At 44.6% G+C, this 144,179-nt stretch overlaps 2 protein-coding genes across 2 annotated transcripts; one reads left to right on the top strand and one right to left on the bottom strand.

The window, feature by feature from the left end:
- Window positions 1–11,908: 11,908 nt before the first annotated feature.
- Window positions 11,909–29,112, top strand: LOC102930146 (tumor necrosis factor ligand superfamily member 10). Its single transcript, XM_007063941.4, has 5 exons — window positions 11,909–12,386; window positions 21,139–21,285; window positions 22,167–22,203; window positions 24,878–24,985; window positions 25,971–29,112. Exons 1-5 carry the CDS (start codon window positions 12,156–12,158, stop codon window positions 26,411–26,413), a joined length of 966 nt encoding a protein of 321 aa, XP_007064003.1. The 5' UTR covers window positions 11,909–12,155; the 3' UTR covers window positions 26,414–29,112.
- An 18,113-nt stretch (window positions 29,113–47,225) lies between these two features.
- Window positions 47,226–106,269, bottom strand: LOC102930362 (H(+)/Cl(-) exchange transporter 5). Its single transcript, XM_027826335.3, is given in 14 exon segments — window positions 47,226–48,444; window positions 49,152–49,368; window positions 51,858–52,256; window positions 55,435–55,621; window positions 58,435–58,781; window positions 58,784–58,976; window positions 60,505–60,585; window positions 61,927–62,133; window positions 62,709–62,831; window positions 64,039–64,226; window positions 66,900–66,999; window positions 69,356–69,507; window positions 99,938–100,090; window positions 106,108–106,269. Coding segments are annotated over 14 exon segments (2,505 nt in total). The 5' UTR covers window positions 106,175–106,269; the 3' UTR covers window positions 47,226–48,353.
- Between the last annotated feature and the right edge of the window lie 37,910 nt (window positions 106,270–144,179).

Raw genomic sequence — 144,179 nt, 5'->3', positions numbered from 1 at the left:
GATTATCCTTTGGCTGCTCCAGCAGCTGCCACCTGGGCCAACAAATGGACTGAATTCATCCAGATCAACTGACCAGTCTCTCTGGGATCAGTGGCTGTGCCATGAGATACTAGGGTTCTAGCTGAGCTTTTTACCCCTGGTCATTTTCCCATGGTGTTTTGCACATATTTAGCCACAATGCCCAGAATGGTCACCCGGTGAGGCCTGTACATTAAGAAATATCCCATAGGAGAGGACGGTGAAGAGTTTACTTGCAAAATAAAACTGAACATGAAAAGGAATATTGAAAAAATGCATAGCAAAAGTTATTTAATGAAACATACCAGCGGGGTGAGGCTTGGATTGCCTGAGCTGAACTGAATTGCATGGAATGATTTCAGGTCCCCGGGAGGTGTGCGTTTCCTGTGTAGGGGTCACATAGCCAACATATGGTAGAAATCACCCCACAGCTCAGTGTTTGAGACAGGCAGCAGTCTGTCTTAAAGGGATAGCATCACCTAAAATTTGATTCATATTAAAACTGGTGTAATACAATGAGGAAGGTCCTCCCAAGCCTAAATATATAGATAGAGATTCTTGATTTATTTTTTGCATGTAGGGGTCATAAATAAAAATATTCAGAAAGATTGGGGCATGATTGTGCATGCTTCATGTGTGTGAATTGCACCTCTATTTGCATGTACATTTACCACAACAGCAATTGAAACCTGGACAACTGGCTCGTAACTGGATACCTGAAAAACTGGCCCTTATCTCTCAGTCTAACTGATCTATTTCTAGTATCCCCACTGCCCCGTGCTCTCCTCATGCTTTTTGTGAGACCCCTGAAAAATCCATGTTTCATTTCCTTTAATGGTTAATGCACAAGCAGGATTCCCAGAGCCAAGCTGACCTCTCCAAGCTGCCAGCCTGCAAAGCAGGAAGCAATCAAAAGAAAAGCCATGCTCATCTGAACTGCCTTCAGGATGTTGTCAGCTCCCCTCCCCGTGATTTTCACTGGATAATCCTGATCTCAGCAGGCTGTGTCAGCACCCGGCTCTGGGGACTTGCAGGTCACTACAAACATCCCTTCTTACACCCCAAGATGTGTCGCTCTGTGAATAGCAAGTATATATTCCTGTAGGGCAAATTTACCCCCTGTGCGCAGGGCTCACACAAGATCTGTGCACCACTTCAGCCCTCCAAATAGGCTTTGAGTGGGACTGAATTGGCATCTAGGGCAAGTTCTCTGACAAAATCGTAGCCTTAATTATGAATGAACTAAAACGACCGTACAACCCACCCTTCTTCCCCATATCACAAGGTGCCAATTCAGCAATACGCTCATCCGAGCGGGACCATGCCTTTGGCAGTGCCTAGCACAATGGTGCCCTGATCCTGATTGGCCCCTCTGGGTGCTATGGAAATAATAAAGAATTACAAAATCACGGCATTTGAGTTAGCAGAGGATGCTGCAGTGTCATGATATCGTGATAACTGTTAGAGAGATACAGGCATGAACCCTGGATTTGAATGCCCAAAGCTCAGATCCGATCAGAACATCCCCTGGGATTGGTCTCTGACCCCCATGGCCTGAAGGGATCACTCCGCCCCTCCCACCATCTCTGCAGAGGTTGCATTTTCACAGCTTTTGACTGCATTAGAAACACAGGGGCTAGATCGCAGCTTGCCAAGGGAAGAGAAAGAGTGCAGTGGAGAATGGCTGAGATGCTGGAGGAGAGAGGGGCCCTGCCATGCTAGGGAGCAGCATGGAAAGAGAAGGCAGAGGCCAGAGTGGGAGGAGAAGCGAATGGAGCTGACTCAGGAGATAAGGTCCTCGACTGGGAATCAGGAGACCTGGGTACAATTATTCCTGGCCCAAAGTCACCCAGCAGGTCAGTGGCAGAGCAACTCTCTTTCTTCCTCCCACTGGCTTGGTTTTGCCTATTTAGACTGTAAGCTCTCCAAGGCGGGGAATGCTTCACACTGTGTCTGAACACAGTCCTGGCAGCATGGGGCCCTGATCTCAGCTGGGGCTCAGGGCCCTACTGTAACAGAAGAAAGAATAAAACTTAGCCGGCAGAGAGTGCAATGCACAAGCAGGGTGTGACGGAGGCCAGTGACCACTGGCACTGGTCTGAGGAACCTCCCTGGGCTTGAACCTACGCAAATGAAGTGACTCGTGATTTACAGCAGTGTGAGAGAAGAATCAGGGACCCAGATGTCAACTCCCTCCTGACTCTACGGAAGTCACTACGATTTCAGGAGCCATGTCACCGCCCCCCGCCCCTTCCTCCCAACAGAGGCAGATAGGGCTGACGCCAGAGAGAATGTGTGGGTTAGGGATACAGGACAACAGGGCTTCAACTATTCGACACTGGTGAGGCCTCATCTGGAGTACTGTGTCCAGTTTTGGGCCCCACACTACAAGAAGGATGTGGATAAATTGGAGAGAGTCCAGCGAAGGGCAACAAAAATGATTAGGGGTCTAGAGCACATGACTTATGAGGAGAGGCTGAGGGAGCTGGGATTGTTTAGTCTGCAGAAGAGAAGAATGAGGGGGGATTTGATAGCTGCTTTCAACTACCTGAAAGGGGGTTCCAAAGAGGATGGCTCTAGACTGTTCTCAATGGTAGCAGATGACAGAACGAGGAGTAATGGTCTCAAGTTGCAATGGGGGAGGTTTAGATTGGATATTAGGAAAAACTTTTTCACTAAGAGGGTGGTGAAACACTGGAATGCGTTACCTAGGGAGGTGGTAGAATCTCCTTCCTTACAGGTTTTTAAGGTCAGGCTTGACAAAGCCCTGGCTGGGATGATTTAACTGGGACTTGGTCCTGCTTTGAGCAGGGGGTTGGACTAGATGACCTTCTGGGGTCCCTTCCAACCCTGATATTCTATGATTCTATGATTCTATGAACTGGCACTGCTAATCACAAATCAGGCTGCTGAGGAGCACTCTCCCCCTCCCACCCCCCTCAGCTGAGTTCTCAGACTGCATGGCCTTTTCTGTGAATGAATCAGTGTATGCATCAACGGGAGAGACGGAGCAATGGGACTCATCGCCCCAACTGCTCCCCTCCCCCCCCGGTCAGGATCAATGCTGCCTTTCTGCTGACCTCTCTAGGGGACAGCGAGGGTATTGTGTGGGGGTTCAGAATCAGAGTGGATACAGCCAGCGACCCGTGTTCAGTCAAAGCCATTAAGATACAGCAATTCGCTACAGAGGGGAGAGAGCCACAACCCATACCTAGAGTAGCATCCTCGCCAGAGCCATGCTCAGACACAGTTTAGCCTGGGAAGAGACTGAATCCCAGTATAGATACATCTTAGTCATTATATAGACTTTCCAAAAGTGACCAGTGATTGTGCATGTCTCAGTTTCGAGGGGGCATAAAAGGGTCTGATTTTCAGACAGTGCTGAGCACCCGTCACTGAAAGTCAGGCCTTTTTGAGGTGTCTCCATTTTGGGGTGCTCAAATCACTAGTCACTTCAGAAAAAAATCTTGGCCCGAAGATTATAAAATGGTTTGCAAAAGCCATGTCTACACTGGGATGTGACACATTTCCAGCATGTTTTATCATGGATCTGCCTAATTCAATTTGAACTATAGTGTAGACTGGGCTATAGAAAGACACGGTGCCAGCTACACCGTAATTTGGGATGTAATTGGTTACAGGACCAGGCTACAGTGTGGCAGTCCCCCGACACAGATAAAACACGCTTTGGTCCTGGTTACAGTGCAAGGCAGAGTCCTGTTTCAAGCATCTCCCAAATCAAACACTGGATCTTTACATGGCTCAGACATCACCTGGGAAGGTGGTTAACAAATGGTTCATTCGGTCCCATCTTCACCACAAGAGCCGACTGTTTTAACCACACCATGGGAACTATTCTCTTGTAACCAGTTCCCACCAAACACAAGAAATAGTGCACACAGGGCCACTGATGAAGAGGCAGAGAGCAACACCCTGTTAAAGCCGACTGGCAGTGAGAAAAATGAACTAGATTTATGTAAAGGGTGCCTGAAAAAAGTTCAATTTACTTTTATTATGGTTTTTTGTGTTTGATGTTGCCTTAAAATCTGGTCTTCCTCATTTTGCTGGAGGTTTCCATGGAGAACCCTGAAATGTGGATCAGGAGTTTCTTTAGCCTTTAACTAGGGGAGCTGCAGTGTTGAATCTTCAGCAGTCTTTTTTTCCCCCTACCAATGGCTTGTTGGGTGTTTGAGTGGCAAAAATCAAACAAACAAAAAACAACCCAAAGAGTTTTAAAGAGTCTGAATTAAACAATCACTTTCCCTCTCAAGGGTTTTCCCTTGCTCAGTACCTGGAGTGTCATAAATCTACCGATTCTCCAGTCATCCATAGAGACTGCCAAGAAAAACACGAGAAACAAGAGCTGGATTTTTAATGCAAAAAACAAAAACTTTTTTTTAACATCAATCATAAGGAAGCAAAAAAGGGGCACACGCCCATTTCCCAGCACACACACACCCCAAGCAGGTCACCTGGGAATGTTTCCCTGTGAATAACTGATTGGCTGAGCCACGGTTTATTGGGAGTTTGCATGAAACAGGGTGAAACCTTGTATAATCTAGTTTACAAAGGCAATAAAATCAGATAAGATGGTAGTCACCCAGGCTCTCACATGCCAGAGGAGCATTGCCAGGCATAATGTCAAAGGCCAGACACTTCTATCTACCCAGGAAAACTGAGTACCTGAAGCATGTAGACATCCTGGATGATCACCCAAAGTGGGTGGGCACCAAGTATTAGCCTGAGGAGGCTGGCACATCCCATGGACATTGCATGCAGTGTAGAGGGTGCCATTCCAAACTTCATGGCTCCTGAGTGCCCACCGTACCTGCTGCTCAAGGGGTTAAATTGGCCTTTGTTTTGGATATAGGAGGCACAAGACTACAGGGAGAAACAGGGATCGCCTTCAAAGGGAACAGCCCTCTCCCCCAGCCCCAAAAGAAACCAAATGGGCGAGATTTGGGTTAGAAAGATTCTCTGGGACTCACCAAACTATATTTCATTGCCCTGCAAACATGGCAGGCTGACAATAAGGCTGTGCAAGAGATGGGCCCAGAGAGCAGGTGAACAGGGCACAGATCTGTGTGTGCAAACAGCCCAAGAAGACCAAACTGCCAGGAGAAAACAAATATTGACCAAGCCTCATAAAGGAGTGCGCTGGGGTTATAAAAGCAGTGTTTTCACAGGTAGCTCAGACGTTATTGAAGTAATAACAACTCTCCCTCACTCTCCTCCCTGCGAGAACACAGCATGTAGAGTGGGGAGAGCAGGTAGCTGGGAGTTAGGACCCCTGGGTTCTGTTCCTGGCTCTGCCGCTAACTCACACAGACCTTGAGTATGTCATTGGCTCTCACCTCCCCAGCTGGTACAACAGACTTCACACTAACTGAACTCCCACAGGTCGTGGAGTTTTCTAGGGTCTTGCCTTCACGAGTCTTTTCTCCTAAAATGTGGCAGCTTTGCTGGTGGAAGAGCTAGTGTGGACAAGGGCTCCATTGGGTTGTCTGGCCTGGCTCAGAGCAGCTCTCGGTGACAATTTATCATTAGCCTATGGCCCTTTGCATGTAGGCTGGTGCAGAGGGGCAATAGGGCCGGCACACAGGCCTCCTAAGGAATATTCCCAGTGCCGGGGGACCTCTGCAGGACCGCTGGGTGCAGGGAGCATTCTGGAGCAGGCCAGAGTTGGAGGAGGGCTGCCCACACCTGCCCCAAAGGCCACACTGGCCCCTGCAGCCCAGAGGCATACACTGCCTCCCCTCTGTCCCTATGCCTGTGCCTGAGCAAGGAGTACAGGATGACTCTGGCTCAAGGTGGCTACCAGCACCTTGTCGCAATGATGGGGACTAACGGCTAGTGCAGACACAGCTTGAGAGTGACAAGGGGGGTGCTAGGCACCTGTTCAGTGTGCTCACTAGGGGCGTACAGCGAGGTGTCTTGGGAGTAAGGGGTTGCATATTCCTCTAAAGCAGCTGTAGGAAACAGAAGAGCAGAGCAAAGGGAGCACCTGTCTTTCCCAACCTGGCAAGTCCTTGCGATGGAGCTTCCCGTCCTTTCAATGCTCCTCCTCCAGATCCTCCTGGCCATTTTGTTCAGCAGACAAGGAACTTCCCCCCTCTCCCCACCAACACACAAATCTTCTATATGCTCCATGCAGAAGCCCTCCTTACCTTGAGAAAGAGCCACCCCGTATGCTTGGCTCTCTGCCAGCAGCTCCTGCAAAGTACTGGTCAGACGGATCAGCAAAATCGTGCCTATTGCCTAATGACGTGTTACCTACAGTCTGCAGGCAGGAGGCTACAGCCACTTCAGTGAGGAATCAGACACATAAGTCATAAGCGCTTCCAAGGGTGGCAGCTCTTAGAACTTGCGGAGCCCAGCTCACAAATGGGGATAGTTCACTAACAGTTACCCTCTAAAACCTCTGTAACTTGTGCCTAGACAGCTCAAGGCAGGAATGGATTTGAGAGTAAATGAGTAAATAATTCCAATTACTGATGCAACTAGATGATGCTTGGCATGAATTCAGGTCTAATTGTCTTGCACGGCAGGACTGCAAGACCGAACCATGAAAATCAAGTTCAGACACAGTGCAGAGTCACTCATATGGAGTCACCTTTATCACTGTCTGCCCTTCTCTAGCGCTTCCTGTCTGAAGGTCACAGAGCACTGCCCAAACATCAATGAATTCAGCCACATACCTCCCCTGGGGAGGTGGATGAGTGGATCATTCCCATTGTACAGATGGGGAAACTGAGGCCCAAACCAGGGCAGGGACTTGGATGTAACACAGCCCATACTTGAGGGGGGGTGGGGTTTGGAAACTTTTTATCAATGTAGAGTTACAATATAATGTTTCCATACTACATTGTACATTACTTATTCAGGTTCAGGTTAATATTCAAATAACCTGGCTAAAGATTCTGGCTTGCTGGCTGGGAAACCCTTCTCCTCTGAGTATGCTAAAAAGGGTGACCAAATTTCTAAATACCAGTCCTCTTTTTAAAAAGAAAAGGAGTACTTGTGGCACCTTAGAGACTAACCAGTTTATTTGAGCATGAGCTTTCGTGAGCTACAGCTCACTTCATCGGATGCATAGCATATCGTGGAAACTGCAGAAGACATTATATACACACATGGTCTCTGTGTGTATATAATGTCTTCTGCAGTTTCCACGATATGCTATGCATCCGATGAAGTGAGCTGTAGCTCACGAAAGCTCATGCTCAAATAAACTGGTTAGTCTCTAAGGTGCCACAAGTACTCCTTTTCTTTTTACGAATACAGACTAACACAGCTGTTACTCTGAGTCCTCTTTTTGAGAGAGACAAGGCGGGTGAGGTAATATCTCTTTTTGGACCAACTTCTGCTGGTGGAAGAGACGTACCTTTTTGGCACTTGTGTGCAGACTTGGTGTGAAAGCTTTCCCATTACAAGCATAGTCCATATTTTACTATACCACAGTTCAATAGGAGGAGAAGTCACATTTTGGCAACACAAAGTCTAGCGGCTAACAATAAAAAAAGAAATTAATTTGTAGTTCTGTTTAAAATGTAGCTCCTTTACTGGAGGATTAGGGTGGGGTAGGTGACCAGATGTCCCGATTTTATACGGACAGTCCCGATATTTGGGGCATTGTCTTATATAGGCGCCTACTCCCCCCCACCCTCTGTCCCGATTTTCACACTTGCTGTCTGGTCACCCTAGGGGATCTCTGGGAAGCTGGCATTTTGTTATAAGGTGAATCTCTTTAATAATTTCCTACTGAAACTGACTAATTTCTGGACACAACCATCACATGAGCAAGTATGTTCCCCTTTCCCGACAATCCCTCCAACAGAGCATCTCGCTAGTAGCAAAAAGATGATGGATCGTAACTGGAGTCAAATGCAATCGATACAGTAATTTCTAATATAATTCTTTATAAGCTAAAATTGAAGGAGTACATCCTCAATTCAACCCATGGTTATACCATAAGCTTCTCAGGGCAGGGATCATCCCTTCTTGGGTGTCGGCAAGATGATTAGCACATTACGAGAGCTACCACAAACAAATGATAAATAACAGTCAACCTCCCAACTCCTAGTCCTGTTCCTTATCCACAAGACCATCCTTCCTCCCTCATCTCTTGTTCTGCTGCATGCTAGACATTGATCAGGTACAGTCACGCTTTGCCTTCACTAGCAGCTGTCATCAGAGACATCAGTGAAGTCCCCGGATACTTCTGGGAGCTGAATAAGGTTATGTCTACACTTTAACCGGACGTGTAATTTGCAGCCCATTTGGATGTACCTGCGCTGGCTTTAATCTAGCTAAAAGAAAAGGAGTACTTGTGGCACCTTAGAGACTAACCAATTTATTTGAGCATAAGCTTTCGTGAGCTACAGCTACCTAGCTAGCTCACTAAAAACAACAAGAAGGATGCAGCGGTGTAGGCTGTAAGAGGCTGCCTGACCCCTCTAGTCACTGCTAGCTCCCACTGCCGCCAATGCCACCTTGTTCAGTGATTTTGTCAAGCTAGCCAAACTAAAGCCAGAACAGATATGTATTCAGGAGCTGCAAATCACAGCCCTTGCAGCAGAGACATAGCCAAATTATGATTATTTCCAAATATAAACTAGGGTAAAGGAAAATGCCAGCATAATATACAAGAGAGTCTGATCACTACATAGATTTACAAAGGAGAGAAAATAATGGCAAAATAATCGTGAAATACATCATGATGATGATGAAGAAGAAGAAACACTTAAATTGTGGCAATGCTACTGACCAACCAGACCCAGAGCCCTTTGGGCTAGGTGTTATAGAAACATACAGTAAATGACTGTCCCTGGCCTAAAGAGCTTATAATAAATAATTAGCACTCAAATAGGAAGCTGCTGGCTTGAAAGCCTAGGTTAATGAGTCCAATGCAGTTCATGATGCAAATGAATGAGAAAAGGGAGGTTAGATTCTTTTTTCAAAGAGTAGAACATCTCTTTGGGGGGAGGGATAGCTCAGTGGTTTGAGCATTGGCCTGCTAAACCCAGGGGTGTGAGTTCAATCCTTGAGGGGGCCATTTGGGATCTGAGGCAAAAATTGGGGATTGGTCCTGCTTTGAGCAGGGGGTTGGACTAGATGACCTCCTGAGGTCCCTTCCAATCCTGATATTCTATGTTTCTTACCACACCTTTGAATGACTTCTTTGCCTAGGCATTCCAATGGGCCACGGCATCTCCTATGTCCTAACTCTTGAGCTTCTTCCCAACACAGGAAGCTTGTTCTGACAAAGTACCAGGAACTTGGCAGGTCTTGGTGCAGGAGACATCACCAGCCACTGTAACAGACAGAGTGAAACTGTGAAGGGTATGGGGAAAAAAACGCCTTCTGCTCCTGATTCGATTGTTCTGTGTATGTGTTTGCCTGGTGAGTTATCTCCCCTAGTGAACAATGAAAAGGGCAAACCTGTTTCAGAAGGTTTCCAGTTTGTACATTTCTCACTATTTAAAAGACAATTCACCTCTGTAGTTTCGGTTTGAAGGGCTAATCCTGTAAGGGATGCTGACCACTCTTACACATTATTTTTACAATACCACTTACAAGCTTCACCCAAGCTCAAGCTCTGGAGGGCACTGTGCCTACGTCGAGACAGTCTTCGCAGGAGGAGAACAGAGACACGCAGAGGAGAAGGCCCCACATCTGCAGAAGTGTGTAGGTGCCTCACCCCCATGGCAGTTATGCACCTAAAGACCCTTGACCACCTGGGCTGAAGTGACTTGCCCAATAGGTCAATGGCAGAACAAGGTCTCCTGACTCCTAGCCCAGTGCCCTATCTACTGCCACTGCCTCTCACTCCTCTTTCACTTCCATCCTTCGCATGCCCCAGTACAGGCATGCACCAGGACTCCTTTCCTTCCAATGCCCAGGCACTCGGATTAAACAGTTACTTCACCTTTTATTTAGTAATTTGTATTTACTTTTTCAAACTTTATGCACTTTGTATTACTTTGGTACCTTGGTTCTTTTTAAAGCTTATTTTTGTACTTAAGGAAGCATTTACTCTCATTATAATTACTTTTTATTTATATGTATATGGCTCTCCTCATCACCAGGAATCCTAAAACACTTTAGAAATCTAAGGCCTGATGTTGTAGTCCCTATCCAAATAAAACGTGCATTTCTTTCTGTAGGAATTCTGTTTACGGCAATACTGCACATTGGGCCCCAAAACAAATTAAGGGCTTGATGCTGCAGATACCTCCCCAGCAAGTTTTATTCCCAAAAGTAGATCCATTAGGACTACTTAATTTGAGGAAATCAGAGAGACAAGGTGGGGGAGGTAATATCTTTTATTGGAACAATTTCTGTTGGAAGAAAGAAAAGGAGTACTTGTGACACCTTAGAGACTAACCAATTTATTTGAGCATAAGCTTTTGTGAGCTACAGCTCACTTCATCGGATGCATACTGTGGAAAGTGTAGAAGATCTTTTTATACACACAAAGCATGAAAAAATACCTCTCCCCACCCCACTCTCCTGCTGGTAATAGCTTATCTAAAGTGACCACTCTCCTGTGGTCATACACAATGTGTATGATAATCAGGTTGGGCCATTTCCAGCACAAATCCAGGGTTTAACAAGAACGTCTGGGGGGGGGGGGGGGGGGGTAGGAAAAAACAAGGGGAAATAGGTTACCTTGCATAATGACTTAGCCACTCCCAGTCTCTATTCAAGCCTAAGTTAATTGTATCCAATTTGCAAATTAATTCCAATTCAGCAGTCTCTCGCTGGAGTCTGGATTTGAAGTTTTTCTGTTGTAATATCGCAACTTTCATGTCTGTAATTGCATGACCAGCGAGATTGAAGTGTTCTCCGACTGGTTGATGAATGTTATAATTCTTGACGTCTGATTTGTGTCCTTTTATTCTTTTACCTAGAGACTGTCCAGTTTGACCAATGTACATGGCAGAGGGGCATTGCTGGCACATGATGGCATATATCACATTGGTGGATGTGCAGGTGAACGAGCCTCTGATAGTGTGGCTGATGTTATTAGGCCCTGTGATGGTGTCCCCTGAATAGATATGTGGGCACAGTTGGCAACGGGCTTTGTTGCAAGGATAGGTTCCTGGGTTAGTGGTTTTGTTGTGTGGTATGTGGTTGCTGGTGAGTATCTGCTTCCGATTGGGGGGCTGTCTGTAGGCAAGGACTGGCCTCTCTCCCAAGATTTGTGAGAGTGATGGGTCATCCTTCAGGATAGGTTGTAGATCCTTAATAATGCGTTGGAGGGGTTTTAGTTGGGGGCTGAAGGTGACGGCTAGTGGCGTTCTGTTATTTTCTTTGTTAGGCCTGTCCTGTAGTAGGTGACTTCTGGGAACTCTTCTGGCTCTATCAATCTGTTTCTTCACTTCCACAGGTGGGTATTGTAGTTGTAAGAATGCTTGATAGAGATCTTGTAGGTGTTTGTCTCTGTCTGAGGGGTTGGAGCAAATGCGGTTGGAAGAGACACGCTTTTGAGCTTCACAGAGCTCTTTCTCAAGTTGAGTAAATTGCTCATTCCCGCTCTGCATGTCAGGATGGAGATAATTTTTTCTACTACTGAAATGCAGCCACCTCTGGGGTGCAACACACAGCAGCTGTTTAACTGTTCACATAAGGGCAAAGGACAGAAGAGTCCCACATCCCAGTGAAACAGAGAGGAAACCGGAAAGGCCAACACTGCAGCTAAGAAGCCATCCCCTTAGGGAAAGTGCATCCCTGAAGATCACAGGTTGCAAAGTCCTTGCTTTTATGTCTCACAGGAACAACGGAATTTTAAACAATGACTGGCAGGCAGAGAGAGGGGGCGGTCTCCACGTGTTGTGTCTCGGCGATGCCTTTGTTTATAGGGTGAACTGAACTTTACACTCGATTAGCATCAGGATATGGCAGGGAATCAAATACCGCCTGGAAAGAGACTGGAGCTGTTTAGCTCTGTCTGTCCCTCCCTCCCACACACATACACACAAGTCTTCTCTCGAGGCAAGAACTTTTCTCTAAACTTGCTTCCTTGTGTGCGTGTGTGAGGAAGGGAAGGTGGGAGGAGGATCCGAGAAACACAGAAGGGGCTCAGAGGGGAAGTAAAACCAGGGCTCTGGCCTCTGGGATATTTATATAATGCAATGGACCACCAGCAGCAGAATAACCAGCAGTATTTCCGATCGGATAGCAGCGACTCCTCAGCATGCATGATGGGGTCCGGAGCAGGGCACAAGGGCGAGCCAGGCTCTGGGAAGAGGAGGAAGAAGCACTGCAGCCCGGTGTGGATCGCCATGGCTGTGATGTCCATCCTGGCTCTGCAGATCGCCTCTACCACGGGGCTCTTCGTATATTTCACCATGTCGATTTCCAAGGTGAGGCCAGGGCAGAAGTAGTAGCACCGACACTCTCCCACTCTGGTTTGCAGAGGGGTGAGCGGGGGGAGGCGAGATCTTTGTGCATTTCAGCTTTTAAACCCACTTTCGGGGAGATTCCGATGAACTAGCAACAAGAGCTGCGAACTGCAAACTCCTTCGGGTGCCACCTTTGGTTTCTTTTCAGGGTGATTTTAAATTCAAAAATACGATTTTGCTTAAGAAAACTACGGGCACAGTCCAGGAGGATTTTATTTCCAGAGGTCTCCTTCTGCTCATGCATTCGTTGCAGTGGTGCAGATCATGTGAACTAGCCTCCAACCCCTTGCTACACATTGCCTTTCTCTCTCTCCCCCTTCCCCTCCCCCGTTGGACTGGATCATTGAGGTTCTGTAGGAAGCTTTGAAACTGTGACTAATCGCTTCCTTGATCAGTGCAAAACTATCATTTCAGGTGAGCAGTGCAGCTCCACTTAAAGGCTTGGGTGTAATTCTGAGAGAAACAAGCCCCCTGAAAGCTCAGGGCTGCCTTGACTGGAATGGTCTCCCTCTCCGGCCGAAGCTCTGCGCAGTTTTAGCAACGGGATCCTGTAGTCAGAGCTCCTGGTTTTGTTTGTGCATGTGGCAACCCTTTCCCCCGGTGGCTGGGCGGGCTCCCTAATTACCCCAGCCGTGATTTGAGCGATGCCAATAAAGCGACTGCAGCTTTACAAGAAACTGAAAGCGTTTCCACCTTTAGGGGAAAACGCCAGGTGTTTGAATAACGATCAAACCCGAAACTATTGTTCTCGCGCCCGGTCCCTGCGGCGCAGGTCTCTGCCTGGCTCTGAGCTGCAGTGTGCCAGTTCCAACCCCGTTTAGATGGGTACTAAACGTGGGGCGAGGTGCCCCCTTTGCTGCTTTGCCTTCTGGCACACGCCAGCCCCGCTGGAACCAGAACATTTTGTACAAGCAGGCACAAAATATTTTTCCCTTTTAAATATGAGATTTTGGGTTTTTTGCATCCGTTACTGTCTTACCAAATTGGGGAATAGGCAAACCCCACCGAATGAAGGGGGTTTGTGTGTGTCTGGATCAACACAGATCTGGAGGAATCTACCTATTTTGTAGAATGCATGGCTTTGCTGATAACAATGACTGAGGAATGACCCAGTCTTATTCCCCCTGGGCAGAGCGGGAGAGGGAGAAAAATTACCTCCTGATAAACAACAGTAGGCTAAATCAGGAAAAGATGGGGAATGGAGCTCTTTCATTGGGTGTTTGGTGCTTGGTGATGAAGACCCCAGAAAAGATTAGCGAGAGAGCAGAGTTTTACCAGGAAGAAAACAAAGGTTTATGGCTAAGTGACCCAAGATAAGGAGTAATTCAATCTCATGCTTCTGGGTGCCAGGCTCCAGTTTATCCCAGCAGGGGACAGGGAAGAATTTCCCCCTTCCCACAAACATCATTGCGCAATTGCCTATATATGGCGGTATCGGGGAGGGAGGGGGGTTGCCTTCTTCAGTGCATCAGGTATTGGCCACTGCTGGAGTCAGTACCCTGACCTGGTATGTCAAGACTCGGGCTGCTGGACTCGGGGCCTAATCCATTAAAGTCAATGGAAAGATTCCTGTTGACCCAGTTGGGCTTTAGATCAGACCCTATATGGGTCCGTGGTGTGATCTGCAATGTCAGAAGTCAGGCTACCGCACCGTATGAGCCAGTGATCTGATCTGGCATTGCCAAACATGTGCTCTTTAATGAGAACTGGGTGAGGCCTTAAGAGCCAGACCCTGAACTGCCTGCGCACCCAAGACTCTCAGTGCCTTCACTGGGAGTTGGAGGGCATAAACAACGCGGCTTCAAGCAGTACATCTGTCTCAGTACAGGCAACAGTTTAAAAACCCGTCAAAACCCGGCTTTTCTCGGATTCAGCTGCCCATCAGATGCTCGCCTGTAGAGATCCCGCTGCATGATTTAAAATGCTGAGCTGCTGCTGCTCTTCACACCCCATTAAAAAGCTCCTGGTAGCAGGAGAGCTGGAGAACCCATTGCACTTGTTCCCGCCCCATGTCTAAACCCAGTTGCCAGTAACCATTAAGAGGTGGTGGAAAATCGGGTTGGAGTCGTGAGCAAACATTTAGGCAGGTTGGGTACAATTTTCAAAAGCATCCAAGTAACTAAGGAGTCTAAGTCCCATTTTCAAAAGTGATTTAGGACCAGATTGACAAATGTAGGTGCCTAAGCAGGGGAGGTGCCTAACTCCCATTGGTTACACTGCTGAGGCATTTTTGTGGCTTCCACTAGGCACCTGAACTCTAGGCACTCAGGAGCCTAAGTCTCACTGAAAGTCAATGGGGCCTTCAGCTCCATTGGAAATTGTACCAGTTACCTTGTGTAAAACATTACCCCCAAATCTGGCATGTACACTTTGGGCTGCGCAAACGTTGAGCTCCTCTGCCATCAGGAGTGTCAGTACTGTTCCACAGGTTTATTTGAGTAGCATCCAGTACACCCAATCAAAAGCTGAACTCCACAGTGCTAGGAGCTGGTCCGAGCAGTTTACAATCCAAGACCTTAATCCCGCAAGCTGCCCAATACAGGCAGACCCCTCTGCCCATGCTGAGCACTGTCTACTTTACTGGCACTTCGTGCTGGCCCAGAAACCTGTCTGTGCAGGACAGCTTACAGCCTCAGGGACACAGTATCCAAGTTACATAGAAAGGGTGAGGAGAGAGGGACACAGACAAATATGTACAATGTTATAGGGAGATATACAATCGCACGTATGGATTATTATCATATACAGAGAAAATCAGTGCTAGCTATCTCCAGCTTTCTCTCATGCTATCATTAGCTGGCAGATTTCTTCTAGGCATTGGAAGGCAATGGAGTTCAAGAGAGCTTCATTTGTGCCAGGGCTTGACAGGGCTGAGCCCCAGCACCTCTAAGCTTGTCAGTTAGGAGCCCCGGCACCTCTGGGCCCGGCCGTTCAGAGCCCCGGCACATTTGGGCCTGGCAGTTCATGGCCCCAGCACATCTAGCCTTGGCAGTTCAGAGCCCTGGCGCCTCTGGGCCTGGCAGTTCAGAGCCCTGGCGCCTCTGGGCCTGGCAGTTCAGAGCCCTGGCGCCTCTGGGCCTGGCAGTTCAGAGCCCCAATACTTCTGGGCCTGGCAGTTCATGGCCCCAGCACCTCTGGACTTGCTACATGAGTTATGAAAGTAAATGGCTGGAGCCCTGGTGCCGCTTTCATTACAAACTAAGGGCTGGAGTTCAGTGATGTAAAAGCAGCATTAGTGAGATCAGAATCCGTCCATCTTAAACCAGGGTTGGGTTTGGGTTTTTTTTTTTTTTTTTTTTAAGAGAAGTGTGGTGATGATCAGTGAGTATGTTGGCAGCGAAGGGGAGAATTATTATTTAGTATTATTACAGGCCCCATTGTGCTAAGTGCTATACACAAACACAGCACCCAAAGAATGTCCCTGCCCCAAAGAGTTTATAATCTAAGATGAGAGACAACAGGTGGATACAAGAACCGACAGCTGGGAGTTGCCCAAGGAAAGAACGAGACAGTTCTGGCCAATATGCCCTGTGGCAGCTGCACAGAGTGGTTTTGAAATGGCGTGGGAAGGGTTTTGAACTTGCTTTGTTTCATTTTCCCAGAAGCTGGTGTCCTTTTCCTGCCCCGGGACACATGAAGTTTCCATTTCCTAGGGTTGTATGAAATGTACTAGACAGGTAGTGGGACACATGCCATGGGATAAAGATGTGTTTACAGAAAAGTGCTGAGTCTATTCAACCTTCTTCAGTAGGTTTTGGGGAATTATTCAATATTTTAGCAGTGTACAAGAGCTGGATAATTACATCCTAAGTTACTGCTTATTCAGGAGTCCTTAGGGTGCATCTACACTTCAGAGACTTCCACAGAGTGATGCTGGCATAGCCCCATAGCATAGATGCAGCCTACACCAATGGGAGTTTTTCTGGCAGCGTAGGAACACCGCCTCCCCAGATGAAGTTACCAGTCTTGATGGAAACATTCTTCTTTCATCACAGCTGCATCTACTCTGGGGGTCGTGGCGGCATAACTAAATTGGTCAGGGGTGTGCCCATATTAACTTTTCACTGGAGGCCAGACCTTAGTCTGAGCCAGCTACTAGAGTCTCTCTGATCTGGAGGAGATGTCACTGCAGTCCCCTGCCCCTGTGAGTTCACAGTGAGAAGCGAGACCCAGCAGCTAGACAAAGGGCACAGAAACAGTGAAACCCTCCCACTTCCTACAGGATTAGAGTGAGACAAACGATTCAGCCTGGGGGAAAGCCAGCAAGGACTGGGCACTGAACTGCTGCCTAGGTGGCTAACTATCCCTACGGGCTGCCCGAAGGACTGTGCTTCCTGGGTACAGTATTTTAATTCTCCAGCTGTTTGGTTTCCCATGTGTAACGAACTGGGGGGCAGGGCAGGCCCCAGCCCAGTTTCAAACCACCCCTCAGCAGGCTCCCTGGTTGGCAGTCTGAGCAGGGAGGCCAAGGGCTGATTGTTCCTGTGACCCAGCTCCCCTCTCTCCAGTAGTGGGGGATCCCTGCAGGTCGGGGTTGAGGCAGACTGGCAGTGAAAGGGATACTTGGCCTGCTGGGTGGCCACCCCTGCCCTGCAGCTAGAGGACTCCATTCTCCAGGGCTGTGAGCCAAGCACCTCTCCCCAGCATGATTGTTTGTCTGGGCTGGTGAGTCATGCTGAGTGCGGAGACAATAACATGACACCGCAGATCTAACCAGATGGAGGGGAGGCTAGGCCTGGGTGTTTATTACAGATTGAGCCAATTTCACAATGCCTGACCTAATTCTCTGGTGGGAATAAGGCAATGGGAGAGCAGCCCATCCCATGCAACGAGCCAGGATGTACAGGCATTTCAGCCTCGGCACAGCTCTAGGCTCCGAACCGTGCTACAATCCAGCTTTTCTCCTTTATTTCCTTCTCAAGACACACTAAATCTGTGCCCTCCCCAAGCATGGGCAGCCCTCTCTGCAGCGCTGGGGGCACCTGTTCCCCAAGGACACAGTGCTGCAGGGGCTGCGATTCTGCACCGGCGGGAACATCCATCGCACCCTTTGGCTAACAAGCAGGTGCAGGCTGGGATGCTGCTGGGGTTTAGAATTAGGCTGTGGGGCCTCTTGCCTCTAGGTCACTGATTCAAATTCAGCCCAGCCGGGGAGTAACCACAAACATCGACCCTCTGAGGCCCATGAGAAATAACTCAGGGGCCTCAGGCCAGGTCCTGCACCACAAAGTGGCACTAAACTGGCAGCCTCAGCCGTGAGCAAGGCCTGAGCTGACCCTGGAGACTTTCCGGAGGGACGATGGGACTCAGGCATGCAGCGCAGGGCCAGGCTGCTACATCGAGCTCTAGAATCTCAGCATGTAGCACAGGCCTCTCAGCTTGCTAACTAAAGCTGTCTTGCCCACAACACTGCTTGCTTGCTGCATCACCTCTTGCTGATGGAACATGGGCCGCGTTCACTGTGGGGACCTTCACCTGCAGGGTGATCAGTCCTCAGCACTAGTTCCACATACACTCCAAGCACAAGCACCTCACTGCGACAACGGAGTGAGGTCTCATTTGTCACAGCCATCGTCCGTGTCAGCAAATCGCCACCCACCACCATGTCTGGTCTCAGGAGGGCAGAGTTAGCAGCAGTGTTCAGCTGGAAAAGGTTCAGTTCATCTCCCGTGGGTTGATGCAGATATTTACTAGGGGCGGATTGAGGCAGGGGCTGGGGTTTGTGAGGAGAGTGGGCCCAGAAGGAGCACCCAGCTCCTACTACACTGGGCTCGGGCTGCCAAGCAGGAGGATCTGGAGTAGGAGAAAGAGCCCTGTGCAGATGAGAAAGAGAGCTCAAAGAGCCAGATCCTGCCAGGTGCTGAGCATGCTTGACTCCCAGTGATGACAATGGATGTTGAAGGTGCTCAGCGCCTAGCAGGTTCAGGCCATAAGTGATGGGGAGCTTAGCCCCAGGAGTTTCTCCAGCAGGGAGCCAAGTCCCAGCTTGTCTTCTGAGCATAAAAGCATTTGCCACTGTTCCTACTGAGCATGGAAATAAAATTATTCCAAGACAGTGGGAAATGCTGTGGGAGAACAGTTAATTCCAGCGGCTGATCAGACCTGTTCACAAGGGATCCCTCCAGGGCAGAGATGAGGCAGGAAGGCAGGAAGCTTGCCTTGTCATTACCTGTCCTTTACCTGTTCTGTGGATGGAAGGCTCTGGTCTCCCGGGCTGTTAAACCAGCATCTTTCACCACAGTTAGATTCACACAGCCACGGTAACATGGCCTGCAGGCAGCTTTGTTTAGCAGCATTGTGTGACTGTTGATACGCACATTTGTAACAGAGGTACATGGTTACCAACCCAGGATGAGGCATCACGGGCTTCAGGCTGGGTTTTGCTGATGGACAAGCCAGAAGCCAGGTGTCCTAGGTTTGATGGCTGGGACTTGGGTTGCAATCTGAGCAAGCGACCTGACTGAAACCCCCTGAAGAAAAGCTCCGTGTAAGCTCAAAAGCTTCTACTGGTGAGAGGGACAAGTTGGTCCAATGAAAGATATGACTTCATCCACCTTGTCTCTCTGACATCCTGAGACCAACACTGCTACAACACGGCATGAAACTGCCTCTGACAACCTCAGCTCTGCCATTAGCTTAACAGAAACACCCACTCTTTCTCCCCACCCTCCCATGTATCTAAGCCAGCAGCCCTAGGGGGTCAAAAACCCTGAATCAAATCCCCTCACAATAACAAGAGGGGATAAAAATCAGATTTAAAAAACAATAGCTATGGGGATCTTTATCTCCAGAGCCTTTAGGTTACATTGGAGTCACGTTTTCAATGTTTTCCCCGCAATGAGGAGAGCTAGAAACTTAGCAGGTGTCTCCCCTCCCCAAATGAAAGCTCAGATTCTCACTGTCACACACAGCCCTAGTAGAGCTGCCCCAGCTGGACACGTACCAGGTTGCTGTGTTTGGGTCCCACCACACTAGACCCATGTCCCTTCCCTTGGGCCGTCCTCCAGCACTGTCTCTCCTGGGCCTCTTTGGCACATTTCCTAGGCACAGGGTCTAGGTCTGTTACCTCTACAGAAATGGAACCATGCAACCCATCTGCTGTAGGCCCTCCGGACCAACACTGACACCACCACGCCGACACCCAGGGGTGTAAGCACACTCTCTCCCTGAGCATCACCTTTATGGGACCCTGGCTTTACAGCTACCTCTTCAGGTGCACACAGCAGTGACAGCAGTGACAGGCAGGTTTTGAAAGGGTTTCTAAACACAATCACTCTTTACTTTAACTAGCACAAAAAATACACAGATCCAGGCAAAATAAAAAACACCCATGCACATTTCCCTGCCTCCATTTCTACACCATGCTTGAGCATTTTCTGGGCTCAGGGCAGAGCTCTTTGGGATGTCCAGGACCCTTCTGCAGCTCACAGCCTCTCCTCTGGATCATGGAGTCTCTCTCTCCTCCAAATCAGTTTCTCTTAACTTTGGCTGGTCCTGCAGTGAGTTAAACAGATCCCCCTGCTACAAAAGCATGTCCTTTCTCCTGCCTCAGCTTCTTGGGTGTTTCTGTGTCCCCTGAGTTTAGATGTCCTACTTCCAACACCTGGTGCTGCTGCTGGAGAAATTCCACTACTCCAAACCCCAGCCCACTGCGGAGAAGTTGGAGAAAATCGGCTTCCCCCAGGTGCCTCATTGTTCTATCTGGGCTATATCTATTTACTAGTTGGTAACTTTGAATGACTGTGTCTTTCAAAGACAAGGTGCGGGAGGTAATATGATTTATCGGACCAACTTCTGTTGGTGAGAGAGACAAGCTTTCGAGCTTGCACAGAGCTGAAGAAGACCTGAAGAGTTCTGTGTAAGCGCCAAAGCCTGTCTCTCTCACCAACAGAAGTTGGTCCCATAAAAGACGTTACCTCACCCACCTTGTGTCTCTAAGATCCAGAGACCGACATGGCTACAACAACACCTTTCAAAGACAGATTTGTGGTGCCACTCACCTCCCCTTAGCACAAGGAGCATGAGGCAGCGCACAGAAGATGACAGTCAAAAGGCTAGAGACAATTCATAAAATCAAGCTAGAATTAATAAATTGTACATAGATTCCCCAGATTGTCAGATTCACATTTTCACATGACTCCAGTAGCTGGAGGTTCAATCAAGATATCAAATATCACAAGACTAACAATAAAACTGCATGAGATAGCATCACTGCTCAGCTATCAATCGCTAATGCACCAAGCCGTGCAGGAGTCTATTCCAGGAACTGTACTTCAATAGCATTCATCATGCGTAGGTCTCCCAGTGCTTTGCTGAAGCTAGCAAGGGGTCCTGAGGCTCAGACAGGGGATATGACTTGTCTGAGGTTGCACAGCAAGTCAGTGGCAGAGCTCAGGGATTGAATCCAGGTCTCATGACTCGTCCACTGGCTGGTTAATACCTGGGAATCATATTCACATCACAAGGTCTCAGCCCCTCCGGCACTGTGATCAGAGAAGCACAGGCTTATTCTCAGTTCCTGCATCCAACCCCAGCACAGGGCTTACTCTGGATGAGTATCAAAAAGAAGAGCAACAGTCCATGTTTACATAGGCTTGGATCACATCAGCCGAGGCCTCCCTCTGCACCCTACAGCTCAGCCACGCATTCAGTCCTTTGTACGCTCAAGAGGCCACTTCATTTAATCAATTCAACTCATCTTATTATTTTCCAGTTAAAAGCCCAGATGCAGGGGAGCTCAGAGGAGCTGAAGTGTTTGCAGCTGATCAACAGATTGCAGGAAGTCTCAGACTTGGAGGAGCTGATTGGCAACCAGTCCTGTCTCAAGCTGGCCAGCAGCATCAAATCCTATGTGACCATGGTGAGTCCACGACAAACCACACACTGGGTGGGGGGAGGGAAGGGAAATGGGAGGTAGGCACTTGCCAGGAAGACCCTAGAACACCACAAAGGGTGACATTCCAGCAGAAGGTCTTGGGCCAGTCCCTGTAGGTTGCTAACTCCAATCAGTTCCCTGGTCAGGAGGGACTCAGAGTTGGTACCATCTGGTGGCTGTTGGTGGCCCATGTGAAATGAGTTGGTGGGTCTCCATCTAGGATCTCATGGATGACATCACAGAAGCCACTCTATCAATGGGAACGCCTTTGTTGGCCCTCTCAGTAGAGAGGCCAGGGAATTAATTCAGCTCCCTCTTTCATTCCCACCCTTGCCTGCCCTGGCAGGGTTATCTGGTACTGCCAATGAAAGTCAGCGAAGGGTGTGGCCGAACCAGAACTGAATGTCGTTAAAGGGGATGGGCACAGATAGAAACCTTGCTCTGAACAGGGCTCTGCCATGGTTTCTGAGATGGTGCTGGCCATGGTCTGTCCCTGTCTGCACTTGCCATCAAACCATGTCCAATGCCAATTCCAGTGCCAGCAATGGGTCAATTTCCTAGTGCAGATGCTGCAAATGTGCCTCAGTTTCCCCATCTGTAATACCCACCTCAAGGGGAGGGGGATTCTTAGGCTCCACTTATCAGTCTTTGAGCTCTCCAGGTGGACAGTGGAAGAGCAAAGCAGAGGGGCGACAGCAGGGTGAGCCTGGTGCTTTACCCTGCCAGGAGGGGAGTACAGTCTGATTGAGCTTGATGACATAACTAGAAGAAATGACAGATGTGGGGGGCCTGGAAGAGGCAACAGGACTTAAGGGAGCAGGGGAAAGTCTCCTGTTTACTCACTGACCTCTCCTCGTGCCTTCCAGGTGACAGAGAACGTTATCCGCAGGAGTGCACTGAAGGGTGAGTTTCCGACCCCTGGCAGGAGGGAGCAGGGCAAATGCCCTTCTGTACAGGGGATAGAAATGGCTACATTCACTTAAATGGCTACATCTACTTTTAAATGTGGGAAGATCTCACTCATTGGGCCAGCTTGGGTCCCTGTTAAATTTGATGGAAAGGGCTCGATTTTCCAAAGCAGCCTGTGACAGAGCAGACGGCCTTTTACACGTCCACCTGCCTGTGCGTGTAACGTTTAGATTTATACACACAGCCAGAGGATAGTGAAACTAGACTGGTCGGGGGGTTGGTCAGTTTCACTTCCTGGTGGGGGTGCACTGACACAGAGCTGTGCTGGCTCACCACAAAGCAAACCAGCAGCAGCATCTCCACTGCTATCACTGGAGTCACAGCAGGATGAAAGCAGTGTTAGGGAGAGGAGAATTGGGGCTGTTGTGTTAAGTCACCAGGACAAGACGCTATTCACCCGAGAGTTCTGAAGGAACTCAGATGTGAAATTGCAGAACTACTAAGTGTGGTATGTAACCTATCACTTAAATCAGCTTCTGTACCAGGTGACTGGAGGATAGCTAAATGTGACATCAATTTTTAAAAAAAGGCACCAGAGGCAATCCTGGCAATTACAGGCCGGCAAGCCCAACTTCAGAACCAGGCAAATTGGTTGAAACTGTAGTAAAGAATAGAATTATCAGACACGTAGATGAACACAATTTGTTGGGGAAGAGTCAACATGGCTTTTGGAAAAGGAAATCATGCCTCAGCAATCTATTAGAATTCTTTGTGGGGGTCGGATCAACAAACATGTGAGCAAGGGTGATCCAGTGTGCATAGTATACTTGGACTTTCAGAAAGTGTTTGAAAGTCCCTCACCAAAAGCTCTTAAGGAAAGTAGGAGGTAATGGGATAAGAGGGAAGGTCCTCTCCTGGATCAGTAACCAGTTAAAAGACAGGTTTCAGAGTAGCAAGAGCAGGAATAAATGGTCACTTTTCAGAATGGAGAGAGGTAAATAGGGATGTCCCCCAGGGGTCTGTACTGGACCAGTGCTGTTCAACATATTCATACATGATCTGGAAAAAGGGGTAAACAGTGAGGTGACAAAATTTGCAGACGATGCAAAATTACTCAAGATAGTTGTATACAAAGCAGGCTGTGAAGAATTACCAAGAGATCTCACAAAACTGGGTGACTGGGTACAAAATGGCAGATGAAATTCAGTGTTGATAAATGCAAAGTAATGCACATGGGAAACATAATTCCAATTATACATACAAAATGATGGGGTCTAAATTAGCTGTTACCACTCAAGAAAGAGATCCTGGAGTCACTGCGGGTCATTCTCTGAAAACATCAGCCCAATGTGCAGCAGCAGTCAAAAAAGTGAACAGAATGCTAGGAACCATTAGGAAAGGGATCGATAAGACAGAAAATATCATAATGTATAATATAAATCCATGGTATGCCCACACCTTGAATACTGCGTGCAGTTCTGATTGCCCCATCTCAAAAAGGATATATTAGAATTAAAAAAGGTACAGAGAGGGGCAACAAAAATGATGAGGGGGATGGAACAGCTGCCATATGAGGAGAGATTAAAAAGCCTGGGACTTTTCAGCTTGGAAAGGAGACGACTAAGGAGGGGGATGTGATCGAGGTCTATAAAATCATGACTGGTGTGGAGACAGTGAATAAGGGAGTGTTATTTACTCCTTCCCATAACACAAGAACCAGGGGTCACCCAATGAAATGAATAGGCAGTGGGTTTAAAAACAAACAAAAAGAAGAAGTACTTCACACAACGCACAGTGTGGAACTCGTTCCCAGGGGACGTTGGGAAGGCCAAAACTATACAGATACAATGATGGGGTCTAAATTAGCTGTTCCCACTCAAGAAAGAGATTTTGGAGTCATTGTGGGTCATTCTCTGAAAACATCAGCCCAATGTGTAGCCGCAGTCAAAAAAGTGAACAAAAAAAGAATAGATAAGTTCATGGAGGATAGGTCCATCAATGACTATTAGCCAAGATGACCGGAATGTGATCCCATGCTCTGTGTCCCTAGCCTCTGTTTTCCAGAAGCTGGGAATGGGCGACAGGGATGGATCACTTGTTGATTACCTGTTCTGTTCACTCCCTCTGGGGCACCTGGCATTGGCCACTGTGGGAAGACAGGATACTGGGCTAGATGGACCATTGGTCTGACCCAATATGGCCATTCTTATGTTCTTATAGAAACATTCTTTTAGCAAAAACCAGGGTGGGCTTGTCAAAGGTGCTAACAGAGTTTGGTGTTTAAATGCCAGAAAATTGCAATGGAGGGTGGGTGGCCAACTCCCTGAGGCTCCATTCCAAACACAAGCCTTCATTCTTGGGTTTAAATGGCCCCGACAGCGTGCCCCCCAACACACACACACACACGGCCAGGGCTGCATTCCTTCCTCTCCTTTAGGGCTAAGGAATCTGTGGCAGGAGGAACATGGAATCCTGAATTCAGGGCTCACAAATGCCTTTCACCTCCCTGTAAATGCCTATTAGTAAGAGCAAGTCTCACCATGCTGACTTCACAGCACTAAGGTGCTGAGCATTGCCATGGTGCGTATGAGTGTCTGTGAGAGAGAGAGACAGACACACACACACTTTACAGCCTCTGCAGATCCTTGTTCCTTTCCTTTCACCACAGAAGCCACGAGGAGCTATTTCAACAGCTCCAGTGGGCAGCTGGCTACAAGAGCACCTGGCAAGCCCTCTGCCCACCTCACCCTCCGGCAGCAGACCCCTTCCCAGGACGGTGAGTCTGGGTTCCCAATGGGATACCAGTGGTGCCCAGAGCCATGGGAGCCTGGGGGCAAGAGGGAGGGCACAGGAATGGGGAAGCCTTAGCCTAGTGGCTGATATTAGAAGACAGGCTTGTGGATTTTGGCAGTGAGGGAAGGGGTGTAGAAAATTTTGTTGGCAACGCCACATCCGCTGTGGAGCTTCAGGTTTTGGGCAGTTCCCTCCCTGATCCCCCAACCCCTTGATCTGGGCTGGGATCCTGACTTTGTTTCTGTCTCAGGCCATTGGAATTGGAAAAGGTTCAGAAACGGGCAACAAAAATGATTAGGGGTCTGGAATGGCTTCCGTATGAGGCGAGATTAATAAGATTGGGACTTTTCAGCTTGGAAAAGAGATGGCTAAGGGGAGATACGATTGAGGTCTATAAAATCATGACTGGTGTAGAGAAAGTAGAGAAGGAAGTGTTATTTACTCCTTCTCGTAACACAAGAACGAGGGGTCACCAAATGAAATTAACAGGCAGCAGGTTTAAAACAAACAAAAGGAAGTATTTCTTCACACAACGCACAGTCAACCTGTGGAACGCCTTGTCAAGATGTTGTGAAGACCAAGACCATAACAGGGTTCAAAAAAAAAAACAAGATACATTCATGGAGGACAGGTCCATCAATGTCTATTAGCCAGGAGGGGCAGGGATGGTGTCCCTAGCCTCTGTTTTCCAGAAGCTGGGAATGGGCGACAGAGATGGATCACTTGATGATTACCTGTTCTGTTCATTCCCTCTGGGGCACCTGGCATTGGCCACTGTTGGAAGACAGGATACTGGGCTAGATGGACCTTTGGTCCGACCCAGTAGAGCCATTTTTATGTTCTTATGTTATGTTCAATCTCTGTTTATTATCTATGCCTGAAGCCCATCAGCTAGGTTGATGCCCAAGCATAGGATGCTATTTGCTCCCATTGGCCCCGCAGTGACCTCTGCCTGCGTTCTCCCCTAGGAAGCTCAGCACACTTTGGGGAGCTCTCCCAGTCCTGCCGACACCCCATCACCAGATGGGAGGACAAGACCATGCACTCGCACCTCCAGAACATCACCTACCGGGACGGCAAGCTGCGGGTGAGCCAGGCGGGCAAGTACTACATCTACTCACAGATCTACTTCCGCTACCCCAGCGAGGGCGTCGCAGCCCGCGTCTCGGGGCACCAGCTGGTGCAGTGCATCAACCGCGAGACCTCCTATGGGCAGCCCATCCTGCTGCTGAAGGGCGTCGGCACTAAATGCTGGGCACCCGAGGCAGACTATGGCCTGCACGCCCTCTACCAGGGCGGCCTCTTCGAGCTCAAGGCCGGTGACGAGCTTTTCGTCTCCGTCTCGTCCCTGGCCATTGATTACGACGATACAGCGGCCAGTTACTTTGGGGCCTTCCGGCTTGAACTGTGAGGGGGAGGGGCCTGTGTTTAAACCCTCCTCCCATTGGACGATCCCATTGCAGACTGTCTTGATGTCACTGCCCTGCACGGCCCAGCTACAACAAACCCGGTCGAGGCTTTGATCCCATCACTGTTCCTGCCTTGCAAACCCACCAGTCTCAGCAGGTTATGGGTGCTGTGACGGCTGCCAGGCCTGTGGATGGTGGCCAGGACAACTGCTCTCCTTGACTTACGGGGCGATGCCCTGATTCCGTTCCCATTGGGTTTTGCCTTTGGAGGGCTGACCCCGTAGCTGCAGAACAGTCATCGTCCCCTGTGGGGTGGAAGAGCCCGGGGGGCACCTCCAATGCACCCCCCCACCCCATCGTGGAGTCAGAGCCATAGGAGGAGGCAGCAAACTGTGCGGAGGTCTCCAGAGAGAGCAGAACGGGGCTCCTCACCCCATCCTCAGCGTGCTGGTGCCTTCCCCAGGGGTGGGGGCAGGGAGAGGCCCTTACATGCTGTGAAACTCACCCGTCAGATCCTGGAGGGGGTAAAGCCTGGGGGGAGCAGTCAGAGCAGTCATTTCTCTCCCCCTGCACAGCCACCCCACACGTGGAAAGGACTCAGCAGTCAGCACCCTGCATTCAGCCTCCTACCCGGGGGAAGGAGCTGGGCCAGGGAACATGGGTCTGCCCTGTTAGGACTGAGCAGATTGTGTCTGATCCAGGCAGCACCAGCTTTGGAGCAGGCCATCACAAAACACATGACGACGACGCCTTGAGATGATGTGACACACCCATAGCCACATCATAGCGGTATGAGGGGAATGTGCCACAGTGCATCAAATCTGCACACGGGGCTGTGCCACACCACCTTGGTGTCCCCGTAGCCAGGATGTGACAGTCCAGTGTGGATCTGAATCCAGGTTCTTCTCCCACTAAGTCACCTGGGTCCAGGGCATCCGCCTCTGTGCAGTACAGCAAGCTGCATGTTGTCTCAACACAGAGCCAGAGGGAGGAAAAGAGACCAGGGAGTGTGCTGGCAGCAGAGTGTGCTCACCGCAGGAGGGGAATGTAGGTCAGTGAATCAGGTTCGCCCTTCTTTGCTCTTCCTGCCCCACTCCACAGGCAGGTCTGAGGCAGCCTGCAGGTATTTAGAGCTGGGCCTGAGCCACGCACAGACACATTCTACTTTCACAGAAGGTGGGATTTTAATCCAATACAACTCTGCAGGCACCACCAGTAAATCTGTGTAAGAGGGTCTTAACTCTGTTAGCTGAAGTCGGTTTGTAGTCTACTTAAATGAAACTGGTTTGAGACCCTCTGAAACAGACTTGAGTGTCTATGGCGGGCGGGCGGGCGGGCGTGTGTGGGTGTGTGTGTGTGTGGCACCGATGGAACTAAATTAGCTTCTAAATCAGCTTAGTTAAATGGGTGCACGAGCCATATAGACAAGCCCAAAGCAACCCTGCGAGGGCCTCTCGCACCCATCCAATTCTGCACACACCTCCCCTCTTCACTGATGCACGGTTTACACCATGCCTGTCAGAAAGGGCTTGATGCTACCAGGATTCTCCTCAGTGTTTGCTGCTCTGGTGATCCAGCTCGGAGCTGGCATAGCTGGTTGCTAATGGACAGGAAAGAAGAAATGCTGGTTTTAGATGCCATTCGAGGTGGGGTTGGTTTTTAAAGGGAAAGAAAAAGTTGTTAGGGCCAAGCTGTAGGTTTCGTGGAAGGGGATGGAGAGGATACAGAGCCTGTGCCAAACAGAAGCGTTTGCAGGAGACAGTTTTCAATGACTGTTTCTCCCCAGAAACACTTAACAGCTGACTTTCCCTGGCTGAAAGTGACTCAGCGGAAACAGCATCTTCTGACTTGCAGATCCACCTGCCATCTGGCTCAGTCAGAGCTTCAGAAACAAAATATGCTTCATTCCTATCAACCATGCTGAGTCACCGAATCTGAGAGTGTGCGAGCTGGATTCCATCCTGGTTTATGCATCACTAAGACCAGTTGTTAACAAAGGCCTTGTCTGCGCTGGGATTTCAGCCAGCAGTAGAGCTGCAGTTATGCAAAACCTCTGGTGTAGACACAATTTACACCAGTGTGGTTTGTCTTGGGGTTTGTTGCCCCAGTACAAATGCTGCTTCAGCTGCACATCATGCCTTACATTAGGGGTCTACACTGGTACACATGCTCTGGTGGCTAAAATCCCACCATAGCCAAGGCTTAGATCTCAATTGCATAGCCCATTTCTGCCCCCAATTACACCTTGAAGGCTGTGGGGTTGCACAGGTGTAACTGAATGCAGATTTTGAACCTCTAACACTGAATCAAGGCTCACTGGCTCATCCCATGCTAGGTGTAAGATACTTGTAGATTCTGGGCAGGCAGGATAGAGACCCAACTTCCATCTGTGTAATTACTTGTATACTGAATGCATCTGGTGAATTGAGCTGTAGCTCACGAAAGCTTATGCTCAAATAAATTTGTTAGTCTCTAAGGTGCCACAAGTACTCCTTTTCTTTTTGCGAATACAGACTAACACGGCTGCTACTCTGAAACTTGTATATTCTGTGTATCATAATAGCACCAAGACTGTTGGTAGGTACAGACAGGCTGAAATGCAGGATCATCTCCAGTGAAGGGTGTGAGTATGCGCTGCCCAGCTGGGTGGATTTTTGATGTGAGACTTCTGTGCTTGTTCAATAAAACTTGTATTCAATCACGGAGTTTGCAGCTGTTTATACGGAGCAAGGCCGCTCCACCGATCATCTATGAGTCGCTGCTTCGTGACGTCCAACCCACCAAAGCCAGTTCAGGCTCATCAGGCATTTAGAGTGGGCATTGTGCCTTTAAGGGCTGAGCTTCCCAGACTGGTCGGGCGCAGAATCTGGGTGGGGCGCTGTGGCACTCGTGTTATGCCCAGCCTGTTGGTAGCAGGCATCCCACCGGACTCAGGATAAAGCAGAGCTCTTGCAAACACCTTACATGGCCCCACGGAGGCTCAGATACTCAAAGTTACTTTGATGTCCAATTGCCACCAAAATCAATGGGAGTTGGGTGCCTAAATACCTGTGAGGACCTGGGCCCGAGTGATCACTGAACCTCATGCTTAGTAACGGACTGCTTAGAATCATAGGATATCAGGGTTGGAAGGGACCTGAGGAGATCATTTAGTCCAACCCCCTGCTCAAAGCAGGACCAATCCTCAACTAAATCATCCCAGGCAGGGCTTTGTCAAGCCTGATCTTGAAAATCTCTAAGGAAGGAGATTCCACCACCTCCCTAGATAACCCACTCCAGTGCTTCACCACCCTCCAAGTGAAAAACATCCAACCTAAACCTCCCCCAGTGCAACTTGAGACCATTACTCCTTGTTCTGTCATCCGCCACCACTGAGAACAGTCTAGATCCATCCTCTTTGGAACCCCTCTCAGGTAGTTGAAAGCAGCTATCAAATCCCTCCTCATTCTTCTCTTCTGCAGACTAAACAATCCCAGTTCCCTCAGACTTTCCTCATAAGTCATGTGCTCCAGTCCCCTAATCATTTTTGTTGCCCTCCGCTGGACTCTTTCCAATTTTTCCACATCCTTCTTGTAGCGTGGGGCCCAAAACTGGACACAGTACTCCAGTGCTTCTTGCTGTGCCTCTGGGCTGCTTTTCGTTAGTTCAGTAAAGGGGAAGTTATTTGGAAATCTGGATTTGGTGCTACGTCGTGCTCTCAGGCCAGCCAACACACCCATAAGGGAGGGTGGGAACGCCACAGGCTGAAGCTAAGCTAGAGCAGGATTTGAACCCTTGGAACTCAAGACAAGGGCCCTGATCCCAAGTCCACTGAAGTCAGAGGGTGAAAAACCTGGCTGCACTGGAGTCAATGGGAAAGTTCCCTATGACTTCAATAGGGCCAGCATTTGGCGTGGCGTGTAAGAGTATTTCCCACTTCAAGACCACCTCTCCTGACAAAGAATTCCACAGCCCAAGGCAAACTGGATGCATATAGCACCCTGGGAACGCAGACGCGTTCAGAATCAATCCGTGCACGGCGGGCCAGAGACCAGGGCGAGCGCCTCTACTCACCAAAATTCCCTGCCATCTTTAAGGAGGGAGCTGAGCAGGTTCAGTGCATGTGTTGGTCCTGGGGAGACTTGGAGTTTGTTCTGGCTTGTCTTGCTGTTCTCTGAATCTCAACCCGAGACCCTTGTGGCTGAAAGGATGCGTGGGGAGAACTCGATCACACGAGCAGCCCGATGCCTTCCCTCATTCAGCCCTAGGCCTGGTACATGCTCCCCTGCCCTCAGTTAAGTGCCAGTTGGGCTGTGGGGCTTATTCCGTGGGGAATCTTGTTCTTGAGGGGTGTGGTGAGGTGAGGTAGGAAGTCTGGTCTGGTGGTTAAGGTGCTGGTTCGTGACACAGGAGATCTGCGTTCGCAGGCTCCCTGGGTGATGTTGGGCAAGCCCCTGAATCGCTCTGTGCCTCAGTTTCACATTGGGAAAGGGCACTAATAGCACTTCCTTTCTCCCACTCTTCGTCTCTCTTGTCTATTTAGATTGCAAGCTCTGGGGGGCAAGGATTGTCTCTCAGCATGTGCCAGGCACTGTGTGCACCCATGCGTAATGGGGCCCAAATCTTGGCTAGACACTAGCTGATGTTTCTCATTCTCCCTACTGGTGTGTGTCTGTCCTTAGATTGCACGGTCCTTGGGGTGGGCTCATTCCTAATTGTCTGTTTGGAAAGCACATAGTACAAACTACCATGACAAACCATACATTAATAATCAGTGATGCTCCACAGGATCACAAGTCCAGGTCTGGGCATTTCCAAACCTGGGCAGTCCAGGTGTGCTAACGCCTGTATCAGCTGCAGAACCCTACAGGGTGGCACTGGCCATTTCAGCTGCCTCCCCCGCACTTACCCAGCTTGCAAATGTACATGGCCCTTCAAGATTTTCACACACTAAACCAGCCTCCCTATTTTTATAGGTTGAGAGCAGATCCTCCTGCAGTGTAAGAGGGATGCCACACTCCAATGTCTCACCACCGCTGAGAAGGGGGAGAAGGTAGGGTTAGGGTGACTGAGGAGAGGAAACATGCCATTAGTCTGTGGTCTCCCACTCCAGCCCTCCACTAGACACAGTATTCTAGCTAAGGGGTCATGCTGTGCTCATCTGCATGGCATAGGAGCAACTGATTAGGATTAATTTTTGCAGATGGATTTTAAAAGGCGCCTGCAGTAACCAGATGACTCTTGTTCTGTATTTGATCCCTCTGCTAACAGGACTCCAGCTCTAGCTTGCCTGTTCCAATCCAGCTGCACTCTGGGCCAAGGGCTTTCGGACCTTAACCTCACATTCCTGATCCTTGGGCCGAACCATTTAAATCTGCATTCCCTAGAGTGGTTCTTACTCCCAGGCTAATTCTCTCACCTCTGCCCCCTGCAGTGACCACCACTTGGTATCTGCCGTCCACTCGGCAACCCTGGGAATCTGCTTCCGCAGTTCCTCAGAATTTGCTCTGCCTCCAATTCCAGTGGCACCCGCAAAGGTGAAGAGCTTGTTTCTAACACCCTTGTCCAAAGCATTTATAGTTTGTGATGATCTGACACAGCCCCAAACCAAGACCCAGAGCCCCTCTCTCAGAGCCTCCATCCAGCCTGAAAAGTCCTCAGCTCCTGCTCAGCAAACAGGTTCCTCTTCTTGGAGCCTTGTCAATTGCTTTAGGCGAATCCATGCATTGGGTGTGTGCGTCAACAGGATAGGTCCAAAGGATAGAAAAACCACTGAATTAGACTTATCTAATGATCCCAGGCAGAGCAGGACCTGCACCTCCCTCCGACTGGGGAAGAGAACAGCCCAGGTGCCAAGGTGAGAGTCTGCCATGGGAAATCCCTTCTACCAGATCCCACACACAGGGCTCAGGAGGTGGAAGGAGGAGGATGCCCTCTGCCCCAACAAGGGAACACAGCCTGGCTCCCTACTCCTGTTGCCCTGAGGGATTCAGGAGCTGCTCCTTTGTTCTCATTGGGAGATTTTCCTGTCTCAGCAAAGTCAGTTTGTTGTTTGGGAGCTTGTCCCAGGGCTGCTTGTGGCTGGGGGAAGAGTGCAGGGAGGGGCTGCCTGGACCTGCCTACAGGGTGCCAACCGCCTCCTGCAGAGATTTGCTAAGTGCATGATCCAGACCTTGTAGGAACCGATGAGCCCAGGGACAGGGATCCCTCCCTTTCATTCCCTCTGCTCCTACAGGGGGCAATGGCTGCCCCTTCGGCCCTGGCTCTCTCCCATAAGTGCTGTACGGAGCCCAAATGGCCTTTATTTCTATTCTGGGCCTGCGTATTCTCTGTGGTTTCTTCCAACTCGTTCTTCTCCATGAAAACAGTGTGGGCACTGGGGACTGTGCCCATTCGTGCCTCTGCAGATTGGGCTTTAATAAGCCCAGGCAAGACCTTCAACGTCATCTATTGATATCGCTGGGCCAGCACTCTCCTGAGCTATGAGACAGCTCCATTTGCCTCAGACACCCAGGCATCTGTCACCCCTTTCACCGCCAGACAAGGAGCTCACTCACACACCCAGCGCTGCAGCTGCACTGCCCTTGCCCATTTCACGAGGGCCTCTACACTTACTGGCCATGCCAGCGTTCCTGGGTTAGGAGCCCGTTCTTGTTGCCAATGGGCGCTTCTGTTGCTCTTTGCACAAACAACGTGAAGGAAGGCCCATGGGCACTGCTGGGTTGATTGACAGTTGTGTTTAGGAAATAGAGGCACTCCCTGCCAGGCCTAGCTACGCTCACACTGCTGCTTGGGGTGGTTTCTGGTGGGCACCACAAGAGGACAAAGTAAAACTATTTCCCCATGTTTATTCCCCCCCCCCTTACTGTTCCTCACACCTTCTTGTCAATTTGTCAACTGCTGGAAATGGCTCACCTTGATTATCACTACAAAAGGTTGGTAACAGCTCACCTTAAGTGATCACTCTCATTACAGTGTGTTTGGCAACCCATTGTTTCATGTTCTCTATGTACATAAATCTCCCCACTGTATTTTCCACTGAATGCATCCAATGAAGTGAGCTGTAGCTCACAAAAGCTTATGCTCAAATAAATTTGTTAGTCTCTAAGGTGCCACAAGTCCTCCTTTTCTTTTTACAAGAGGACTCGTGCACCAACGGGGTACTTGAAATAGTTCTATACAAGTGGTCCCCAAACTGGGGCTGGGGGGGAGGCACAGAGGAACATTTGGGTGCGGCCACCCAACTGCACCCTGTCCCGGCTCTGCCCTTAGCCGTGGTCCTGGCTCCCAGCGACGAATCTGCACCCAGCCCTGGACACAGCCCTGCCCCCAGCCTTGGCCCCGGTCCGAGCCCTGCCCCCAGCCTCAGCCCCCTTACTCTTGTCTGCACCCCACTCCCCACATGAAAGGTTTGGGGACCACTGCTCTATACACTACCCCTGCTTAGACCCACTTTTCCCCAGGCTTTTTCCAAAAGTACCTAAGTGACTTTCACTGCGACTTCAGCTCCTGAGTCACTAAGATGTTTTTGAGAGTTTTACCCATAATCCCCCAGGCAAATTGTTCTCCCGCCCCCCCCTCCTCCAGTGATTCAACCTTTTAGGGTCCCTTAGCAGCTGGCTGCTATGCTTCCTCAGACTGTGATCACAGCAAGTCTCACGAGCTAGGCAGGGTCAGGGCTACCCAATGCTGGATCAGAGACCTCCAAAGACATCGAGGTGCTGTAGGAAGTAGAACTGGTGATTCATAGTGGGTATAGGCACCAACTTTGTGGGTGCTCTGAGGCTGGAGTACCCACAGAAAAAAAATAGGGGGTGCTCAGCACCGACCAGCCACCGCTGTTTGGAGGCTCGGGGACGGGCCCGGGAGAGGGCGGAGAGCCATGAGCAGCGGGCGGGCAGGGCTTTGGGGAGGGGGTGAGAAGAGGCGGAGTGAGGGCAGAGTCTTGAGGGCAGGGGCGGGGCCTCAGAATGGAGGGAGGGTGGAGCCCCCCCAGGGAAAACTAGAAGTCGGCACCTACGACAGGGGGGTACACTTCCCCCCAAGGACATATTAAAGCATTGCCCCAGCACACTGGTAGAAAGGGCTACACTGCAGGAGGTGCTGCCTGCCAGCTCCCAGGCCACCCAGGAGTCCGGGTCAAAGACCCCAAGGCACTTTTGTGCAAGAGTCTGAGGGTTAGCCCTGGCCAAACTCCAGTTTGGGTAACGGGTGGCTAGCACTTCAGTGGTAGGAAAAGTGATTTCTGTGCCCAGTGGATGGACCCCCGGGGACAAACGGAGCTGCAGAAATACAAGGCAAACTAGCAGTAGTGCAGTGTGACTACAGTTACAGGCAGGTGCAGTTCAAACCTTGCTGAGCAACACACCATGTGTTAGAGGAGAGAGCAACTGGTGTCACATAGGATGAAGTCAGGCTCTCCTGCAAAGGCAAAAAGGTGGGGAGCCCCACCACGCTGTCCCTCCCCTACACATCCCCGGCCCGGGGCTCTCCATAAATCGAGTCGCTCCGCAGCTCACCCAGCTCTGCTGTCATTGGCTCGTCAACGGCGAAGTCTCCCCTGGCTCTGGGGTTCACAGTGGTGTTTGGTGGAGCAGTGGGGCAGGGTCAGTGGTGCTGTGCTAAGAGGCCTGGGCGCCGCAGGGTAAAACAAAGCACCAAACGGCGGTAGGGCCATTTCCAGACGTCTCATCAGTGTAAGGCGCTGATATCCAGCTGCCAGGCGGGAGACTGGTAACAAGACAAACCCCGGAAACAGAGAAATTCCGTGTCAACCCACCACAGACTCTGAATGTCAGCCACGCACAACCATTATTAGCTTCAGCCAATGAACCCCAGCTGGGAACCAGCTGGCTCTGTTCGCAACACAGGAAACACGTTTCATTCCAAACAGAGTACCACTGGCGAGAAAGGAAACACAAAAAGCTTGGAAGTCTCGGACTAAAAAAAAAAAAAAACAGCTGTGAAAGAAAAGACAGGACTGCAGCTGCCTCTGGGGTGGAAGGCAGCTGCCGTTTTCACCATGAACATCAACACAATGCTTTAAGAATGGAAGAAAGGAATATGCCAGCCCATCAAGACTGCATAGGACTTTGGGGAAGCAGATCAGCCCCACTCAAACTAGAATTGACCAGAGCACGCAGATAAGCCCTCTTTTCTTACCAGAAGTACCATGAGGTCTTTTAATGACCACCAGTGGTCGGAGCCTCTGTTCTAAGTCTCATAGTGGGTTTGGCAGCAGAGTGCCACCCAGCATTGAGCCTGGGGTATATGTTTAATACTGATCCTGAAAACCTGACTGCTACAGAACCCTCCATGCCACTTCCTGTGACCTTCTCTGGAGGTCTCCCGTACATGTTGTGGCAAAGTTCCTGCTCTACCTTGGTGGGTCTTGCGCTTATTGGCAGATTTGCTCACCTTGGAGCTTCATGGCAGCCCTCAGCTTGGCCGTTTTTCTGAATTCACAGTTCAGGTTGACAACTCCTGTGTCTGACCAGGAGTTGGGAGGATTTGGGGGGAACCCGGGCCCGCCCTCTGCTCCGGGTTCCAGCCCAAGGCCCTGTGGAATGCAGCTGTCTAGAGTCCTCCTGGAACAGCTGTGTGACAGCTACAGCTCCCTAGGCTACTTCCCCATGGCCTCCTCCCAACACCTTCTTTATCCTCACCATAGGACCTTCCTCCTGGTGTCTGATAATGCTTGTACACATCAGTCCTCCAACAGTCCACGTTCTCACTCTCAGCTCCTAGTGCCTCTTGCTCCCAGCTCCTCACACACACACCACAAACTGAAGAGAGCTCCTTTTTCATACCCAGGTGCCCTGATTAGCCTGCCTTAATTGATTCTAGCAGCTTCTTAATTGGCTGCAGGTGTTCTAATCAGCCTGTCTTAATTGTCTCCAGAAGGTTCCTGATTGTTCTGGAACCTTCCCTGTTACCTTACCAAGGGAAAAGGGACCTACTTAGCCTGGGGCTAATATATTTGCCTTCTATTATTCTCTTATAGCCCGACCCTGTCACAATGTATAAAGCAAGACTGATTCTGAATGAATGTATGTAGGCCATTTCATTGGTATGGGGAAGGCTACGGGTTCAGATCCCAATCCTGAGCCCTTGCTCTGAGCAAAGGTGATCTGGGGATACTGCAGAAGCAAAGCCATTGGGAGGAGAGCGGCAAAGGAATCACAATATATCACTGAGCAGTCACCTTCGGGACTGAAGCAGGAGGAACTACACTGGGCTGCTAAGGGCCTCCTGTCTTGTCCTGCGTGCTTAAAGGGAAGGTGGCTGTGATACATGGCTTGAAAATGGAGAGGGTGCATGTATATAAAGAAGGGATAAACAGCAGTGCCGGAAGGATCTGGGAGCTGTGTTATGGACATGAATGACTCCCAGGAAATATTACTAGGTGCAGGTGATTTGCTTACACTGGATCACTGCATTCAGTAAACTCCAACCCAGTCCTCACCTGCATCCATGATCCCAGCATACAGCCTGCGCTACAAAAGTTCAACCCGGGAGCAGGGGGGAAAGGATAGGTCTTGCTGCACAGGAAGATGACTGGGCCTGTACTTCCCACACTCTGCCAATGGCTGCCACTGGAGGGCAGAAGCCCTGGGCTGGCACAATAGCAGGATGAGGTTTGCAGTGCATGGGACAATGCTGCTGAACCTAAATCTGCAACGTTTGGGTTATTATTATTTGTATGGGGCAGTGCAGAGAGGCTCCACTGCGCTGCATACACACACAGGCAGTCCCTGCCCCAGAGAGCTGACAAGCTACAGAACTGCAGTCGGAAGACTCCAGCCTGGATTTACATCCATGTTAACGGATTCCCTGGCCTTGTCTCAGCTTCCGCCTTGCTCCTGCAGCGCTGTGACATGACTTTCCCACGTCTCTCCACACAGCCTCTCCTTGGGCGGAGCTGGACTGCCTCAGTTCTCCATCACCCAAAGTCTGCTCCTCTTCCTTGGCTGCATCAAGACTGCCCAACATGTATCACACGCACCTGCCAGTGCTGCCTCCACCCACCCCCAGCGCAGCAACGCCCTGGATCACAACATCCCCTTGGAACACCACATGGGTTTGTCCTACATTTGGACTGATTTGTTAAGCTTGGAGCATTACTCCACAAAGCCCTTTCTTGGCTGGAGGCTGCCTTAGCTCAGTCATCCTTTCCTGAGAGCTATTCAGCCAGCTGCCCCCAGGATTTCACCGCTGCTATAAAACTTCCCTATTAAAAGTAAACTCATCATCCCTATCTGCACTCTAGTATGTACCCATGATCCTGGGCTGGGCTGTACTCAGGAGACCAAATCTCTATAGTGGTCAGGGCTATGCTGCTCTTGTTACTTGAGCTAGCTTTGATCTAGCTACATCAAAGCTATCTTGGGTATGTCTATGCATGTTGCAATCACACCTCTGATTGCGGTGTAGACATCCCATGTCAGATGGTGAAACATGTGACCTTTGTGAAGGGCTTTGAGATCTACTGATGAAAAGTGCTAGATAAGATTATTTTGATGTAGTTTACATGGATTTTTTTACTACAGTAAATTACAGGACACTCTTGCTCTGCAATAAATGCCTACACACAGACTTGCGCTGGGATAACTGAAGGTGTGTGTGGTTATTTTGGTTCCACTTTCCACAGACACAAATCTTAGCTGATGGGGCTCTTCTGGATTGTCATAGCTGTGAACCAACTGAAGAGCTACAGAAATGAACTGGGAATTCCAGAAGACCTGCCCCATAGCCCTTAGGATACCTGTTCATGCACCAGGCCTTCATTCTGCTAGGCGCTGTTTATTTGCAAAGACTGTGCACCAAGTTCTGTTTCCCTGAACACAGTAGGAAACATAGCAGGCAGTTTCCTTGCTCACAATTTCCAGGGCTGCCCCTTGAGCCAGTCCTGTGTCCCCAGGAGCTCTCTTGCTGCTCCCTCTCAGGACCATGCTCACAACTGCTTCTCTCACTGTCTGCTGGCTTTCTGCTTCTCTCATACACAGAGCTTGCCAAACAATTCCTTAGCTACTGTGTTTGAAGCTAGTCTCCAAGAATTCCCTCAGTCTCCCTGGATTAGTTCTTGCTCAGGCTTTACCTGGCATCCCCAAGCCTTGGGCAGTGGCTTCTATTATTTCCAGTTATCACTACGTAAAATGGGGTCAGTTGCTTCTTCCATTTAGCCTGAAAGAAGCGTGCTTTGCATACCCATCCACTTTAGGTAGGTGTGTGATTGTCTTTAGATCAAAGATCCGCTTGATGGCAGTCACTTCCACTTTTCAGTATAACCAGGTGAACTTTTTAACAACACTACCTTAAAAGCAAACTCAGACAAGCTTATACTTTCCAACACAACAGAAAGGGCACCAACAGCCAAGCAGCACCCACCGTGTTGCAGCTCATCACACATCTGACCCCACTTGCTAAAGGTTTAACTTTCATTTCCTTCCATGCTGCATTTCTGGTTTGTTAATATATAATACAGTTCTCTAACAAGGCTGAATGGGAATTTAAAGGGTTGCAATTTAAAACTTACCTCCAACGTTTAAGCTTTGTTTAAAAAAACCCCACAAAACAAAAAACCCAGCTCTTTGAGCAAGCTTATAGTCAAAGTGATATTACAGCATGGATATTACATATTCAGGATTGCCAACCCCAAGTCTTCAAAGATCATGAGTGAAAGCCCCCCCAAATCATGTAATTTTTAAAATCTTAGGATTTTGTAGCCAAATTTAGAGTGGCCTCAGTTTCCCCATCTATAAAATGGAGATAATTATACCGATCTTCTTTGTAGAATGCTTTGAGAACTACATATGAAAAGCGTTATATACAAGGTAGTCTTATTGGCAACCATCTGGTTTTTCATTTGAGTCATGAAATTAATTGGTCATGTTTTCAGGCTTTTCACTGTAACGAAGAAATCTATTAACCTTTTTTTTTTAAAAAAAAAAAAAAAAAAAGAAAGCTGAGATTGTCCCTTAAGCACATGCTGGGGCCTTAAGTAAAAACGTGAAATACTGTGAGAGTTGGCAACGCTTTATACTGAATTTAAATAAAATTTAGATAGATAACCATCTAGCTGCTGGGTCTGAGTCCCAGCCATTGCTGCACAGGAAAAGTGCAAATGGCAGTCTAATTTCCATCCATGCTGCAATTCTGCATTTCTTAGAAGATAATCCAGTTGGCTAACAAGGCTGAATGGGAATTTAAAGGGTCACAATTTAAAATTGGATCCTACCATTTAAGCTTTATTAAAAACAAAGTTTTGATCAGGTTTCCCGTCGCCCCAATAAACTTAACTGTTGTGTTTCTATGTATATTTAACTGAGTATTTGTTCAGTCCAAGGCACCAGCTGGAGTAGATGTTACAAGAGGTGTATACGAAAAGCAGTACTGTATGCATGTGGTTATAATTAGTACACACACACACGCACGCCATGTGGTGTGCTGTGTTATTCATATTTGTAGGGTTAATAAAGTTGTGCACTAAAAATGATTTCCTGTCTACAGTTCTGGACAGCAGAGAAAACAGCACAGCTGGGCTTGGGAAGAGATGGGAGGCCCACGAATAACCTGTGAATTTCAGCAAACTGGGTTGGTGATAGATCCACACCACTAGCCCCTAATTTCAAAGGTCTCTCAGAAATGGAAAGGGCTAGAAATGTACCTTCCCGTTTGTAGTGAAAGCTGAGATGATCACTGATCTCCAAAAAGTTTAAACAGACATTTCTAATCTCTGCCCGAACCAGACAGATTTTACAGGCTCAGGAATTCCTTGCAAATTATTCTAAATTCAGCCATTCAGCCAACAGCATGAAGAATTCACTGGCAGCAACCGGATTGCACAAACTTGCAGTGTCAGAGACATTCAAAGTAAGCAAAAATCCTAAAACAGTGTTCTTCCAAAAGCAGAAACCTCTCAGTTCTCTAATTTGGTCTCAGTTTATATGCCCCGAACTTAGAACAACCAATTCCCCAGGTGTCAGAAGGCACCCATAAGACATTTTGGGAGAAGACATTTATTTTTTTTTAAATAAAACGAAACTGGGGTGAGGTTCAACTGTGGACTCTGATGAAAAAATTCAGATTAACTTTAATCCTTGTGGTCCCATAACGTTTAACCCATTCAACAAGCCCCTTTCCTTTTACTGCTGCTAATACAGTGTCTTATCTTCATTGCCTTGGGATTCTGTTGACTTGGAAATCACGGTGTGTAAGCACATATGCAGCTCAGGCAAACAACCTTAGCTGTCTGGCAAACTGCCACTGCAGCCCAGCTTGCGCTTTATCTAGAAAAAAAAAAATACTCAAGGTAAAGCCTTCCCCCTTTTGTGATTTTTCTAACCAATTATCTCAACAGCCAGATCTTTTGTTTTGTTTAGTTCCCTTCCAAACTGAACTGGGTTAGGTCCCAAACATGAAGCAAGCTCACTCAGATAAGGAGGAAATCCACATGCAAAACACATCAACACTCCAGGAAATTTCTTGGAGCAGTAAATAAACCTTACAGAAAGCATTGTCCCATTTGAGGCTGCTGGGGTTGTGACTTTACCAGAGAAGTTCTAGTTATTATTTAAAGCACCAGAGGAGAGATCTCATACAGTCACCCTGTGCATGATTTGGCCCCTTCTCAAATGTATTCGATGCTAGCATATTTTCAGTTCATGACTGCTTATATTGCTTATAAAACTTTTAGTTTTCTACTGCATCTGCCATTATCAACTCTGCAGTCAAGGGTGAAAAACAAACAAACAAAAATGTATCTATTCCTCTGGCCAAAAGTTAATCATTAATGGCCACTGTCAGCCAAAGTGCAGCTATTGTGCAGTCTGTATCCTCAGGGAGATTTAGCGGTTTGGCTGAGATGCGTAGGATCTTGTGGCCTTGCTCATGCATTCCTTCATAACTGGTAAAGGCTTGGACTGTGATAACATAATATACTGTTGCTACCAGCCATGTTATTGACTGGGATGGTCAGTTGCTCATAACCAGGTCACAATTTTTCACAAAAATTGGCTATTAAACTTTGCATGCTTGCCATGGGCTCAACAATGTTTTTTTTGCGAGGGACGTTAGAGATAAAGCAGTTTAACAGTGTATGTATGTATTTTATGGGCAAGATTTGTAAATGTGAGATTAGGGATTTCGAGTGCCTAACTCTAGACACTGTAAAGAGGCCTGAAACTACCATCTGGAGTCAGACCCCTTAATAGGGGTCTCATGTTGGGCACCTAAAATTTGAGGCATCCACACATGTGTGGTGATAGGCAGGTAAATTGCACTGAATCTTGCACCTTGCACTCTGCCCACTAACCCAGACTCCTCGGGGCTTGTTCAAAACATTCTAAGCTACTGAGCAGCTTCAAACAGATGCTCTAAGTTACAGCAGCCTCCAGCATGCAGCACAAACCAGAATGTCTCTTAGGACTGTCCCCTCCTGTCCTGCACATGCTCCCTATGCCAGGGCCTGTGTAAAGCAGTGTATAGGGTGGAATCTCACCTTAAGTTGGGTGACCAGATGTCCCGTTTTTAAAGGGACAGTCCCATTTTTGGGGACTTTTTCTTATATAGGTGCTTATTACCCCCCACCTCCTGTTCTGTGTTTTCACAGTTGCTGTCTGGTCACCCTATCCCTAAGAGCTCAGCAGAGCTCATGTTCAGGGTTCATCCTGTGGAGCATCTGACAGTGCAACCCTAGGAGGTCCATGCTCTCCTGCTTGGTGTCCGGGAAATCAGGGTGGTATGGTATTGTGCGCGCTCCTCGAGAGACTCAACGACACCCCCCCAACACCCCCGGTATTCGGGCAGCTGCAGCGAGCTCTCCGCCCCTGTTAATTTAGATATTCACTGGCATGTTCAGATGCAGGAATGGATTGCAGATGCTTCAGTGCTCTCACAATACTGCAGCAGTTCGAAGCGCAAAGTGCCCTTTTTATCTGGTGCTGTGAGTCTCAATCCGATGAAGTGAGCTGTAGCTCACGAAAGCTCATGCTCAAATAAATTGGTTAGTCTCTAAGGTGCCACAAGTACTCCTTTTCTTTTTGCGAATACAGACTAACACGGCTGTTACTCTGAAACCACTATAAACAACGTCCCTTGCTTCTTCCTCTCATTTCTATGCCTAACGCTTACCCATTTCACAGGCTGCACTGCCATCTGGTGGTCAGCATCATACTCCACGTGGGCTGCTGTTGCTGGCTTTCCAAATACTTCCTGTCCCACAGGGAGCAATAAAAAAGTAGTGCAGATAGGAGAAAACACAGAAGCAGGTTAAATCCAGCCTAGCGCCTCCACTCAGAAGGCAATTAACATCCCAACTAATTGGCCAGTGTTTCCGCTTCCAGTTCCATGGGGGAGAGATGCTACAACCTAATAAAAAGCAAGGGTCAGTTCCAGTCACTTGCTCATTGCAGCACAGGCCCTGCATGTTACCTTCATCGGTACAGGAAGGACGACAACCAACACCACTGAAGACTTGGTTCCCTCTGTTCTGCCCCTTTCGTCTACCCCTCTCTCTTTCCAGTTTCATTTAATCTGGCCTGCAAAAAATCCCCAATGAGAGCACATTCTATCCTCTTCCGGAACAAAATCCACACAATCCTTATCACTTACCACCTAAAAAATCCCAAAACCTGCTACTGTACTAGGGGAGTGTCTTTAAGATGCCACAAACCTGAGGTCTCCAGGGTGAGCTCTTCCAGAGGCAAGAAAAACCAGTTGCTGATCTTTCCCCTAAACTCTACAAACCAGAGCTCCCCAGCCTCAAAGCAGCGTTCTACAACTCAGCCTTCCCTCAGCACTGCAGCTTGATCAGTTTCCTGTCTTAGGTTCTGAGCACAGCCCTACAGAATTCGAAGACGGGGAACTTGGGTAGGAGAGCAGTGGTATTTCATCATGCTGCAATGTTTCATTCAGACAAATCCAGGGCAGCATATAGGATTTCTATTGGGATAATGCTCAGAGTAAGGTGGACAGACACAAATGTTGACAATATCCTGTCCTGAAGAGCACAGATCTAAAAAGTGCAAAACTGGACTAGGAAGCAGCCTATAAAGTCATAGTACCCAAGTTACCAAAGTAAGCTGTAAACCCCATGCTAGAGAATTACATTCAAGGGACATTTCATTTGTCTTTATCCTGAGTATTGAGAATTAATATTAAGAATAAATTAACACCATGGCCAGTATTTACAATTTCCACTTATACAAGTCCCACACTGATAGGTCTGACATGAGCACCTCTTGCCGGACTGGATCCAGGATATGTACAGAAGTAGGGCAGCCACCTCCTCTTGAGTAGGCAGCATGGGTGTGGTGGGCTGGGCACCAATGTATACAAGGGTTATGAACACCCCGCGATTGGTCAATGGTGCCCTTTTAAAATGCTGCTCATCATGATAGTATCTGAGCACCTCACCCTCATTAATGGAGTATTATGTTTTCCTCACACACCAGCACTGCGAGGCAGGGAAGGGTTCTCCGCATTGTAGTTGGCGAATTGAGGCCTAAAGCTGATTAAGGGACTTGCCTGAGATGGGAATAGAGCTCCCCAATGCCCTATCCATTAGTGCATCCTTCTTACTCCTTTTAACACCAATCACAGAACACAAGACTGCTGCATTTTGCAAGAGAAATTTTATTGGGGGAACTATACCTGTATAGTTATGTGACTATATTTAAACTGGCATAACTCCACGATGGCCACTTTCTAGAATAAGTGTTCACCCAGGCAGATATAGTGGGCTAGTCTACATGGTGAATTTTATCAGCACAATTATACTGGCATACCAGTATAATTCTGCTAGTAAGTTTCACCAGGAAGAATGGCCCTAAATTAATTTTGAAATGGCTTTAGTTAAGTGAGTACAGCTTCATTGTGCAGACACGGCTCAACTCTCTGGTTGGCGATCGTTTATTCAGTGCCCTTTTAGCTGCAGCTCATCATTTATAGACAAAGTTGGTACTAATCCGTTGTCTCCTTGACCATGTCTGTGGCGTATTTGGCAAGAGAGGGAGGCAACCTTTGAGAGACTGATCACTACCCATGAGATCCTGTTCTTTCATTCATAACTACTAAGACATGATTTACAGGCGTTCTCATGTGTCGGCGGTTACTGAGGTTCCTTTTGCTGCTCTACTGTATGCCAGAAGCTCATCTGACTAGAAAACAACTGTGTTGGAGAAGAACCATCCATGTTTCAGTCATCACAGTTCATCTTGAAGATATCCTGCAAAAAGATCATGTTGCCTCTCCACACCCCGCCTTCTTCTTGCTTCCTCATAAGGGAGAGGGAAGGCCCGGAAAGTTAAGAAATTGTTTCTGGTTATTTTTTTTAACCTTAGAAATATAAAGTCTTTTCCTCCTTCCCTGTTTTTGGTAGTGGATTTTTGGAGGACAAGAGCTCTCTCAGCCTTCCATTAAAGGGGCAGAGGGACTGCCCTTTGCATAAAGAACTTTTCATCCCAGTGCTTGACAGGAACGTGTGTGACAGAGGTGTTAAACATTTTTAAAGAACAGCCTTCCCCTCTCAATTGTTAATGCTTCACTCATTTCTAGTCTCTTACCAGTTCTCCAGCCCTCGCCGGAGTCCTCCCACAAAACAGGGAGATTGATAAAACGAACACACCCTCTTTATTGAAAAAAAATCTTTCAGGTCTTTTTATATCAGAAAACAGCGAAGAAAGGGCACACTTTCCTTTTCTTCAAAAGTTGTCTTTAAGTCCATCCTACCACCACCTTCCTACATAATTTACTCTCTCTAAATACCCTGACCCATGGATTTTGGGAGGAATACCAAACTTCATCTAAGGCCAATAGAACCAGTTCTTTCCCACTCCTTTTGCGATGCCGCAGACTGTCCACCCCCCAGCTCTAGCAATAGAACATTTATCAAGCAAGGGCTCCCAGAACCGAGGATCCAGCAGAGAGCTGCACGGCAGGCTGCGCCACTCGCGCTGGGAGACCACATCAGCCTTTAGGAACCAAGAGGAATCTACTGCGTAATGCAGTGAGCAAACTTCCCTTTGGACGCCAGCTGGTGCAGTCTGAAATCCAAAGTAAACTCACGTAAGGTGGATGAAACGCTGCAAGATTCTAACAATCTGTCGGCTCACACCTCGTTCTTGTATGGATGCCAGGCAGATATTTCCTGCTGTTAAGCCCAAGAGCCTTTCAGCGCAGTAAATTTTATTTAGTGAGCAGCATTCCAGGAAAACCCTTTCCTCTCCATAACTTATCCTGGTTTGTTTTCACTACTCAACAGGTATATATGCCTATGGCTTATGGCAGTTTGGGCATCAGATTCTCTGTTCCCCTTCTCCTTGGAACATGGGCCAAGGCCATGGGTGACACTGGACTAGCCCACTGCAATGTTCAACGCTGCTGTTTCTGTCTTCCATCTCCTCCCCCCAGCCCACAGTGTGCTTGAACAGTAGTTCCTTTCCCCATGTGACACGGGAACCTAACATGTGAATCCATTTGAATGCAACATACTGACAGGACTGGGCAATCTTACAAGCCATTTTAAACCCCCTCTGAATATGGTGGTCCAAACGATAACATCTCTCAAAGAGACTAAATTAGGACGAAGGGGTGTGTATGTTTGAGAGCCTGAGTCTTCCACACCTAAGACAACTACAAGAAATGTGAACTTAAAGCCATTTGTCTCTTCCTGGAACTGAAGTGTGAAAAGGGAGCAAAGTCCTGTGTTCGGAATACGGCATGGAGTACACAAAATGACATTTGTTCCCCAGCTGAGATAGATTTGTTTGTTGGGTGCAGGCTTGATTATAATTTAGCCAAAAATAGCTTTTCATGGTGTTCCTTACAAACACTGGGCACATAAAGCATTAGTCTGTTGAGGAATCAGCGACAGCACTTGGAAAACAGGACAAAACAGTTTTTTCAAGGGTAAACCAAGACTTCAAGGGCAACCCATTGATAGAGCTGAGGACAACAATTTAAAACCTACTTGTTCTGAATTGAAAACATTTTCCGCTCCTCCTGTAAAAAAGGGAACAAACAGCTGTCTCCTGCTGAACAGGAAATGCTGAAGACAAAGTCAAGGCTTTTATTTTCCAAGCAGAAGACACTGATGTGGTGATAACATTCTGGTCGGCTGACTTGACTTCTCCTATTCAATATGATTCAAGTAGCAGCTGCTGTTGTCTTGTTTGTTAGGATGCTGAAGCAACAGTGACAGCTGCCCACTGCTGGAGAGGCTTTGAAAACATTTGTTTTGTGCTTAAAACAGAAACTAGTTCATTTACACTGGAGTGAACTTTTAGTGCTCATGGAAGTCTGATTTACCCATAGAACAGGTTTATCAAAGGCAACCTACATGGTGTAAACTTCCCACGTTGCCTGCTACTCTGAATGGACCTCGTCTAAGGATGGGGGGAGTTTAGTCCCCCAGCTCCCCAGCCAAGACTGCCAAAAAAAAATGGCTAACTTGTGCTACAGGTAATGCCTGTTTTAATGGCCCAATAATTGCCCATCAGGAACTAGACTAAGAACACTACTCATTTCTCATAGGCAGCTTGATAGTTGAACTGTCAAAAGCACTGGCCAAGTATTTGGCGCTCTGTCAACTTTTGGCCACTTCCCTGAATTCAAATCGGTGAGTAAGAGGTGAATGGCAGCACTGCATTCCATTGATAATCCTTAGCCATGTCTATAAATTGATCTGGGGTGGGTGCTAAAATGAATAGGCTGGTTTCTGATTGTATTTCAGTACTTGGAAAGCATCAGTAAACGATCAAGTGATCTCATTAATTGACACCAATTCAATCTGCTAGAATCTGGGACAAACAGAATTGGGAAGGACCATCCAGGTTATAAATTATCCTGCTGGAGTGAACAGGAAGGGTTTTTTATTGCATAGTTGGTGGTAATAAAACAGACAGCAGATGGAGAATGTGCATAAAGTGGCAGTGTTACTCATTCCCAGAGACAGGATTCCATCCTGAGTTCGGCACAGTAAAGGGCATGGAAGAAGGGAACAGAATATGCATACATGTAAACAATATGGATCTGGGAAACTCCAATAAAATAGACATACCCTTCAACAAAAAGACACTGCTGATTAAGAAAGAAGTCAGTTGTGCAATATCTGTAACATGATCAGGGATCATTTGGAAGGAGTGCAGTAAAACTTGGGCAATAACTTAGCACTCTGTCTTAACCATTTCAATTGCTCATTATAGAGAAGGAGAAATCCTTGGTCTTAGCCAACAAGGGGAGAGTTGCAAGAATATAACCAGTGAGCCCTTCTGCTCTCCCTTTGGGTACTTTTAACGAGGGTAACTTAATACATTCAGAGAAGACTAAAATGAAGCTTCATTCTGATTAGAAGCAGAGCTTCCAGAACAAGTCCTCATTTAGCTGGACACTGCATGCAGGAATATGTAGATTCACCTTGGGTTCAAATATAGAACTCAAAAAGCCCCCTTTACATTTTGCTGATTGCTTTTAGAAACCTAAAAAAAGGATCAAATTTGTGTTTTCACCAAGCAGCTGTCTGGGAATTGTGGCCCTTAGTTATGATAATCTCGTTCTCAGGCATCTTAGTGCTGTGTGCAAAAGTCATCCTTCTCCTCCATGGCTTTTGAAGACTTAAAACTAGATAGTCTTTTCTTCCCCTCCCAACATTAGTTATCAAAGTTCAAATAAAATAAGGGAACAGATTTAATTCTGTAGCATTTTGCTTTTACTCCTTCATGGAATCTTTCCAATGCAACTTCACAAAAGCATTATAATAAAGTCTTTTCTTCTAAAGAGAAAATTAATTTCCACAGATTACGTAGTGCAATTGGTTATTTTGTAGAAAAAACATGATGATCTTCAGCTCCATACAGGAAAACTCTGAAGATAGCTCCAGTTTCTTAATAAAAATAGAAGAGAAAATCCACGGTCTTTTATAAAGTTTCATTTTTGTGTTAAACACCAATACTTATTAGTCTGTTTTTAATTGAAGAGTATGGAATCTGGGTCTTGATTAGCCATCTGCGCAATGTGCTTTAATACATCCTTTTTGGTAATGATCCCAAGTAGTTTCCTGAAAAGTTAATTAACAGATTGTTAGCATATGAGCTCCTTTCCCTGATTTTCCTCCCACAGTGACTCTCTCTCTTTATGACCCTGGCTTCTCTGATGGCAGTTCTAATCCATGATGACCATCAAATGTTTCCATGGCTCAGAATGCTAAGACTCTATGAAAAGTGTGGAATTTACATGTCTGATCAGACCACTGGTCAATCCACTTTGGATATCCTTATCTAAACAAGCAGATCTACAAATATTAGTCAACCATTTATTTTAATTCTTCCCCCACATCCATCTTCCACAGGTTTTTCTAAAACCAATGTACTCACACACACGCGCACGCCCTCTGCCCTTCCTCCACACAGCTCAAGTGGAAGAGGACTGTGTGTCTCAGGTGCGGTGATCTGACATGGTGCTGTGCCTAATGGCTTTAACCCCTCTCAAACTGTTTACTGCCTTTACCAGCAAGGTCTATTGTTTTAACGCAATTTGATGGTGAGCTACCCCTGCTTTTACTTTTTCTATGCTTTGAGTTCTCTATTATACAGATGTAAAACTAGAATGACTCCAACTAAATCACTGGGGTTACTCAGGATTTACACCAGTTGAAAAGGAGAGAAGAATTTGACTTCCTGAGCTCAACAAGCAATTTTTAATGCTTTGCATTCAGCGCTACCCTGTTAGATTCTCAGCCCAAATTCCTCTGTGCGGCGTTCTCACCCGTTGTGAGTGACGAGGCACTGGCGCAGTCCCAGCTTGCGGAATATATCCACAACTATCTCCATGGGCGTTTGGTCTGTCACCGTGAATGGACTGAGGTCCAGGATGCTCCTGAGTTTGAGCATGGATGGGGAACTCGGAGGCAGCGGAGGAGAGTGGTCAGTGAAATAAATAATTGAAGTGCTCACAATTCCATCCTGCTTCTTCCGGGCATTTTCTGAGTGAGAGACATTGTGGGTTATAAAGGGAAGACATTTAAAGCACAGGTTTTTCCTCCCTCTGTTCCCATTCACAGAGCTTTAAAGGACCCTTCCTTCATCTACTCAAGCAAAGGAGCAGCAGAGGCTCTCTCCCAAGTCATCTCTCCAGCCACCTGAGGGGGCGGGGTGACGACACTGGACACCAACTCCCTTTTCTCAGCTGAAGATACCCCAGCCCCTGGGGCACCATAATCATCCCACTCCTGAATGTTACTTCAGCTCAGCACATTACATACAGCTCAACATTCACAATAGAGTTTGGATTAACTTTTTGGTGCTGCCAGACCAGTTGCATCACCTTGTTGCTGCCAAGAAACCCACCTATAGAAGAGCATTTCTGGAGATGACTAGAGGACAGTGCTGGGCACAGATCTGCTGCTCAGGAGAAGTGAGAGAGGGATAATAGTTTGCCTTTACATAGCACTAGTCATAAAAGGACCTTCAATCTACCCATCTATACAGAACTTTTTAAGATGGGCAAACTGAGGCACACAGGGGTATGCAACATGTTCAATACCCTTACCCAGCTACTGAATCAGGTTCCTTTCATATATAGTACAGAAGACTATTTTATAGCAATTTAATAGATAAGGATCACTATGTACACTTGATTAGAAAGAAGACTCCCCCCAGTCATTGAAGACATGGCTCAGGTAAGGTACTCTCCACCTTTGTAAAGTTTACTTTAATGAGAGTAGCAGACTTCACCTCCCAACCACAATAGGCCAATCTGATAGTAGCCATAGTGTCTGGATACCATTTAATTATCATTATTGCCTACAATAACAAGGAGAGCAGCTGGCCTGACTTCCAAAAGTCTGAATTCAGAATGGGGCCCAGCTTAGACATTCACCAATCAGATCAGGCTGACCACTGGGAATGAATTCTTTTTTGTGCATCTTCAGCAAGCAGGAACTACTCCACAGGAAAATCTCTGCAGTCCTGACTAAATGAGACCACGTTGTACCCCAGTGCAGTCAGGCCCAAGGAAGGAAATCATTAAGCTGTAATGTACCTTTCCTGCATTTCCTTCCCTCCCATTGTCAATGGCTGAAATATTTTAAAAGATACATATCAAGCACAAGCATTCCCATACTGAGAGCCAGTGAGTGAAGTCTGTACTGCATGTAGCCTGCAGATTCCCACCAAAATCAACCGGTGTTTTTTGTGCACTACAGAGTCTCTCACTAACACGAGCATGGACAGGGCTGGGTCACACAGATCTGGGTCCCCCCTTACAAGCTACATTAGGGGGCTCAAGAGAATGTGTTTGCTCTGCCTGCGCAAACTCCTCTGCCACGCCAGGCAAAAGGATTCCATCCCACGGAGGGCACCAACAGGTAGCATGCCCAGAGACAGTGCTTGTGTCCTTGAAAAAACAAAGACGAGTCCTTGTGGCACCTTAGAGACTAACAAATTTATCGGGGCATAAGCTTTTGTGGGCTACTACCCACTCTGTCAGATGCATGGAGTGGAAAACACAGGAGCAGGTATATATACATGAAAAGATGTGAATTGCCTTACCAAGTGTGAGGTCAGTCTAACAAGACAATTCAATTGACAGCAGGATACCAACGGAGGAAAAATAACTTTTGAAGTGGTAATAAGAGTGGCCCATTTCAGACAGTTGACAAGAAGGTGTGAGAAACAATGGGGAAATTAGTATTGGGGACATTAGGTTTAGGTTTTGTAATGACCCAAGCATTCCCAGTCTTTATTCAGGCCTAATCTGATGGTGTCCAGTTTGCAAATTAATTGGAGAGTTCCTGATAAGCAAGAGGGTAAGGAGAATTTGCAACATGCCCAAGACAGTGCTGTGATGAAAGAGGAGTAATCCTTATTTCTCAAGCTCTGGGTCAACATAAAGTTGCTCACACTCCCCACCAAATGGCACCGAAGCATGACTAGCAAATAGCACACTAGCCTTTCAACCTGTCCCTGGTGGAGTGGAGGTTGGTGGGAACCCTGTGACTTTGATCCCTCCATCTGTAGGGTTGGCAGCACAGTCTCAAATGGCCCTGGGTGTGGATGAAACACTAACAACTCGCTATAAGGCAATAGCCAGACCCACTCTTTCAAGTGCTTTTCAAGCTTTGTTTTTAAATGCATGGAACCAACAAAACTCCAACCACATTGAATCTTAGCTGCAGAAAGCGTCTTTCAAAAATAAGCCAGCCGATAAAACAGAATATTTTTAGTTGCTGCTGGGTTAAAGCCTTATTCTCCATGGCAGTGCTCTTGTTGCATTGATTTAGTCAAACACATGCTGAGTGGCACTTTGCACACCAAGGCTCAGGGTGATGGAAGTTACATGCCCTGATCACAGGCGTTGTATAATGGCAACGCTCACTGAAGCCTATATCTACTGCACTCTATTTAACAAGTTGTAACTGGTCTCTGAGTGCGAAGTTTTTATCCACATTGCATTCTGCCTTACTTCTCTTACCAATTGAAATGATGAGATCTCGCCGGAGGACAAATCCGACCAGCCTCTGGGACTCCCGGGACACCACCACTGGATAGCCGCTGTAAGTGGTTTCATTGATTATGGCCTCTACATCCTCTACCATCATGCTGTCCTGTGTGATGACAGTCAGAACAGGGTCATTCCGCCGGGGCCTCATTACGTCCATGGCGAGAGTCTTATGCGAGAACTCTTCCTTGGCTTCTAGGAAGGGGTAGCCATTGAGACGAATATGGGCATCATAGATGCCCTCCCGTCCAATTGCATCTGCCACCCACTTGCTAGTCATGGCTGCAGCCATTAGAGGAACAATGTATTCCAGTCCACCAGTAAGCTCAAACATAATGACTACCAGCGACACAGTCATACGGGTTACTCCACCTGCAAAGGAGAACAAAAGTCTCAGAGTTTGAAACACTCCTAGGGATTCCCAACAAGAGCTCCCTTGTTTCTGATGTGCAATGTAGGCATACTACACTAAAGTCAGCTCTGCCATCCTGAGATGTAGCAGATGGACATCCCTAGTCTTCACATTCTCCGTATAGACGGGACATTTTCAAGGTTATACTGGAAAACAAATGTGAATATAGGTAAATGTTACTTAATTACAAAATGTCCATGCTTTACAGCAGATTGGATTACAGGAGTCATTAAGTTTGTTTCGGATAGATCTGGTTCTCAGTGTCACTTAAATTCCATGAAGCCAGGAGTTGTTCCTCGACTCTCCCATAGTACACAGAAGCAGCCCCAAGGAACCACACACATTCATATCAGCTGGTTGGGCATACTTCCGATCTGGACTGTTGCCTCATGTTTTCGTGGACAGAATCATGAAATTCAGTGGGTCTGCTATCATGAGGAACTAACAGAACCTCTGAAATGTGTCTGATATCTACATTGGTTTAGTATGTTATTTCCTTTGACAGTTTAGATTTACATTATTTATCAATTTCCCAGCAAGCAGGAACTGAGAACCATTAGTTAGTAATAAATATACATGTAACTACTGTTACAGGGCAAGGCCAGATGGCTATAGTAAAGTAGTGAGGAAAAGGTTTGTTAGCCCCAGGCTAACAAATCTCTGATACCATGGTAACCTAATGGCAGTTGCTCCAGGTTCATCAAGACACCTGGGGCCAATTAAGATCCTTCTAGAAAGCAGTGGAGATAGCTAGGTTGATTGGGACACCTGAAGCCAATCAAGGGCTGGCTGGACTAGTTAAAAGCCTCCCAGTTAGTCAGTGAGGTGCGCATGTCAGGAGCTGTAGGAGGAAGCTGCGCTGTTGGAGGAACTAAGCAGTACAAATCCCTATCAGGCGCAAGGAAGGAGGTCCTGAGGTAACGGTGAAGGAGACATTGAGTGGGGGCTGCTGTGGGGAAGTGGCCCAGGAATTGTATATGTCCTATTTCCAAAAAATCAGCTACCATAGATGCTACTATTAGGGTCCCTGGGCTGGAGCCTGGAGTAGAGAGCTTTCCCATTCCTTCCCCGATTAATCACTGAGACTGGGAGACAACAGAGACTGTGCAAGGGAGGATAGCTTCTCCTCACCTCCCTTGCTGGCTTATGATGAAAATGGCTCAATAAGCTGTGACCCTTGCCTCTAGAGAGAGAAGGGCTATGTGGAGGGTCACAGTGAGCCCCTGAGGCTAGCGAAATCCGCCAGGAAACGCGGGACCCCTGGAGACAATTTTTATATATAAAAATAAAATACCAGTGTTTCTTAGTCCCAGCTTGCTGGAAAGTTGTTCCTTGACAAGAGTACAAATTAGCCCCCAAACTGTTCTCACACACGCAGACTATAGGTCTGAAACAATTCGAGTAATAACCACAAGGACAGATAACTGTTTATGATCAGTTACTTTCTTTCAGACTGGTGTACCGCCAAGCCAGGTGGCATTCTGACCCTGTCATTGTTGCCATCGTCAGTTCCTTGGAGAGCCACGGGAGGATACAAATGGCTTTTTAACTTCTTTGGTTTAGCTACACGCAGGCATTTTGAACACTGGGAAATACACACACATAGGTTTTCAAAGAAAAATGGGTAAAAAACATTCAGAAGAGCTTAAGTGACCTAAACTCCTAAGTCACTTTTGAAAATGGCACTTGGGCTCCTTTGAAAATTTTACCCAATGAAGCTGCCTTCTTGAGTTCTGAGTCCCCACAGCTACTTCTAAAGCTTTGTTTTTTACTTTTACATTTTACAATAATATGGGAGTTTTTGCTCCAGTAATGGTCTTCTGCTTTAAGTGACATCTCCACTTCAGCATTTGTCCACCAGTGACAAAGACCATTAAAAACAATCTTGTTTATTTAATGCTAATATTGCATATGGAGTACTCTGCCAACAACAGTGGAAGTGACTGACTGATCTACTTCCAAGAAGATTGATAACGTTCTAAAATAACATGTTTACATGCCTCCTATTTTACACAACTTCTCCAAAGCCAGGAAGTATTTTAAATTTCAACAAATGCATTACTCTTTTTTCCTAACAGAACCCCAACACCAGAACAAGGGTCCCCAAACTGTGGGGCATACCCCCTCTAGGAGTGTGTAGAGGAACGTTAGGTGGCACAGCGGGGTAGGAAGGGAGCGCCACTCAGCCCTGCTCTGCCCTCAGCTCTGTTCCAGCTCCAGATCTGCCCAAGACCGCAATCTGGCCACGGTTCTGCTGCTGGCCCTAGACCTACCCTCAGCTGCAGCTCCAGCCTTGGCCCCTGGCTCCCAGCTCAGCTGCGGCTCCAGCCCCAACACTGACCAATGGCCCCAGCCGTGGCCCCAGCCGCAGATCCGGCCCCAACAGTGGTCCTGCTCCCAGCCCTGGCTCCTGGAGTGGGAGGGGGGGAACGGTGCAACATAAAAAGTTTGGGGGACACTGGCCTAAAAGGAAGTATTTTGAGTTTTCAGACACGTGTCCTCTCTGAAAACAGCAGCAGCAGGACCAAGATAAATCTAAATTTCCAGGGTTTGCAACGCTACTTCCACTTGGGTGAGTTAACTGAAGTCGGTGTGACTTGTGATGAAAACCAAAGGCAAAACAGATCTTTGGAAAGCATAAGGCACATTGCAGTCTATTAGGTTGGGAATTGTGTCTCAGGGTGGAACCCAGTCAGATATGCTTCTACTTCACAAAAAGGGATTTTTGTTAAATGGATGAAATGCTCCCAAAAACCCTCAACAGAGTACATGAAACAAGAATTGTACCATGAAGCAGAAAGGCTGACAGAAGGACTAAAAGCCTAGAGAAAGACTTAAAATCAATTAGGTTGACCAGGGATTTAAGTATTTACTCAGGAAATTCCCACTGAAGTGTTTCATTTCATTTCCAAGGACATCATGGTGCCAACTAGAGCAGGCAGAAATATGGTCAATGCATTACAAAGTGCAGTTTCAAAGTTTCCTCTCTCCAGATAAAAGCAGTTTCAAAGTCCGCAAAACTAGTAGCATTTCACACAAAATCATTTCTCTGCAACTCCGAAGGCAGCTCTGTAGGTAACTGACAAAGTATCACACTAAGTTTTGCCTTTAAACTAGCAGCAAATATTTATCGCTTACCTAGACATGCTGCAGCACCAACCATTGCATAAAGGCCAGGAGTGATGCAATCAGCCCCTTGACTGCACCAGCCACTGAAAATAGTCCAGTCATGGTGATAGTAAGCCAGCTGCTCCATTCCTACACCTAGCAGTCTGCCTACTATGGCACCAACTGCCATGCTGGGAATGAAGAGACCCGAAGGGACCTACCAAAAAAATCCAAACACATCAGTGTAAGGTAAAGGCACGTTTGCAACAGTAAGTCAACATACACGGAGGGGTAACAGACTTAGAAGTTGAACACAGAATCAGTTTGGCAGTCATCATCAACTATGATTGTTGGTGATAATCGTTAAACGATGTACTGATCTGCTCCCTGCAGAGGGAAGGATACATACTGTACTGACACTGCTAGGACATCCTGAATGAACAGGTAAAATACAATGTGTACGGTGCCTGCCTGGATAACACAGCCCTTACTGTAACATTCATTCTCAGTTCCCTACGTAATCAAGTGTACTTACCTGTCACTCACACCTAAAACAGTGCAAGGTTTGTGAGAAGAACTCTGCTGTAAAGAACCTTGCTTTAGCCTGAGGAGCCGACAACTGATCATTTCAGAAACACAGAAGAACTGAATGAGACAGACACCATGCTTTACAATATAACCCCCAGCCCCCACCCCATTTAAAGGAAAGACATGGGGCATTCGACATCCCAGAGGAAGGTTTAGGTACCACAGACTGCCCACTTTCCTGTCTTATGTTTCCACCATTAGTTTCCAATGAAAACTTGTATACTAGGCTCAAATCTTAAGCCATGCACATTGTTTATGATAACTCTATGGTGACAGCACCAAAACACAATCGCAGATTGAAAAGCAGATCTTATTGTGAGTAGGGTGTTCCAGAGCCCATCTTCATTTCTTTATTGGTGTTTACTTACACTATGGTGGATTTTACCTGCGTACATACAGTACCCCCCCTACACCCAGGATTTGTTCCCATACATACCTGGTTACTGTTGCTCTGTTTAATAAGTTTCTAATAAGCCATTATCCTATGAGAATGTAACAAAATAGCTACACACGCAATATATTAGTGTTCCCCTATGCCTTTCCAGCTGGACAACTGCTGTGTGTGGTCATATATGTGAAACACCCGAATGGAGTGAAAATTCCATCGCTAAAAATAGAAAAATCCCTCTCCCCAGACTGAAAAAAAATCAAACTGAGCCTTGCCACAGTGGTCCCCAGAATTAGGTCTTACAGGGACCATTAGTAATTCTCACAGCCATATTCACGTCATTTACTCTGACATGATTTGGCTTATAAAGTACAAAGTGCTTTCAGTCAAACTGTCAGACTAGCTGAAAGTATCACGTCCTTTTCTCATACATTTGAGCACTGTCCATTGTAGCAATGGACCACTTCACTGTAACATGAAAGGGGAAGTTGTTTTGCATATATTTAGTGATTCATAAGTTTGCCTTTAGTGGAATTAGATGATCAGTCACTTTTCAAATACTGGGAAAAAATCCTTAGTTTGCAGTTCTACAGCCAGCATCTCAAATTCCCCCCTGCCCCCATCAGTTTCTTATGAGGAAGCCTCCAAGTGCATAACCACCTTAGTGGCTCAAAAGGTTGCCACTGAATAAGCATGAAAGGGTCTCACATCTGATACTCTAGGATATTAAAAGTGTTTTTTTTTTTGTTTTTTTTTTAATGAATATGGCTCACAACCACTATCAAAGCAAATCATGTCCAAAGGAGGGTATTTCAAATTAACTATCTTAAGAAATGACCATTTAAAATAAATCAAGCTGAAAAAGACTCCCAGGGGCTACATTTTTATGAGTGCACTTTGATTCTGCTTGCAAAAAATGCAGAAGATGGAAGGATGTGAGAATTAAGTTGCAATTAAGTTGCATATAATGAACTTATGTTTTATACACGCAACTTCACTGTCAAGTTCTAGTCTAAGCCTCCAAAAGCAAGACAATTCAGAACTGTGCTTGTAGCTCCATTTTTAAATAATCTCAAGAAGTGGGTGTGGCAGAGATGGAGATGCCCTGTGAATACTATGTTGCTTGGTCGGTGAGGTTGTTGTACACTGAGTTATAAGACTTACAAGCTTAATAGAGGCTACAGATAAAACAAGTAGGAAAGCAACCCAATGGATCTAGATAAGCAGCCTCCCAGCAAACACTGAGGGCAATTACAAGACACTGGCATACTTCCAGGGTGAAGTATTTTGCCAGTCTGGGAGACTACAGGTCAAAAAGAGATTAACCAGTGAAAGCCTTTTCAGGAGAAGATGGGTCAGCTGTCAAGAAGACAGGCTGGCACAGGGAAAGATTCTGCAGCGGAGTCTGAAGGCATTAAGGCCTTCCCCCCAGATCCAGGGAATCGGTAAGCCACAGGGAAAGGCTGGCATGCATATACACTGGGTTATTGCTTTTGAGATCTGTTTTCTCTGAAATGCCTTTGCTTTGAGAAGGCTGCCTGGGTACTGGTTACCACTTGCTCCTGGGGGAAAGAGATCCACAGGCACTGAAGATAAGTCAGGCCTGCTGTGATTATCACAGGTGACTGCAGGTGAGGCCTGGTTTGAGAGAATCACATGATCCTTCCAAAGACAGGTGATGGCTCACAGCCTGAGAGGGATGCACTCAAAGAAACCAATAGGGGTCAGAGGTCACTTAGCCCAGTAATTGTGACAGTGGAGTGTTGCAAAACACGGCTAACAGTAACACTGCTAACTACCAATAACTAGGCACAGTTAGAAGAGTTTAAAATGGGGGTAAAATTTGCAAGAGCATACTAGTCACTTTGCATGAGGTCAGTCCCATTGGAAGTCCATGGGATGTAGGCTATTAAGTGATTAAGGCTCATTTGAAAATTACTACACTTGATCCTTAACATTTAGAAAGACTGAGTTTCACTTTCTGCCAATTCTTTACAAAAAAGACATGGATTTGAATCTTTCTATCTGCATACCATTTTACTTGTCATTCTCACCTTCATGCCAAAAGTGAATATGGTAATGAAGACTTTTAGGATAAGGGCCAAAGCCAGCTGCCACATAGCTGTGTAGACTCCTGGGCCAGCGGCTCGGTCCGGCAGATTATCCCCTTTGGTGCTGTTGAAGTCATTCACGTACTCGCAGAGCTTGGAGAAATCCAGGAGCCCACAGTCATTGAACAGCTCAGAAATCAGCTCACTGGTGCTCATACGGGTATACTCATTGGGGAAAGCCAGAACAGCTGTGATGGCAGTCACAATAAGCACTTCCAGCACAGGATACTTGCCAAGTTTGGTTGTCTTACGTCTTCTGCACCAGGCAATGTTGCTGCGAATAAAAAAGATCCCCAAAGACCACCAAAGATTCCCAAAAGTATGAATGGCACGAGCTCTAGAAGATGCCACGGTGTGTGAAACTCCACGTAAAACAGAACCAGACGGCTGTTTCCAAATGGGTTGATGGAGCGCAGGGTGAACGCTGCTACCAGGGCGGCAAAGAAAGATCTCCACAGTGTCTTGAGGGGAAAATAATAACTCACCTAAAAAGGGGGGAAGGCAGATTCAGTCATTTATTGTAAACTGACATTAATTACTGTCCAGTAAGAGCTACCATTGCATCTTGCATAAAGTAGGGTTAAGGACTCTAATGCAGAAGGTAGGTGCGAGATTCCTTACCTATCACACAGTACTGTATATATAAACAGCAATATTATACTCAACACATTACACACATGCATAGAGTAGCCTTTATACTAGTGTGTTTAAATACCGTACGCTACAGATAAATTGTTTTACTCAGTGAACCACCAAGCCTTCTAAAACTTAAAAAAATTGGCTACTTAAAATACCAAATTGGCCTAGAAATAGTAGTAAGCCATGGAACAGTCAAGCTACTGCTTCATTCAAAAGGAACACCCCTTTATATAGTGAAGTGACACATGAATGGCATAGTAGCCCTGAGCGCACCATGTGTGTACCCTACGTATACTATCCATTGGAGACTTCAGACTACTTCCACAATTTGGGATTAAGTCAGATGATTTCCAAGCCATATTTACAATGAACACATGTTTATGAAAGGTTATTTCAGAGGTGCAATCGATAGCGATACTAGGCAGAATGTAGAATTTTTTTCAAAACATGGTACAAGGTTCTGGGCTTGAAAATATAAAGGTGGCAATGCTTTTTATTTAGTAAGGGGGAAAGGGGCATCTAGATGGCCTCACTGATTAATACCTATGTCTTATACCTAGGTACCCAGGCCTGATCTTGAGTTCCATTCTTGATTGGTCGCACGGAAGATAAGTTTTGTGGTCAATCTGGTCATTTGTGGGCATTGGCTACACAGAAAGCCATCCCCCGCAGGGTAAGTGAATATTACTTTGAGAATGTTGTGGTACAAACTGCTGACCGCTGGAGCTGAATGCCTGGTTACATATCACTGATTAGTTTGGCATGATGCATCAGAGCTGAGCTGTAAGACAGTTGCTACAGTGGCTATCACGATCTTGCCACTCAGAACAGGAATGAGAGGGTTGCTAATCATAACATTAAATTCTTAAAAGGGTAGCAATGATCTATTCCATTTGTGTGGCTTGTGGCCCCCCCAAAACTCAACTAAATTAGAAGTCTCCTTGGAGAGAACCAAGACTGGATTATCAAGGTGGATATAGATTAGGATTGAGGTACACCATCAGCGTTTTTTGGGGGGGTTGGGTGGAGTAGTGCGAGACAGCATTTGGGAAACAAGACTGTGAAAACTGGGGGGTCACAGGTCACATGCAATGGCACAGCTGTGTCGGGGAATTATCAGTACTGCTGCAAAAATAAAGACACGAATTCAGAAGTAAACCTTTCAAAACTCAAAGCATTCAGCTGACTCACACAAGCATTCGTGTTGCTTAGCTAACACTTATAAATACTCCAAATGATATTTAACTGTGTATGCGTCCTCTGCACCAAAACAGCCGCGGAGGGGACTGAAGTGCCGTATGGTAAAAGAGCAGGAACACTTAGTATGTGTGCAATAAAATAACTTGCCAGGAGGAAATACAAAGTTCAGATTACCTCTTCCAGACTAAACAATACCCCTCCAATCGGTGCACCAAAAGCTACGGACACGCCAGCGGCTGCAGCAGCTGACAAAACCTAAATCAAGAGGTTAGAAGTCAGACACGGACAATAGTTATATTACTCCTTTGTTCAAGTAGGTACATTTTGTACAGCTCAGATTTCTATTGTACAGCTCACCTAACGTCTGAATTGATTTAAAATACGACCAAAGTAAACAGGTGAAATGACCTAAATAAACTGGAGATATATTCCATAATTTACTACAAAATGTTACCATTAACATTTAAACAGCTCTCTATTCCCAAACTTGGTAGTATCAACGTGTTTATAATTACCTCCTTCCTCAGATTTCATGTTCTATCTGTGTCTTGGAAAAAAGTTCAGTACAAAAAAGTCACAATCTCAATAGCATAAAACACAAAAAGGTATTTTCTTGTTAATTCTACAATCAACAATCACATGGCTATCCGTATTCCTTACACCTTTTATCCAGTTTCCTAGAAATAATTAATTCATGAAATTGTAAACAAGAGACTGTGTGGAGTCATTCATGATACTTAAATTGTGTCTTAAAATAGTGTTGTATTTATGGTTGCCAGATGATTATACAGACAAGGTGATACTAGGTATCTCAGTCATCACTTTCCAAGATTTACCATAAAATGCCATAGGATGTTATAACAACATTTTGTAGTAACTTATGGAATAGATCTCCAATTTATTTAGGTCATTTCACCTGTTTACTTTGGTTGTATTTTAAATCAATTCAGATGTTAGAATTCTTTCCTGAACTAGTTAGGTTCTTATAATGCACCCATCTCCATGGTGTTTGAGTGTCAGATGGCCCAATTCCTCAGCCTGTACTCAGCCTGAGTAGTGCTTACTCCTATCCAAGTCCACAAAGCACTACTTGTGCAAGTACTAGAACTCAAGGGCTGCAGAATTGGGCTCAAAGCAAGTTTATATCACTTGCTAATATTTATCTCACAAACCAGCAAAATCCCTACCCTATGTACATCGTGGAAAAGTATCATTTCCTGGTAGAAATATTTTCACAGGGGAAGTCAAACACAAATATTTTTTGTTCCAAATAAGTGCTGCATTTGATTAAGTTTAATAAGTTGGTGCTAGATTCCTTACCTATCAGACAGTGTGTATATATATAAACAGCAATTTTATACTCAACACATTACACAGGCACAGAGTAGCCTTCATACTAGTATGTTTGCATACTGTATACTAAAGATAAGTTGTTTTACTCAATGATCTGCAGAACTACCATTCTACATTTTTTAAAAATTGGCTACTTATATTCCAAATTGGCCTAGAAATAGTAGTAAGCCATTCAGCACCTAGTGCGAAGCCCACAAATCTTCCCCTGCAGTTTAAAACAATGTTACAGTATCTTCGTTTTACCTCTCTGCGTTTGGCCTCATTTTTCCTGTATTTGGTGAAAAGGTGACATAAGATGTTTCCACAACAGCAAGCTACGTGCACCAAGGGGCCCTCTTTCCCCAAACTCAAGCCAGACGATACTGCCAACACCAAGGTAACAGTTTTGATTATCAGGGTCCACTTGCCCAAATAGCCTCTAATGATGAAACCACTCAAGATAGTTTTGATCTGAAAGTCAAAGCAAAGTTTTACAGCCTTTCATTCAAATATTTGGTCTGCTAATTGGCTAGATCTCTATTTTATCAGAGGCCCACTATGCTGTCAAGGACTTTGTTTTACAGTTTTATTAAACACTTTATAGTTGCTAAACAGTTAATTTCTTTCATATTTTCACTGAAAGTAAACAAAGTTAACTGTTTGTTCACTGACGCCAGCTAATCTCTGCCAAGCTGCTGGCTAGCATACTCTCTAAGTGCTATACAAACAGTACTGTTTGTTTAAACTTCTTTGATGACATGCTGATGGGGAAGGTGTTTTTTAAAATATTTTTGCAGTCACTACTTGGAGACATGGGAGACTAGTTATATTTTAACACTGCAATTTGAAATGAAGCAAAAAGTTAGACCATTCTGATTCTTTTCTAGTCTACATTTTTTAAAAGTGCAATTTTCCTTAAATTTCCATGGTATTGTCATCTTTTGATGAACAATTACATCCCTCCTCAATCCCAGAAACAACCTTTAGCCAAATGATGGAAAATATTTCAGACGGCTTTGTTTGAGGAAAGTGACAGACCGACTCACCTCTGGGATTCCTGAGCCACAAGCATAAGGTGCAAATCCCCTGACCAGCAACACTGCAAGGAGAGAGAATACCAGGGCCCAGAGAACATACATGAAGTAATTGAGAATGTATGCAAATGCCCCCTGAAATGGAGAAAAAAATTGCTTGATTAAGACTGTCACCCTCAATCAAAATCACATTATCTATGAAATACTTAAAGAGATTGACGGGGAGGGAGGGAAGCATGTAGAATTTGTGTTTTATGCGGTGACCACGTAGTACATGGCAAGCCAATACAGAAGCAGTGGGATTAGGGTGATCAGACAGCAAATGTGAAAAATCAGGACAGGGGATGTGGGGGTAATAGGAGCCTATATAAGAAAAAGACCCAAAAATCGGGACTGTCCCTATAAAATCGGGACATCTGGTCACCCTAAGTGGGATATCTTGTGAGCGTAGAGTACATTGGCTAATAAAGTGGACCATGTGGTTTTTAGGACAGGCTTAACTTAGAGGATAAAGATATACACCACCATCTGAACAAATATGAACATCCTACTTATTGGACACACTGGCACAGAACAAGCTCTTAAATCCTGTTCTCAAAAAAACCAAAAACAAACAAAAAACCAGCAAATTCTGCATTGCCCGAAAAAGATTTAAAAACTGTGCATAGAACACTTTGCGAGGCCAAGAACTCACATGTGTGTTAGCACACTAATACCTTTACACAAGATAATAAGCTTTCAGCTGCCCTCACTGGATAGAACATAAACATAACTAAGCTTGGAAGAATTCGATTTTTATTGGTTAATGTCGGTAAACATCAATTTCACTATTTGCACCAAACTGACAAAATATATTTCTATCAATAAATAATCAGAATGTACAGATAGGCAAAGAGAAATACTACTTGAGAACTTAGGGTTTGATCTGAGGATATTTACTTCATATATTTGGCCATGTGATTTTGAAAATTTGCGTCTCAACAATTAGCGAACTTTAAGTTTTGAATCTCTGTGTCTGTCACGAAATAATTGTCTGACATCAGATTGTCTGACACACCCCACAATTTTACGCAACGGTGAAAATTAAAAAAAAATGCTTAAAAATAAACACTGATAGTATCAGTCAAAATTATAAAAAAATTAAAAAATTGAATTTGCTAAGCCTAAACATAAAGTAGTGGAGTTATTTTTATTCATACAACTGAAAGATGCCAGCATTGGTTACTAAGACTGATGGACACTTCAGGCTTGAAGTATGCTTGCCCTGCCATAATGAACCCTGTGACTAAGTAAATGTGCAAAAAATAGACCAGCAACAGAATCAATTCTTTTTACATCTCACCTCTCCATGGCCAATTATAAGCTGCGACCAGCTCTCCCACTCTGGGCACTTATCCCTATCCTCAAAGGTTGCCTCATTGGAATTCCAGCAGCAGTGTTCATGGTTAAACCAGAAGCCTGACATACACAGTCCTTCTTTCAAATCTGTCATCCAATGAGCAGAGATGTCTATCAGACCAGCTAGAGAACCTAACGTGAAAATGAAGATAAAAAGTTAGGAATGATCTCTCACTGACTGCTGGGATCTCCTGAACGTTACATCTCCTGTGGCATTCTGGTACATTTACCATAGGGACAAACACAACCCTTGCAGTATTTACATACTGTGAGGCACTCTATATGATTTTACAAAAATATGCTAATGAGTGTGAATATAATGTAACTGGAATATGCTTCCTGCAAAAGGTCTCTTGTAAGGTATCATTACAAAGCTTATAATCTACTGAGTGTGGTCATCCTAGTTTATATAAATGTATCACTCTTGTATCTGAAACTAGAAATATAAAATACAACTCTGAGGGCCTACTGTAATTATGCAAAGTGTGGGCCATTAATGGTGGTTTGGAATCTTGATGGCTCCCAATACCCAGGACAATTGACTGTAGATGGTGCTGTTTCACTTGTATGTCTTCCTGTATACATGTGTGCTGGCAAGTGGGTAATGAAGTCTTACAGTGACATGCGATCATGTCACCTGAACTGGAATCCATCTTTAATTTGGTGCTTTTCCATTGAGAAGGAGGGTGTGGGATCCCAGAGAGGGGCAGAGGATTCCCGCCTCATGCAAAAGATATATAAGTGGGTGGAACAGAACAAAGGGAGGCAGCCATCATGAGAAATCCCCTAGCTACCACCTGAGCTGGAACAAGGGCTGTACCGGGGGAAGGATTGTGCTCAGACTAGAAAGGTGTCCAGTCTGTGAAAGAAACTTATTAAAACATCTCTGAGGGTGAGATTTTATCTGTATTCAGTTTTATTACTGTATTAGGCTTAGATTTGCGTGTTTTATTTTATTTTGCTTGGTAATTCACTTTGTTCTGTCTGTTACTACTTGGAACCACTTAAATCCTACCTTCTGTATTTAATAAAATAACTTTACTTATTAATTAATCCAGAGTATGTATTGATACCTGGGGTGGGGAGGGGGAGGAACAGCTGTGCATATCTCTCTATCAGTGTTCTAGAGGGTGAACAATTTATGAGTTTACCCTGTATAAGCTTTATACAGGGTAAAACAGATTTATTTGGAGTTTGGACCCCATTGGGAGTTGGGCATCTGAGTGTTAAAGGCAGGAACACTTCTTAAATTGCTTTCAGTTAAGTCTGCAGCTTTGGGGCCCATGGTTCAGACCCTGGGTCTGTGTTGGAGCAGACTGGCATGTCTGGCTCAGCAAGACAGGGTGCTGGAGTCCTAAGCTGGCAGAGAAAGCAGGGGCAGAAGTAGTCTTGGCACATCAGCTGGCAACCTCCAGGGGGTTTCTGTGATCCAACCCGTCACACATACAATTTATGTTTGTTCTTTGAAGAGCTAAAGTAAGATTCACTAACGGATGTTTTTAAATGTGCGTGGGAGAGAAGTGCCCCAATATTTCAACATTTGACAGAAAAAATTGCACCAAGTCCCACCCCAGGCATCAGAACATAATTCATTTTGGTTAGCAGGTAAGTTTTTCCAATATAAATATGGTGTGACAGATAATTTTTGAGGTGCAGAAGGGGTAAGAGATCACATTTATGGAGTGCCTAAACAAAAAAGGTCTTGTGCTCTCTACAGAACTTAAGCACTAAATCTACAGTTATACTAACAACATTGACTCTGGGGCACGAGCAATGTAGGACCCGAAAGAAGCCATTTCCAATAGCCATTAGAAACCAAGAAAATTACAGGAATGTGCCAAATGGAAGTAGGAGAAAGTTGGTAAGGAAACAAGGTCTATGTTTTTGGGGTGATATTCCCATGATCCCTAACATCCTTAGAATAGATGTCTTCAGATGAGTTGTCCCCAACTTCCAACACTGCAGGAAACTTCACATGTTTGTTTAGCAAGGCGACCATGAATGGAGTCAGCCTGATTTATATCAGTAAGTCTGTGTACAGTATATTCCAGAGGTCATGCTAGACGTAGCAATACTCTTCCAATGCACATTAATGAAAAAGGGCCACAACAAAGTGTAATTTCCGTGTGTCAATAGGCCAATTTTCTATGTAAATATGAATATATCTGCATTGTTTATTGTAAGAGTTTAGCTGCTTCCTGTTGATTTATCACTGCTCCACTGGCTTCAGTTCTTTCTGATGCAGTTTAAAGGTATCTGCAAATCTGTCTCTCTGAATGGTCTGGGAACTGGCCACCTGACAGCCCCTCCCCCTCACCTTTATCCCATTGCAGCAATTAAAAATGAGCAAAAAATCTCCTGCTGTCAGTCCCTGGAGTTGGCCTCTCCAGTACTGACAGGAGAGTGTGGGGTCCCAAACTTTGGAACTTGCTCCCTTTGGCTGCTGGCCAGAGCCATTCTTTGGTGACCGACACGGTCTGATGAAGATGAGATGTTTCTCTTTGATTTCTCCTTGTTGGGCTGAGTCTTCTATTTGCAGTGGTAACAGCAGATTTAGTATGCCCAGTAAGGGTGATTCTAGCTTGTTTGATTTTTGTATCATGACACTCCCACACTATGGCTGTAAGTGCTTAAATATAATTTCATATTCCACTGCAAAACCATGTAAGCAGAACTGGGAGCACTCATCTCTGGGCCAGAAAATCACAGGCTCTGGTCACACAAGAGTTTCGGTTAGGAGGAATCAATGCAGACACTATAGTGCAGGACTGGGAATTCATTTTTAAAACTATATTGTCCTCTCACCTGCTAACAGCCCTATGAAGAGCATCAACAGCCAACCAGAAAAGGCATCGCTCACGCTGTGAATCAGGGCCCACGTTGACTCTTTACTTTTACTAGCAATCTGGAAGAAAGGTGTAACAAGGCAGACATTAGACATTCTTTAGCAGACACACAGACAGATCTATTTTAGAAGCATATCTTTTTAATTAATCCTGAAAAAATACTAATAGTAACATCAGGGTCTGAGTGTCTCCCACCAATACAGAAAAATCAGAGTAAAGGGTCACACTCTATCCTTTATTCACGTGATTGTACCCAGGAAATGCAGGGTTTCCAAAATCAAAACATCCAGTATTGCAAGCAACGCATTACATAGAGTAGGTACAAAAACATGGTTCAAGGACAATTAAGCTTCCCCAAACCGGGAAAATCAAAGAAAAGATTAAATCAAACGCTCACCTTAAATGTCTTTTCCCATTTAAACACACAAACTTGCATATTATTCTTTAGTTCTCTCAAACCCAGCATTTTTAGTAATAGGACTGTTGTCCTGAGCAGTTTGTGGAAACAGAACTACCTTCAGAGCATTTATGTCCACCTGTCATGCCACGCACCCTCAATTAGTATACGAATTCCTAGATAGATACACATTTTTCAGCAAGGTGCAAATGCTTAGTGTGTTCAATCTAGTCCTTTGACCATGGGAGGAATGACAAAGGCTGGGCATTACTTTGAGCACTCAGGTAGACTCTGATCTGTGATATGCAAGGTCTTGACAATCTCAGGAATTGAGTTTGTTTGTGTGTGTAAATCCCCGTTAATGGAAACGTTATTTCAACACAGCTTTTTAGGCCAGACATTTTGGTTCAGAGGTATTGAACTGTTCCGAGGAGGCCTCTTAAGGCTTAGACACAGTTCTGAGTCTCAAGATCAAAGCTGATAACTTCTTCTAAGGCTCTGCCCTATAAAATTTACCTAACATTTGATAATATTTTAAGTTTGTTCATCTTACTGCTCTTGAAGGCTGAATGAAAGGATCAAACGGGGGCTATTGAGCGCACTAACAATTCTGGTGCAAGTCCCAGTACACAGTCCATTATTCCTCCAGGGTAAAAGACCCATTGGCCAAACAACAAATCCCCTTTAACTGGAATAAATAAGGTGAGCAGATATCTTTCTGGCTGAAGGATTTTAATTACTTGTTTCTTTAGATTTTGCCTTTCAGCAGCAACAGCCAGATTGTTTATGAGCATAGCTACTACTGACCTCGTGAGGCTGGGGGAGGGAGTTTTTGGAAAGGATAAATTATCTGCTGTAGGTTTCTTTTTACGGTTGCAAACTGATCTTTTTGGCCAGTTAGTAATTTTTGGTTTGACCTGGTCTGAATTTGTTTGTACAGAGGAGGTAGCATTATTAGCCACATGTCTGGGCATTTCTCAACTAGGCTATTCATGCCAATCACCGTTTTTTCCATTTTCTTTTCTATGCAATCCCTTTGGTTTAGTTCCCACCATAGACAGTGATGAAGGAGCTGTGGGGGTGGGAGGAATCATGCTTGTAGCATCTACACAGCCATTTACAGGGTCTTTGAGCACTTGTTCCTCTTTGGGATAGTCCAGGCATCACACAAGATTGGCACATTTCCTGTGCTGACAGGCAGTCTTAGATCTGGGGACTCCTCACTTGTTAAGACAGAGGCCACTGTCATGCTCAGTGTAACTTTCAAAAGAATACTTTGGCAAACAGAGTTACATTTAATATGCTTAGGCCAGTCACTGCCCTATAAAAAGCCTGCCAACACATGTCTTATGATACAGGAGGCAGTGAGCTTAATTTCCCATTTAAGGCATGCTCTGCCATTCTAATCCAATTCCTTCACCGCACAAAGCCAGAAAGCGCTGGGGAAGGAATTCATGAGTTACTTCACTTTAGTCTTCTCCAACAGAGAACGTGTTTTCAAGGCTGAAAATGAATGGCTACGTTTTTATTGTTTGATAATAGCCATTATGTGATAAAAAAAAGAAATCTTGCTCTTCCTTACAAACAAAACCATGTACGTAGTGTGTTCGCTATCTTCCCCAGTTCAAATATTATCCCCTAATAATAGTAATGCAGTTCCCAGAAACCTCCCATATCCTGGATGCAGAGAAACGCAGGAAAAGATGAGCCAACTAAAATTTATCCCAATTCTTCAATCCCACGTTCCATTCAGAGAGTCTAACAATCCTTGCACAGAGATGCAGGGCAGCTGGTACATTTTGATGACTGGTAAAAGTTTGTACCTAAGTTTCCCTGGACTAAAAGATCACCTGTGGAAAAGTGCTCGGGTCACTCGCTGGGAGCAACCCCTCCACCCTCAGATACTCCTATAAATGTCCCCAGATTAAAGTATTCAGAGATAAGGAGATAAAGTTTATATGCAGACAATTCTGCTTTGCACGACCAGCGAAAAGCAAAGCAGCAAGAAACAAACTTACCTCTCTGTGCCTGTCCCGGTCTCTGGACTTCTCTCTCACCCAGTCGATAGTATTGAAATCTTCATAGGTACCCACACCAGGCAGAGGTTCCTCCAGAAAATCCATCATCTGGCTTGTGCCATTCATCCCTCCTCCATTATATAAGGAGAACCCTGAAAAAACAGAACGAATGAAAGGTATGAGCATCTGCATTAATTCCAACATTCCCCACTTCTTAGGATGCCAATAGAGGTGATGAATGCAGTCCTAGGTAAAGGCAGGTAGTTATTCAATCACTCCTTGAGCACACAGATTTGTTGAGAAAACAAGTCAGTCTACCAATGACTAAGTGGCGCAACATACTCATGCATTAGATGCACTCATGTTCTCATCCCAGACCATAGTGAACAGAAGTTCACATCATGAAACCACCCTGTATTGTGACAAAACTACAATTGTCTGTCCAAGGGTGACCAAGGAACAGTACAGAGTGGAGGGGGGTGGCATTAATGTCTGGCAATAGCTACTGTTATTAGTCCCTGGCTTTCATGAGTATGACCGACAGTACCCCCTGCAGGGATTCATAACTATACTTTTCTCTCTTGGGAGAGTGGAGAGGGACTTAGTCCTATTTAAAACTACAGCAAATATTTTTTAAAAAAAATCAAAAATGAAAGTGTTGCAGCTGGCAGAGCAGAGGATGAGCAGCCCTGGGAGCAAGTCCTGAGTGAGGCGTGCATTTGGTAGCTACTCTGACAGATTAGAGAGATGCAGGAGGCATAGGAAGCGCACACACACACACACACACAAAAAGCATTAGTCAAAAGGCTTGAAAAATTCACCCTACAAACCTCTAACCCAAGGCTCCTCAACAGGCTGATATATACTGGGGTGCCCCAAGCCACCTTGTCTCCTGCCCAATCTCCTGCAGGTCAGAATGGAAGATCCTGGTCTGCAACCAACTGAACCCTGATCTCCCAGATAAAGCAATCCCTCCCAACACAACTAAATCTATTAATGCTGCATCCCATCACAAAAAGCAGCAGCTCCTAATAAATCAAGTTAAAACTGCCCTTCAACCCACGATATATTTACAGCAACTCCCCACACAAATCAGTGTTGTGCAGCCCCTTCCTTGCAATAAATCCATTTATGGTATATCATCTCTCCTCCCTGCAAGTCTAAGAGCCCTCTGCTCCAGTGGATGGATCCCTGCATCGCGCTCTGCAACCCCACCCTTCCTCCCAGGGCACTCGTCTGCTAACAGCAGCGCCTAGAGCAGCTGACCCGGAGAAGCAGCACTGGGTTATGCTTCGCTTGCATTTGGAAGAGAATTCCCCCACTCCCAAATGTAAAGACTAGAATTTTTTTTTAGGAGGGTGTGGGGAGAGAGGAAATGAAAGCTGGATTTTTTGAGTCCTGGTGTTAGACATCTTCAACAGTCAGTATCACTGACCTATACAGAGTGGCACTTAAGAAAATGCATGCCAAAAACAGGAGGCAAGTAGGGAAAGAAAAACAGCCCCATAATGAAAATGACAATAACAGCAAGCAACATAATGCTAGAAAAAACAAAACCAACAAGAGATACTGCTGTGTATTAATTGTATTAGAGCACAGCAAAGAGTTCTCAACTGAGACTGGGACCTTGTTGTAACAGCCAACGTATACACACATACTAAGAGTTCATGCCCCTAAGAGCAGACAACTTAGGTAGACAAGGTAAGACAAAGGGTGGGAAGGAAAACAGGCACAGAGGGGAAGTAAAACTATTTTCCCAAGGGGACAGAGATGAGAACAGAACCCAGATCTCCTGACTCTTGGTCCAGTGGCCTCCCCATGTTCTCTCCCAAGAATAAAGCCACTGAACATGAAGCCAAGAGAAAAGTGTGTCTCTTATAACTTTGTGATGAGTATGAAACGTATTTTTATGTGATAAAAATTGAACTCTTCTCCACCTGCAAAATGTTCATTAATCCATTGCGGCATTAATATTCTGTTTTAGAGAAAATGTAAGCCCCCTTTAATCTGAAAAGAGCCTTAAAACACATCACTTAACATTTGTTCTCTGCCCCTTTGAAATGTGCTTCTTAAAGTGCTTTTTCACATGATTTGAAGATATGAAGGGGCTAGAATAAAGGGCGGGGGGGGGGGGGGGGGAAGGAGGGAGTAAAACAAAGGTCTTTTAAACCCTATCCAAGGAAATCAAGCAGCTTTTTGACAGATTAATATATGTGGAACAAATTCTTCCTGTGTAAATCAGACCAAGCCTTCATTCCTTTGTGTATGCAGGCACAAACCTTTGATCCTGGTCAATAACAGTGGATTCCTTTAATATTTACTCCATATATATTTTTCTTCTAAAGCCCATAGATGTTCTAGCAGCAAGGACTCCTCAGGTTACAATGAGAATTAAGTTAGTTAATGGAGGTTTCACCCATGAATAATGGTTTTGCAGCCAGTTTTGCCTCCTTTAAGGAAGTTTTCATGTTACAGGCATTCCCTCTCATAAGTTCTCTCTACAGACAAAGTAATTCAAGGCTTCCCAATTCTTACTGAGGCTTTGAGTACTAGCTTTTAATCATGAATGAAATGAAAAATCTAATCCCAAACTAAAGACAAAAAGCACAATAAAAAGTGCTCTTGGAAGGGTTGCTTGGAAGAACTGTTACCAGCTAACGATTGCCGCTGAATGGTGGGCATCAGGAAGCCCTATAAGATGACTTCATACATGGTGATCTAGTTTTACTGATTGCTAGATTAAGCTCAAAAATGAGTATAGAGCATTTTCCTCTGCCCTCTGAAGATCACTTATTATAGGAGAGAAACTGTTTCCAAAGAAACTACCTTAAAACTGTGACTTACAGAAATTACTTTATGAACCACACATTCTGGAGCACCTCTGTTGGCTGTAAGAGTACCCTTAAGGTGTTACAACCCCTTGATTTTCTTTTACAGTCCTTACAAGAACATCCAGCAAGATTTGTAACTTACAGAAGCACCCAAAGATTCTCAGACAGGTCGTATGGCAGAATATTCCAACACCTTTGCCGAAAGGAGGCATCTCATGCAGTGGAATGTCCAACGTGCGGACTCTGGACGGAATGGGCAAGGCAGGGGCATTAGGGATTTTTTAAAAAGCTGTGCTGAAAGCCAGTGATGGCACTCCAGCTTTACACTTCTCTGCAACTCTGCCCCTTTGTGTTTTGGCCCAGGTATGGGAAGATGTGGGGAGTAGATTGGTGACACACTCACTGCACTCTAGATTTGGAGAGTCAGGGCACAGATTTCAGCCACACATATAAACGTATTGTAAAGCAGCAGGCAGTTTCACAAATTAGTCTCCCAAACAGACACTGGACCACAGAATCTGAAGATCCCTTAAAAATACGTAATACAAATTGCTCTTTAGCAGCCCATCAATACCCAGAATTCCCCCAAACTCTGAAGCATGTAACAAAGCAAGTGCCATCCCATGCAGTCCTCAGAACACAGGCTCAGCAGCTGGTAAATCTAGGATATGCTCACCCAGCGCAAGCACACTACTGTGATACAGCTCCCTTAAAGAGCTATCAAAAGAGGGTGTACTGCTCTATGATATAAGGAATTCAGAGATTCTAAACAAAAAGGACCATTGTGATCATCTAGTCTGACCTCCTGTATAACACAGGCCAGAGAGCTGCCCCAAAATAATTCCTAGAGTAGATCTTGTAGAAGAACATCCAATCTGGATTTAAAAGCTGGTAGTGAAATATCTACCACAGCCCTTGTCAAGTTATTCCAATGCGTAAGCACACTCATCATTTAAAACATATGCCTCACTTTCAGTCTGAGTTTGTCTAGCTTCAACTTCCAGCCATTGTATCGTGTTATGCCTTTCTCTGCTAGATTGAAGAGCCCACTATTAAATACTTGCTCCACATGTTGGTACTCATATAGACTGTAATAAAGTCACCCCTTAATCTTCTATTTGTTATGGTAAATAGATCTTTGAGTATCATTCTAAGGCACGTTTTCTAATCCTTTAATCATTCTCGTGGCTCTTCTCTGACCCCTGTCCAATTTATCAACATCCTTCTGGAACTGTGGGCACCAGAATCAGACAGGATTCCAGCAGCAGTTGCACCAGTGCCAAATCCAGTGGTAAAATAACCTCTCTGCTCCTACTCGAGATGCCCCTGCTTATGCATCCCAGGATCGCATTAGATCTTTTGGACGTAGCATCATATTAGGAGTTCATATTCAGTAGATTATCCACCACTGCTTCCCAGGACAGAGTTCTCCAACCTGTAAGTATGGCCTACTTTCTTTGTTCCTAGATGTACACATTTACATTTAGCAGTTATAACATGCATATTGTTAGCTTGTGCCCAGTTTACCAAGTGAACTATGTTGTGCTGAATCAGTGACCTGTCCTCTTCATTATTTACCACTCCTAAAACATTTGTGTCATCCACAAACGAGTGATGGTTTTGTTTTCTTCCAAGTCATTGATAAAAAATGTTGAATAGTGTAGGGTCAAGAACCAATCCCTGCTGGACCCCAAAGGGGAAACACTCACTTGATAATTCATCATTTAGTTATATTTTGAGACCTACCAGCCAATTTTTAATCCACTTAGTGTGTGCTATATTAATTTTATATCATTCGAGTTTATCAAAATGTCATGTGGTACCAGGTCAAAAGCCTTACAGAAGTTTAAAGCATATTACATCAACACTATTACCTTTATCAACCAAACCTGTAATCTCATCAAAAATAGGTAACAAATTAGTCTGACAGGTTGTATTTTCCCATGAACTCACGTTGATTTCTATTACATTACCCTCTAATTTTTTATTTATTGAGTCCTGTTTCAGCCACACCATTATCTTGCCCAGCATCAATATTAAGCTGACAGGCCTATAATTACCCAAGTCATCCCATTTAACCTTTGTAAAAACTGGCACATTAGCTATCATCCGGTCTTCTGGAATTTCCCCGGTGATCTAAGACTTATTGAAAATCAGCATTAAAGCTCCAACAAGTTTCTCAGCCAACTCTTTCAAAACTCTTGGATGCAAGTTATCCGGACCTGCTGATTTTAAAATGTTTAACTTTAGTAGCTTTTGTTTAACATCTTCTAGAGATACTAGTGGAATGGAAAAATGTATCGTCATCATATGAGAAGACTAAATCATCTGCTTTTTCCCCAAATACTGAACAGAAATATTTATTGAACACATCTGCCTTTTCTACATTATTTCTAATTCTACCATTTCTATCTAGTTATGGACCAGTGCCATTGTCAAGATTCTTTCTGTTTCTAATATATTTTAAAAACTCCTTATTGTCCTTAACTCTGCTGGTCATCAATTTCTTCTTGCGTCCCTACATTTCCCTTATCAATTTTCTACAATTCCTAACTTCTGATTAATATTCGTTACTATCAACTTCCCCTTTCTTCCATTTGTTATTTTACTTTCATATTTTACAGCAACCTTCACTTTTTCCTTAAAGCAAGTTGTTTTTAACCAGCGCAGCCTTCTTCCTCAGATTGGGGCTTTTGGAGCACCTAGTAAGGTGTTCTTAAATTATTCCCAATTATCATTCATATTTTTCTTATTAAATTCTTCCTCCCAGCTAATTTGGCTCAGAATTGTTTTCAGCTTTGTGAAATTGGCCCTATTAAAGCACCAAGTATATCGATCTATATCTATCTCACTGTTCTGGACTTTATTCTTCGTGCACATTATAACTGATCGAGTCATGATCACTTGTACCTAAGCTACGATTACTTTTAGTTCTATGATCAGTTCCAGAATTCAGAATTCCCATGTTGGCTGCAACACTTTTTAAGTTAGGAAATCATCATCGAGGAGGTTTAGAAATTCCAAGGATGATTCAGTACTGACGGCATGAGACCTCCAGCATGTCACTCAAATTGAAGTCCGCCACGATCATACAGGTTTTTTTCCTTACACATTACAGACAGGTGCATAAGGAGGTAGTCGTCCTATTCCCTAGTGGGGTCTGTAGCAAACACTGTGCTTTTATCTGTTATGACATTGATCCATAAGCATTCGGGATAATTTTCTTCAAAGTTATCAGTAACTCAGAAACAAGTAATGCCATTTTTGACAGAGTGCCACTACCCTCCCCATCTCCCACCACCACTCGATCCTTCTTAAATGGGTTATATAACCATTGATTTTAACATTCCAATCATGCGAATCATCCCACCAGGTTTCAGTAATACCAGCTAGATAGAATTTATGTTCATAAATGAGCAATTTCAATTCCTCTTGTCTGTTACCCTGAGCATTCGAGTATAGGCAATTAAAGAATTTCTTCTCTTTTTGTCCTTCCTTTCCTTGGTTAATTTTATTCAGCAAGGGTAGCAGTAGGAGAAAATTCACTCAATCTTCCATCAATGTGTGTGTACCAACAGACCAAGCCATGGTTTCAGAAGTCAGTTCAGCCACTTTTCCTGGACAATCATAAATCAGATTTTTTTTAAACTTAGGGGAGCGGGAAGGAGAGGAAAAGAGGGAGATAATTACAACAGTTGAAATAAGCATTCAAATGCGTTTACTGTACTTATCAGACTGCATGGCAGTTTACACAGAGTACTTTAAGGAAAAGCATGATCCGCAAACCAGACAAACCTACAGTATCTTCCCAAACCCACTTTCCATGGGTTCTCAAGACAGCCCCACAATCAATATCCTCCTCCCCAGTAAAAAGACCACCAGGTGAGTCTTGTAGCATGCCTGTCCAGCACACGGCAGAATAGCGTGTTTATCAAACACGTTTGGTTCCTTTCATTTGGTACAAAACCGACTATTTTAAAGCCAGATTTTCCGGAAATGTTCACAGATTTTGTAAGCTCGCTGTGAAACCCCTGTGCCCAATTTGCAAAGGTGCTGAGCACACCCAGTTTCCATTGGAAGCGTTCAAGAAAGATTTAGCTTTGTCTGTGATCTGTGACAGTGTCTTTACACTTGACAGACAGCCGCTTAAAAATAGAGTGGGTAAACTGGTTTCAGCCTTCATAGCCTTTGCTGCTTAAATAACCCCCACAAAAATCCCAAGCACTACCCTCTCCTGGAAAATAAAGGACAAAAACTGCTAACATTTGGAGCTGATACACAACTGCTACAGGCCATAACCTTCAGATAACATTCAATCAGTATGCAGCTACCTGCAGTCAGTATGACCCAAGTATACTTATACCACAAAAAAGAAATCCCACCTATAATATACGCCAAAGAGTACTTCTTCCTCGTCCCTCTCAGGGCACTAAAACAAACATGGAGGAAGCAAAAAAGGTAAAATAATGCAACTTAGGTGACTGATGCAAATGGCTATCCTTCCAGTCACAGTAGCAGCTTCAAAACAACAACGAATAAAACTAGTGCACGCTCTTAAATATTCGAGTTCAAGGTTTCCCAAATTTTAATAGCATGAGCTAAATCTTAATAGAAAGACTGTCTCAAGGAGACAGTCTCCCCTCATGTAACTGCGTAATATCCCTCTGGCAACTACAGCAATTGCTTTGCTGGAAAAGTAATGTTAGGAAAATGTATTACTAGCTTTAAATACTATTTAACTACTAGAACAGAGGACAACCTGAACTAAGGGTATGTCTACACTGCAATAAAAGACCCGCGGGTCAGCTGACTCAGGCTCCTGGAGCTATAATATTGTAGGGTAGATGTTCAGACTCGGGCTGGAGCCTGGGCTTTGAGATCCCATGAGGGGGAAGAGTCTCAGAGCCCTGGCTCCAGCCCAAGCCCAAATGTATACACTGGTATTTGTAGCTCTGCAGCCTGAGTCAGCTGAGCTAGGCTCTGAGATTCAGTGCCATAGGTTTTTGCATCTCAGTGTAGACATACCCTATGTGACCAGACACCATCTGTGGAGCACTAGAAAACTGTTCTTGCTATGTCCCCCAGGTAATGGAGTAAGCAGTTATTTTGCTCTGTTATTATTGACTCAAAGAATGAAACAGCTTCAGATCACAGTTTTAAGAGCAAAGCAATGAGATAGATTTAGGTATGTGCTAGGAAGCGCCCTGATGTACACACTTTGGTATGAGTTTTATGGGGTCACTATGTTCAGCAATAGTGAACAGAGAACTAACTATGCCATCCTTGGGGGATACCAGAGAGTCAGATAAATTAAAATCTCATGGAAACTCTGCTAATTAAAATTTAAGACTGCAAGTAAAGGATTAATTCTTGCTCAATAAAAGTGAGCCACAGTTTCAAAACCAGTGCAGTGGTCCTTGGGAAAGCTCATCTATTAAACCACAGTATTTTGACTTAACATAAAGCCCTTCCCAGTGCCAAAGGGTGACTGAAAAGGATCAATAAAATGCTATTATTGTTCAGCCTACATCCCTCCAAGACACAATCAGATTCACTCTCCTGGGATATGCCCCAGCTCCTAACTGCCACGGAATCTTCTCCCAGCTGAGGATCACCGCAAAGCAGCCAGAATACAATAGCACAAAGAACACACACAGCAGAGCATGATATGCAGCCTGAACGCATTGCAGGAAACCTTAGGTAAGCATACTTCAGTTATGATTAAGTCATCTGCTCTTTGGAGACTCCTGGGATACCTGTGCATCATGGGTAAGTTATAAAGGTCTCGCCTACAGGGCAAGTTACTGTGCAGCAAGCCGGGGTGGGAACCTACAGGGCACCAGCTCACTGCACAGTAACATTCCACGTGGATGCTGCTACTCTGCAGTGAAAATCCTGGAGCACGGCCTAGCGTACTAAGCCACATGCGCTGTAGCAACGTGCACACAGGATGTTATTACGCAGCGAGCTGGTGTGCTGGAGATTCACATCTCAGCTTGCAACACAGTAACTTGCTGTGTAGACAAGCAGATATCTTGTGTATCACAGGCACTGTCACCATCACCACAATGGGTGTTGGAAGTCTCAGTTAAAAGGCCAAGCAGGAAATTCACTCTTCATAGTCCATTCCATTTGGACCCCTAGAACTAGCCTGTCCAGGTCAGGGATGCGTGCGCATAGCACTGCTCTCCAGGCGGCACCTGTTTCACGGATAGAAAATTTCATTCACCAGAGCATCACTCGAGCATCTTTAAGAGAATTAAATCATTTTTGCATTGGAAAATAGGATCAAGAGTCCTGACAAAGCACAGCAAGAACATGAAAATGGACACATTCATCTTTAAACACAATATAAAAAAGAAACATCCTTACATTTCCAATAGCAATATTGAACTATAAGATGGCTGGTAGTAATAAATATTTACCAGGGCTGCATTTCCTGTCCCTCACAGATCAAAACACTACGCTAATTACAGACAGATCCCAAATAGAAAGGAGAGGCCATAAGACTGGAGGAGCACAGCTGACCAAACAAGTTTTCCCTTTCTCTAATTTGCACAGTTAGATCAGCAATTAGTACTTGAGACTGCAGCCAAATACACCAGCTGACATGAAAACAGGAAGACTCCCTATAGCCAGAAGTTAGGCATTTTAAGAGACATTTTAGCATGTTTTCCCCCTCTCCCCACCCACCAAAAAATAGGTCAATGCTCCAGTTTTAGATTTTCCTTGGTTTAAAATCTCTTTCAGACAATCTGTGAACAATACTGAGTAATCTAATTTAAAATAAAGCAGCATGTGCACCTACACAGTGCATCATTCAGTATCCACTGCATGATTAATGTGGCAAAAAAATGTTACAGCACTTGGGAGGGACAGTTCTCTCCAGGATGCCCCAACCTTCCTCTGTTAGAGGGAATCTGGTAACAGAACTGCTTTGCATAAAGGAAAGGAATCACTTGTTTACAGCAATTTATATGACACCATTAGAGGTCAGAAATCCAATATTCACTCAGCCCTTTGCAAACACCCTCCTTTCTTAGGAGCAGAGAAATCAGACCTGCAGCTTTAGCACGATGACCAGCAGTTTACTCATTGCTCCCTAACAGCTGCTGCAGTGTGTTGATACAATTAGCCAAAACATGCACTCCCTTCAACAGCCTCCTTACCCTCACTGGATTTTTTCCTCTCCACAGAAACACCTTTTGAAGCCTGTCTCATGGCCATTTGGCTCCAGGAGACTGGTAAAAAGAACTGTGGGGTAACTTCCTTTACAGTGGCACTTGCTGCATTCTCCTCCCTTTCCAGCACTGCTGGGCTCTCTGCACTGAGCATGTCGTCACCAGCTGACAGTCACATGAGCGGACTCTTGGACCTCCTTTGAAGAGGGAGGATTTTAGCTGAACAGAAGAAGGTTAAAGATGCAGTATTCCTTCCTTCACGATGGGCAAACTAGGAATGACAAAAGGAAGCTGGCATCTAGAGAATTTAACTTCCAGTCATTGGAAGCAGCCTCCAGAAGGAAGCTGCAACTAAAGCTACAGTAAGGTTTCAGAGTAGCAGCCGTGTTAGTCTGTATCCGTAAAAAGAAAAGGAGTACTTGTGGCACCTTAGAGACTAACAAGTTTATTAGAGCATAAGCTTTCGTGATGAAGTGAGCTGTAGCTCACGAAAGCTTATGCTCTAATAAACTTCTTAGTCTCTAAGGTGCCACAAGTACTCCTTTTCTTTTTAAAGCTACAGTAGAAACAAAACTTCGTTTTGGGGGAGAAGAACGGGGGCACAGAAGAGCTAGCAGGTGATTTCATTCCTTTCCTCTAAACATTAGATCCTCCGTTACTAAAAAGCCTGCCTGCACATTTCACTGTCAACCCCATCTCCTAAACTGCTGAAGAGACTGTTCATTGGTTTTAAACCGAGAGCAAGCTCGTGCTTATGAAAACGAGTGATTAATTGTGGCAGCTAGTGCCAAGTACATGCTGCATACTTAAGGCAAACTTCCTACACTTCTGTGCCCCTTAATTCTAATTCCCAACATCCCTCCTATTCCAGTCCTAGGAATCCACACCCCTCTTCCAATTAATGTCATCATCCATTATCCTTTGGGTCAGAGATGGCCATTTTAACAAGAGCTTATACTGAAGTACTGACTGCTAAGGAGTCCATTATCTAATTTACAGGCCTTTCCACATGTTGGACACAGCAGGGTAGTTGCATCTCATTCCTACTATGCTGGCTTACGAAGTATCCTCTTCTTGACCAACATATCTTGCTTTTAAGCTGTCTGTACCATGGCTAACTTTGGCTTAGCGAATGGGATTTGTTTGCCACTGAAGTTTTCCCACAGGTTAATATCTATTTCACAATTACATGCTTTTCAGGACCTCTCTCTTTTCCTGTCTACCAGTTGATGTTTTGCCCATTAAGAGAGTTAAGGCAACACTCCTTGGGTACCTGACATTCCACACAGAGACAGTACCCAGCCCAGTAAAGCTGCACTACTATAAGCATTGCTTCAATTCTTTTTGCAACCTCTTTGCAGAGCCTCATGGGTGATCTTAGCTTGCCATAAGATATGCACAGAAAGTGATAACGTTTCTCCAGCTCCGAGATGCTAGCGATAACCTGTGTCATTTCAGCCTTGCTCTATGGCACCGAAACATTACACCCTGGTGAATGTAAACTTTGGTCTTGTGTGATACCATGCTGGTTCCAGGCTCTGTGGGGCACTCTGTTCTCACTGACCCCAAGCTAAAAAAGCATGCTTTGCATACAGCAGGGTTTGACAAGATGTCAGGCTAACCAAAATCCACTGCCATACAAGTGACATAACTGACTGTGATGCCTGGTCAAACAAAGATTGGTACTTAGCCAGGAATGAAGCCAAGCCTGTAGTTTTCTGCTGCACTTAACAAAATCTGCAACAATGAGTGGAGGCCTGTGGTGGTTCTTGGGGTACCCAGGACTGCGAGTCACTCCATTATCCCCAGCCTCCGGTGTGAAGGAGACTTCTTTGTGCTAAACTAGGTGTCAGCTCTCTGACACCACCAGCCTGTCAGCCACCTCTGTGCCGTTCCAGTCCTTACTTTGCCCTGCTGGTTAACAGTAGGTGCACGCCAGTCCCTTTGAAGCCTCCCGCTGTAGCATCCAGCCCCTTATCCACTGAACACTCCCAGAAATACCAAGTCTGCTGTCCCCAAGGCAACAGTGCACACACCAGCTTCTATGATTCAACCCAGGATCAGCACCTTGCTTAATACCACAGCACTGAGATATATTCATAGTGAAAAACAATAAGCTTATCAAAAGATTCAAGATTTAAGAGATAGTGAATAAGGACATTGGAAACAAAAGGTTACATATAAAACAAAATCATAACATGTTTTCAAAAGACTAAACTTAACTAACAAACCTTCTTTTCTGCAGCATCTTCAGAGAAGACTCAGATCCCGTTTTTAGGAACGTAAACACACTGCCTGTTTATTTCCTAGATGCAGGAATAGGGGGTGACTTCTCCTAATATCCCCAAAGTTACTTGTGCATCTGTATTCAGAAACTCCCACGGCTTTTTCTCCTGTGAACTATTCCCTGTTGACTTCACATCCCCCTGTTGACTTAATATGTACATTGACATCCATTTCATTAGCTTACAATGCTTAATTAAGACCTCAACAAAGACAGATGAATAAATATCTTGTCTGTTTCCCCACCTCAATTGAGATACAAAAGTTAACATTTTCAGTATACTTAACTCCTGACATAGTATCTGTACACTGTAACCTGGACTTTTAAATGTTCCCAATCAGCATTAAATCATTAAAACTAAGAGTGCAATAAACCAAATTTAGTTCTCAGGGCCAAACCTCTACGTAGGTTACAGACTATTTAGTTTAGCAGATGATCCTTCGAATGACAGAACCAAACTTTAGTTAAGCAAACACACAGTTACCATTTACACAGGTATTGCAATTATACTCACATTCAGAGATGTAATGGTGTACCAATAGGCAATCAGTCCACTGACACAGAAAGTATGGCCTTATGATCCTGTAACCTAATGGTACCCTTTTTGATGCTAAATGGAGTGCTTCTGCAATTTAGAACAGCTACTCCTTTTATAATCCATTATCATACTAATTAACATTAAGCCTATGCATTACCATATTCTCATTTCTGCCACCTCTCTATTGGCTCTGTAAATCACATATTGATTAAACATCTACATCAACGTCTTTCCCATATTATCAATATCGACAGCATTTTAATAAAAACATTCAAGCTTCTTTAAAACGCTCATTAAAAAACCATGCTAAAACCAGTTATAACCAAAACATATCTGCAACATAACCTTAAGTCATATCCTGGCTAACTTCAACTTTCCCATTGTACTGTCTCCAACTTATCTCTTAACTTTTGCTCACATGAACAAACTCTATTTCCCATACTCCCCTAGACTTAGGCAAAAGCCCAATTTCTACTTTCATTTTAACAGTTCTACTTAGCATAACCAAGAAACTCTTCTATAGGCTAAAACATACATTTCACAACGATATCAATGACCAGTGTGACCCTGACTTTCATTTAAGACCTCACTTGACATTCTTTGGTGAACTCCCTTGCCAGCTGGCATTAAAGTGTTCTTGGTCACAAGACCCATTAGATATGCACACCTTAAGTACAGTCATCTGCATGGATGCACACACAGCCTCTTCAGTTATGTCTCCAGAAGCTCCTTGTCTATTCAAGTAAGAGCTTTGCCACTTGTTCAAAATCAGAATATTCCTAGCATCACATCCTTAGTGGTAATCAAGGCAAAAAAAAAAAAAAAGGACATGGTAGAATACACAAATCCTTGCTTGACTCAGATATATGCATGGATCAGAGTGTGCAAGCTCTGCCTAAGATATTTTACCCAATGTTCTGCCATGCAGTCACTGGATGATCTACTAAAAAATGGCCCATAGAACATTGTGATTAGTTTCATATCTGGCCCAAGAGAAATATCAAAAAAACATAAGAATGGCCATACTGGGTCAGACCAAAGGTCCACCTAACCCAGTATCCGGTCTTCCGACAGTGACCAATGCCAGGTGCCCCAGAGGGAATGAACAGAACAGGTAACCATGAAGTGATCCATCCCTTGTTGCTCACTCCCAGCTTCTGGCAAACAAAGGCTAGGAATACCATCCCTGCCCATCCTGGCTAATAGCCATTGATGGACCTACCCTCCATGAATTTATCTAGTTTTTTTGTTTTGTTTTTTTAAACCCTGTTATAGTCTTGGCCTTCACAACATCCTCCGACAAAGAGTTCCACAGGTTGACTGTACATTTTAAACCTGCTGCCTATTAATTTCATTTGGTGACCCCTAGTTCTTTTGTTATGAGATGGAGTAAATAACACTTCCTTATTTACTTTCTCCACACCAGTCATGATTTTATAGACCTCAATCATATTCCCTCTTAGCCCTGGTCTACACTAGGAGTTGAGGTCGAATTTAGCAGCTTTAAATCGATTTAACTCTGCACCTGTCCACATGACGAAGCCCTTTTTTTCGACTTAAAGGGCTCTTAAAATCGATTTCTTTACTCCACCCCCGACAAGGGGATTAGCGCTTAAATCGGCCTTGCCGGGTCGAATTTGGGGTACTGTGGACACAATTAGACGGTATTGGCCTCCGGCAGCTATCCCAGAGTGCTCTATTGTGACCGCTCTGGACAGCACTCTCAACTCAGATGCACTGGCCAGGTAGATAGGAAAAGGCCCACAAACTTTTGAATTTCAATTTCCTGTTTGCATGGTCACCTGCAGCTTGCCACGCTGGCCAGAGCTCATCAGCAGAGGTGACCATGCAGACCTCATCAGCAGAGATGACCATGATGGAGTCCCAGAATCGCAAAAGAGCTCCAGCATGGACCGAGCGGGAGGTATGGGATCTGATCGCTTTATGGGGAGAGGAATCCGTGCTATCAAAACTACGTTCCAGTTTTCGAAATGCCAAAACAGTTGTCAAAATCTCCCAGGGCATGAAGGACAGAGGCCATAACAGGGACCCGAAGCAGTGCCGCGTGAAACTTAAGGAGCTGAGGCAAGCCGACCAGAAAACCAGAGAGGCGAACGGCCGCCCGGGTCAGAGCCCCAAACATGCCGCTTCTATGATGAGCTGCATGCCATTTTAGGGGGTTCAGCCATACCCCAGCCGTGTTGTTTGACTCCTTCAATGGAGATGGAGGCAACACGGAAGCAGGTTTTGGGGATGAGGAAGATGATGATGATGAAGTTGTAGATAGCTCACAGCAAGCAAGAGGAGAAACCGGTTTTCCCGACAGCCAGGAACTGTTTCTCACCCTGGACCTGGAGGCAGTACCCCCCGAACCCACCCAAGGCTGCCTCCCGGACCCGCCAGGCGGAGAAGGGACCTCTGGTGAGTGTACCTTTTAAAATACTATACATGGTTTAAAAAGCAAGCATGTTTAATGATTAATTTGCCCCAGCATTTGCGGCTCTCCTGATGTACTCCCAAAGCCTTTGGAAAAGGTTTCTGGGGAGGGCAGCCTTATTCCACCCACCATGGTAGGACACTTTACCACACCAGGCCAGTAGCACATACTCGGGAATCATTGCAGAACAAAGCATTGCAGTGTATGTTTTCTGGCATTCAAACAACATCCGTTCTTTATCTCTCTGTGTTATCCTCAGGAGAGTGATATCATTCATGGTCACCTGGTTGAAATAGGGTGCTTTTCTTAAGGGGACATTCAGAGGTGCCCGTTCCTGCTGGGCTGTTTGCCTGTGGCTGAACAGAAATGTTCCCTGCTGTTACCCACAGGGAGGGGTGAGGGGCTAGCCACGTGGTTGGGGGGTGGGGGGGAGGCAAAATGCGACCTTGGAACGAAAGCACATGTGCTGTGTATGTAATGTTAACAGCAAGGTTTACCGTGAAAGAATGTACCCATTGTTCTATAAAATGTGTCTTTTTAAATACCACTGTCCCTTTTTTTTTTTCTCCACCAGCTGCATGTGTTTCAAGGATCACAGGATCTTCTCCTTCCCAGAGGCTAGTGAAGATTAGAAGGCGAAAAAAAAGCACTCGTGATGAAATGTTCTCTGAGCTCATGCTGTCCTCCCACACTGACAGAGCACAGACGAATGCGTGGAGGCAGACAATGTCAGAGTGCAGGAAAGCACAAAATGACCGGGAGGAGAGGCGGCGGGCTGAAGAGAGGGCTGAAGCTGAAAGGTGGCGGCAGCGTGATGAGAGGAGGCAGGATTCAATGCTGAGGCTGCTGGAGGATCAAACTAATGCGCTCCAGTGTATGGCTGAGCTGCAGGAAAGGCAGCAGGAGCACAGACAGCCGCTACAGCCCCTGTGTAACCAACCACCCTCCTCCCCAAGTTCCATAACCTCCTCACCCAGACGCCCAAGAACGTGGTGGGGGGGCCCCTCTGGCCACCCAGCAACTCCACCCCAGAGGATTGCCCAAGCAACAGAAGGCTGGCATTCAATAAGTTTTAAAGTTTTAAACTTTTAAAGTGCTGTGTGTCCTTGTCCTTCCCTCCTCCACCACCCCCTCCAGGTGCTTCTCTCCTCCACCACCCCTCCCAGGCTATCTTGGCAGTTATCCCCCTATTTGTGTGATGAATTAATAAAGAATGCATGAATGTGAAGCAACAATGACTTTATTGCCTCTGCAAGTGGTGATCGAAGGGAGGAGGGGAGGGTGCTTAGCTTACAGGGAAGTAGAGTGAACCAAGGGGCCGGAGGCTTCATCAAGGAGAAACAAACAGAACTTTCACACCGTAGCCTGGCCAGTCATAAAACTGGTCTTCAAAGCTTCTCTGATGCGCACCACGCCCTCCTGTGCTCTTCTAACAGCCCTGGTTTCGGGCTGCACATAACCAGCGGCCAGGCGATTTGCCTCAACCTCCCACCCCGCCATAAATGTCTCCCCCTTACTCTCACAGATATCGTGGAGCGCACAGCAATCAGTAATAACAATGGGAATATTGGTTTCGCTGAGGTCTAACCGAGTCAGTAAACTGCGCCAGAACGCTTTTACATGTCCAAATGCACATTCTACCACCATTCTGCACTTGCTCAGCCTGTAGTTGAACAGCTCCTGACTACCGTCCAGGCTGCCTGTGTATGGCCTCATGAGGATAACTATAGGCATTTCAACATCCCCAACGGTTATTTTCTGGTCTGGGAATAAAGTCCCTTCCTGCAGCTTTTGAAACAGACCAGAGTTCCTGAAGATGCAAGCATCATGTACCTTTCCCGGCCATCCCACGTTGATGTTGATGAAACGTCCCTTGTGATCCACCAGTGCTTGGCAGCACTATTGAAAAGTACCCCTTGCGGTTTATGTACTCAGCGGCTTGGTGCTCCAGTGCCAAGATAGGGATATGGGTTCCGTCTATGGCCCCACCACAGTTAGGGAATCCCATTGCAGCAAAGCCATCCACTATGACCTGCACATTTCCCAGGGTCACTACCCTTGATAGCAGCAGATCTTTGATTGCATTAGCTACTTGCATCACAGCAGCCCCCACAGTAGATTTGCCCACTCCAAATTGATTCCCGACTGACCGGTAGCTGTCTGGCGTCGCAAGCTTCCACAGGGCTATTGCCACTCGCTTCTCAACTGTGAGGGCTGCTCTCATCTTGGTATTCATGCGCTTCAGGGCAGGGGAAAGCAAGTCACGAAGTTCCATGAAAGTGCCCTTACGCATGCGAAAGTTTCGCAGCCACTGGGAATCGTCCCAGACCTGCAACACTATGCGGTCCCACCACTCTGTGCTTGTTTCCCAGGCCCAGATTCTGCATTCCATGGCATGAACCTGCCCCATTAGCACCATGATGCCTGCATTGCCAGGGCCCATGCTTTGAGAGAAGTCTGTGTCCATGTCCTCATCACTCTCATCACCGCGCTGACGTCGCTTACTCACCCGGTTTCGCTTTGCCAGGTTCTGGTGCTGCATATACTGCTGGATAATGCGTGTGGTGTTTAATGTGCTCCTAATTGCCAAACTGATCTGAGCAGGCTCCATGCTTGCCGTGGTATGGCGTCTGCACAGAAAAAAGGCGCGGAACGATTGTCTGCCGTTGCCCTGACGGAGGGGGGGGGCGACTGATGACATGGCTTACAGGGTTGGCTTACAGGGAATTAAAATCAACAAAAGGGGTAGCTTTACATCAAGGAGAAACAAAAACAACTGTCACACAGAATGGCCCCCTCAAGGATTGAACTCAAAACCCTGGGTTTAGCAGGCCAATGCTCAACCCACTAAGCTATCCTGCCCTCTTGCATTTCAGGCAGGACTTCACGGAGAGAGGGAGGGGGGAGCAAATGAATACAAAACAAATCTGGTCTATTTCTTGTTTTGATCCACTCCATCTATCTTTTACATCTTTGGCTGGCAGCAGACGGTGCAGAAGGACTGCTAGCCATCCACATTTCTTGGCTGCTCGGCAGAATATGGTACAATAGGACTGCCTGCAGGACTAACGAGAGTGACCTGGTCGAGTCACTCCTAATGTAGTCCCTGCACCCATGTCTGCCCAGGCACTCCTGACCGACGCAGCCAGGAGCACCTTGGACATGACGATGACGGCTACCAGTCCTATTGTACCATCTGCTTCACAAGGCAATGGGTTGCTGCTGCCGTGTAGCAATGCAGTACCGCGTCTGCCAGCACCCAGGAGACATACTGTGACAGTGAGCTGAGCAGGCTCCATGCTTGCCGTGGTATGGCGTCTGCACAGGTAACTCAGGAAAAAAGGCGCAAAACGATTGTCTGCCCTTGCTTTCACGGAGGGAGGGAGGGAAGGAGGGCCTCATGACATGTACCCAGAACCACCTGCGACAATGTTTTTTGCCCCATCAGGCATTGGGATCTCAACCCAGAATTCCAATGGGCAGCGGAGACTGCAGGAACTGTGGGATAGCTACCCACAGTGCAACACTCCGGAAATCGACGCTAGCCTCGGTACTGTGGAAGCACTCTGCCGAGTTAATGCACTTAGAGCATTTTGTGTGGGGACACACACAATCGACTATTTAAAAACAATTTCTAAAAAACCGACTTCTATAAATTCGACCTAATTTCGTAGAGTAGACCTACCCTTAGTCACCTCTTTTCCAAGCTGAAAAGTCCCAGTCTTATTAATCTCTCCTCATACGGAAGCTGTTCCATGCCCCTAATCATTTTTGTTGCCCTTTTCTGAACCTTTTCCAATTCTAATATATCTTTTTTGAGATGGGGCGACCATATCTGCACACAGTTGGATACATTCTATTTCAGGAAGGTACTGTAGTAATATTCTCCAAACCACTGAAGAAACTCAGGGTGAAATCCTGGCCCTACTGTAGTCAATGGGAGTTTTGCCACTGATGTCTAAGGGGTCAGGATTTCACTCTTAGATACTGAATCAGACCAAAGATCCATCTAGCCCAGTGCCCTGTTTCCAGCAACAGCTGGCACCAATTGCTTCAGAGGAAAGTGCAAGACGACTTGCGGAAGGCCATTGATGAAATAATCTGCTTGCAGGGGAAATTTCTTCCTAACCCACATTAGAATTTAGAACTTATTACCTGCAGCAGGATTTATATCCCTTTCAGAATTCCTTGCTATTATCATTCTGGAAAATCTTGTTATCCATATAAGCATCTCTCCGAAATTCTTGGGGGGCTCAAAATTTAACAGCAGCCCACCTTAAAGACCAACTTTCTCCCACTGAAAAGCAAGCAACCCTCCAAACCATGGAAAAATCCCATGGAAAAAACCTTTCCTCCTCAGCAACTTAATACAGACCATCAAGACACTAGGGTTTTTTGTTTGTTTGTTTTTGTTTTTTTAAGTGAACAGGCATGTCTGTGTCCCAAGTGCACTCATGTCACATCCTCAGATTTCCTACTCAAACACAGCATGATTGCATCACTATCCCAACAAGCTTATGAGACCAGAGCCAATAGACTAGTGTACAGGGACAGAGAGCTGCTGGCGTTTCACATGCAAACTAATGAATCAAACCAAAGCTACTAGATCTAGTTTCACATCTGGCATGGGCAACCTCATGCTGACTCATGTACCGATAAAAAGAGCATAACCCTGTCAGTGCACCCTCTTGGAAGACATCAAAGAAAAGCTGCATTCTACTGCCCTGTCCCAGGAGGCTGCAACCACCACCATTAGCCAAAGGGTTAAGATTAAAATCCACGTTGCTGTCTTCTGGATTCATCCAGCACTTAGGGAGGCAAGACGAATCGAGTATTAGAGGCAGACAGAAATATGTAGCATTCCAAATCTAACCCTCTCCATGCCAGGTTAGCACAGCTGCCAGGGTGCGAACAACAGCTTAGATTAATTAGACTTGCCACATGGTGTGAGAAACGCTGTTAGAATTTGGCACAACTGGATGAATGTGTCTGTGGGTTCTTCTGAAGAACAAATGTAGAAGTTACAGTTCAGGCATAACTTCACTGTCAGAGTGGGTAATCAAGGAGAATGTGGCTCATTTCTCTTTAGTCCTGGGCAAAAGTCCAAATTGGAAGTTACAGGATTCACTCAGGTCACAGAACTTCAGTCAGAGTAACTATATAATCACTGAATCACTTCTTGGTGACATAGCTAGTGCAGCATTAGAAACCTTAAATCGGACAAAGTAACAGATTTTCTGCTCTTTTGCAACCTGAGCGGTTAGTCAAAGTTTGGGGCTTTGTGGGTGGGAGTGGAAATTGGTGATTGCCAGGTATTTCGCTGATGCAGTTTTGCTTGTTTACAAAAGAACATGCAAAGTCCTGACTCTCTGAACACAGATGGAACTTAGGAGCAGGAAACAGCTTTGGGTATGTTGACACTAGAAATGTAAGTAGACCTACATTAAGTCGACTTGCAGCCACCGCAGTAATTACTGCAGTGGTGCAGGTCCATGCTCTCCTCCTTGGATCAGTGGTACGCGTCCTCACCAGGAGCGCTTCCACCGACCTAAGAAGGGCCATGTGGGGGAGCGGAGAGCCTGGTCTCTCAGCTCCACTGGCAACTCCCTGCTGGGAGCCCGGCTGCCACACAGGCTCTGGGGCTCCCATTTGGCTGCCCCCACCCCTGCTCTCCACCAGGAGCCAAGGGAAGCCACCCAGAGCTTCTTACCCCTGAGGATTTGGGTCCAGCTGCCCCTGCTTTTCAGCCCCAGCGCCTGCTCCCTGCTGGGAGCTGGGCAGCCTTGTCAATTTCACAGTTCACTGTGGCGGCTGGGGCTTCTGTCCCCAGCTCCCAGGCAGGGCTGCAGGGGGAAGCCACCAGGGAGAGGGGTCCAGCGGCCCAGCTCTCCAGGGGAGCTGGCTCTCTAGCAGCCAGGCTTTCTTGTCAATTTCACAGCTCCTGCTGTGAAATTGACAAGACAGCTAAAAGCCAAGGTAAGGGATGCAGTGTCTACACAGACACTGTGTCGCCCTAACTACACCAAGATAAGCCTTACACTTCTCGTGGAGAAGTAGTTATTATGTCGGTGTAGTAGGGCACTTACATCCACGGGAGGAAGGCTGTAGCGTAGACACTGACATAATTAAGTCGACATAAGCAGCCTTATGTCAACCTGTGTAGTGTAGACTAGCCCTTCTTTAGCTCACAGCACCAAGAGCAGTCTTTTCAGCCTACATCCCAACCCAAAAAACTCCCTCAGTTTCTACCAGAGCAGCCACATGCTTTCAGCTGTTCCTCCAGGCTCTCTCTCCCAGCCTGTTCTCAGTGTGTGTGTGTTCTCTCACACCTACCCATCTGGTCACTATACCCAGGCAAACAGTTTGCCCACTTGGTGCTAGTTTGGGGCAGATTATTAGATTTTGTTTTAGGTGTGGCCCCTGCCTCTTACGATGGATTTAAATGGAGGTCTCATTCACACATCTGCTTAAAGAGGTTTAACGCAACCCATAACAAGGTTTTGACCAGCTCATAACAGTATTCTACTTCTGAAACATTTTGAACTCAAGTTGTTTTGTTTTTTTCATCAAGATGTTTAGGCCTCAGATGTAAACTTGCCTTTAAAAACTGCTAGAAATGCCTTGTTCCAATTCAGTATTGCAAATTAAATAATAAATGTGATACTTAGTGTAGGTCCTACATATAACTAAAACGCCTCGGGGGGAGGGGGGGGGGGGAGGGAGAAGAAAGGTGATTCCAGTTTTTTTATATTTATAAAAGAAAGGGGAAGGATGACCTAAAGCAGATATTTGGGATAAGTTCTTCACCGTAGGAACTGCCATAGCAAAAAATCTCATTACTTGCCAATGTAATTTGCAATAGTAGACCCCTAAAAAGACATGTAGTATCAGAGAAGATACACCACTTAGATTCTAAATTAAGAAGCTTTAAAACACAACAGCTCATTGCTTTACAGGCAGCCAGCACAGAGTTCAGGGTAAGTATATTATAATCACCACTGCTCGATTCCGAGCACGTTTCCGCATTCTCCACGATCTGCAAGTGGTTGTTTGCTAAGAGAGAGTTTCAATTATTAAGACTCCTAGCTCACAAAGGTATGTGCTGCTGTTGCAGTTTTAGAGGGTAGGTTATATACCTGGCGCCCAAACATCTTACTGTATTCCTAAACAAAAAAAATCCTGAATTCAGTGGACAAGCTAGTAAAGTTAACAATCACCAAAATATTTAAAATCCCCTCTTGGTGACGGCTTTATTTCTTTCCATGTAAACAACACAGTCCAGATTTAAGAATTCTTATTAGTATCTTAGCACCTGATTTCTTGTAGCGATGGTTATACAAGAACCTAGGTAGTTTCACGAAAACCATGTGCATTTATTATTTATATGTTTCCCCAAATAATTATATCGATATATGATTGGTGGAATATATAAATAAATGCACATAGTTTCTATGTACAGATGTATTGTATGTGCTATCCTGGCCTAGAGTTAAAGTTGCTAAACTCCTCATCCCGTCTACACAAGCTACAAAATGCTAGAAAATAAGCAGTTAAAAGTCATTCAATGCTCCAGTCAGGTCATATCAAATGAGTGCTAACATCGCATTTATACCACATTAAGTGTCCTATATTTTCATGTTATATACACACATCCAAAACTAATATTAAAGATATACCTATGGAAGCTTCAATATTTCACTGTAAGTGATTGATCCCATTGAGCTTTCCTCATAGAAGCAGCCATATTCCCATAAAACGATGAAACAGATGGAAAGTAAATTTTCCTGTTAATTAAATAGGGAAGAGGACAATTGAGTACCCTTCCAGGCAAATTGCAAATATTCGCATAAACTTAGACAATTACATTTACCATCCCCATTAACTCCGTACAAGGACCAACTGAGAACAAAACTGCATTTACCCACTTTCTCCTCCATAAATATTAAATACTTGCTGAATCTTGCTGCAGAAACAACTCAATATTGAATGTTTCCTCCCTTTGAAACCAGTGGGAAAGAAACATTCCATTTCAGTTCTGCCTTTTCACAGCAACATAACTGCCTTTCTGTTCCGTTTCATTGTTGTCTGCAGTGTGATCATACCTGTGTTGGTCCCAGGACATTAGAGAAACAAGGTGGGTGATGTAATATCTTTTTATTGGACCAACTTCTGCTGGTGAAAGAGAAGCCACTAACTGACAAAAGGTGCTAACGCAACACTCAAGGAAGACAAGGCCATTGCAAAGAAGCTAACTGAGCTCTTCACATCGATCTTCAGTGCAGAGCATGCCACATCAGAGCTATTCTATTTAGGCGACAAATCCAAAGTACTGTCCCAAATATATATGTCAATAAGAAGAGGGTTTTAGAACAACTGATTAACTGAACAATAACAGCTCACCAGGATCAGATGCTATTCACCCAAGAGCTCTGAAGGAACTCAAATTTGAAACTGCATAACTACTAACTGTGGCATGTAACCTATGTTACTGAAATCAGTCTCTGTACTAGATGACTGAAAGGTAGTTAATGTAATGCCAATTTTTTAAAAGGGCTCCACAGGCGATCCTGAAACTACAGGCCGATAAGCCTAACTTCAGTACCAGACAAAGTGGAAGAAACTATTGTAAAGAACAGAAGTATTTTCCACTGAATGCATCCAATGAAATGAGCTGTAGCTCACGAAAGCTTATGCTCAAATAAATTTGTTAGTCTCTAAGGTGCCTCAAGTCCTCCTTTTCTTTATGTCCAGGAAGAGTCAACATAGCTTTTGTAAAGGGAAGTCATGCCACACCAGTCTATTACAATTCTTTGAGGGAGTCAATAAGCATGTGGATGAGAGTGATCCAGTCAATATAGGGTACTTGGATTTTCAGAAAGCCTTCGACAAGGTCCCTCATCAAAAGCTCTTAAGAAAATTACGTAGCCCTGGGATAAGAGGGAAGTTCCTCTCATGGATCAGTAACCGATTGAAAGATAGAAAACAAAAGGTAGGAATAAATTATCAGTTTTCACAATGGAGAGAGGTGAACAGCAAAGCCCCCCCAGAGATCCGTACTGTTCAACATAATTATTAATGATCTGAAAGAGGGAGTGAACAGTGAAGTAGCAAAGTTTGCAGGTAATACAAAATAATTAAAACAACAAGGAGCCTGGTGGCACCTTAAAGGCTAACAGATTTATTTAAGCATAAGCTTTCGTGGGTAAAAACCCCACTTCCTCAGATGCACAAAAGCTTATGCTCAAATAAATCTGTTAGTCTTTAAGGTGCCACTAGACTCCTTGTTGTTTTTGTGCATGCAGACTAACACAGCTACCCCCGATACTTTTCACCATACGAAACAATTAAAGACAGTTAAGTTCAAAGCAGACTCAGGGACCTACAGAGGGATCTCACAGAACCAGGTGACTGGGCAACAAAATGAGACACAAGGCTATAACTTTGTTAGACACTAAAAATCATGGTCTTAATAAAGACACTGGATTTATGGGTTATTACAACGATCTGTAACCCACTAACCCCCCTTTTTGTCCTATGACTAGGGGTGTATTAACTGGCCACTTCACCTTGAATGGTCCCTTAACTACTTATGCTAAACTATCTGTTCAATCTTGTATTTGGCTGCAACACTCTGAGTACCTTTCCCAGACCTGAAGAAGAGCTCTGAGGAACTCGAAAGCTTGTCTCTCTCACCAACAGAAGGTGGTTCAATCAAAGATACTGCCTCACCCACCTTGTCTCTCTAATATCCTGGGACTGACATGGCTACCACTCCTCCTCAATGAGCAACAAAACTGGCAGATGAAATTCAACATTGATAAGTGCAAAGAAATGCAAACAGGAAAAACAATCCCAACTATACATATACAATGGGTTTAAATTAGCAGTAATCACCCAAGAAAGAGATCTTGGGAATAGCCACAGATAGTTCTCTGAAAACAACTGCTCAACGGGCGGCAGCATTCTAAAAGGCTAACAGTATGTTAGCAACTATTAGGAAAGGGATAGAAATTGAGACAGAAAATATTGTAATTCCACTATATAAATCCATGGTACACTCACATCTTGAATACTGTGGCCAGATCTGGTCGCCCCAGCTCAAAAAAAATGTAGAAGAAATACAAAAGGTTCAGAGAAGGGCAACAAGGACTATCAAAGAAGGAGAGACTAAAAAGATGAGGGCTGTTCATCTGAAAACAGTTGATTAAAGGCAGATATGAGAGGTCTAGAATAATGAATGGTGTGGAAAAAGTGACAGGGAAGTGCTATTTACCCTTTCACACAATACAAAAACCAGTGGTCACCCAATGAAATCAATAGGCAGCAGATTTAATATGAACAAGATGAAGACGAACAACACTACACACAACTAACCTGTGGAACTCATTGCCACGGGATGTTGTGAAGGCCAAAAGCATAACTGGGTTCAAAAAAGAACTACAGAAGTTCACGGAGGATAGATCCATCAATGGCTATTAGCCAAGATGGTCAGGGACGCAACCCCACACATGGGGAGACCCTAAACCTCTCTACCAGAAGCTGGGAAGGGAAGACACAGGTGGATCATTCTAGAATTGCCCTATTCAGTACACTCCCCGTGAAGCTCTGGTACCAGCCACTGCCAGAGACAGGATACCGGGCAAGAATATATGATCTGGTCCAATATGGCAGCTCTTATGTTCTTCCAATTATAAAACTCTCAATAAAATGGTAAGAGTTAACAACAATACAATTTTATCATTCTGAAGAATTTGGCTACCATCAAACATGAGGTCAGTGCAGACTGGATTCCATGAATTAAAAAAATGCCTATTTATTTAATAGGGAAGAAGTGCCCGACAGTGGGAAGAGTGAGGAAATCAAGGTCTAGATTATCTGACAGATGTAACGAAAAGCAGAACAAGGGGAGGTATTTCTGCTGCTGCCTGAAGATGGCCCTGTTACTAAACATCTTTCCTGTATCTACTATGCAGTTTATTTTTATGTACGGTTATCAAAATATCATAAGATTTCTCACCACACCCTTTGGGCCTGTCTACACAAAAACAACGCCACTTAGTTTGCAGCAGGCCGGGATTTAAATCCACCTCACATTAGCCTGCCATGCACTAAGTGTCCACATGGACCATTCTGTCTTGCATTAAAAGTTTCATAGCGTACTTTAATGTGGTTTCCTGCCCAGTTCTAGAAGGGACATTAGCCAGGAAAAATCCCAAGGAATTTGGCCATACTGCTGTTTGTGTACCCAGACAGCTGCTCCATGGACTGGCTTTCTTTGTTTTTTTTTTTGTTTTTGTTTTTTTATTAAGAGATCGAAGAAGAGAACACAATTTATCCACTTCCCCCTCTGCTGCCATACATTGGTACATGGGAGATACACAATGGGCAAAATGAGTTGAGGAAAGTATCAGCACACAGAGAAAACACCAGATACTGCTCAATCTGGGACACATGGAAGGAGAAGAAAAGGCTCGCTAAGAAAAACATTTTGGGAACATTAAAGGACATTTTAAAGTTAATCCCAAGCTCTAAGCAAATATACGTCTCAGTGACACCCTCTTTAAAGTGTTTCCATTAACCATCTATGGATCTCTTGTGTGGTTTTCCACCCAGTTATGGTTTGTGTAAAAGCCAACTCCTTTAAGTGGAAAAAAAACAAAACAAAAAAACAGTAGTTACAGCTGACCATCTCTGTCAATGTGCAGGAAAGCAAAGGGGAAAAAAGCTGCTCAGAATATTAATGCATCTCAAGCATTAAAATATTTTTATTCCTGCTACCTTCTTTTTTCTGAATTGGACCTAACTGGACAGAATATAATTGAGAGGCATTCAACTAGCTCTTCAAGAGGTAGTTAAAAAGAGTTACTCATTTTTGAAATCTGCTGAAATCCAAGTATTGCCATAGATGGAACAGCACCCAGATATAAGAAAGAAGCAGTGTTTACAAGTCCATTGACAAAACATGCTGGTCTGTAAATGTTAGTAATCAGTTAAAGGTACCTAAAAATCCACTGCCAACCTTGCTAGAAAATTTTATATTTTAAAATTCTGTACACGTTACCAAAAGTGCATCTAATATAGTACTTAAAGCAAATTTGATAGCCTGAGTTTTTATTCTACGTCATTTCTGATGTTTTTGAAAACTGACATGTCTGGTAGTCTGACACTCAAAAATAAAAGACAAAGTTACTGTATAGTGAGATGATATAGTTCTACACCAGTGGGTGAGATGAAGTCTATGCTGCATGATAAGTGTGCATATCCACCTTGAAGGACAGTAACATTAGACAGAAGGTTCTGAACTACAAGTTAGGCCTGGTCTACACAGAAAAATTATATTGGCATAGCTATGTCAGTACAGGGTGTGAAAAAAACCCATATCTCTGACCCACAGCTATGCCAACAAAATCCCCAGTGTAGACACAACTATATTGACAGAAGACAGCTTCTGTCAACATAGCTAACTTCATTTGGGGAGGGGGTATTCCAACACCAACAGAAAAAACCTCTGTTGGTAGGTTGTGTCTACACTATGGGGCTATGCCAACATAAGTATGCTGTTATAGTCCTCATTATGTAGACATATAGTCATGGATTCATGAATAGCACAAAAGACATGAGGCCTAGTTCACAGATCTATCGTTTCTAAGGCCCAGTCTACACCGGGGGGGCCTTCGGGGGGGCGGGGGGGGGGAAGAGATCTAAATTACACAACTTCAGCTACGTGAATAACGTAGCTGAAGTCAACATACTTAGATCTACTTACCGTGGTGTCTTCACTGTGGTAAGTCGACAGCTGACGCTCTCCTGTCGACTCCGCCTGCGCCTCTCGCCCCGGTGGATACCGGAGTTGATGGGAGAGCGCTCGGCGGTCGATTTATCACGTGTAGACTATATGCAATAAATTGACCCCCGCTGGATCGATCGCTGCCCATCGATCCAGCAGGTAATGTAGACAAACCCTAAGATCAGAAGGAACCACTGTAAAACACGGAGATCTATTGATGAAGAGTGCTATATAAGAGCTAGGTATTTATTTGTGGGGTAAGGAACTGGGGACTGAGGATTACAGAACAAGATTGAGAATATGGAAAATATAATGCCATCATATAAATTAATAGTACACCTTCTCCTGGTATTCTATTCTGATAATTCCAAGGATATGGCAGAATTAGGAAAGATTCAGAGAAGTGACAAGAATGATTAGAGACATTGAAATATTTATATGAAGAGTGCTTGAAAGAAATGGCATTGTTTACCTTAGTAAGGAGATAAGAGGAGCCATGATAAAAGTAAATAAAATAATGGACGGTACAGAGGTGGTGCATCAAACACTTTCTATGCTTCCAGTCTTGCAACAAAAATGAAGGGGCCATTCAATTAAAGGTGCCAAATTCAAAACATAAAATGGAATACTTTTTCACACAATGCATGGACTATAGAACTCATTGCCACTGTGTGTTAGAGACAAAGAATTTAGCAAGATTAAAAGATGGACTGAATATTTACATGGGAAACAAGAGTATCCAGAGTTATAGATAATACAAGTTTTGGAAGGAATGTAACATCTCATGCTTCAGAGTTTAAGTGTATTAGGGATGATTTTGAAATCTTCATAGGGCAGATTACGCCACATCTGCCTACTGTCGGATTTTTAAACCTTCCCCTGAAACATCTGATGCTGGCCACTGTCGGACATAAGGTACTGGCTAGACAGTCTCTGGATCTAATCTAGTATGGCCAATCTTATGTCCCCGTGGGAGGAGGTAATGGAAAATATTTATGGTCTAAAAGGAAGACATGACTGGAAAAGTTTGGAAGTCACTGATCTAGACAATTCCTCTAGTCAGTATCAGTATGGTTCCCACAGTTGTATTCGAGTCCTTTGTTCAGCCCAGTTTTAAAAGACATCAGGAACAGGGATTGCACAAGCTAATAGATTTCCCTGTTCAGATATTTTCTGAAGAACTTAAATTTTCCTTGGCTTGGTCTCCCTACTCTTACTTACATCCCAGTCAACTATCCTGAACAATTCCTCTCCCTCCCTGCCATTTTGCCCCTTTAAATACTTATAGGCCATTATACCCCATTTCCTTTAGCTTTTGATCAGTCAAGATATATTGAATTTGATCTTTCAAGTCTCTTCATCCACTTTATCATTTTTGTGGCTCTTCTCTAATTCCCCTCCAATTTGTGCACATCTTTTTGGTATGGAGGTCCCAAGAGTATTTTAAGTGCTCTCTCTAACAAGTCCCCTATAGACAGGGTCCCTCTTCTCCTTGTTCATTATTCCACATTCTATAAACCGATAAACCTCAAAACACCTTTATCTATTTAAGGAAGTGGCTGCACTGTACCAATGCAGACTACATGCAAACTCTTTCAAAGAGTCACTTCACCTTGGGTGAAAGGTACATTGTACTTATCAGTTGAACAAGATAGATGGGAACTTCCCAATTTTCAACATATACAGAACAGTAAACCAAAGCAGATGGCTTTGCTGATATTGAAGAGTGCCTCAAATAATAGCTGCATTTTAAAGAAGGGCTGCCAAGATCTTTGAATGGGGGCTGAACAATTATGAGTAACAGAGCTTCTGGGCCATAACTGTTCCAAGGATCATGTTTGCTTTTACTCATACACCAGGCTGCCTCAAGCCACTGATTAATTGCTTGCTTGCCCTGGTAACATGTGAAGTGCCTATAAAGGACTGTGGGGAGGCAAAACAAGTCCTTGAAGACACAGAAAAAGAGTGCAGGCTAATTTATTGTATATACTAAACGATCATGCAAACAGAAGAATATATTGAGAAGAGAAAATACTTTCCCCTGTATGACTATTTACTACATGTGCACAGCCAGGATTAGATCGTTTACTGTGATGGGGAGATGCCCTGGCTTCTTTCCGACAAATAGTCACTAGTCTACCTTCTGTAGTCTATCTTACCTTCTCTTTTAAAGAAACACTCGGCTACTTCTACTTTGTGCTGCACCTAAGTCCTAATTCAATCACTGTTTACTTATAGTGACAGAAGCCAATGGAAGCAGGTGAGTGCACACTTGGCTGCTATATGGTACTACAGCAGCCTGTACAGAAAGCCACCCAGGTGAAAATACTGCAGTGTAGAGAATTGTGCTGAGGTCACAATAGGAGTGTGACAGCAAAGCATATGGCCCTTACACAACCACCTGGCCGCTCCATCAAGAAACCGGCTCTTGCGACAGTCAAACAAAGTAGTACACATTAACCTGAAATCTACATAAAGATTGTAGTGATGAAGAATTTAATGGAGATGGCAACATGAGCATTACCTCCCAACATCTCTCTATCCAGCGGGGGATCATCATCTGTGATGGAGAAATCCAGAGCTCCTCCTGCTATCTCCACCATGTCTTCATCACTGGTGCTGCTCTGGAAACTCCCTCGCCGAAAGCCTTTATTATTCATGGCTACAGCCTCTGAACCTAGAATGGAAGGGAAAACAAAGATAGTTTCTATAGTATAAGGTTGAAGACACCAATGTGTACACCTACATTCCACAGTAATTGATGTTTGACGATGTGCTAATCCAGTCTGACTAGCTGAATGGAATAAAATGGTAGACCTGGTATCCTACACACAGGAAGGGAGGTAACAGATTTATTTTTTCAATATGGCAAGCCTACATGAAGTATGACAGCTGCTTGTTCTAGCCCAGGGACCTGACTGGATTTTCCACATTTACAAGCTGTTGTTCCTGTGATATATTTCATGCTATCATATGGGCCAGAAACAGTGATTTAGTTACATAAAATAAGAGGACAGCATTTCAAAGAGTTATCTGCAAGGTGCATAAAAATCAGTGATTTTTTAAAAACTGGATTTAAATCTCTTTACAAATGAATTATTTAATATAAAATTTGAAATTATAACAACCTATTAAAGCCTAAACTTACTATCATCTATTAAATAAATTAAATTAAAAGCAATATTCAAGCACTACAAGTCTGCTGCCAAAGTTCAAAAGAAAGTCAAACCACTGAACTGGTGGAAGTCACTGGCTACGAACCAGAGTTTTGTAAAGTGCTAAACCAACTCTCGACAACAATAGCCCTTTGTGCAGGTGCAGAGACAATATTCTCTTCATTTTAGTTTCACTCGTTCAGTCCAATGACTGGTTCTCAAAGTTGAGAAACAGACTGGGAACTGAAAAAGCAGGAAAGCTTGTTTTCCTTTTCCACTCTACAAAGAAAAATGAGATGCGAGTGGAGGAGACCTACCCATTCTAAAATTTTAAAGGACACAGTGACTGTAAACAACCAGTTCAATTCACTAATCATTAATACTTCTGTTTAATCAATCGGTTTTAAATACAAAACATGTTGATAGAAACATGTTTCTGTATCCAGTACATTTGAGGTAGTTTTATTTTAGCTATTAAAAACAGTTGGAATATGCTGTTATTATGCATTTTGAATTGAATTTCAGTTACCATCCAAATGTAGCATGACAAATGATGAGTAAAAAAAATCATTTAGTAATGTTGTGATGCATCATTCATTTTCTAACCAAAAGATGAAGAAATTAAGAATCTGAATAAATGTATGTTAAGCTATTATACAGCTTTAAATAAATGTGCATAGATATCATATACCCTCCTAGTTAGGAAAAAGAACCAAATTTAGTGTAAAGGCTATATTTGCTTATATGTCAACATGTTTTAACCAAAGAGACTAAGCCTCTCTTTTGAAAACCAACAAAACAGCACAAATGCAAAACAAGATTAAAATCAATTGCTAATTTAAATCAATCCACCTTGGTTACTTGTAGAGATGCCATGAAAGTGTAATACTAAAATGCTCATGTTTTTAAAACTGATTTTAAAAACATCACACCCCCTCTCCAAACTCAGAGGGAACCAGCTTCAACAACAAAAATCAAGATATTACACACATCCACCTAATTCAAGAAACTGCAGCCACCCAGTGCTCTACATATCAAAATTAAATATTAAATTCCCCTAAAAACATGAGTTCAAATCCTGAAGTAGGTGGGGATAAAATCCACATACAATCATGTAGTGGGATTTAAAAGGTAACGCATGAAGTACACAACAAATCAGAGAAGGATTTTAAAAAGCCTGGTAAGCAGTCATGACAGAAAGGTTTTTAATCAAGGCTACAGAGCTGATATACGGCAAAAAAAATTTTTTGAAACAGCCAGATGTCTTTGAACTAGCTCTAGAATTTCTGTATTGCCCATAATCATTTACAGAATCCTAAACCCATCACTTCATCTGAATCAGAAAGCTCAGCAGAAGAAGTTAATACACAGTGTATTTCATTTTCAAAGTTCTGGCTAGGATGACAAGGAACATTTGCGCTGTAACTCAGAAGCCGCACATGGCTGCTGAACATTCCCACGCAAAGAGGGGTTAACAAACCAGTACTGTTATCAGCAGGTGAAAGATAGTGGGTTCCTCAGCCTGGTATTTCCGGACAGGGAAGACAGCAAAATAACTCATTTGCCAGTAATTTTCCTGAATAAACTCTACCTTCACCTCCCTAGATGGTAATCATTTTGTAAAAGGAGAACAATGCAACATGTTGCTCATTAACCGCTCTAACATGAAAAATAGATGTTGGGCTTTTCTTCTCTCCAGCGTTTGCATTTACAAAGCTGGATTCTTTCTTCCATTGTGAATCCTTCATGCTGCTCCAACTGCATAAAGGTGCTGTAAGCCCAGCAGAAATGGCTCCCAAGGGAGTACATACTAGAAGGCGATTCCCCTTGCAAATGCTGGCAGAATGGCACTAGTGCACCCCTATGCTGAGTTCGCCTGTCCCCGAGGCCTGTCTGCCACATCACCAGATATGCAGCTCAGCCTTGTTTTAGGAAAAACAGCACTCCCAAACAGCATGAATTATGTTCTGCAAAATAATTTCCTACGGTTAAGGAAAACAATCCTGGCGTTGCACAATAAGATGACAAACAACTTCTCTCAGAAAAATACCCCTAAAAACACAATACATTGGTTAGCCTTTAAACTGTGTTTAAACTTTAAACACATTAAACTGATGCAGACTGCAAGAGAAGAGAAAATGCTATGGGTACATTCACTTTAGTTGAACCCAATGTTCAGTACAGCCAGTAAGCAGCTGTACTCTAACCCTAACCTAATGCACAGAGTGCCTTCATATTCATAGCCCTCTGAAAGCCCTCAGATGGAACAACTTCCAGTACTTTATATAACTGCATAGTGGAGGTTGGCTTTAAGGTTTATTTTATCCATGTAACTGAAAGTTACTTGTTGAGGATTTGTGGCCTGTTGTGTATTCCCTCTGGCCAAAAGATTTACAACACAGTAAAATAAAGTCTAATGTTAATCAAGTGGAATCCTCTTGTGGCACAGTGTTTACTTCAGAAATACTTTTTGGATACATTATTTTCCACCAGATATGGAACTCTATTTCCTGACCAAAATTGATCTGCACTGTTGTTGTTCTTTAAGAGCTGACATGTTTCAAGCCAGTAGAGGCTGCATACATGGGATAAGCGAAGCGAACCCTGTATGTATGCCCCTTACTTCTTAGAAGCAAGACATCAAGAGCCTCAACTAGGATGATGTAAATGTGAAGAACTTTACAAAAAAAAAAAAAGACATTAATTTCTTGGTGGTAAAGGTGCTGAACTAATAGCCTTCTGAAAGCTGAGGTCCTATGTACTCGAAGAAAAGGTACAGCACAGATTGGAGCGCAGATGTCCCGACACTAATCTCTGCCAGTGAGATTCATCTCTGATCTGCAGGAACCACCCCTGTGGGGAGAACATTGCAGTCTGCATAGGTCTCCAATAAGCCTGCTGGCAAGGGGACAACTCTAGTGATGGCTGTATTATGTGGCTATCTAGCCACCACGAAATGGACTATGAAATATCAACTTGTTTCAAACAGGCCATCTGACAGCTGAGATAGAGAAATGTCTATCAACTGCCCTGGGAGATAGCCAAATAACCTTGAAGTCAAAGACTCATTCTTCTAACTATCCAGGTCCCCATTTAATGAGATTTTCATTTCTTGTACATATGTTTTTTGGAGAAGTATTATTTTTAACTTCTGTTATTAAGTGACTTATAAGTATGAAAAATGAGTATCCCAAATGGTTGTAAAATTGTTCCCAGAGCGTAGTTATCAGTGGTTCACAGTCAAGCTGGAAGGACATATTTAGAGGGGTCCTGCAGGGATCAGTCCTGGGTCCAGTTCTATTCAATATCTGCATCAATGATTTAGACAATGGCATAAAAAATACACTTAAGTTTGCGGATGATACCAAGCTGGAAAGGGTTGCAAGTGCTTTAGAAGGCAGGATTAAAATTCAAAGTGATCTGGACAAACTGGAGTAACGGTCTGATGTAAATAGGTGAAATTCAATAAGGACAAATGCAAAGAACTCCACTTATTGTTCTTTCTAAGTTGCACACACAAAAAATGGGAAATGACTGTGTAGGAAGGAGTACTGTGGAAAGTGATCTGGGAGTTACAGTAGATCACAAGCTAAATACTGTATGAGTCAACAATGTCACACTGTTGCAAAAAAAAGCAAACATCATTCTGGGATGTATTAGCAGGAGTGTTGTAAGCAAAACACAAGAAATAATTCTTCCACTCTATTCTGCACTGCTAAGGCCTGAACTGGAGGAGAGTCCCCAGCTCTGGGTGCCACATTTTAGGAAAGATGCGGACAAAGTGGAGAAAGTCCAGATGAAGCAACAGAAAGGAATAAAGGTCTAAAAAACATGACCTGTGAGGGAAGATTGAAAAAAACTGGGTTTGTTTAAACCTGGAGAAGACGACTGGGGGGGGGGGTGGGGGGAGGGGGTGTGTACATGATAACAGTTTTCAAGTACATAGAAGGTTGTTTGTTACAAGGAGAAGGGTGAAAAATTGTTCTCCTTAACCTCTAAGGATAGGACAAGAAGCAATGGGCTTAAACTGCAGCAAGGGACGTTTAGGTTGGACAGTAGGAAAAACTTCTTAACTGTCAAGGTGGTTAAGCACTCGAAGAAATTGTCTAGGGAGGTTGTGCAATCTGTCATTGGAGGTTTTTAAGAACAGTTTAGACAAACACCCATCAGGAATGGTCTAGTTATTACATAGTCCTGCCTTGAGTGCAGGGGACTGGACTAGAAGACCTACTGAGGTCCCTTCCAGTCCTACACTTCTATGACTCTATCCCAAGCTTCTAGCTATCAAATGTAATCTCAATATTTACAGAAAGCCTTGTGCTTCCCGAACACAAAGCAACTCGCCCTGTGTCTAAGGATGAAATCAAAAGGCCAGATGCCTCCAAGAGCAGCCATGTATGTTTCTGTGTTCCACCATATAACACACAAAAATTCCTGTTGTTCGACAATTTTGTCTGAAATTCATACCATGTAATTTATGCTAATTAAATACACCTCCCAGAATATTACACTAGAAAATGTACACTCCTTGTTCTTCTGATAGCTCTGAGAATAGCTCTGAGTGGACTGGTACCGATCTTTCAACCAATGGCTGCAGCCTATGGATTGCTCCTCTTCTCTATCATCATTCTTGTTATTTAGAATTTTAGCTGCCGAACATCAATCCCTGGATCCACAAGAACTTACTCGTACCTTTTGAACAGCTATTGAACTCATGCTATAAGAGACCTGGATATGAACTATGTCTTTAGATGTGTACATGTGGCTCATAGCTGAATTGCTCTCATTCACTGACATTGCATAAGAAAACTTCCTGATAGTCCAATAATAAATGCTGCGCAACAGCCACTGTGCGTGCTCAGCAATTCTGTATGGAGCAAGCAGCTGACTTAACATTTACTATAAAATACAACTGAACTCTTCTTTCAGTGATAGATCTTGAAGTCCCCAGTTACAGAAAATACAGCAGAAGGTTGTTGAAACTAAACAACCATGCTTGTTTTTTGCCTTATTTTGAGAGACTACTCCCTCACAGGTGAGCAATAAGGCTATGTCTACACTGCAAAAGACACCCGCAGCTGACCCGTGTCAGCTGACTCAGGCTCGGGCTAAGGGGCTGTTTAATTATGTTGTAGATATTTGGGCCTGGGCTGCAGCCCAAGCTCTGGGACTCTCCCCCCTCCCAGGGCCCTAGAGCTCAGGCTGAAGCCCAAACCTGAACATCGACACTGCAATTAAACAGCCTCTTAGCCCAAGTCATCTGGCAGGGGCCAGCTGTGGGTTTTTAATTGCAGTGTAGACATACCCTAAGTTTCCAAACTAAGCCTCCTGGGCCCTCCTGTGCACAAAAGAAGTGTGTTCACATGCTTTGTCCCTACATAATGTGATCAAACATGAGAGCTGCTCCTCCTTCCCGCCTCCACAAATCCATACACCCCAAACATAAAAATTACAGCTCCTTTATGGCAGAAGGTAGAAAAAAATCACTGGAAGAGATACAACTTGGCTTTCCCTCATGCCCCATGGTGGATATACATACCAAAAGATTGCTGGCCTAGCCAGGGAGAAGCCATCTTCCTAGAGACTCTCCAATCAGCCTCTTCCATCTCTTTCAGCCACCAGATGCCATTTTCTCCATCTCGATCAACCACAGTACTGAAGCTCTGGATTAAAAACCCAAGCAGATCCGCCCTTCTGGTGGCTGGAAGTGACTCAGAAGATAGGAACCATAATAACAAAGCTAGACTGAGTACTGCCCAATAGGAATTTGCACTTCCAGAATGATGTTCTAGTCCTTTTTTGTCTTCATTGTGATGTTAAAAGTACTCAAAGGGACGTGGTTAAGTCAAAAACAATTCCCGGGGCTCCCAATCTCTTTCTCCTTCCCATTTCATACTTAGTCATGTGCCAAGCGCTGAAATGAATTTGTTTCCCATCCCTACTCAACTGTTTTACTCCAGCTGCCACCTCAGTCTGAGGGCTGGTACTCCTTTTATTTCTGTACCAGAATCCCAACAGAGCTGTTTGATATGGTTGAGTGAAGTAACTGCCAATTCAAGCTCACACCGGTCAATCCACTTCTGTAAAGCCAACCTTAAAGGGCCAATGCTCTAAACAAAGGAATATGTTGAAACAGTTCTACTGACTACGAACATTTCAAATGCAGCTCCCAACACACATTTCCTCCATCTGATAGAAGGTTTGACTTTGGCTCCAAACCTAGTACACAGAAATTATGCCAGAGAAGAGAAATGTCTTTCAAGAGAACTGAACAATTCTAATCCTGATCAGCTGCTTTCATGAGACATTCTTCTGGTGGGGAAAGGAGTGACAGTTCACCACCTACGGTTCTCTTCACTTGAAAATCCAGATAATTAGAGAGACAGTACTTTTCTTATAGTCCAAGACAATTCAAATGTAAGTTTCCAAACCAATCAGCCATCAGAGCACCTAACAAGGAATTCTTGATTCGCCGCCGCCCCCCCCCCCCAGTTTGGCTCATCGCTGAATCCTGTGTTCTCCTCTTGCTCCCTCATCTCAAAGCTCACACCGCCTCTTGAAGTGGATATGTATATTGTACCACAAATAGTTAGGAAAATTACTTTAAAACCCTATGCAAACACTAAGAAGGAAAATATCAACAATACAGAAATCTGTTCTAACTGCAAATAGTTAGAAAAAAGAACAATACCATCACTGGATTGTTGTGCCAATACTTACAGTACCCGGCCTGAAGCCAGCAGAGCAAAGATTTATAGCAACACAGTCACATTGCTACTTACACTTGTGCTGTGATTTCAAACATAAAATGCTTATTTTCGGAGCTGAAAACTTAACTCTTTACAAAAGGACCCCAAAGAATGAGCTAGTTCATCAAAATAAGTTATTTTGGACTCTCATATAACAGGGGAGAAAAACCGCACATTAGTTTCAGATCCTTATATGCAACCTTAATTTAGATATTACTTTTGATTTAAAAAATGAAATTTGACAAAGAAGTAACGACCCACAACAAAATTTAAAGGTAGATATAAAAAACATTAAAATAAATTAGCCATACCTGTGATCACAGCAACCTGGTAGCTCTACATAGTTGTCACTGATTATGATACATTGGCTCAGTTTGGACAGTGAATCTAGACTAGTCATTCATATTGGGGCCAATCCAAAGCTTATACAATTCAATGGGAGCCTTCCCACTGGCATAAGTGGGCGCTGGATGAGGCCTGTCATAAATATAAAGGGAAGGGTAAACCCCTTTGAGATCCCTCCTGGCCAGGGGAAAGCTCCTCTCACTTGTAAAGGGTTAAGAAGCTAAAGGTAACCTCGCTGGCACCTGACCAAAATGACCAATGAGGAGACAAGATACTTTCAAAAGCTGGGAGGAGGGAGAGAAACAAAGGGTCTATCTGTCTGTCCATATTCTGTCTTTGCCAGGGATAGACCAGGAATGGAGTCTTAGAACTTTTAGTAAGTAATCTAGCTAGGTACGTGTTAGATTATGATTTCTTTAAATGGCTGAGAAAAGAACTGTGCTGAATAGAATAACTATTTCTGTCTGTGTATCTTTTTTGTAACTTAAGGTTTTGCCCAGAGGGGTTCTCTATGTTTTGGATCTAATTACCCTGTAAGCTATCTACCATCCTGATTTTACAGGGGGGATTTCTTTAATAAAAATAGAAGTAAATAGAAATAAAAAAGTCTTCTTGTAAGAAAACTGAATGCTTTTTCATTGTTCTCAGATCCAAGGGTTTGGGTCTGTGGTCACCTATGCAAATTGGTGAGGCTTTTTATCCAACATTTCCCAGGAAAGGGGGGGTGCAAGTGTTGGGAGGATTGTTCATTGTTCTTAAGACCCAAGGGTCTGGGTCTGTAGTCACCTAGGCAAATTGGTGAGGCTTTTTACCAAACCTTGTCCAGGAAGTGGGGTGCAAGGTTTTGGGAAGTATTTTGGGGGGAAAGACGTGTCCAAACAGTTCTTCCCCAGTAACCAGTATTAGTTTGGTGGTGGTAGCGGCCAATCCAAGGACAAAGGGTGGAATATTTTGTACATGGGGAAGTTTTGACCTAAGCTGGTAAAGATAAGCTTAGGAGGTTTTTCATGCAGGTCCCCACATCTGTACCCTAGAGTTCAGAGTGGGGGAGGAAACTTGACAAGGCCCATTCTGTTTATAGGCCGATTCACTCCCTGGTTCTGAATAGGATGAAGCTGTTCTATGTATATTGGCAACCATGCTGAGGGGAATGACAACAGGCAAAAAGATGGATTTCTTCAAATTCAGTGACACGTTTTAAAAAATTCTTAAAGCACCCTAAATTGCTCCTAAACTACTTCATGATCCCATTACTTGATATATAGTTAACTCTTCCCAAAGCACTAATCAATTAAACCCTGTACATACAGGTTGCATCAAGCAGTAACCGGAGAACAGTGCCTCACTGTAATTTAATTGATATTATCTAAATTAAAGCACCGAGTACAAATATAATTCCAACAGATTCTGATCTAGTTGAGTGTCTTAAAATAATGTGGGTTACACGCTGGAGCAGATAGACACTGCCAGACTAGTTTTATAACAAGATTCAGACTAAAGAGCTTTATGTACTGTATCACTGCCAAGTCAAATAAAAGGCTCTTAGCCGTTGGACTGGGACAAGTGCTCTCTTTTGCTACTACTCTGATCATTAGAAAAGTGGAACAGATCGCAACAGCAAATTCTTGTGACAGGATAGACACCCGAGTTTCCCAGAAATAAGACTACTCTTTGTGAAGCTTATCTACCACCCTCAGACATACACCTCCTCAGCCCAGAGGAACTGTACTACAAATATCTTTTGGTGTAGCAAAAACATGAAGATACTGTATACTAGAGGGATAACATAGTATGAAAAATTCTTAAAGGGACCCTGTCAACTTGAAATCTAACCAGTTTCAAAGTACAAGTAAAAGTCATTTCAAATACTAGACCTTCGTGGTTTTATAATCACATTATCCTGAGCTGGAAAGTGTTTTTTCCCCCTCCCCACCACTGCTCTGAACACAGAGGAAACTGACTATACAGAGGGAGCAGGGAAGGTTGCTGGACAGAAAGAAACTGAAAAGAGACAGGTTACTTCTAATTATAGTATAAGCAAAAAAATCTGAAGTGATTTTTAAAACAAAACTGCTCCTTTAATACATAAAATGTGTTGCAACGGATTCAGTTTCTTTAAGAATAAACTAATTGACCATGGCGGTTTAGTGGTTTGTTCAACATTGGCACCATACATGTTTCTTTTCTATTGTATTTTAAGTTCATAATTACAAAAGGCATTTAATCTGCCACCCATTAGCCAACCAGCTTTTCCTGTTCTGGAAAGCAGAACCACCCCTTCATCTACTACTGTAACAAGTCTGTTCATCTCATCCCTTCCTTCTCTCTGTTGGGAAATTAAGGATGCTTACTTTCAAATTCAGACGAGAGAAATGGAGTTTGATGGCCTCTCCTGGTTCAGCTCTGTTAATGGGGGGAAAGGAAGCTCTCGGCCTGGGCTCAGATACTATGAAGACCTGACTGACAGGCCTCCGAATGGTGGGTAAGTCAAGTTCTGAAATGTGAGGCCACCAATCTACATCTCCAAGTGCCTTCAAGCATTGTAGTGCACTTTCCACAAGGCAGCTGATTTAGCAACCCTTGGGGCTGCCCAGAGTGGTCAGACAGATAGTGGAGAAATGGCTACAAAAGGCAAGTATCAGTTATGTAACCAAAATGAAGGTAAAAAATTCAATTTTGTTTTGCATTTGAACAGGTTCAGTGCAAGTCATTACAAACTGTTGCACTTTCAAACATATGCAAAGATTAACTGTAATTACACTGGGATACCCCAGGTCATGTTGTGAGATGTGGTTTTGTCCCATCAAGACAACACACTCCTCTGTGCTTTCCTGATCAATGCTACAAAGTTATACGTGTGTATGCAAGACGGCTGATCCCCTTGGTTCTATGGCATTTGGGACAGCTTTATCTCTGCGTGGCTAACCTAATGTGCAAGATTTTAATTACGTAGTATATAATGATCGGATACTTGAGTATGCATCATCCCAGGGACATTAATAAATAGGACAAATTCTACTGCACATGTGATGGACAGTGATTTCTCTATTTGCATACTAGTTTCAGCTCTTCTTGAATAATTCATCACTGCTTCTCACAGCCCTGTACCATTCAGCCCCTGCAGCAGCACACTTGAGCAACTATTGCCATGAGAGCGGTTTTCAGCCTCACTCGTGTTTAACAATGCCTGGCTTCTGCCTATTATTTGTATTTTTGAATAAATCCCCTTTGTTTTATTAGGTATTTGTTACTCATTAAATAGGACAGAAGAGTGGATCTTTAGCAGCAACATATCTTGGTGTCTTTTTTTTAATGGTAATTTAATAAGACAACATACCAATTCCCCAGGTGCAGTACAGAGTAAAAAACACACAGAAATGGGGGCGGGAGGGGGGGAGAGAGAAAATCCAACTGCCCTGCCAGGAATTTCCACAACTCATGTCACCCATACAGTTCAATGACTAAAAGAGGTAATTAGAAGATACACTGAAGGGCCAAAATAGACCTTAAGCTACTTTGCAGGAGAGCACTCTAGTCTGGAGGAAACAGGGAGAGGGAGAAAAGAAGAAGAGCAGTTGCCCAAAATCTGCTTCTCATAAAGAGTAGAGCCACTCCACAGCAACTACACTCCACATTAACTACATCCACACTAAACCTCACAAGTCAGTGGTATCAAAAGCTGCTGACTGATCATTTTTACATCTATATAGACACCTACCTATTATTTGTATTAGCATAGTGCCTACGAGGGACCAGGGCCCCAAGTTTCTAGGTGATCAGACACTGACACAACCAAAGTAGTTGCAGTCTTGTACACGAGCCAAAAACAATTACCTAGAGTGGGCTGAGGAAATCTGAGGACTCTAAGTAGTGCGGGAGTTGCTCCACGGCACCTCTCTCAAAAACTGACATCCCCAACCCCACCTAACATACACACCGCATTACTGGACTTTTTTTTTTTTTTTTTTTTTTTTAAACGTGGACAACACACACAAGCAGTTTTCCAACAATCCACCTAGATGGTCAGCTGGAGTTTTTGCCTCAATGATAAGAATATCAGTTTAGTAAGCTATCCAATACCTTTAAGAAAAGTTCTGGCAGTTTTCCCAACCACAGCTACTTTACGTGGGCTGCTTTTAATCCCCAAGTATGAGCACATTTACATAGAAATCAAGTGGGAATTTATTTTCCAAGTGCTTAAAGAAAACAAACAGAGAGAACAGAAAGGGTTGGGGATCATAGAAACATCTGTTTTTCAGATGGAAGAATGAGGGGAAAGGACAAATAACTATCAGTGCTTGATGGTTCCCCTAAAAATACACCAAGAAGTGATTATCTTATGGAGCTCCTTTACCCACCGACCACGGTTAAAAGCAAATCAAGATTCACCTGGAGCCCTGTGGATTCTAGTAGGATCAGAGTTTTCAGGAAAATTTATCACCAGGGACTAGAATTGTTTCTATGAAAGAGGCACTTCAAAAAACTTGTTACTAGTCTCTCTTGTATACTCCCACATTAAAGTTGTAATGAAAGCAAAGACATTTGCCATTGTGTGAAATGTGCCATTCCCTCATTCAGGATCTACAGTAGAACAGAAAGATTAGGAAAATTAAGGCAGCACTGTCAGCAGAGTGTAGACAATTTGGCACTAGAAGCCAGCACTCTAGAATTCTATTCCTAGCTGTGAAAATGACTCCTTTTGTGGCTTTGGGCAATTAATAATTTCTCCATCTCAGTTTCTCCATGGATAAAAACGGGGATAAATGCTTACTGCTTCACACAAAAGTGCCAAGGACGAGTTGTTTTTAAACTACACATTGGTATTAAAGAGATCATCCTGACCATACTAAAACGAATTGTTTCACCAATTTGGGTATTCCGTGTTAAATCAGAGTGCTTTCCACACCCGTTTGCTGTAGCTGCACTCCCCCTCCAGGAACTGGGGAGGATTTCTACACTGGGATAGGTTCGAACCACAAGCCAGGCTCTAAAAGTAATAATTCTGACAAGCAACAAAATTTTGCAATATATACAAGTAGTCTCTAGACACAGAAATGAGGCCAAAGTCATTGAGCTTCTGACCTCATTAAGGATCTGAGCTGACCCCTCTAGAAATGAATGGCTAAAAGGAATATTCAGCTTAGTCACATTTTGTCTAAAATGTACCTATTATTCTTCAGATTAAAACCATTAGTACACCTGAGATTAGAATACCCATCTTTCCTCCCCACCACCACCCATCTTATTTACTTTGTGCCTAGTCAGTTACATCATTTCCCCTATAAAGTCACTCATCCTCCTGCCCTGCATTTTACCTTCACTAGAAAGAAAAGTCACATTGGAGCCTGATTTTAAGAAGGTGTGTAAAAACAATATTAAATATGAATTGCAGTCAATGAAGACAGGGACTATCATGTTTAACATGTGACCAGAATATGGGTCAATTCTATTGGCAAATTGTTAAACAATGGTCCCAATTTTCACTGGCTGCAATGTCATGTTTAACATCATGTTAGTTAAGGTGACTCCTCCTGACTGTGTTGTAGTCCAACAGGATCGAATTTTCTTGCAAAGGTGAGCTCTAGGTGGGCCTTTCATATATGCATGGGGAAAACACACCCCAAGTAGGAATTTTTTTTTTTTTTTTTTTTAAAGCACAAAAACTGATAGGGAGATTCAAGGAAAGGCAGTCCCTAAAATAACTTTTTTTTTTTTTTTTACATTGACTAGAGTTCAAATTGATGGCATCTTTCTAACTACTATGCCAATAGTTCCAATTCTTACAAGTTAAAAAGCAAAGGTTCTTACAGCTACATGTTGATACACAAACACACAACACATGAAACATCAAATTGAGAGCTGTGAACTACCAGCATTCATAGCAATCCTTTTTTGCGGTGTACATTTATACCCACTTTACTTACAATTTGTGTATCTGTTGGAAATTTAGTTCAAAGTTTTTACTCTTTGGTTCTTAAAGCTAAGCATCCATATAAACAGGTTTCAGAGTAGCAGCCATGTTAGTCTGTATCCGCAAAAAGAAAAGGAGGACTTGTGGCACCTCAGAGACTAAAATTTATTTGAGCATAAGCTTTTGTCATGAGCTGTAGCTCACAAAAGCTTATGCTCAAATAAATTTGTTAGTCTCTAAGGTGCCACAAGTACTCCTCATCCATATAAAAATGTTCTACTTTGTAGAGGTGCAGAGCACCCACTGAGATGCTGGGTGCTAAACCCCTCTAAATAAAAGTGGCCCAATTTTCAAATGGCTAGATTTAGCTGCCCATATTTTGAATTTAATCTTTTTGTTTGAAAGACATTGTGTATACATTATTTTTAACTGAAGTTAGAAGTTATAGGCTCTAGGTTATATCTTTTTCTCCTCCAAATCACTCTTAAGTACCTCCTACAAAAAAAAATTCTCAAGAAGATGAAGAAACAGAACTTGTACTATGAATTCCTAGTCTTGCTAATAAAACGAACTGCAGAAACATTAGCCATGACAACATTGATTCAGGGTGCTGGCAGAGAGAGCCTAAAGCTTTTACTGTACTTAGGAACATTTCACAATGCTTTCATTTTTTCCTCACTATCCACTTTCTCTCATGTTTAGTAACCTCTGAGAAAGACAGGATCTTGTAGATGCTTTTCTTAGGCCACTTCCTGTTTACTGATTGGAACTTGGAAATATACTCTTCTAGCCAATTAAAAATCAAGGAAGCTTTCTAGTTCACCAACCTCCCTGGCAAATTCTGTAACTCTTACTTCAGAAAGGCAGAAAACCTACTCTAATGAATCTTTGGGGACTAGGGCTGGTCTTGCCATGAGGTGAACTGAGGCGGCTGCCTCAGGTGCCAGACTATGGGGGGGGCTGCCATTCGGATCCAGAGTTTTAAAGTTTTGGCCCAAGCGAGGGGGCGTCATTTGAGCTCCCCGCCTCAGGTGCCAAAATGTTGTGGGCCGGCCCTGTTGGGGACTAATAGTTGATCATGTTTTGCTTTATATCCACATAGAAGAAAGCTTCCTGGCTACAGCAGACACATCATCAGACTGTGATAAATAGAAGACTGTATTTGCTTCCTGACTTAGCCAGATCAGGGGTCAAATTATGCTGGTTTCTGCTGGCTCTGAACAGGGTTTTTTGTTGCTGTTTGGTTCGAATTTCTGGGGGTGGCGGGGGGGGGGGGGGGGGGAAGGCTACCACCCTGAGCTCTAGAATCTGAGCATTCACTGTAGTAAAAAAAAAAAAAAAAAAAAAAAAAAAGTTAAATCCATAACTCTTATGGGATTCATCTAAACTACAGGTTTTAGACTTGCTGTAACCTGAATTTTAATTCAGTAGAGCTGCAATACAACCAAGAACTAGACAAATCCATGGTTGTGAAGAGAACCTTCTGTAAGCAGTGTCAGGATGAGCTCCACCCTGACATCTGGTGGTGAGGTGTGGCAAGTTGTGGAAAAAAAACTTCAGGGGCCGATCTCATTTGCATAGGCACACCCACCCCGCCTAGACTGAGGCCATAGCTGCCCAAATGGTCACTTCAGCTGTTGTGGGATCCCCAGTGTCTTTGTTATTGGGGCGGGAAGAGTAAATTGTTATTACCCTGATTATGGGAACTGTGCTTGGAACTGTACTTGGCCTTTTGTTATGATGGAGGGACTCACCATCAACTGAGTAGCACTCGCTAGGCAAGGGTCATGGGTTCCAAAACTGTGTGAATTGAGAGAGACTTGAGACAGGTATTAGTACCTGGTGGTGTGGGCCCCTTTGTGAGGGCCTGAAGCACCAATTGCACCTCTGTCTCTCTCCACTGTGGAATGTCAGAGCTAATTTTGGGTCTATTAAGAGTCTTGCTACAGGTACTGGGCTGCATTCACGTTGGCCTTATGGTGCACCAGCACTAAGGCCCCCCACTACTATGAGCTGAAATCACTGAGAGCTGAAATCACTGAGCACTGTGTCAAGTAGTGGGGAGCCGGAAGATCTAGCGTGCAGTGGTGCTGTTCGTGAGACGGCGAGCTGTGCAGAGCGGAGCCGTTCGTGAGACGGCGAGCTGAGCAGAGCTGTTTGTGAGACAGCGAGCAGAGCCGGTCGTGGTGGAGCGGAGCAGTCCGTGAGACAGCGGTGTGTTCGTGAGATGGCGAGCTGAGCAGAGCTGTTCGTGAGACGGCAAGCTGTGCAGAGCGGAGCCGTTCGTGAGACAGCGAGCTGTGCAGAGCAGAGCCGGTCGTGGTGGAGCGGAGCCGTTCGTGAGACAGCGGCGTGTTCGTGAGACGGCGAGCTGAGCAGAGCTGTTCGTGAGACGGCGAGCTGTGCGGAGTGGAGCCGGTCGTGGTGGAGCGGAGCCATCCGTGAGACAGCGGTGTGTTCGTGAGACGGCGAGCTGTGCAGAGCAGAGCCGGTCGTGGTGGAGCAGAGCCGTTCGTGAGACAGCGTAGCAGAGCAGAGCCCTGTGGGGCAGTCAGCTTCAGGACACGTAAGGTGCCCCTTACCCCTTTCCCCCACACACAGGCACATTTTAGCCAGACTGGGGAGTAACACTCTGCAGATGAACTTTTGAACTCTGGGGCTGGACTTTTTGGACTTTGGGTGATTTGTGGATTGCTGGACCCAAGAGACGTTTGGGTACTGGGACTCAAGAACCCGAGGGAAAGGGGCATGCCCCAATTTGCTTGGGGTGGGTTTTTTTTGCTCATGGGTTGTGTTATGAATCCTGTTGGTGGTGTTTCCCCAACATAATGCCACATTGTTTCTCTCTGTTATTAAAAGGCTTTTTGCTACACTCAGACTATGTGCTTGCGAGAGGGGAAGTATTGCCTCTTGGAGGCGCCCAGCGGGGGTGGTATATATTTGTCCCAGGTCACTGGGTGGGGGCTCGAGCCGGTTTGCATTTTGTTATTGGAATGGATCCCCTAGATATTGAACCCGGCCCTTGTTGCTGCCAACTCTGATGGGCAGAAGGGTTACACTTCAAATTAGGAACAGATTGCAAACTGATATTCAACTCCATAGCCAGCCAGCCTAAAAGAGTACAAAGATGGAAAACACCCCTGTTCATCTCATTTGGTTGTTAATTCTGAAGCCTAATGGATTTATTTGCCAACATCATTAACTATTTCACTGCTGACCAAAACACACAAGGCAGAGACACAACAGTTAGCTGATATCACTGCCTGAAGCACACACCAAATAAGAAGAGGGATGACCATATTGCGATGGTCTGCAGAATCTACTGGGAGGGCCATTTCAAATCACTAATGTTTGGTTTACGGGAGGCGCTTGGTAGATTAAAACTGCTTTCCCCAGCCCTGATCTGAATCCTGACCCACATTTTATCTAGCATGTCACAGAAAGTTTGCTGGATTTAATGTTTAGATGTTAAGTTTCAAGCTGAAGTAAATATTTAATATTAAGCAAGAGTCTACTCTACAAAACATAACCAATTTATCTGAGCATAAGCTTTCCTGAGCTACAGCTCACTTCATAGGATGTAACAGATTTCATTACTCTGAAATCTACAAAACATGTCATTCCTTTTTTTCCCCCTTCATGTTTAATTTTCTTTTGTCACTTCCCTTACTGCCAGGCAGAACTATGATCAATGGACCTTTTGTTTCGTTAGCAAGTATTGTGTAAACAATGACCAAGCTTCTCTGCTAATACTGTAATTGAGAACACTGGATAACTGGAAGTTACCATATCTTAAAATTAATTTAAATACTCCCCTCCCCCATTTTATGAAATTTAAAAGCGGAGGTCCTGTTTGCTCTGCATGGTCAAAAATGATCTCGTGATAGAGGATTTTGTCCCAGTGATCCAGCTAAAGTTTCTTCTACCTGCAACACTGTGCATTGTTCTGCATTGTAGCTGGATACTGCCCTCCATATTTATTACATCATAACATTCAACAGCCTTCTAAAATCATGAATATTGGCAAGTGCAGGCACAAAATTTGCTCACCACAGTGATGAAAGAATTAATATTTTGCTCACACATCCAAGTTAGCTACAAGCCTAGAGCATTGCACGGGTGTTGTAAATAAGTAGTTTGCAAAACATTTTGGGATTGTTTGAGAGCACAGGCTCTGCAACCCCTGTCTGATCAAGTATTGCAGCTCATAAAGTACATGTACAAATCAGACCTCTTGCAAGAGCTCAGGTCAATGGGAAAGGAGGAGAAAAGGTAAAGCGAGTTTAATGGTGAAATTTCCACTGTGAATTTAAGTCAGTCTCTGAACATTAAAATATTTTCTGCACCTAAAATTTCAAACGTACCACCACAAAGTTTTTTTCCTGGAGATTCACCTTCTTTGCACTAATAGCCAACGTCATTTGGCAAGATTCATTTGTATTTAGCATATGCATATGCAGATTAGATCTGACATCAGTTTCCTGATGAGTTGCCAATGAGCTTTTGGTGTGCCAAACTTTTATTTCGCCAACCCAAGTAAATCATTGACATTAAAGACCAAGTGACAAGGACCTACAGGAGTTTCAAAATGCCAGCCTTTACTAGTCTAAACAATAAAGATCCAATGTAACTTATTTTAGGCCTCACACCTAACAAGGTAGAACAGAGTTGCTAGGTGACATTTCTTAAACATTGCCACACACACCTGGGATTCATTTGGCCACAATAGTATTGATTTAAGTGATTTAAGCTTCAAACATTCACCTGGAGCCGGGGTGACCAACCTGAGCTTGAGAAGGAGCCAGAATTTACCAATGTACATTGCCAAAGAGCCGCAGTAATACATCAGCAGCCCCCCCATCGGATCCCTCACCCCTCCCCACGCCTCCCACGCACCGCACCGGCAGCCCCGTGCCTCCCCTACCTCCCCACACCTCCTGATCAGCTGTTTCATGGCGTGTAGGAGGCTCTGGGGGGGAGGAGCGACGGCATGTCCGGCTCAGGGAAGGGGGTGGAGTGGGGGCAGGGCCTGTGGCAGAGCCAGGGGTTGAGTAGTGAGCACCCCCCGGCACACTGGAAAGTTGGTGCCTCTAGCTCCAGCCCTGGAGTCAGTGCCTCTACAAAGAGCCGCATGTGGCTCCGGAGCCACAGGTTGGCCACTCCTGACCTGGAGCATTCCTCACCGCCTAGGGGAGGTTCTCTTGTCCAATCACCCCAGGCAGCCAAAATATAATTCTTGTGACCTGGTTCCAGCAATGTGGACTGATGAACTGGCTCCTCCTCCTCCTCTACAGTCAAACACGGTAGAAATCAATGAGATTTCTCAAGTGTTTTTCAGAGCTGTTACTCGTAGTCACACTCTCCATTTGAAGACATCAACTTTTTGTCTTCAGTGACGGGCAGGCACCTACGCTGCTCAAACTGGGTCACAGCAAAAAATTAACAGATTATTTTCCATGAACTGAATGTCACCAGCACAGACTGATAGGATGTGAATGGCATTCCTCAGCAAGCTGAAAAATACACTGAAAGCAGGCACTGAAAGACCATGGCCCCTAAGACAGTCCCGAGGTGACCACAGGCAGACTCTCCCACATAGCTTCCTTCCCCCCACCACCCAAACTGAAAATACTTCTCCCACATGCAATATACACTGAAGACCTTAAGATCTGGCACCTGATCTGGAATGAATTAGCCAATCTTGTGAGGCCAGAGCAACTCAGTTTTGTGGGCGTTTTTGGAAGGAAGACACTGATTACTTTGTTCCCAGCTGACAAAGCTAAGTAACATAAGAGACTCTGGTCTCTTATGAGAATGATAGTTTTTATATTATATATATATAAAAAACTAACTATTTTTTTAAGCTAGGCCAGGAAGTAGGTGGCTGGAGCCAAAAAATGTGTATGGTTGAAACCGAATAAGTCTGCCAAACAAAAAAAATATATATAATCAGTCTGGGGCAGCATCCCACTCAACTCTTTCCTGGCCCTACAACTTCACTGCTACACTGACAATATCTGTCTCCCATGTCTAAATGCTTTTACTCCCACTTCAAACCCACTTTCTTGGCTGCTAATGACATGCAAAAAAAAATAAAAAAATAAAATAAAAAATCCAGTTTGTTGGACAATTCCAAAAATGATTCTAATGGAGTATCTGGCTTCCAAATACTTTAATCTGAAACAAATTTTTACAAGCCTTGATAGTTTTTGTATTTTTCTGGCTAAATCCTCTTGTTTGTAATGAAATTTCCATTCTAAAGGACACAACCAATAGCCTCTCTCCCCCACATAGGCAGTGATAACAATCATGAAAGTCACTCCTGACAATCACTACGACTGTTTATAATGTTCACATGCAGAAGAAGCTAACAGCTTTGAAACAACTTTACCGACGATACCTCAAAACTCCACAATACAGCAAGATTAGTAGTTTATCAAGTTTCCAGAGAAGATGAGACCATATTTCCTTGAATTTATCCTGCTGTTCATTTAACTCCTATGCAAAAGGAGTAATAGTTTCTGAAGACTGGTTATTTCCCTCCAGTTCACATGCCAGAAAAAAAAAGTCATTTTCCATTAAAATAATTGCATCAGCATTGATATACTAAGACAAGATCAGAGACAAAATTATTCATCTTTACAACATCAAAGTCTTGGAAGAAGGTCTCAAATTGCCTCTTTCTACTTCTGAAGGCAAAGTTTATTAAAGTAGCTCTGAACTGAAATTGCACTAGTGGATGCATTACTTAAATGCCCTAGTAGAAGAGCTCAAGGAACCAAGAGAACCCTACAGACCAAGATAATATTTCTTGGAAGTAAGCTGCTTTCTCTATCAGAATGGCACATAGTGAAAGTACCACGCGTCTACAACAATGACGCTGTAGTCAAGGTTGAACAGCTAAGGTTATATCAGTGTTTCTATGACAACTAAATTTCAGGAGTTTGCAACTCTGCAGTCAATTTGGCCCAAACTGAAATTAACATGCCACTCCTGTGTATTGCATGAAACAGATGAGTCACTATGAAATAAATCAACGAGAATAAAAATGTTCCTGTTTTATTTAATTGCTCAAAAATATTCATTCCATTTTACCACAAAACCATTACCAGGTTCACTAATTATCATAGCAACGTGCATTTTAAAATCAAAGCTTACTCTCTCCTCCACAACCCAGTTTCACTTGATACATTCAACTCTGACGTCCCAGCAAGGGTTTGTCACAATAATGTCTATCACAACATACTGAGATTATAAACAGTGATGATGGGTTTTCTATAAATAGAAGGAATCTTGGGATGCAGGAGAGGAAGCTCTTAAAACTGAACAGTCTTCAAGCAGCAAAAAGGAAGAAAAACAATATTGGTCAAGTACGCTTTCCATACAAGTTATTTTTTTTCAGGTTTACTGCTGTCTGAAAATGCCCTTTAAGTATTTTTATTAGCTCTGTTGAAATCTAAGCTTCAAGGTTCAGGTTTCAAGGCTCACTATGTATGTTTAAATAAACATACTTTTAAAAAACCTCTTCTTAAATTTAGAGAACTTTGGGATTCTAGTTATAGAGGGTTTCCCATTTCCAAAATACATCACTGCACTGTAAATTGAGACGCTGCTGCTTTGCAAATTCAGTCTTGAAGAGAACTGTTTCCAGCCAAGCACTAGGAGCAGCAAAGGATGAAGATTACTACTTGAATATTTGTTTTACAGCATCTCCCATGAACTCCAATCAGGATTGGGATGGAGCTCCATTGTACCGTAAACTGTAAAAACTTATGTGTTAGGGTCCGTGCCCCAAAGATGAAGGATGACTTGCAAGCCTAAGAGACAACATTTTTCCCTCTTCAAAAACAAGGAAATTAAAATAATTATGATTCTATAGTCAAAGCTTTAAAGTCAAGAAATGCAAAGCTACTACAGCCATGTTAACTCAGATGTATTGCACATGTATATTTCTCTGTTCAGATGCGATTCTGACTCTCTTCCTGTTAGTAAAGAAGTATACCACAAAATATACTGGAAGTGCAATGAGGCAGAGTTAACTGCTGTAGGAACCTTAACTTTTGCATTACCTGGCTTAAGGTTGCATAATTAAATATCTTAAATGTTGCATTAAGTTGGCTGCATTAAATTTGCTGCATTAAATTATTCTGTTAGCAGTGGAAAGGGGCAGGTACACTTGGCCTGCTGGAGCTGAGAGTTGCCAGGACTTCCATGAATATCTTAGAAGTTTAGGTCAGTACCATAAAATACCACCTGGTCTTAATTTTGTACAAAATATCAGCCTGTAGGCAAATCATTTTATGTATTTATCTAGCTCTGGGTGAACTATCTGCTCCAGTAAAATAACCATTAAGATCATCCTCTGGATTCTTCACATGACCAGCATATTTTGAAATTCATAATGATCACAGACAACATATACAGCAGGCTCAATGAGGCCTTTTAACCCTTAGAAGACTGTAAACATGCCCTTTGGCTTGCAGTCAGCAAGCACTTGTTAATGCAATATGGGCTGGGAGAGAATTTAAGAGAGATATTTTCAAAGGCACAAAGGGAAATTAGGCATCCAATTCCCATAGAATTGTCAATAGGAACTGGGTGCTGAATTCCAATTTGTTCCTTTGCAATTAGAAATATCGTTGTAGGGGGAGATTTCCAGATGGTTGGCAAGAACCAGTGAGTATTAATAGAATTTCTCTCACATGGATGGGGTGACTAACTATTTTAAGGAAAACTGCCAAGGTGAAATGAAAATTAAATACAGACTTTTGCTGAAAGCTGCTAACTAACCAGGCTCTGGGAGTGTTCTCTGCAAAAAACAACATTAAAATTAGGGCTGCCAAGTGATTAAAAAAGTTTATCGCAATTAATCGTGCTATTAAATAATAGAATACCATTTATTTAAATTTTTGGATGTTTTCTACAATGTCAAAATTTAGAGCCTGCAAGTCCACTAGGTCCTATTTCTTGTTCAGCCAATCGCTCAGACAAACAGTTTTGTTTACATTTGCAGAAGATTATGCTGCCTGCCTCTTGTTTACAGCATCACCTGAAAGTGAGCATAGACATTTGCATGGCACTGTTGTAGCCGGCGCCGCAAGATATTTACATGCCAGATGCGCTAAAGATTATGTCCCTTAATGCTTCAACCACCATTCCAGAGGACCATTCCATTCAACCACCATTCCAGAGGACATGAGTCCATGCTGATGACGGGTTCTGCTCGATAACTATCCAAAGCAGTGCAGACCAACGCACGTTCATTTTCAGAATCTGAATCAGATGCTACCTGCAGAAGGTTGATTTTCTTTTTTGGTGGTTAGTGTTCTATAGTTTCTGCATTGGAGTGTTGAAGTCTTTTAAGACTTCTGAAAGCATGCTCTACACCTTGTCCCTCTTAGATTTTTGGAAGGCACTTCAGATTCTTAAATCTTGGGTCAAGTGCTGTAGCTATCTTTAGAAATTTCACATTGGTATCTTCTTGCGTTTTGTGAAATCTGCAGTGAACGTGCTCGCAAAACAAACAACATGTGCTGGGTCATCAGCCGAGACTGCTATAACATGAAATAAATGGCAGAATGATGGTAAAACAGAACAGGAGACATACAATTCTTCCCCAAGAAGTTCAGTCACAAATTTAATTAAGGCATTATTTAATGAGCGTCATCAGCATGGAAGCATGTCCTCTGGAATGATGACCGAAGCACGAAGAGGCATATGAATCTTTAGGGCAACTGGCATGTAAATATCTTGCGACGCCAGCTAAAACAGTGTCATGCGAACGCCTGTTCCCACTCTCCGGTGACATTGTAAATAAGAAGCGGGCAGCATTACCTCCTGTAAATGTAAACAAACTTGTTTCTCTTTGCGATTGGCTGAACAAGAAGTAGGACTGAGTGGACTTGTATGCTCTGAAGTTTTACATTGCTTTGTTTTGAGTGCAGTTATGTAACAAAACAAAAATTACATTTGTAAGTTGCACTTTCATGATAAAGAGATTGCATAACAGTACTTGTATGAGGTGAATTGAAAAATACTATTTCTTTTTATCATTTTAACAGTGCAAATATTTGTAATAAAAAATAATTAAGTGAGCACTGTACACTTTGTATTCTGTGATGTAACTGAAATTGATATATTTGAAAATGTAGAAAAACCATCTAAAAATATTTAATAAATTTCAATTGGTATTCTATTGTTTAACAGTACGATTAATTGTGATTAATTTTTTTAATCACAATTAATTTTTTTGGAGTTAATCGCGTGAGTTAACGGCAATTGACAGCCCTAATTAAAATATTTTCCTCACTCTGAAATCCCTTTGGGACTACTTGGTTTGCTAAAGATATCCCGAAATGCGTCAGATCAGTCACACCTTCAGCAAACCAGCGGATTTCATGGTAGAAGAGACTTTTCTCCCACAAAATTAAAACATTCAGCTCTGCACTGCCTCCTCACAAATAGGTTACTTCCAGAGCACATCATAAACACTGTTCTTGCCCACAGACATTAGGGGTTTCCCATGCAACCAGAGATCTCCAGCCCTCACCAAAGCATATATTATTGGAAAGAACACTTTGTATGCAAACGAGATTAAGAATAGTGAGACAATTGATTGAAACAAAACGTGCTGTAGAGGTAACACAGTTTTAAACTCTGCAATCTGACCAGTCCACATCTTACACCCTTAAAGCACACATTCTCCACCACCTGTTATCCCAGACCAGGTATCTGAGACCAACTTTCTGTATTCTAGTACATAGATATCATCCTCTCTTCATTCACTTGTACCAATTATACTTTTCAGGTTACTTAGCTATGCCTGTTTTATCCTCTAACCAAGCTCTCTTCTTTACACACATCCAGTTATGCACCTCCATGTGCCAAGAGAAACCCGTACTGCAGTCTGTCATGCTGTGCCCGCTGCATGTCTTTTGAGTCATTCACTTGGCTTAGCATGTCTAGACTGTGACCCAGGGACCCCTTGATGCCAACTGGGAAAGGGCACAGGGGATGCATAGGGTCGTACATGAATCCCCTGGGTTGGACAGCTGCATAATAGTTCAAAGGATGGCACGGGAGGTCTCTGCAAACAGCCAGTAGCCCACTGGTCACCATAATCATTGTGAAATGTCTGTATCGACAATATTTAAGGAGTTTTGTATCTATACTGAAAATTATGCTCTTAAGATCCTGGAGTTAGGACAGGTCACCAGGAGGTGACATACCTCAGAGATGTTCCTTTCGAGCAGAAGGTAATGGACACCTATCTCCTTGTCTGTCCATTTGGGTATGGTGTATTGTACACCTCACACCGTATGTCTATTTGATACTGAGCCAGATGCGTATTGAGAAATTGCAAAATGATCTGGCAGATACTGGAGTGCAAAGAGACTGAATCCTTCACCTAGGAGGCAAAGTAACAGCATGCTTCTCTCATGAAACAAGGGGTCGCAACCTGCCTGGCTGTAAAGTGCTGCAGGGATTTTGAGAGTATTAGACATGAGAGTATCTTGTTAATTAGTGTAGGCTCGAGAATGCATGTTATGATTTTATTTTATATGTAATCATTTGTTTCTAATATGTGTACTTGCAGCTACTTGAATCTCTGTGATTTGTTAACTAAACTTCTGATTTCACACTAAGTCAGTCTAAGCGCTATGAGTTTGGCAGAGAAGTGCTCTGAGATGAAACGGGTCAACTGGGGTATTCCGCTTCTTTGGAAGCGGTGGCTCCACGAATACTGCAACTGTCCAGTGAGCAGGGGTTGGGCATTTGCGTAAGGCGGGAGTCCTTTGTTTCCAAGTTTGGAAACAAAGGATGGAAGGAGGACCTAAGGGTCAGAGTGTGCCTATCGTTCACCTGTAGAATGACAGCAGGGCCTGTGAGGTCTGGCGGGGCGGGCTTGCCTTGCCTGTGGCCACTGGAGTTGGGAAGTGACCCCAGCAGGCACAGACAAGGATGCCTCATGCTAAGGGCAGGGAGTAGCATAGTGCCTCATAATCCTGGGTACCCCTAGGAAGCATGTCTGTTTCATCTGTGCCCCCCAACCACCATCACCATTATTACAGGACAAGAAGAGAGTTCTAAGAGCAATTTGAATGAGACGAGGACAGTGGCTCAGCAGACCAGAAATGGAAGGGCATGCTACGGGAAGGGAGCAGCGAGGAAGGGGAAGGGGTATAGTGCAGTAAGAGACTAAGGGCTTGTCTTCACTACTGGGAGACTGATGCTGCTGCAATCGATGCAGAGGATGTCAATTTAATGGGTCTAATCATGCTTCAAAGTGCCTCTCTGTCATGAATTTGCTGGTAACTTTATGTCTCTTACTACACACACTGTGGGTTAGGACAAAGAATTTGATACTAGTGGTAACTATGTGTAACATACATGATTTTTGGAAAAATCTTTGGTACAGTTTAGGAGCGGTAAGAAGAAAATCCTTAAAGCTTGGCAGAGCAGAGAAAGCATAACCAATCTAGTCTGCTGTGGGAAGGGGAAACTGAGGCACGCCACCTCATGACATTGTGGCTAAACGCCAAGACACCTACACTTTAAAAGACAGTGACATCTACATTATGTACACAATGCTAAGCACCACAATGTTTTCTGGCACCCTGGGAACAGACACCCAGAACTTTGCAAGAACACCTGTGAATGACATTACAATGTTTGGTAACACTTGGAGGTTGTATATTCAAAGCCAAAAAGGGATTTTAGGCCTACTGCCTCTGTATTGGTCAGTGACCAACCCTCTGGCAGTAATCTCAGAGGAGAGGTATGACATGTCATTCCATATTCTTTATGAAAATATGCTTATGATATGAATAGGACATAACCGAGATATACTTTATGCAAGATGGCTCATATGAGATCACTGGAAAGGTTATGATTTACTGAATGCAATTATCCTGTTTGTATGCACGTATCATTTCTGTACCTGAAATTAGGAATATTGACTATGTATCTGTTTTTCAACTGTGCTACTTTGGGTGATGCCCACTGCTAACACTTCAGGTACCACAATGGAAAAGACAGACAGGGTGGATGGCCCATCCACAAGGACAATGGATTGTAAAAGCTCAGGGCTTCTCTACACTGGCATTTTACAGCGCTGCAACTTTCTCATTCAGGGGTGTGAAAAAACACCCCCAAGCACTGCAAGTTTCAGCGTTACAAAGTGCCCGTGTAGACAGTGCACCAGCGTTGGGAGCCGTTCGCCTCGTGGAAGTGGTTTTTTTAGCAGGCTGAGAGAGCTCTCTCCCAGCGCTATGCCGCAACTACACAAGCCACACTTTATGCCACGGCAGCGCTTAGTCTTCCTGTCAACGTGTGGGTCAGCCTGTGAAGAACGGCTACAAGGGCCTTACAGAATCAGGTGGTCTTGTCACCTGATACTAAAACATTACCTGGGACTTCTTGTAACTTTCCACTGTAAGGGAAGAGGGGTCAAACTAGGAAACAAAGGACTCCCGCCTTATGCAAATCCTATTTAAGGGTGGGGACTGAGGTAATCCAGGTCATCAGTTCTCCCCTACTACCCCCACCCAAGTTGACTACTGGAAACAGCTAAGACTGAACAGGAGGGGAAAAAACTGGGCCCAGGCTGGAAGGGCATCTGGCCTGTGAAAGATTATTAGAACCATATTTAGGGTGAGAACTCACATGTAACCAGTTGCTTTCGTGTATTAAACTTAGTTTGCATGCTCTGTTTTATTTTCTTAGTCATCTGCTTTGTTCTGGCTGCTACCTCCTTAACTACTTAAAATACACCTGTTATAGTTAATAAATTTATTTCTGGTTTATGACATAACCCAGTTTATGTGATTTCTAACTGTGGGGGAGTCAGAAATTGTGCATACCCTCTTCCACACTGAGGGAAGAGGTGAATAATAATATCTCTTTGGGTCTGTACTCCAAGGGAGGTGGACATCTGAGTGCTGGAGCAAGTCCCCTAAACTGAGTCTTCCCAGAGCTGATCTGCAGCTGGGTGTGGCCCTGCCTGTGTGTGTGTTAGAGCAGTGGTTCCCAAACTAGGGGCATCACTTGTTCAGGGAAAGCCCCTGGCAGGCCGGGACGGTTTGTTTACCTGCCGCATCCGCAGATTCGGCTGATCGCGCCTCCCACTGGCTGCAGTTCGCCGCTCCAGGCCAGTGGGGGCTGCGGGAAAGGGGCTAGTGGCCCATGCCACTTCCCACAGCCCCCATTGGCCGAGAAAAGCGAACCACGGCCGAACCTGCGGACGCGGCAGGTAAACAAACCAGCCCGGCCTGCCAGGGGCTTTCCCTGAACAAGCGGCGCCCCTAGTTTGGGAACCACTTTGTTAGGGAGTGGTTTTCAAACTTTTTTTCTGGCGACCCAGTTGAAGAAAATTGTTGATGCCCGTGACCCAACGGACCTGGGGACGAGGAGTTTGGGGTGTGGGCTGTGGGGTGGGGCCAGGAATGAGAGGTTCAGGGGGGGCTCTGGGCTGAGGCAGGGATGCAGGAGGGGGTCAGGACTCTGGGCTGGGGGTGCAGGCTCCGGGGTGGGGCCAGGGATGAGGAGTTTGGGGTGCAGAAGGGGGGCTCTGGATTTGAGTGGGGCTCAGGGATGAGGTAGGCGTTTGGGGCGTGGGGTTGGAATGCAAGCTTACCTCTGGCAGCTCCTGGTCAGCAGTGCAGCCGGGGTGCAGAGTCAGGCTTCCAGTCTGTCCTGGCACCGCGGAATGCGCTGCACCCCAGAAATGGTGCACAGGCGGCTCTGCGCAGCTCTCGCCCACAGGCAGGGCCATCCTTAGGCATACGCCGCTGCATAGGGCACCCGAAAATTTGGGGCACCCCGGGGTCTTAGCGTCCACCCTACTGCCTCTTCCTATCCCTGTTCTGACCCTTCCTGCAGGCTCCCACAGCTAGCTGCTGCAGCCTAGTGAGTCTTCCTCTGGAGGGAATCTCGTAACATTGTTTCATGTTCTCTGTGTATATAAAATCTCCCCACTATATCTTCCTCCGTATGCATCCGATGAAGTGAGCTGAAGCTCGCGAAAGCTTATGCTCTAATAAACGTGTTAGTCTCTAAGGTGTCACAAGTACTCCTTTTCTTTTTAAAAGTGAAAAAGCCTTCTAGCCTGCCAGACCTATTAGCACAAGATTGAAACTGTTAAAGAGCCATTCAAGTGGTAATGGAGCCATTTCACAGGCATTTGCCAACCCCTAGGTATATACCGTCAGTTTCTGACTTTAGTGACAAAAACAGGAGTGCATTACTGTAATATTTACTCAGAACATGTTAGTCTACAGGACCTTAGTTTAAAATTTGCTTTAAAAATATTTTATTAGTATGTTGCTGAAGATTATAAAAATCACATCTCTAAAAAAAGCCTTGCATAGATTTTCAGATGCACAATCTGAACCAGCCAATGGGAGTGCAGAGCTGGTGCTCAGGATGGGAGCAGCATGAGGAGCCGCGTGATCCCCCCACCTAGGAGCCAGACGTGCTGCTGGCCGCTTCTGGGGCGCAACACGGTGTTGGAACACGTAGGAACTAGCCTGTCTTCGCTCTGCAGCACCGTCGATGGCACTTTTAACGACCCAGCCGGTGGTGCTGACCAGAGCCGCTACGACCCAGTGCTTTCCATTCTGCGACCCAGTACTGGGTCGCCACCTTCAGTTTGGAAACCGCTGTGTTAGAGGAGGTTTCAAGAGCCTGGCTCAGCAAGACAGGTTAAAGGGGGTCATCACAGGCAGAACAGATGTACTGAGATACCACTGAGTCTATCAGGTGACTTCCCAAGGAGTCCATACCATCACAGCCTCCATTATCCAGCCCTCCATATTAACCGAACCGGGGCTCCAGCAGACAGCCCTGGACGGCAGGGCTCCAGTTTCAGCTGAAGTCTGTGCCCTTGCTGCCTGGGGCAGGCAGCCCGAGCCCCACCACCCAGGGCTGAAGCTCTTTGCCCATTCTCCAGATCATCCAGATTTTTAATCATTTTGATTTGACCCCAGTCCCAATTAAATTGGATAAATGTGGTTCCACTGTATTAAAAGTAATTCCAAATCCTAAAAGGGGATCAATAAGATGCATACTCAGTAGAAATCACATTTCATAATGTTTCACTGCTGCACTATGGTAATCCTTATCTGTTGTTCCTCACTGAATTATGTCCAGTTTAAATGCAGGCTCGGTGGGGTGGGGTGGGGAACGGTCCTTTTTGAATAAAAAGCACTACACAGACCATAATGCTGTTTAAAAACAAAACAAAAAACAAAAAAAACAAAGGATTTTCCCTTCACCAACATCACATTCTCACCCTTTTCTGTCACAGAAAAGCCTATTGATCTATTGACCCCACCAATAGTCTCACCTCATCTGAAATCTACTGTAAACAGGTATTTCTGGATGCAGTTCTAGGCTGCCTGAAACTGCCCAAAGCGCTGCATTAATCCAGAAAAGACTTGTCCATTTTTCGCACCATAGGACTAAGTCATGGAACACCGCATGTGGTTCATTTACTATGCTTACTTCTCTTAAAGAGCTTGCTACTGAAGCTTAAGAAACCAATAAAGAGAAAACTGGACTAAACACAGCTGTAGTAAGAACTTGATACAAGGAACATGGACTGAATAAAACCTTTCAAATGTAGCAATACAGGAAGTTGCCTATTTCCAACCACCCAGGTGTAGATCTAGGTATGTAAGGGTATCTCTACACTGCAGCAGGGAGTGAGCCTCTCAGTCCAGGTACATAGACCTGCTCAAGCAGGGCTCCAGCTAGCATGCTAAACATAGCAGTGTGGACATTGCAGCTCTGGTGGAGACTCAGAGTCAGGTGGACTTCAGAGCCCCAGCAGCTGCCCAGATGGCAACATCAACATGACTATTTTTGGCCCACTGGCTCAAGCTAAGCTAGCATGAGTGCTACCCAGGCTGGGAATCTCGCTCTCCACTGCAGTGCAGACGTACCCCAAATGGCTCCCATCGCTATAGTATGTGGCTGCAATCGATGGCACCCTTCTTTTGACTGCAATGGAAATACTGAGCCACTCTTGTGCAAGTGAATTAAATCTAGTCAATTGGCTTCTAAAACTGGACTTCTGGCACTGACAAAGCAAGCTCTATAGAATAAGGATACAAAGTATTAAAAGCAGAAATGCTGTGGAAGCCTTGGGGAAGAAAGGAAGGCATTGCTTCATCTTGCTCTTTAGTACACCTCCCTCCCTAAAGCCAATTACAGAGGCATCCAGTCCTTGGTCAGAAGACCAGAGGCTGCTATATGGAGCCCATGGGCCGCATGTGGTCCATCAGATAATCGGATTGTGGGCCATGAGACATTTTGCTGACGTTGACTGCAGGGACGTGCTGGCTGCCGCTTCCCACAGCTCCCATTGGCCAGGAACGGTGAACCACAGCCACTGGGAGCTGCGGGGGGCCATGCCTGCAGACAGTCAACGTCAGCAAAATATCTCACGGCCCGCAATCAGATTACCCTGATGGGCTGCAGGTTACCCACCACTGATATGGATCCTTGAAGGTTTAAGGGTGGGGGGCAAGAAGCTATGAAGATCATTAAGACCCTTCTGTTTCCACACACACCCCCCAATGTCACAAATAACCAGGTGTTCAAAATCAAACCAGATATTTCAAAGAAAAATCTCAAATTACTTGCGATGACCGATGGTGTTTAGGTACTGCCAACCCCACTACAGCAAACACTGAGTAGTATTAATGCTTAAGATCTTAATTTGTTTTAGTTCTGTTTGACACTTGTAAGAGGTTTGCCTACAGAACTGTTTAAGAACTGTACAAACTTCTGCACCGTGACAATAATGGGCCCATAATACATTAGAGTAAAACAGATTATGAGATTTCCAATTCCCTGTATTAACCTTACATGCCAAATGCCCAAGTTTACCTTATTGTGATTAGTTTGTATCAAGTAGTATACTCACAGGGGTCTTTTTAGGGACTGCCTCATCTGTTTTGTCTTTGATCACTTTCCAAACTACATTTGAGAAATTGAAAAACCGCATGTAGTGCCATCCTCAGGAGAGACATTCAAAATCTAATCTTCCAAAACCAGGATTTGTAGTACTTTAGAAGCACAGTTGCAATAGCTGTGCATATGAATCCACTCTGCATTATGAAAGGTGTGCCAATCAACATTTCAAATGTGAATAATTAAGAGCATGATGCAAAATACTTATTATACACACTTTGTGTATCCCATCCCAAGACTTGCCATTAGACACTGAAATCTAACTACCAACTGTTGATAAGTCTGTCCCCAAAGGTGTCACCTCTACTCTACCAGTGGCCTGTTACTACTTAATCCAATGTACTGCCACTCTGGCCTTGCAAATATAAATTCTTGCTGTCTCCGCCACACTCCCATACATTGACCCACATCTCAGACATTGCTGAATGCAAAACAGGAGATTACAAAGAGGTATTAAGGAGAGTGGGTGGTTTGGCATATGATGTTTGGGAATAAACAAGACTGCTAGCTGGAGCTAAAAAGTTTGGCTTCTGCTGTAGTCTGGCACCTGGTTTACTGGTGGTTTTGAGGGAGAAAGAAACCAGCTGGATTAGTTTTAAAACCAGCCTGATGGTAACATCAGCTGCTATAAAACTTTTGCTTGCATTCCAGACTGAATACATACAAAGAACAGCATAACGAGAGAACACAGCCTCTTGCAAAGACGGATTTTTAAATGAAAAGTTAGAATTTACTTTACCCATTCCTTCAAGACTCACTTCTTCCAAGACACCCGCAAGAAGCTGCCCAAATAGTAATGGCTAGATAGAGGGGCAGCTGGGTATATGGGATGTGTATATATTAAGTTATGCATATTAATTGTATCCCTGTTCTACAGCCTTAATACGGTACGTTGTGATGTTTCACTCCATATTCTTTATTAAAATATGTTTATGATATGAATATGACATAACAGATGTACTTTATGCAAGAGAGGTCTTGTAAAATATCATTGAAAAGGTTATAATTTACTGAATGTGATTATCCAATTTGTATGCATGTATCATTTCTGTATCTGAAGCAAGGAATATTGACTACGTATCGGTATTTCAACTACGCCCCTTGGGTGATGCCCACTGCTAACACTTCAGGTACAACAATGGAAAAGCCAGACAAAGGCGATGACCCATCTGACATCAAGCTCCTGGAGTCCTTAACCTCAACTGTTAGCCCAGTAAATGAAAGGTTAGCTACCAAGTGTTTAAAAAAAAAAAAATCTTTTCAGTTATGCAATCTAATCAACCAATGTTTTAGACCCTCCTCCCCATCTTTAAATCTTGCAAATAAATGCATTCCATTCATTGTATTTAAACAAGTTGTACATGAACAGCAACTGATTATCCAGTAAGAGAGAGACCCAATTTCCTAATTGTAGGTTGCAATGCAACAACTGCAGGAGTGCCTCACAGCTGAAAATGCTAGCAAAGATCAAAGCCAGTGACATATCAGTATTATAGCTATACTACCAGAAAGCAGTACCACTTTCTGAAATACCAGGGCTGCAGCCTTGCCCCTTAGCTATACACAACTTTATTTTTTGCACAAATCAATAAAACTGAATCAAATCTGAATCAGGGAGAGTGAGGCTAGGGAATTACTCAAGGTATTTATTTCGATCAAAAACACTGCCTCATAATTTGAGCCAAAAATGTAATGACTCTGGTTTTGAAATGCAGTTGAGTTAGCAAAATAATTTCTATTGTAATAGAAGGAATAACCAATGCTGTTATGTAAGGAAAAAGGAAAAACCCAGCATGACAGTGAAGTACAACCTCCCAATAACTTGCTACAAATAGTACTTCCAATATGAGACAACAGAAATCAAGTTTGGTAATGGAGAGACAATGGTGGTTTACTAACTTTTTTAATTCCACTACTTTTTGTTATAGGAAATACGCACACCACTCACTGGCATGGGGGGAAAAATTCCCCATTTACAATTACATCATCCAGTAAGTGTTTTTATTATTAAAGCTGCCCAGAGAACTGTTCTTGGTTCAGTGCTATTCCAGCTCTATCAATTATCTGGAAATAAAACTACAAAATCATTGCTGCTGAAGTTTGCAAGTGATACAGTTCTACGGAGCAATCAAAATTGCTTGGAAAACTGGACTCTTCTGAACACCATGTTTTAACACATCCAGATGTACGTTGTACAGCTAGAAGCCAGGAACATAGGTCACACTTAGTGGAGAGTATTTTGGAAAGCTGAGATTATGAAGTGGCCTTAGGGTCACAGTGGATAAGCAATTCATCATGAGTGTGATGTGGTGGCTAAGATATAGTGATTATTTTTTTAACTCAACTATTGTTCAAGCAATAAGAATATTTATTACATTTATTTACAAACAGAAGATACGTAAACTTTACTTTTAGTGCTCACTTCACTAAGTTAAGTGGTCACAGAAAGCACAGTAATTTTATGCCCAACCTACCCGGCAATAGTGCAGGACAATGTTATAACCATGGCTTGAAAAATTTGCCAGGCACTTCCTAGAAAAAGGACCTACTAGCCCAGATGCAGATACAGAAGACTAGGGAAAGGGCATGCTACAATGAGGTACAGGCACCTTGACAACAGCTGCTGGGAATTCTAGTGGAGAGATAACCCTAGATCTGCTTGGGAGCTCCACCTGTAGCAGCATCTAGCTAGTAGACATTTATCAAATTGAAGCTTCACCCCTCTTTCAGTGCTGAAAAGGAGAAAGAGCTTTCTGCCTCTTTCACCCCATCAAGAGCCCCTACCCACTTTGAAGGGAAGATCCTAGCCACAAATTTCTACCACTCTCACCTAAATGCATGTACACATTCCATCAGTAAACAAAAGGATCAGTCTACTCTTCATCCTCTACTCCCAGATCAGTTTATTTTGCTATTTTGTGATGGTAAGGTCAAAGATATACAGTTTATATTTCAAAAGATGGTGAGATTTGTGGTGATTCTAATAACTTGCAGGTGAAAGTTTCAGGCATGGGCCAGTTACAGATAAAGCCGTCTCATCTGCAAAGAATGGTTGCTGCAAGGATGAAAGTGGGAGGAAGAGGTCTCTGCTATGCTGCCCCATCCTAGTCTGGTTTTGGGTCCTCTTTCTACTGTGAATAACTCCAGCACCTCCTTCTCATGCTGTTGCTCAGCGGTTTCTCAAAGAGAACCAGAATCAGCAGGATGTTTCACTTCTGCCAAAAAGATTCTGAGAAGTAACAGTAAAATAGACTGGAGTTTTGTTAATTTCACTCTACTTGGCAAATCTATGAGCAGCAGCACCAGAGCTGTGTGCAGACTCAGGAAAACTCTGAAACCTCTGTTTATACCCACAAGCATTTCTTCCATATGTAGGTGAAGATATATGATGCTGTTACAGACAATAAGTTACGTACAGAAACACAAGTAAACTACAAAGAGAAAACTCAGTGGAAAATTGTGTAATTTGAAACCTGGCCTGGTATTTACAGATGGGCCAATTTCTTTGTAGCCCTCTTAAAAGATAGTTTTCTGGGTTCCAAAATAGTGCATCACCACACTGGGTACATTAAGATTCCCTGTTGATATCTATTCCCTGCTTTTCCTTGGACATTGGGAGCTACACAAAAGAATAGACAATCAACTGTATTGTAAGTGCTACCTGTATTACAACTTTGGAGCACAGCTTGGTGATCATATTTTGCATTACAGTATTAGGTGAAATGCTTTATTCATTTGATATAGCAACAGTCCTGATAACATCCAAGAAATCTGATTTTCTACTTCACATATTAAATTACAATTGTAATTTACTGTTCGCTAAAAAGAGATGTCAGGAAAGTCCCTGATCTTGCAAAAATAATTCTTGGGTCAACATCACATTAAGGAAGGTTTTAAAGATAGGAACTTCAACAGCACAAAATACAGTATCAGTTTCACTTCCTTTTAAAACGACCTCCTTAAATAAGCACACTTAAGGGCTTTCAGAGTGTCCCCAGTCCCCACACAAGAGATTATCCCTGATTTTTTGGTACTTGGTCCCAGGGCATTTGAATTTTGTCCCTGAGTGCTTGCACAGAGACTTGAATTATGTGCTTTGAGATTAGTCAGTCTCCCATGTAAGAAGTAGTATAGCCTTTAATGAGACAGTGACAATATCCAAAGTTTAATGGGTGAACCTTACTCACCCATACCCCAAATATTGCTAAGTAAACCTACATGCTCCCTTTTCAGAGGGATTTTCTCTTCGGACAGCTGATCTTACAAGACCACCAGCACTACCATTATTGCACATCCCACAGGATCAGAGAAACTGAGAACAGAATGTTCTTCTCTGCTGCTGAGATGCACTCTGACACTGATTTGTAGTGCAGGATCAGATGTATGTTTACTCTGAAAGTCCACAGTACAGGGGGCTGTTTGATCTAATTGTTACTCCAAGTTTTCTAGTCTGATAGCCAGTGTTCACCTGGAACATTTATACTAAGAGAGGTTAATGTGTTAAAAGGGGGGCATTTACCACACTTCATTTGCTTCAGATTCCCCTCCACAGGTTCAGTGAATTCTCCTTTCATTCTTATGCTATCACTGTAGCATAAAAATAAAAGTGAACTTGCTTAGAAGAGAACAAGGGAAACTGAAAGGCTTCAGGGATGGGTTTTGGGTAAGGCATCTGCTTTTCGGTTTTAATCGGTAACACCAATAAAAGACCCACAATACAAAAAAAGAAACTGACATTTATCTAATAAATGCCAGGAAAAACATCAGAAATGGTTACTTGTATCTAAGGGCTTGTCTACACCGACAGTAATGCGCACTATGGGGTGTGATTTCTGAACTGCACCAACATTTTGCATATTAACTGTTCCACACAGACCCTGATGGTGAAACAGAACTACATTAAAGAGCAATCAGGCAAATTAAAGCAGTTACTCATTACAGTATATACAAAGAGAAAGCCCGCCCCTCCCACAAAAAAAACCACCAAAGTTTTGGACATCTACCTAGAATTCAAAAATTGCTAAAAATAACCACCCTTGCCCCACAAAATTAAATATACCCTGAAAAACAAAAGCCCTAGTTATGGGACACAAAGTCTTTCACCTCTAGGTCACTACATGAAATACAACCCAAGTCAATAAGTGAAAATCATTACCTTTTGAAGGCTGGTTGATCATCTTTGTGAATGACTTGATATCACTCAGGAACCAGCCTTAGGCCAAGACTCTACATCAAAATTTGCTACATTGCTGGTAAGGTCATCCCCACATATGGCCCCTCCAAGTCAGACATGATGCACAATGTGGGGCAGGAGAGATGACAACACAGTGTGGCGGTAGCTCAAAAGACAGCTGCTTGTCCTGGTACTCAGGGAATACTATGATGCTATGTTTTTCCCTTAAGCTCTTTGGTCACCATTTTTCCCCACGTAGGGCAGTGAAGATTCTGACACTGAAACCACAGTTCTGGAGGTGATCGATTTTATTTTAGGAAAAATAAGCAAGATTAATCAGTGTATATTCTCTGGGAGAGGGGGGAAAAAATTACCTTCAGGTTTATGGTCCAAACCTAACGATCAGTTTACATTTTGAAAACTATTTCATCATGTAGAGGTACTGACACTTAACACTGAGATTAAGAGTCAGGCTACACAATGGGATAATTCCTCTGTGGGGGTATGCACTGCAAAGGTGTGAATTCTAAAGCATACTGACATTTTGCCTGTTAATTATTAAATGTCTAGTTGGCAGCCGGTATCAAGAGGAGAGCCCCAATGGTCGGTCCTGGGGCCAGTTTTGTTCAACATCTTCATTAATGATCTGGAGGATGGCATGAACTGCACCCTCAGCAAGTTTGCAGATGACACTAAACTAGGAGGAGCGGTAAATACGCTGGAGGGTAGCGATAGGATACAGAGGGACCTAGACAAATTAGAGGATTGGACCAAAAGAAATCTGATGAAGTTCAACAAGGACAGGTGCAGAGTCCTGTACTTAGGATGGAAGAATCCCATGCACCGCTACAGACTAGGGACCGAATGGCTAGGCAGCAGTTCTGCAGAAAAGGACCTAGGGGTTACAGTGGACGAGAAGCTGGATATGAGTTAACAGTGTGCCCTTACTGCCAAGAAGACTAACAGCATTTTGGGCTGTATAAATAGGGGCACTGCCAGCAGATCGAGGGACGTGATCATTCCCCTCTATTTGACATTGTTGAGGCCTCATCTGGAGTACTGTGTCCAGTTTTGGGCCCCACACTACAAGAAGGATGTGGAAAAAATTGGAAAATGTCCAGCGGAGGGCAACAAAAATGATTAGGGTGCTGGAGCACATGACTTATAAGGAGAGGTTGAGGGAACTGGGATTGTTTAGTCTGCAGAAGAGGAGAATGAGGGGGGATTTGATAGCTGCTTTCAACTACCTGAAAGGGGGTTCCAAAGAGGATGGATCTAGACTGTTCTCAGTGGTACCAGACGACAGAACAAGGAGTAATGGTCTCAAGTTGCAGTGGGGGAGGTTTAGGTTGAATATTAGGAAAAACTTTTTCACTAGGAGGGTGGTGAAGCGCTGGAATGTGTTACCTAGGGAGGTGATGGAATCTCCTTCCTTAGAGGTTTTCAAGGTCAGGCTTGATAAAGCCCTGGCTGGGATGATTTAGTTGTGGATTGGTCCTGCTTTGAGCAGGGGCTTGGACTAGATGACCTCCTGAGGTCCCTTCCAACCCTGATATTCTATGATTCTAATTGGTCCATGTAGACCGTTCTGGTGTGCACTAAAGGTTCCAGAGTGCACTTTCACATAGCACAAGTTTCAGAGTAGCAGCCGTGTTAGTCTGTATTCGCAAAAAGAAAAGGAGTACTTGTGGCACCTTAGAGACTAACAAATTTATTTGAGCATAAGCTTTCGTGAGCTACAGCTCACTTCATCAGATGCATTTCAAACAACGCTATGTGAAAGTGCACTAGGGAACCTGTAATGCACACCAGAAAGGTCTATTAATTGGTCTATGTAAAAAGGTTAGTGTGCTTTAGAAATCACACCCCATAGCATGCACTCCCCCACCATGTAGATAAGCCCTAAGTGGGTGATATTTGCCAGGCCTCCAACTGAAATTTAAAATGTGGAGACTATAGAAAAGTCAACTTGTAATAAATTAAAACGGTTCATATTTCAACAGGGCAAAAAATATCCTGTTTGTTAGTTCCAATTGTGGTAAAGTGCATAAAACAAGTGTGAAGTGTTGATATCAAGCAGTCTGAATTACCAGAGGACAAGAGGTTTTTAAACTTATAGAATACAACACATACTTATTCAAAGTCCCATAACAGACTCCTGATCTGATTGACCAACTTTTAACAAAATTTCTTCTGGGAAAAGACTGAATGTGAGAATTTGTATACAGAAAGTGACCTGTCCCAAAGAGGAGTGTATGTGTTTAAAAAAATCTTTTAAGGGAAGCTGTGTCAAAACTTTAACTGATGAGTCAACATATTATTGTTTAGTTTAAACTTAGCTCTTCACTCTGCTATGTACGATGAAGTCTTTATTAGACCTCACTCCTCAAATAAAGCCTGGCTTAGAAACAGCTTCACTACCTAAAGTTCTACAATAACTTTACGTACTTGTCTGGGGGTGAAGGAAAGGAAATATTCAATTTTCACACCGCTTATTCTGAAGCCAATGCTTAGACAAGAAGCTAAAAGGAGAAAAGTTTTAAATCCTTTCTTGCTACAATCTGTCATCCCACAGCCCAGGAGAGGCAAATGGTGAATATTTAACTGCAAAGGAAAAGTGTGACCTAGAAACTCATTTGTAAACCCATGAAGGGTTTAACCGCTCAAATTGCATTTTCATAGCAATAAGAGCACATTCTGCTGCCAGCCATACACAAACGTAAAGTGTTTATGATATTCCTTACCTAAGGCACTTCAGTTTCCTCTGCTAATGCCACCTCTGCAGAAGACTTACACACTCTTCGGGGTGCAGAAAAATAAGGAAATTGGATTGCTTTAAAAAGAAGCATCAATTGAAAGGCTGTTTCCAATGTTTCATACAAAACCCAGGATCTCCTGCTGTATTGCTATCATTGTTCTAAGCACCAAGGAATATGGTAGACTTCTCTACCACTGCCTCTCGGTTACCTAATTACACTGACTGGTTGTTTTATTTTCCCGAAGTTAAAGACGCATAGATGAATGTAACTTGTGTCTAGGTTACAAATTCATTACATTGTTTTGAAAGAAACATCGTTAAACAAGCTATGGTTAAGCATCACTGCATCTTCATTATATTTATAAACTAATTTACATTCAGTGTAAACTAGTAACCTTTGCTTACCGTACAAGCAAATCTACCTTGTCAAAATGAGAACAAAAAATGTGGCTACACATTTAGCTCTCAATAAATCTTAATTGAATCTCAACACACTGTACTTCAAACTCACTCCGGATCCAATACCACAGTGCTTAAAGTATAACTCCACTTAAATTCCATGAACGACTTGCCAGAGGCTATAAGAGCTGTCCCTTGGTGATAGTTGCACGTGGAAATAGTAGTGATGCTTGCACTTGTATTAGCAAACCACGCTTCTTTGATGTAGCAGCAGCAGCACTTGCAAATACCAGTTCACAGCACTTCCAAGTGCAAGCATCACTACTAGACGTTGAACCCCTGAGTTTTCAGAGTTGCAGCTATTGATTACCAAAGCCTTGCTGAAGCATATCACTGGTTTAGAGTTCTTCTTTTACAAAAGTTGGATAACCAGGCAGCATAAGTGACGAAAACGTTCTTTTAGTTTGCTAGCGAACTCTGCCCTTTCCTTCCAGATGAGGAACCAGTCACAGCTACGTATGTATTTGTCATCTCTAAATTGAATTATTGCAATTCACCACATCTGAATCTGAACATGAAAACAGTGTGAGGGCTCAAGCTCGTGCAAACTGCAGCTGTCAGCCTTCTCCAGGATTTAGGCTGTAAACACCTCAAGCCTGTGCCTCAGTGCCTCCACAGGGCTCCCACCCTGCCTCTGATGCTAGTCTACAGCCTCAGTGCTAACCTTCAAAGAAATTAATGTATTGGGACCCTGTTAGAGACCACAGTTCCATATATGAACCAGATAGTTGCAGACCACAAAGCCTTGAAAGCATCTTGAGGCAGCTGGGGACAAAGAACTCAGCTGAAGGGATTCAGTTGTGAAATGAGCTTCCAGAGGAGATTAAGTGAGTCTGACTACCTTTAGGAAGGTTTTGCAGTGTTTCCTATTTGGTAAAGCTCTCCACCAGAACAACATTCATAACTGTCTCCCTGCCCTAATTTTTTTTTTTTTTTTTTAAAAGTACAGCCCACCACAAACTGAGCTTTGTGTGTCCTGAGAACACGGTGAGGCAAAGCATCCATGAATTCCACAGGGATGTTCACTACTGCTGATCAGTTTCATATAGCAAGAACACAGTTATTACAAGAGCAGGCAGTACATATCCCTACGATATAGGTCTAGGCATATGTTAAATGAAAGATGCTATATTACACCTTGAAACAAATGAAAAAAGGTTTCATAAATGTCCTTTTTGCCGCTTTGCTCAACAAGGACCAAGGAACTTGGGAACCTATCACAAGACCCCATAGTCCCATTTACAGCTAAAACTTTTCATCCTAGAAGCAGTTACTTGGTTCCTGTAAGAATTCACACAAGAGCCACACCCTTTCTGACACACTATATGGAGTCTGAACTGTAAATGCAAAATGTTCCCTATGCCCAGGCAAACCAGAAAGCTGCTGCAGATCTTATATTTTTTAAGAGGACTTCAAAGTATGTATAAAGCAAATGGGCCCCAAACTTTTCAGTGATGGGGACCACTTTAAGGGATTGCCAATATGATTGTGAATAAGCAGGTAGCTGGTCTGCAAAACAACCTACTTGCCCATATGTGATCCCATGACAACCCTGTGGCAACTACAATGGCTCCTTACACTGGAAAAGAACATCAGGCAAGTGATGCATCCATAGCTGTTTATCTGACACCCTTTCATGAACAGCCAGCACCATGTGACAAGACAATTTTCAACAGGCCACTCTGGTTTTGCCCCAAGCACCCCACCTGCACCAGCCTAAGCCACCCCCCTGCACAAAGCACCACTGAAGATCCCAGTCCAGCCCTGTGACACATCTGGAAGGACACGATACCAGGTGATCGACCTGGGCCGTTTACCAGGGACAGGGGCTTGCTGCTGAGACAGCATCTGCAGAGGGATTTGGCTAGCTTCAAGATAAGGCGCAGCTCGAAGAGCGTACTGCCGCCGAACCTGCCCAGCACACGCCTGGACCCTGCTGCCCTCTGCTAGGGAGAAGGGAACCTGCAGCGCTGACACCCCGCATGCCAGCACGGTCACTGAAGAGGCGGCACTGGCCAGAGGGGAAGGGGGTCTCCAATACCTCAGACCCCCTCCAGCTTCCCCCCGCCCCCAATCGCCTGCCCCGGGGCCCCTCCAGCTTCCCCCCGCCCCCAATCGCCTGCCCCGGGGCCCCTCCAGCTTCCCCCCGCCCCCAATCGCCTGCCCCGGGGCCCCTCCAGCTTCCCCCCGCCCCCAATCGCCTGCCCCGGGGCCCCTCCAGCTTCCCCCCGCCCCCAATCGCCTGCCCCGGGGCCCCTCCAGCTTCCCCCCGCCCCCAAACGCCTGCCCCGGGGCCCCTCCAGCTTCCCCCCGCCCCCAATCGCCTGCCCCGGGGCCCCTCCAGCTTCCCCCCGCCCCCAAACGCCTGCCCCGGGGCCCCTCCAGCTTCCCCCCGCCCCCAAACGCCTGCCCCGGGGCCCCTCCAGCTTCCCCCCGCCCCCAAACGCCTGCCCCGGGGCCCCTCCCGCGTCCCCCCGCCCCCAAACGCCTGCCCCGGGGCCCCTCCAGCTTCCCCCCGCCCCCAAACGCCTGCCCCGGGGCCCCTCCAGCTTCCCCCCGCCCCCAAACGCCTGCCCCGGGGCCCCTCCAGCTTCCCCCCGCCCCCAAACGCCTGCCCCGGGACCCCTCCAGCTTCCCCCCACCCCCGATCGCCTGCCCCGGGGCCCCTCCCCCTCCTTTCCGCAATGCCCAGCACCCTGCCGGGGCCAGCGGCCGGCTGGGGGTCTCCCCGGGGGCTGCTCGGAGGCCGGGCGCAGCGGGGCGCTCACCTCTCGGGGGACAGCGGCCCCGGGAAGGCGTGTCTCAGCGGGCCGCCCGGCTCCCCGCAGCGCTGTACCTGCAGGAGGGAGACTCCATTCGCGGCGGGGGTGGGAAGCGCCTCAAGTGACCGTCGCAGGCGCTTCCATCCCGGGCGCTACCACCCACCTTCCCTTCTCAGGAAGCCAGCGCGCTGCCGCCCGCTCCCGGGTGGGGAAGGGAGGCGCGCTGGCGCAGCAGCAGTGCGCCCCGTGAAGCCGCTATGCCGCCATCTTTGATGTTGGCAGGGAGGCACCATGCTCACGCACCTTCTGCAGCCTGCCTGGTGTATAGCAGAGGAATCAGCGTCTGATCCCTCATCCCATCCTCTCCTCAATCATGGGGTAGAGAGGGTTAGGCGGATAGGAGTTTGTGGGTGTTATGGGCACAGGCAAAGGGGGGATAATTCTACTGGGGCCCGAGCTCAGGGTGCTCCCTAAACATAATGTGTGTAAATAAAGTGAAATGGTGGGGGGAGCAGCTTACATGAGCTCTCAGGGCCCGAACTGTCTCTCATCAGGCCTAGCACAGGGCGGGATGGGTGGAAGCCACACCTCTGCCAAATTTCACAGCTGGATTCTAGCTTTATAAAGAGCCAAATCCAGATTCTCCGCCCCCCCCCAGGATCTGCATTCTGCTGATGCAGCATGAATCCGTCTCCAGCTTAAATGAGACACTGTACAGCTCGCCCGCAGTCCCACTTGTCCACATATCCCCAGCCTCACCCTGCCCTGGAATGGTTAAAAATCAGTGTCTCTGCCAGAGGTAGAGACCATACAGCCAGGGGTGCTGCAACAATTTGTAGAGTGGGGGTTCTGAGAGCCAATGAACCAAACTATAAACTATGTACCCTGTATATAATGGAAACTACTTCAAGCAGAGGGTGCGGCAGCACCCCAGCACCGCTAGTTCCAGCACCTATGCATTCACCCGTTTCCAGAGAAGTCCCACTGTCTCCAGAGCTTCTTCCCAGACTCCTGAACTCTCTCAGAGTTTCTTTACATCACTCAGAGTGCTCTGGCATTGTAATAACTACTCACCAGGCCTCTGAGATTCACTGCCACCCATCCTCCTTTGCATGCTTGGTGCGCTGCCCTGCCATGCTCATTACACAGTGAGCAGGTGTGCCAGACCAACAACTGTCACAACTTGTCAGGCAACTACAGTGTAGTATAAAAACAATGTGCAGATAACTCAGGCCTGGTCTACACTTAAAACTTAGATCAACCTAGCTACATCACTCAAGGCTGTGAAAAAATTCATACTCCGTGGACAGTAGTTAGGTAGACCTAAGCCCCACTGCAGATGTTACTGTCTCTGGCAGCAAGCTCTTGGGGGCAGGGACTGTCTAGTACTACATGTGTGCAAGCGCCCAGCACAATGAGGCCCTGATCTCAGCGGAGGCCTCTACGTGTCACTATAATAATATAAATTTGCACATATT

Source organism: Chelonia mydas, chromosome 9 (assembly GCF_015237465.2).
Source record: "Chelonia mydas isolate rCheMyd1 chromosome 9, rCheMyd1.pri.v2, whole genome shotgun sequence".
Lineage (NCBI taxonomy): Eukaryota > Metazoa > Chordata > Testudines > Cheloniidae > Chelonia > Chelonia mydas.
The sequence above is the reverse complement of the archived record's forward strand: the minus strand, read 5'-3'. Positions and strand labels throughout refer to the sequence as shown.

What these genes read in the sequence shown, in the direction of transcription:
- LOC102930146 (XM_007063941.4), top strand. Translation starts at nt 12,156, where the DNA reads ATGGACCACCAGCAGCAGAATAACCAGCAGTATTTCCGATCGGATAGC. An exon ending in TCACCATGTCGATTTCCAAG is followed by an intron (nt 12,387 to 21,138) that starts GTGAGGCCAGGG and finishes ATTATTTTCCAG; the next exon opens with TTAAAAGCCCAGATGCAGGG. An exon ending in GCAGACCCCTTCCCAGGACG is followed by an intron (nt 24,986 to 25,970) that starts GTGAGTCTGGGT and finishes GTTCTCCCCTAG; the next exon opens with GAAGCTCAGCACACTTTGGG.